At 41.4% G+C, this 144,179-nt stretch overlaps 1 pseudogene; it reads left to right on the forward strand.

Annotated features, from left to right (window-relative positions):
* Positions 1–453: 453 nt before the first annotated feature.
* Positions 454–64,932, forward strand: LOC124776171 (annotated as a pseudogene).
* Positions 64,933–144,179: the final 79,247 nt, after the last annotated feature.

The raw sequence follows: 144,179 nt of genomic DNA on the forward strand, positions 1-144,179 counted from the left end.
AATCACTGCTGCCTACAAACTGTGTGACTTACTTCCCGCACTTGCTCAAGGTAGCACGCCAATTCGCCTTTCGCACCTTTTCCACTCCCCACAACCATTTTCGTTTCAAACAAAAGCACACTGGCTTTTACATAACACCTATTTCTTACATTGTTCCTAAGCATGACCATTTCTTAAATTGTCAAATTTACATCAACATGAACAATTTATACACACAAATATTTTTAAATACAAAATGTTATCAAAACATTATTTAGACCCTTGGTATCCTTTGTAGAGGACTTGGGCAGGTTTGTCCCATCCTAGTACACATTATTTTGTTACTTCCATTCAGATATTCCATTTAGCTACATCTATAATAATTCCCAATGTTCTGCCTTTTGAGGTGTCCAGTGCGGGTTGCTCTCCACTTCCTGGGTGTACTGTATCGAGTTAGTTTTTTCAAATTTCCACATGGGTTTATCAATGTATTTTGTAACTGATATTTCAGCACCAATGATAACTTTTGTGAGCCAATGTACACTCCTTGAAAAATGTTTCAGTACTACTATTGAGTGATTCAGTGGTAATTTGTTCTCATCAGTGGAAAAGATGGATGGGTCAGGTTTTGTATCAGTTTCCATCTGCCTGCCCAAAACGTTTTAAATTCCTTGGCATCAAACTTAGATAATTTCTTGTGTGTTGATCCATTCGAACAATGGTTCTCTATTTTTGTCTCTATTTATGTATCTCCGGGTTGTGTTTTGGAATTAAAATCTTAAACATATACGTGCTGTCTAGTTGCTGTGTGTAAGACTAGTGTCAGACACTTTCCGTTAGGTGATTTGTGGACTGATGTAATAACCAGGCCTTTGAGTTTTATCCTAATTACTTCTACATCACTAATTTTCTGACAGCTTAAGCCAGCATAATCCAAGAGCTGTTTCTTTTTTCATTTATTGTGGATGCACCTAACAATTGAGAGGAGTATTGATATTGCTTTACATTGCATAATCTTGCATGTAGCTGCTGAATTATCACCCAAATGCATTTCCTATAGAGCTATAATACTGATGGCATGCTCATCATCTAATTTGCTTTGGTAACTGCATTTGTCACTTGTTAATCCTACGTTAATTTGCATAATATGGACACCTTGCCTGATAATTTTTGACTGTAAGCTCTGAGAAGTGCTGGACCATCTTTTGTGTAGAGTTTTTGCTGGCTGCTCCTGCAGTCACACTGCTTTGGTGCACCATCTCGGAGGTTGTCTACATGCCACACAACAGTCTTTTTGGTGTCCAGTGTGAATGATTCACTGGTAAATATCCTGTCCCATACACTTTTGTTTGTAGACAATACTTCTGTGTTAGCTGAAAATAGAAACCCTGAGCCAGGAAGCAGTAGTCTCAGTACCTCAGAGAATTAGTTTCAGGTAAAGTATATGGATCTAACATATCTAAAATGCACATGGTTTAGTTTGGAAACCACACAAACACCCAAATGTACACACCCGCACTAGCTGCAGGGGGGGAGGGGGGGGGCAGAGTGATTGGAGAAGACAGTACATGGTCTGAATGGGAAAAGATTGGTGTGTACAGAAGAGAAAAGGTAAAGTGATACAGTGGGAAACAAATTAGCAGAGGTTTAGGTCAGGTGGATGGCACTAGATGTGCTGGAGAGACAATTTCCACCTGTGTAGTTCAGAGAAACTTGCACTGGAAGGGAATATCCAAATGGTATGTCTAGTGAAGCAGTTGTTGAAGTGGTGTACAGCCTCTTGGCAACTGGAATGTCAAGTCTGTGGTTTGCCACAGTTTCGTGCTAGACATTACTGTGAGTGAACAGTTGGTTACTTGTCATCCCTACATGGAAAATTGTAAGGTAATTGCAGCATAGCTGATTTTTAACAGGTTGCTTTTGCACATGATCGTGCCTTTTATATGGTGGGAGATGTCTGCAACTGGACTGCTGTAGGAGGTGGTGGGTGGATTTGTGGGACAGGTCTTGCACCTGGGTCACTCACAGGATTAGGGGCGGACAAGGATGTTCTCTAGATTGTGCGGGCAGTGGAACACTACTTTGCAGGAAGCGGGTAGTATCTTGAGTACAGTATACCCCATCTGAGATAGTCAAAGCCCCAGTGAAGAATGTGGTTGAGCTTTTCAAGGCCTGGGTGATTAGATGAGTGCTGACCATTGTCTGGTTAACAGGGTTACAGGTGTGAGATGAGGAGATGGCACGGGAGATCTATTAATGAATGAGACGGATAGGATACTGTGGCTCTGGTAGTGCTATTGCCATATTTAGACAACTCCTGCTTTCCACTGGAGATAGTGAGTCCACGTGCGACAAGGCTGTATGGAAGAGACTTTTTGACATGGAATGGGTGACAGCTGTCAAAGTGGAGGGAGGTACTGTTGGTGGTTGGTCCACTTGACATGTGTTTATGGATATCGACGTCTAGTGATATGGCGCATTGAGTTGAGAATAATCAGGTTAAGATGATTTGGGAGTAGGTTTTTAGGTTATGGAAGATGCAGTCTATACCATGAGTCCAGATCATGAAAATGTCTCAATTGCTCTGAATCAGACAATGGGTTTTAGGTGTTGACTGGATAGGAAGGACTTCTGATGGCCGATAAAAAAGTTGGTATAGGATGGCACCATGCAAGTACCCATGGCAGTACTACAGATTTGTTTGTACAGGGATAATTGCTTAAAACCTACACCACAAACGTTGCAGAAATGGAAAGTGCTATTGATGTGTGGTTTTCACACGATGGATTGATAGTTGGGGGCTTATGCTAGTAACCAACCAACAGATTGTAGTGATATTAGAAAGTGCATTTTTTGTGCAAACATACACTTTTTTAAATGAAACTATGCCTATTGGTATTAACTAAAAGTAGGGTAAATTAGTCTATCAGGGGTGTTTGTTGCAGGAGTCTAGTGTGAGCCATTCACGAGATATCATATTTTGAAAAGTTCCCACGCCAACACTTGTACATTAGCTGAGGTAGCACACACCAAAGAACAGTCCAAGTCCATACACTAGTTATGTGGATTGTGACCAGTAATGAGACAATTGACCATCACAGGCTGTGTTCAAAATGACCACTGGCAGCAACAGTATATGCTCCCATTCTGGTATGGAAAGACTGCTGCACACATACCAGTATTTCAGCAGGGACAATCCGACAGGCTGCAGTAATACATCATTGCATATCATCAGATGTAGTTGGTATGCCCTTGTAGACAGTATTTCAGCTTTCCCCATAGAAAAAAAGTCTGCAGGCATGAAATTTGGCGAATGGGTCAACCGAGATACAGGTCCTCTGCATCCAATCTAATGATTTGTAAACAGTTTGTGAAGCCATGTTGTACTCCGTGCACTGTGGGTTGTACAGCCATCGTATTGGTACCACAAGTTGCTCCTAGTCTGCAGAGGAATCTCTTCTAGCATCCGTGGAAGATGATTTGTTAGGAGGCTGTGATACTTCTGCACATTCAGTGTTCTTTCTAAGAAAAATGGGCCTATGAGCTGATGCTTCACTGCCCCACACCACAGGTTTACACTCCAAGGATGCTGACATTCCACCTGCCACAGCCAAAGAGAATTGTTAACAGACCAATTGTGCTTATTTCAGCACTTTACCAGGCCACGATTGTTAAAATTTCCTTCACCACTAAACAAGATACATGATACATCTGGAGTACCCTGTCTTAATGCCCATGTATGGAAGTTAACACAATTCTCTTGATCAATTCCATGCAGCTCTTTATAGAAAGGGATAAACCTATGTCAATGGAGAATGCATAGGACACTTGCCCGATTAATGCCATTTCCACATGCGATTGTGCAAGAGGTAACATGTGGATCAACTACTTGTTTCATCTGTTATGTTGCTAAGATTTAGGCTATGACTTCCATATAACTGGTTGAAGAGGTTGATAAATGATTGCCGAGATGCTTGACATTTATTGGTATTTATTGCCGCATATACTGTACAAGAATGAACTGCATTCTTCGTACACTCTCCATACGCCATGAGCATGTCACCTTTTTCTGCGTTGGTAAATCCCATCGTCCACTCACGACCTACTGATTGGACTGTCACGCACTTACTGACTTGCAAGTCACAATGAACTCGAGGAACACACACACAAACACACTGCAAGGAAACAACATCATACCTAGCAACTACCCACACACACAAACACACTGTAAGCAAACAACATCATACCTAGCAACTACCCACACACACAAACACACTGTAAGCAAACAACATCATACCTAGTAACTACCCAGATTGAGTGGCACAAACTAGTATTGGTGTGGAAACTTTTAAAAATACTGTATCTCATTGACAACTTGTACTAGAATCCTGCAACAAACCCCACTGACATTCTGATTTACCATATTTTTAGTTTGTTAATGTCAGTAAGCACAGTTTCATTTAAAAAGTGTACATCTGCACAAGAAAGGATTTTTACAATCTGATGATTGGGTAACAATAATGAGTCCCTGACTACCAATCCATTCTGTCAAAGCCACAAATCAATAGCACTTCATACTTGTGGTGCGAGCTTTAGGCATTTCACCCTGTGACTTGGTCTTCAAAAGTGAAATAATTGTGGGTCAGGATGTGATTGGGTAAGGGGATTAGGAAAGAGGTGATGGGTTTGGTATCAGGAGGATGTTTGGAAAGTGAGGCCATGGGCATGGGGGATGTTGCATCCATAGTAACCAGCAAGGAGTCATGTGGTAGCAAAACAGGAACTGCAGAAAGGCGGTGAAGGAAGTGAGCATTGTCTTCACTGTAGGATGGGAGGTTACAGACAATGGTTTGCATGTGATGTTCAGTGGGAGGATTGTACCCAGCCACAGTTGGACAAGTGGAGAGACCTGTGTAGTTGGGTTTGTGTAGTTTTTTTGGGATGGACTTAAGGTCTTGGAGAGCTGCTGGAGTCTTGGAATTCTAGGATGTGATCATGGTTGTAAGGTTTGTATGCAGAGGTGTTAGAAAGTTGGTGAAGACTCTCAGCCACATAGTCACTATGATTCATGAACACTGCGATGAAGCTTTTATCTGTGGAAAGATGATAAGGCACGGATTAATTTACAGGATATGGGTAGCTGTGTGTTACATAGGAGTGATGTTGGTCTCATTAGGGAGGATTTAGGAAAGGAAAGTAAGGCCGGGTTAGAAGTGACGAATTCCTGAAAGATAACCAAGAGATGACTGGCTGGAAGGGGAGGTTCAGGGTGGGAGGGAGGCTGGAACTGTTTTAAGCAAGGTTCTATGTGAGGTTTTTGTTGGCTGTTATTAGTGGGATGCATCATCATCATCATTTAAGACTGATTATGCCTTTCAGCGTTCAGCCTGGAGCATAGTCTTGATCTATTTCTACAGTTTTTATACCCCTTCCCTTCCAACACACACACACATTAGCCACCAAGGAAGAGCCTACAGCTTTGATTCAATACCCCCCCCCCCCCCCTTCCAGTCATACCCTCATACCTCCCTAATGCACATTGAAGAAATTTCCACTGCAGAGATTAGGTAAGGAAAGAAGGTCCTTTATAAGTCCAGCACACTTGAATTTAGGTTTTGGGCTAAAGGTGAGGCCTTTAGAAAGTACCAAGACTTCTGCAGGGCTAAGAGTTGTGGCAGAAAGGTTGACAACAGTTTTACAGGATTGGTGTTTAGGATGTATATATCTCATGGATGATGGAGGAATTCATTGCGATTGTGGAAGATGGAGTATTGAACAAAGCATAGTTAGGGAGGTATGAGGGTATGACTGGGGGGGGGGGGGGGGGTTGAATCAAAGCTGTAGGCTCTTCCTTGGTGGCTAGTGTGTGTGTGTGTGTGTGTGTGTGTGTGTGTGTGTGTGTGTGTGTGTGTGTTGGAAGGGAAGGGGTATAAAAACTGTAGAAATAGATCAAGACTTCACGACAACTAGCAGGTTTAAATGGGTGGGTGTTGTAATAGATATGTGGAGGTGGAGGTGATGAGGCTAGCACAGGATAGATTAGTATTGAGAGCTGCAGCAAACCAATCTTCAGACTACCACAGCAACAACAAAAAGGTCATAAGATGGAAACAATTTTGCGTTGTAGTAACTCCCTCTGTTTCCACTCCATGTAGTTTTCACTTGTGGTAATGTGGCGTGTGTACAGAGATTTATCGGGCGTTATTATTTTTTATTGTACTGTATTAACAGGATTTATCAAGAGTGGTGATAACATCAATTTGTGACAATAAATCTTTGTCATGTGCAATCTATAATACTGTTGTTCCATTTGTAATAAACAATTTCTTTGATGCTGTTTTCCCCAAATAAGCCTAAATTTTACTGTTATTCACATGGACAGAGGCAGAGTAAGACATGGGAGATAACTTCAGCTGATCTTCGAAGATCAGTTTCTTGAGACAGAGACAGTGTCATTATTATTATTGTTATTGTTATTGTTATTATTATTATTATTATATTGAATTATTGTTAATTAATACCCCCTTAAGGAGAGCAGTAAAGCACCATCAATTTTGAAGGCTTTTTTTCTGTCTCTTTCGTTTGTCTTTCAAAAACTTCTCATGTATTCATTGTGATTCTTCTTCCTCTCTTCTGTACCATTCTTCCCCATTTTCTTCTCTTTCAATATCTGCTGAAATTTCTGTTTTCCAGTTTTTTACTCTGTATTTTTTCCTGTCTGTGATGTCTTCTGTGGAGATGTTTAGTTTCTTGAGGTCCTCCATGGTTTCCTATACCCAGTTGGTTTTCCCTTTATTAGTCATAACGATATAAAAAATATTCTTGGTAAGTCTGTTTTGTGCATAATTTGTATGTGTCTCTAGAACCTTGTCCTTCTTTACCTGGTGTTGTTTTTAATCCTCTGTTTGTATTTGTACAGTTCTTTTGTCAATATGTTTATCCAGATCCCCTCTCTCTGAACTGGCCTGTAGATCTTTCCTTCTGTTTTTCCATCTCTTTGATTTTTGTTCTTCCCTTCATTGCTGTTGTTCTGAGGTGTACAAGGCCTGTGGTAACTACTGTACTACAGTGTCTTAATTTGGCATCGATGGAAAAACTTCTTTTGTTATAATTGTTCGATATAAGTCTGAATACCTTATGTAGTTTTGTGATTCTTTTTTCATTGGATGTTGAGTTCAGTCCCATTTTCTGTGTAATCTCTTCCAGGCACTGGAAACTTCCTTCTTGTGATATCTTTCCATACTTTGTTACCAGTGGGTGTCTGTCTCTTTACATTGTGTCAATGTACAAGTTTTTTTCATGTGAGATTTGTAGTCCCATTTTGACTGAGATTTGATAAAGAGTTTGTAGAGCTTTTTTGTCTTCTTTTCTGTTACTTGCTCTACAACATGGCATACGTGACCTCGGCACTTGTTTCACCACACATGCCACCTGGATTCTTCCGCCAGACACCAGTTTCTCAGAACTCCGCAGGTGGGAACTAGCACTACAACGTGTCCTTGGTTCTCACCACCCACCTCGCCTTAATTTACGTTAATTTCTCCTGTCTCAGCATTTCTTCACTGTAATTACTCTTTGCTTCACTCCGTTTTAGCTTTCTACATCTTTCATTGTCTTTTCCGTCTATTTTCACTGCCCCCTCCCACAGCTGTTGCATACAATACACTTAGCTTCTCACTCTTATTAACTCATGTACAGTTTTAGTAGTAATATCTGTCTTGCATATTACCCTGTCTTCCACCTTTAAGCTCTCAGGTTTCTGAATCTTGCCCAATGCAGTCCCCAACAATTAGTCTTTCCTTCTCATCCTGTACGGTAAGTCACCCATGACCCACGGTTCTGGGTAACTTTCCCAAAATCTACTCCTTTTCTTAGATCTCTCCAGTCCTTTTCCTTCACCCTTCTTGCTTCCCCTGCAACCCTTCAGCCTGAAGAAGGAGTCACTGGCTCCAAACGCTTGCCTATCACAACAGTCTTTTATGTGTGTGTTCTGCCACTGCTTGGTGAGTAGATTTTTTATCTATCCAATTAAATAATTTTATAAAGAGTATCTGTGTGTGATGTTTTTATTGGTATACAACTTGTTATGAACAAAATTTATTTTTACCATTTAATATGTTTCCAGATATTTACCAGTGGTAAAGATGAAATTGGGTTGATTGTGCTTGGTTCTGACAAGACACAGAATCCACTTGATTACCCAAATGTGAGTGTGGAATTCCTCTTGCACTGCCTACATGGCAGATGACATCCTTTGTGGAGAAATCTTTACATGAAAGTGAAATAAAAACAGATTGGATAGATGGTGTTTTTGTTGGCATGCAAGTCTTGAAAGATGAGCTAGAGTAAGTATTTAAAGCTGTCTGTTTCATGACATTCCTGGAACATGTTCCAGAATGTGTGTTACACAAATCACAGTGACATAGTTGTGACTTTATAAACTTGAATCAATATGTTTTTGTAATGAAAAAGAAACAGAAGGCACAATACCTGCAGAAATAGGAAATTTTTTTGTGTGATTTTGCTGTATGAATGTTTTTTACAGTTTTTCAGCTCAATAATTAAGGAGGTATTGATACAAGGCTTTGCCAAAAATCCATCTGTCACCTACAATTCCAGGCCTGTCACTGGCATTCCCTACCCCACAATATGACTGGGCCACCATGAAAGCAGCCACATCATTGTCAAATTCACTGAAACTACTGCATCACAATTTGCTTCAGTATGGCTGCTGTTGTGGTCTTCAGTTTGGTTTAAGCACTGCGTCAATACCTTCTCTTCATAGCACTCGGAGGTCGAGATCTGCGACTGTTTTTACAAATGGCAAGAGAACTTTTCCTCTAGTTGCTTGTTTTTCAGTGAAAGATGCAAATATTTTAGAATGTAGTGCCCTATGTATATCTGTTAGAATAGCCACAAGGTCTGAAAGTTATTTTCAAATGATTGAGCTCTTCTACAGAGTATTGAAATTCACAGATTCTTCCAACCTGGTCCACCAATGTCTTACATACTCCTCTTCCTCCATGGATTGTTTCCAGCATTTGGAGATGAAACATTAGGCAGCAAAACGTGCCTTATAACCAAAATCTAATGAACATATAATTAAATTAACCAAAGATGTAATGTTGCACTCTCAGGTAAGACTGATCTTGAATGCAAAGCCAAAGTGGAAATTAACTGTACACTGCAACATTCATCTCACTTTTTGTTATTGAAATTATTCACAGTGCCATAGGGAGAACTGAGTTTATGTGTTTTATAGAGTCAGATACACGCTGTGGCACAGGGTGCTGTCCATTATTCTCCTGACTATGATGTGCAGGAATGGTAGTCTTTCTTCTTCTTTGGTCTCCATAGTGAATTTGATTTTGTGGCGTGTGGAGTTCAGATGTACAAAGAAGTCAAGAAGTTTGTCTCTTCCATGAGGCCAGATGACAAGTGTGTTATCCACATAACAGAAGAAGAAGAAGAAGAAGAAGAAGAAGAAGAAGAAGAAGATGGATTTCCATTTGGATGACATCAGCGCCTCTTCCTCGAAGTGCACCGTAAACATATTCACAATCTCTGGTCAGAGTGGGCTGCCTATTGCGACTCCATCTGTTTGCGGGAGGGGGGTGTGCCACGAGTCAGTGAAGTGGGAAAGTTGACCAAGTAATATGCGTGACGTGTCATACCTCGACCGATATTGAGAACAGAATAAATAATTCAGAGGCATTACTTTTCAGCACTCCCATGCATATTCTGTATGCAAGAAAAAGCTTATGGAGCAGGTTTCTCATTCAGAAATTCTATTTCAGTGTTGGTTGTTTACACGAAGTCCGTGTTAAGCATAATGGAAGAAGGAGAAATGTTTATCAGCATTCCAGATTTGGCAGTGGCAGGCTCATGGTCTGCTGAGGCTCTGGTTTATTGTTTCACTATATTGCTGCGTGCATTGCTCAGAATCTCATTTTGTGCGAACATAGAATTGGTAGGTTCAGGAGGGCCATGCTAAATGCGTGCAGGGCCTCAGTAGTGCCACCCAACTAGCACCTGAGAGGGCAGACAAGTGTTCACTCATGCGTACGTGATCCTGCAGTGAAGTTGTGTACATTTAGTCAGGAAGTGGGCTTGTATACAGTGAGACAAGTATCCACACAGACAATGTGATGGCATCTGGAGCAGCACAGACTGTCAAGCCCTTAATGCAGCTCTAGAGAGAGGTGAACTGACAGCGGTGCAACTGACAACAATGCCAGACACAGGAATGGCACTGTGTCATCATATCAGATGAGTCTCGGTTCTGCAACATCGTCACAATTGATGTACTTGTGTGTGGAGGCTCTGATGCCAACAGACCTGGACAGATTGTACCTGTCATTCACATGCGGGTCCAGCATGTGATGTTATGGTATGGGGCGCAACTGGATACATGTCACAACCTCTGGTTCACATAGCCAGTAATTTGGACAGCAGCCATTGCATTTGTGTTTTGTTAAGGCCTATCGCTGTGCCCTATTCTCAAGGGCTCCATGATGTTATCTTTTAACAAGATAATGCAAGACTACACATCACCTGAGCTGTCCTGAGCTACCTCGATACAGAGTGTGTTCCACTGTTGCCGTATCCAGCATTTTCTTCAAATCTGTCACCTGTGTAGAACGTCTGTTCACTGGATGCCAAGAGATGGCTATGCCACCAGTCGCCAGCCACCAGTCGCCAGCCACTACAGTTGATGAACTCTGACATATGACATACAGTTGAGTAGCATGAAATGATGTACCCATGGCTGTAATCCAACCTCGATTTGATATCCAGTGTGATGAGAGCTGTTCTGCTGTTCCAGTTTCAATACTGAAATTCATATATTATTTTTATGCTATCCTAACCAGATTGGACTGTGGTGTCATACAGCATAAAATATCTTACAACATGTTGAATCAGTGATGAGAAGTGTAGAACAGCCAGCAGGGGCAAGATGTTGGCAATGAGACAGCTTTTATGTAGAACAGCAGTACAGTGTTTCACAGTGCATAATGCTTCCGCAGATTGAGAACAAAATGTGTGGTTTGCTTTCATCCATTTTCACAAACATAGCCTTGAAAAATAATGTTGACATTACTGTGCATTCACTCTGAGGCATATTGCACTCTGAGAATGTTCATCGAATTCAGTTACTTTGTATTATATTTCAGTAACAGTGACATAATAGCAAATTGGACTGTATGAGTTTTTATGGATTTTTTTTCCAGAGACACCCTACCATTTCTTCAGATTTATTTAATTTGGGTATAAATCCTTTCCAGCATATATGCTGTACACAAAATGTTGAACATAAAATGTAGCTATCTGCTGATTTAACATCTTGCTGAGTATACCAGTACAATGTTTTGTTGTAACAAATAGTTCAATGTATTTTACACACTTATAAACTGATTTATACAGTTATAGTAATTTATACCATTACATTAATGTTGTACCTTAATGTTCTGGAAGACGATATTATAAGGTGCCTCATACTTTTCCTGGATGATAGAGTTGTCTATAATGAATTATTGCCTGAAAAAAATCTGCACAAATTTGAGTCAGATCATAACATTTCAAATTGGTCCAAAGATAGGCAACTGAGTTTAAGTTTTCAGAAATGTAAATTGGAGCACATCACAAAACAAATAAAAGACAGTATTGTATGACTACATTATCAAATAATCACAGTTTTAATTGGTCAACTCATACAAATATCTGGATGAAATGAAATGGTGACATAGACTCACTTGTAGGCAAAGCAGAATGCAGACTTCAATTCATTGGTAAGATACTGGAAAATGTAATCAGTCTATAGAGGACATTGCTTACAAAATACTTGTGTGGCCCATTCTAGAATATTGCTTAAGTATGACCCATAACAAATAAGGCTAATGGCAGACATTGAATGTATACAAAATAGTGTAGCATGATTGATCATAGATTTATTTGATGCATGGGAGAGCATCAAGAAGCTACTACAAATTGGAAATGCCAGACAAGTGAAGATAGATGCCAAATATATGACAAAACCCAACTTATGAAATTTCAGGAACCTGTATTAAGTGAGGTATTTAGGGATTATACAATAACCGCATATGTATCACTCCTATAGGGACCATGAAGGCAAGATTAATTACAACATGCACAGAACCATTTAAAGAATCATTCTTCCCACACTCCACATGAGCATTGAATGGGGAAAAACCATAATGTGTGGTACAACAATGTACTTTGTCATACAACCCACAGTGGTTTATACAGTGTGCATGGAGACATGGAATCAGTTGACAGTAGCTGGGTAATGGTTCATATTGATTCCCATTTCCCTGTTGCAGTAGGTGATCTCATGCCTCTAATTATTTTTTCATTGCTATCTTAACTTGCATTCTTCAATTCAGTTTATTAACCCTTCTTATCTCTTTGTATTAGGGCAAATGTACAGTTAACTTTTAAGGAATTTGTATTTTCAATTTATCAACTGGAGGTTTGTTTCATATGCAGCAGCAATGTTACAAATTATTTGTTTCAGTTTCTTTAGAATAATTTGCTGTTTCACAGGTGCCTTGAAGAAAATAAAAGATCTCGAAAGTGTCTTAATGACAACCGATGGCCTCATGTTGACAAGACAGCTGGTTGCCTTGCAGAGGGCAGGGCTTGACGGTCTGAACATCAGCTTAGACATCCTGCAGTCCCAATGCTACAACCAGATCACGAGGAGGAAAGGCTGGGAGCATGTCATGGCTGGCATAGATCTAGCCTTGCAACTTGAATACGACCCTGTGAAGGTATTACTAGTGCAGCTGTCATCGCATGCAGACTTTCATAAGCAAAAGATATAAATCTGTTGTTAAGAATATCAATACAAGAATCACCATTTTAAAGCAGTACGCCCTCACCCTCGCCCCCATCACCGCTCCCACCCTCACCCCTGTCTCCACACTGCAGCTGTAAGTGAAGGAAGGTATATTAAGACAGAAGAAGTAAATTTTAGCTGACGATGCTAACAGTTTCATAGTTTATACAACATAAAAAAGTATGCCTTGCAAGTTTACCAATTAAATATCTTATATTTTCCTCCCAAGAGAGTCTTATGAGACTCAAGATCTTTACAGTTTCTCTTTTTTTCTTTTGTGTCTTTAGTTTAAAATAAGTTTCCTCTAGTGTGGTGTTGTTTTGAAACAATAGTCGATTGTTTGGAAAAATTATTCTTAATTCTGTAGTCACACTTTTGTTGTGTCTAAGTACTACTGGTTTCAGTAGCAAGTACCAGCATCAGTTCATCTTATTATCAAAAATTTCTTTGCAAAATAAAAGCTGACCACTGTGGCCAAGCGGTTCTAGGTACTTCAGTCTGGAACCGTGCTGCTGCTACGGTCGCGGGTTCGAATCCTGCCTTAGGCAGGGATGTCCTTAGGTTAGTTAGGTTTAAGTAGTTCTAAGTCTGGGGGACTGATGACCTCAGACGTTAAGTCCCATACTGCTTAGAGCCATTTGAACCATTTTGCAAAATAAAAAGCTTCTGTACAACTGCAAACTAGACATACCAATTTCAGGGTGCAGTTCACATCTATTGAAAGCACAACAGTGACCTTTACTTTTAGTAGATAAGACACCTACTGGGGTAAGTGACTTGATGACTGCACACAAGAAGTTGTCATTTATTCCATATGTAGCTACCATGCAGACTCATATTTTGTATTAGTTTGTCCTTACTCTTCCAAAAGGTTAAACCTTGTCTCTGCAGCCACAGCTTCCTCTCTTCAGCAGTTGTCTTCATCTCCATGTGTGAAGAAAATCCCATTCATTGATCATATTGTTTAAGTAGGATGTTCTCAGTCATCCCCTTGTTTTCTTACCTACGATCTTGCCTTCAGAAATGTTTTTTAAAAGATTATCGTCTCCAGTTAAGTGTCGAGTGTATTTTGCTTTGCCCTGGCCTATAACTTTCAGTGGTTCTTTCTTCTCTCCTATTTCCGTTAATTTTTCTGTCAATGCAGCTAGTTCTTGTACTTCTCCTCCAGAACCACATTTCAGCAGGTTTGAGGTGAGCTTCCTTTGGCTTTTCTAATGTATAGATTTTGCATCTGTGTTTCAGAACACTCCACACAAAGGTCTTTACAAATATTTTCTTAATGTGGAAGCTGATATGTTTATTCAGTTGCAGCTTCTTCTTATTTTGGAAGGAACTCTTCACCTGTGCTTTTCTTTTCTTGAATGCCTTGAAATATTGATAGTTTTCTTGCAAAATGCTACTGAGATAGTGAATTTCAGTTCCTTTCTTGAGTTGCTCATTGCCTGTTCTTGTGTCAGTCCTACCTCCACCTCCTTTCTTGTCTGTAGCCATAACTTTTGTCTTCTTTGTATTCATTTTTAGCTTTAGTTTTACCACTTCTTGATTTAAGGCCTGAAACATTTTATTTAGTTCCTACTCTGATTTACTATTGCGATGTTGTCAATCTGCAGTGTATATGCATGCAATTAAGTTTCCATATCGACATCATGCTCCAAAAACCACCTAACTGTGTGCGGCAGGGGGTACGTCTCATGCCACCAACTGATCCCCTCTGCCTTGTTCCACTTCTGTATTATCTCTAACTTCTCAAATTTTCTTTTCGTGATCATTTCGTGAATTGTATATGAGAGAAACTATTATGTTGTCAGACTCTTCTCGGAAACTACTCTCTCGAAATTTGGGTAGTAAATCTTTCCGTGATGCACAACTGCTCTCTTGTTGCGTCTACCACTGGAGTTGCTGAGCATATCTGTAATGATGTCACAGCGACTAAATGATCCTGTGACAAAACACTCCGCATTTCATTGGATCTTCTTTCTCTCTTCTGTCAGTCCTACTGGGTAAGGACACAGAGGTAATTTACATTCACTTAAGATTCTTCCTGTGAATCTTAGTCTGGCATCTGCTTTTCTATTGCTGTTTTATGTGGTCATTCCACTTTAAGGTTGCTCTGGATAGTTACTTCTAGATATTTTATGGTAGATTCTGTTTCCAGCAATTTGTCATTAATAGTGTAGTTGTACAGTATTGGCAGTATTGGATTTCTTTTCCTGTGTGTGTGTGTGTGTGTGTGTGTGTGTGTGTGTGTGTGTGTGTGATATGTTACATTTATTTATGTGCAGGGTCAACTGCCAGAGCCTGCATCATTCACCAATCCTCTGCAGGTCATTGTGCAAATTGATACTGTCTTCTGTTGTTGCTACTTTCTGATGGACAAGTGTAGTACCTGTGAACAATATTAAGGAGCCTCTGACACTTTCTACTGGATCATTTATATACATTGTAAATGTAATGGTCCTATCGCATTTCCTTGGAGTATTCCAGAAATTACCTTTTGATTCTTGTCATCTTTTCTTTGTTGTTGTTATTACTTCCTTGATGAACATATTAAGGAAGTAAGGTGATAGAAGGCACCCGTCTCTCACTGCCCTTCTGGTTTTCCTTCTTTCATATCCAGTTCAGTACTCTGACTTTTGTATATACTCAAAATTAATCATCTGTCCTTCCACTTTGGACATTACTTTAAGGAATGATGATATAATGGTAATCTGTTTATTAAACAATATTTTAAAGATACACTATGCTTTCTGATCATATAGTGGCTTGATGATGGAATTTGATACTGAAATTAGTAATCATTAGACAAAATAAAAGTGAAGCTATAATAAAAGAAAGTAATATTTTGGATCATGTCAGTTGTTGTTCCAAACAACAGCACGTCAGGAATAGGTTAAAATGGCTCTGAGCACTATGCGACTTAACTTCTGAGGTCATCAGTCGCCTAGAACTTAGAACTAATTAAACCTAACTAACCTAAGGACATCACACACATCCATGCCTGAGGCAGGATTCGAACCTGCGAATGTAGCGGTCATTCGGTTCCAGACTGTAGCGCCTAGAACCGCACGGCCACTCCGGCTGTCCAGGAATAGGTACTAAATTATTTGTCTGCTGATGACCTCACAGCTTAGAACACTAAAACACAAATGTTAATTGTTTGTTATGTGCCCTGGTGGAGTTTACAACTGTTTACAGTTCATGATTGGCTGTTGGAGATTGGGCGTTAATCACATAGTGTATTTAGTGCACAGTGCAGAAAAAGGCAGTGTCCAGAAAAGTAAACAAGTGTAAAGGCAAAAGTTTCATGACAGGATGTTGTGTCACCATACTTGGAAGACAATTATAGCCAAAGACAGAAATTTAGAAGAAACTGGCTCATTTGAGCTGCGGAGACCTACTCGAGGATTCTTAGTAGATAATTGTTAGCACAGTAGAATTTACAAAGAGACAATGTCAGTTCGTGTGAGGGAAGGTTGATTGGTAAGTACCTATCAGCTTTCTCATAAAACTCACAATTTGAAGAATACACATCAAGGAAAAGGTAGAAGTCCAACAGTGTCAAATATAGACAATAATATGGATCATCCAACAGTTTTGCAAAATCCCCAGTTGTACTTACTTTACTTACTTACTTACTTACTTAATAACTTACTCAGATTTGCTGTGTACCATACAAGGAACTGGTTTCCACTAGTTCACTCGATCAGCTGCCACGTTCTCACCTTCCTCCAAGTTTGTGTCCATGCATTGAAGATTCATTGCAAAAGTTCCAAGTGTTAAAAGGTCTTCCTGTACATCTGTATCTGTCCATTGATTTCCACAACAGTGTTGATTTTGGGATTCTTCCACCTTACATGCGTAGAACATAACCTGCAATCTTCAGTCTTCTTTCAACAATAATTTTGTGCAGGCTGTCTAGACGTCGTATTCTCAGCACTTCATCGTTTGTAACTTGGTTGGGTTAACATCTTCAGAATTCATCTCTAGCATTGTTGGTGAAAAATATGGAGACTGTGTGCTGATTTTACTGACATTTCCCAAGTCTCACACATATAAACGATAAAGGAGTACAGTCAAAGCTTTGTTGACATATTACAGACCTAATTGCCATATGGACTGATTTTCCAGTTCTGCTGGTGATTTCTGCATCTGTGACCTCATTATTACATATAAAGCTACCAAGATATGGAAATCTGTCAACATCTTGTAGTATCTTCTATTGCACTGTAATCGGGGAAGAGACGAGTAATTTCCACTTACTTTGCACATTCTGTTTGCCTTATCTCCATTAATTTTCAGCCCTACACAATAGGGCATTTAATGAGAAAGCAGATAAAAATTAACTTGATGCCCTCCAAGGAGACGGTCTCTACTAAGTCTCTACTCCTTCAAGTCTGACTATGTAAGTGTAGACCAGACATGGTTTAAATTCAGAGAAATAGTATCGACATCAATTATGAGATATATACCAAATAAATTGAAAGGATACCAAATAAATTAAAAGGGTGGTGCACAAAATATGTCAAAACTCAGCTGCAGAAGCAATGAGAAAAAGCATGTCAAAATTTAAAAGAATGCAAAATCTCCAAGATTAGCGATGTTTTACTGAAGTTCGAAACTTACGGTGGGTTTCAGTGCAAGATGTGTTTAATAGTTCCCATAGTGAAACTTCGTTTTGAAATCTGGAAGAAAATCCAAAGAGGTTCTGGTTGCATGTGTAGTACACCAATGGCAAGACACAACCAATACCTTCACTGCGCAATAGCTGTGGTAATGTTACTGATGACAGTGCTACTAAAGCAGGGTTACTAAACACGGATTTCTGAAATTTCTTCACCAAAGACAACAAAGTAAATATTGCAGTATTCAAATCAAGAACAACTGCAACTGTGAGTAACTTAGTAGTAGCTCTCCTCAGTGTAATAAAGCAGTTATGTTTCTTTCAGAGAATGCTGATACAATAGCTCCATTAGAAATCATATATAGCCGCTCATTTGATAAAGATCCATACCTAGAGACTGAAAAGTTGCTCAGGTCACACCAATGCTCAAGAAAGAAAAGAGGAGTAATCTACTAAATAACAGACTCATATCACTAATGTTGATTTGCATTAGGATTTTGGAACATATATTGTGTTTGAATATTATGAATTATCTCAAAGATAATGATTCATTGATAAATAGCCAAGATAGATTAAGAAATATCGACCTTTTAAAACACAGCTAGCTCTTTAGTCACACAAAGTAATAAGTGCTGTCGACTGGGGATCTCAAATTGATTCCATATTTGTAGATTTCCAGAAGACTTTTTGAAACAGTTCCTCACAAGCATTTTCTAATCATATGGCGTATTGTCTCAGTTGTGCAACTGGATGTGTGGTTTCCTGTCAGAAACGTCACAGTTCATAGTAATTGATGGAAAATCGTCAAGTAAAACAGAAGTGATATCTGACATTCCTCAAGGAAGTGTTATAGACCACCTGCTGTTGCCGATCTACATTAAGAATTTAAGAGAGAATCGGAGCAGTCCTCTTAGATGATGCTATCATTTACAGTCTTGCAAATCATTTACTGTCTTGTAAAGTGATCAGATGATCAAAATGAACTGCCAAATGATTTAGGCTACCTATCCATATGATGCAAAAAGTGGTAACTGACCTTAAATAATAAAAATTGTTATGTCATCCGCATGAGTAGTTAAAGGCATCTACTAAATTTTGGTTACATGATAATTCACGCAGATCTAAAGGCTGTGAAGTCTACTGAATACTTAGGAATTACATTTACAAATAAGTTAAACTGGAATGCTCACATAGATAATGTGGTGGGAAAGCAAACAAAAGACTGTGATTTAATAGTAAAACATTTAGAAGATTAGGATTACTAAAGAGACTATCTACAACTATACTTGTCTGTCCTCTTTTGGAGTATTCTGCATGGTATGGGATCCTTACCAGGTAGGACTGACAGAGGACATCATTTAAAAGTTCAAAGAAGGGCAGCTCATTTTGTATTATTGGGAAACAGGAAAGTGCATGCCACAGATATCGCATGTGAATTGGGGTGGCAGTCATTAAAGCAAAAGCATTTTGCTGGAGCAGGTTCTTAAAATTTCAATCATCAACATTCTCCTCCGAATGTGAAAATATTTTGTTAGAGCCCTCTTACATAGGGAGAAATGATCATTGTAATAAAATAAGAGAAATCAGAGCTTGTACGGAAATATTGAAGTGTTTGTTTTTCCTCAAATGCTGTAGGGGAGTGTAATGGTAGATAAATAGGTTGAGGGTGGTTCTCTGAACCCTCTGCCAGCATTTAATTGCGAATTACAGACTAGTCATGCAGATATAGATAATGTAGATAGGCTTTCAATATTATGCACTGATTCTCTAATTTTATACATTGCTCAAATACTTTCGTGGCGCTTTAAAATAACACTTTACCAGTCTTCTTAATATGTATTTAGATAACCAGGTTGATAAGATGTTACAACAATACTCTCTTATTACTCCCCAGTTTTGGGTTTTATTAATGAACAAGATCACCGCAGTGTTCCATAACAATTATGGGCTGAAGTTTCCTGCTGATGGAACCAATATGATTTTCTGTGTTTCTGAGCATACAGGTTGTGCACGCTGTTTGGAGTCTGGTGTATGCTGAATCAAATGTTTTTATTGTTGTGATCTTCCATCTGAAGATTGGTTTCATGGAGTTTCCCATGCTAGCCTATCCTGTGTGACCCTCTTCACCTCTGCATAACTACTGCAGTGTACAATAACTTGAACTTGCCTACTGCAGTCAGTTTTTGGTCTCCTACAGTTGTTACCCCCATTATATTCACAGATGACCACATATTGTGGAAATTACATACTGTAATGTAGGATGCAATAATAACGTACGGAAAGTTTCTGTTGAAAATTACGAATTATTTAGGAATAAAGGAGATGGCTCACCAAAAGGCAGAAGCACTGTCTCATCGATAGGCACACGAACAAAAGGTATGTAGAATGAGATTTTCACTGTGCAGTGGAGTGTGCACTGATATGAAACTTCGTGGCAGATTAAAACTGTGTGCCGGACCAAGAGTCAAACTTGGGACCTTTGCCTTTCGTGGGCAAGTGCTCTACCATCTGAGCTATCCATGCATGACTCACGACCCGTCCTCACAGCTTTACTTCCACCAGTACCTCATTTTCTACCTTCCAAACTAAAAGGTACGTTGCTTGGCAAGCTTCCAGAATGCACTTTCTTTTTATAGCTGTAGGGAAGTAGGGAAAACATGCGCGCACACACACACACACACACACACACACACACACACACACACACACACACACACGCGCGCATGTGTCCTTATGTTGTGGTCGCTCAACTGCCAGCTCTTTACTGGCCCACGGTGAGTGTTCTGGAGTGAGGTGGGGCTTTAGAGTGGGGTAGGATGGGGTGGGTTGAGGCAATGTGAGAGATGGAGAGAGATGGGAGGGGTTTGGAGGGAAGCATTTAGTGGCTCGTGGGTGAGTGGGGAGCCATCTGTGGGCTAGCTAGGGGTGCAGGTAGAGGGGTCAGGCGACAGACAGCTGGGCACTCATAGACTAGGGTGTGACGTGAGATAACAGCACACAACTAGCTGATTTGGGGGGGGAGAGGGGTGGGAGTGGCGTGTGTGTGGGGGGGGGGGGGGGGAGGCAGGGGGGCTGGGAGTTAACTTGGATTTAGGCCAGGAAGCAAAGGATGTGCTGTATGGCTACGAAAGTTGAGTATTCTTAAATAAGATCAGCTGGTGCCAATGTATTGGAAAGTAACTGGCACACAAAGTGCAATTGTGGCTCCTTTTTCTTTGTGAAAGAAGAAAAGAGAGAGAAATCATCTCATTAGCGAAACAATGGCAAGAGACTACGATTTCTTGTTACTTACACTGGTGCTTTCTTTGATAATGATCAACAAGAACCAAATAATAGACTGTATGAGAGAACATGTTCTGAACGAGAGTTTGTTTCATTTGTATAACATTTTATTCCATCATAGATGCTGCACTTACAGTTTCATATATGCATTGCAACAGCAGACACAATAAAAGTAGCAATCAGCAGTGCTTAGTTTGTTGAATGGGTGAAAAATATGCCACTGTCCCAGTTACACATATCCCCAAAATTTGATTCTGCCAAATTCTGTACTCTCTGAAATCGAATGTTTAATCCAAAGATGAAAGTGAACAAGTTTGATGCAGTATTGCTAATATTGTTTATTACTCATCTTGCTGAATGAAGTGCATACCGTGTCCTTTCTGAAAGGTTTGCAGAAGTAATGCACATACACACATACACACACACACACACACACACACACACACACACACACACACACACACACACACACATATATACATGCGCGCAAATGCAAATCACACATACATGACCACTGTCTCTGGCTGCTAGGGCCAGACTGGGAGCAACTGCGCATCATGGGAGAAACAACGGTCATGTGTGTGTGTGTGTGTGTGTGTGTGTGTGTGTTTTGTCCACTTTGGAAGAAGACTTTCTGATCGAAAGCTTACGTGTTTAGTAGTCTTTTTGTTGTGCTTGTCTGTGACCTAACATCTCCTGTATACTGTGAATAGCAATGTATCTTTTTTATAATATGGTCATTATTCCAGCCTAGATTTTCTATTGTTTGTTTCCTTTTAAGACCTTATAAAGACAGTTACTGACAATTTCTTTTTTCTTATTGGAGAAAAGTAAAACCATATGGGGGCCAGAATTAGATTGTAAATGAATATGGAATAGAGTATTTTTATTCTCCCTGTATGCAGTGTCACACTTCATTTCTGGCAGCACCACCTTCTCAACACATGACTGTCCCCCACCACCTCACCATAGTCTTCAAGTTATATCCTATAGCACTTCTGTGTGGACAAATAGATGAAGGATGTAGTTTAAAACAGTATAACTAAACTTAAAAGTCAAACTGCCCTTTTATAGAGACTGCCATCATTATTTAAACATACTAAACAATATCAAAACAGTCAAAAGAAATTTTTTTTCAAAAGAGCAGAAAATTGTAGTGAAATTCATGAAAGGATTGTTTTAAATTGTTATATCTTAAATCAATAAGTATGTCAGCATTTCCCAGGATTTTCTGGCTTAATTAAGACTAGCTCATGCCACCACAGTGGTCAGACAGTGGACTTGCCTTCGAGAGGACAACGGACCCGAGTCCCATCGGGCCACCAAAATTTGGCTTTTCCTCGATTTCCCTAAATGATTTAAGACAAATTCTGGGATGGTTCCTTTAAAAAAGATGACATTCGGCTGAGAAAGCTAATTTCTGTGGCAGGTCTGATGACACAGTGCTGGTGGAAGCACGAGTATTTCAGAGCACACCATTCATTGCACATTGTTAAACATAGGGCTCTGCTGCAGACAACCCCTGTATGTTCCTATGTTGACAACACTGTTGAATTACAATTTCTGTGGCTCAGGAGCATTGAGATTGGGCAGTGAATCAATAGAAATGTGTCATCTGGTTGAATCATTCATGTTTCGCATTACACCTGCTTGGCGGTTTTGTGCACATACACTGTCAACAGAGTGAATTGGTGCTAGAAAGGTGCACTTTGCTACAGACGTAGGCCAGTGGGAGCAATATTATGCTATGGAGGACATTCACCTGGTCTTCTGTGGGTCCTGTGGTAGTAACTGAAGGCTCCATAACAGCTTTGTTCTGTGTGAACATTATTGTGCACTGTCCGCACCCTGTCCCTAATGAAGGTGACATGTTTCAACAATATGACTTTCAGTGTCACGAGGCCAGAATCAAATTCACCCCTTCTGAATCTGATGAAATACATCTGCGATGCTATCAGATACCAGTTCTGCACCCAGAAACCACTGATCTCCAATTTATGGGAATTACATGACCTGTGCTTAGACATGCTGGGAACATACCTCACATAATGCTGGGAACATACCTGAAATTTGTTGAACTTGTCCCACACAAAATCACTGCTGTATTGTGTTCCAACAGTGGACAAACACATTATCAAACAGGAGGTCATAGTGTTTTGTCTCATCAGTTTATATATTCAATGCTTGAATGAAAGGTGTGCTCTTTTCCTTTTTTCTGCCATTGCGTGTGTGTGTAAATAAGGATGTTCTACCATTTGGGCTTGTTTATATGAAGGCTGTCAGTGATACCACCTGCACAGATACTAAATGCTCCTTCTGTGAAGACCTTTTATTTGAGAACACTTTTAAATTTGTTTCACAAATGGCAGCACAGTTTCAAGAAAGCTTCATAATTTAATGTAATAGTTAAAATAATACCTTCAGCAAAAGATGTGTGCGTTGGAGTGGGGAAAAAGATTGGAGATGTATGTAGTTTAATTTTCGTAAATTGTTAAGAAGGTTAACAGCTTGGCATGCTAAGATAAATTCCCACATTCTCTAAAAAGAGAGAAAAAGATTAATTTAACAGAATCAGTGAGGTATACAAATATAACAACAGACTTGTAGAACCATTATTTTGTAGGTTAGATTAGATTAGATTCAGCTTTTGTTCCAAGACCCAAAACATGAGATGATTCTCATGGGTGAGTAACATGCCAGAAAGTATAACATAAAAAATATAAAACATTTGAATACCCTGATCATTTGTAAGGAGATTGTCAAACTAGGTGAATACAATACAAACTGGAACAGCTAATATTTTCAGAATTGATACGCTGTCAGACTGAAACATTGTTATGCACTATTAATAAATTTATCAAACAAAAAGTACATAATCTTGACTGTTATGACAAAGTGCTCTCAGAACTGAAATCTAACAGACATTCTTATTTAAGCTGGCCTAACAGCCACTGTTAAGATATTCATCTATAGAGTAGGATGAGTTGCCTATCGAAAAGTCTTTCAAACTCTGTTTAAACCAAGCTTTATCTGATACCAAGTTTTTAATGGTGTCTTTCTTCCACAGATGAATTGTGTTGTAATGCGAGATTTTAATGAAGATGAAGTGTGCAGTTTTGTGGAGTTAACAAAAGAGTAAAATGTTGATGTAAGATTTATCGAGTACATGCCTTTCAGCGGCAACAAATGGAATGATGTGAAGATGGTCTCATTTAGTGAAATGCTCCAAATAATTAGAAAGCAGTGGCCTGATTTTGATCCTCTTCCCAATGGGCCCAATGATACCTCAAAGGTACGTGAAGTATTACATATGAACATACATTGAAAATAATTTAATGTTTATGACTTACTACCAATCACAAGAATACTTCACATCTGCTGGTGGTATGAGAGATGGACTGGTTTAGTTACATATTTCTCATCCCATTCAGTAAGTCTGTCCTGGCCTGGGTCCTTCCCCTTCATTGTTTCTGCCAGAAGAAGAAGCCACTGGCTCCGAAAGCTAGCACATTTCCGTAACTTTAAGGGGAGTTAGAAGGGGAAAACATTCTTGTTCTTTTTTTCGAGTTTTTATCTGATTATAAAATTTGCAATTTTCCAAATAAAATGATATGTATATTACTTATAAACTTGCATGGGAAGTATTTTATTTTATTTTCTAAAATATAATCTACACCAGTTGAAAATGTTAAAATTTTTACATGCATTACTTCAAGACCTAATAAAATCGGTAATTTTTTATATACAGGGTAGTCCATTGATTGTGACCGTGCCAAATATCTCACGAAATAAGTGTCAAATGAAAAAACTACAAAGAACGAAATTTGTCTAGCTCGAAAGGGGAAACCAGCTGGCGCAATGGTTGGCCTGCTATAAGGCGCTGCCATAGGTCAAACTGATATCAACTGTGTTTTTTTAAATAGGAACCCCATTTTTTATTACATATTAGTGTAATACGTAAAGAAATATGAATGTTTTAGTTGGACCACTTTCTTTGCTTTGTGATAGATGGCGCTGTAATAGTCACAAACATATGTCTCATAATTTTAGACGAACAGTTGGTAACAGGTAGGTTTTTTAAATTAAAATACAGAATGTAGGTACATTTGAACATTTTATTTCGGTTGTTCCAATGTGATACATGTACCTTTGTGAACTTATCATTTCTAAGAACGCATGCTGTTACGGCGTGATTACCTGTAAATACCACATTAATGCAATAAATGCTCAAAATGATGTCTGTCAACCTGAATGCCTTTGGCAATACATGTAATGACATTCCTCTCAACAGTGAGTAGTTCGCATTCCGTAATGTTCGCACATGCATTGACAATGCACTGACGCATGTTGTCAGGCATTGTCGGTGGATCACGATAGCATATATCCTTCAACTTTCCCCACAGAAAGAAATCTGGGGACGTCAGATCCGGTGAACGTTCGGGCCATGGTATGGTGCTTTGACGACCAATCCACCTGTCATGAAATATGCTATTCAATACTGCTTTAACCGCACGCAAACTATGTGCTGGACATCCATCATGTTGGAAGTACATCGCCATTCTGTCATGCAGTGAAACATCTTGTGGTAACATTGGTAGAACATTACGCAGGAAATCAGCATACATTGCACCATTTAGATTGCCATCGATAAAATGGGGGCCAATTATCCTTCCTCCCTTAATGCCACACCATACATTAACCTGCCAAGGTCGCTGCTGTTCCACTTGTTGCTGCCATCGTAGATTTTCCGTTGGCCAATAGTGCATATTATGGCGGTTTAGGTTACTGCTGTTGGTAAATGATGCTTCATCGCTAAATAGAACGCATGCAAAAAATCTTTCATCGTCCCGTAATTTCTCTTGTGCCCTGTGGCAGAACTGTACATGACGTTCAAAGTCATTGCCATGCAATTCCTGGTGCATAAAAATATGGTACGGGTGCAATCGATGTTGATGTAGCATTCTCAACACCGACGTTTTTGAGATTCCCAATTCTCGCGCAATTTGTCTGCTACTGATGTGTGGATTAGCTACCCCAGCAGCTAAAACACCTACTAGGGCATCATCATTTGTTGCAGGTCGTGGTTGGGGTTTCACATGAGGCTGGACACTTCCTGTTTCCTTAAATATTGTAACTATCCGGCGAATGGTCCGGACACTTCGATGATGTCATCCAGGATACCGAGCAGCATACATAGCACACGCCCCTTGGGCATTTTGATCACAATAGCCATACATCAACACGATATCGACCTTTTCTGCAATTGGTAAACAGTCCATTTTAACACGGGTAATGTATCATGAAGCAAATACCGTCCGCACTGGCGGAATGTTATGTGATACCACATACTAACATGTTTGTGACTATTACAGCAGCTGGCCAGAGTGGCCGAGCGGTGCTAGGCACTACAGTCTGGAAATGCGCGACCGCTACGGTCGCAGGTTCGAATCCTGTCTCGGGCATGGATGTGTGTGATGTCCTTAGGTTAGTTAGGTTTAAGTAGTTCTAAGTTCTAGGGGACTGATGACCTCAGAAGTTAAGTCCCATAGTGCTCAGAGCCATTTGAACCATTTTTGACTATTACAGCCCCATCTATCACAAAGCGAAAAAAGTGGTCCAGCTAAAACATTCATATTTCTTTATGTACTACATGAATATGTAATAAAAAAATGGGGATTCCTATTTTTAAAAAATGCAGTTGATATGAGTTTGACCTATGGCAGTGCCATCTAGCAGGCCAACCATAGCGCCATCTGGTTTCTCCCTTCAAGCTAGACGAATTTTGTTCTTTGTAGTTTTTTCATTTGATGCTTATTTCGTGAGATATTTGGCCCGGTCACTATCAATGGACCACCCTGTAGAAAGCTGTGGATTGCTGTGTTATGAAGGTTAAATTATGTGTTTGTATTGGTAGCAGTGTCAAAAATAGTATCGTATCTTTTCATAGTATAAACATGCTTTGTATATCGAAGTGCTAACGTTTTTCCGAGGAAAAGTGATGAATAGACTGGTAAATCTCTCAAAAAGTATGACTCCAAAATGAAGTGTTTTTAAGAAATGTGGGTTTTATGGTAATAAATTTTTGAATAAAGAGAAACATTGTGTTCAGCATGTGGTGTGTGAAGTTACAGACAATGAAATACTGGCAAACTCATGAGTATCTAGCGAAACACCCATTAGTGCTTCGAAGATTAAAATGAAACATAGTGATAACACAGTTATCTCAAAACAAACCTCATGTAAACGGTAGGTTAGGTTGTATTCTGATACATTTACACATCCTAATAGGGATGTTATGTGAATGTGTGTGCTGTATGTATGTGGAGGGCCAGTTAGTTTACATGAGGACATTGAGGTATCAAATGGACAAGCCAGGAAACTTATCATTAATTCTGCCAGTTGCAAATATACTCATTCATTTTGGAATTCTGATAAGTGTAAAGATAATTATTTTGAAATAAATGTTAGGTGGTTTTATGGATTGAGAGCTATTGGCAAAGGACACACTGCAGCAGAAACAATGTGTGTCATGATGTATATGCCACGCCCACTTTGTAAAATGGACAAGTATGCAGGATTTATTGGAGCTGCTGTGAAATCTGCTGCATGTGAGTCAATTAAGGGTGCTGCAAATGAAGCTGCTGAAATAAACGATGGTATGATTGACATATCAGTAGCTTTTGGGGCACTTGGTAGAAGCGCAGCTGCAGTTCTAAGAATTCTGTTGCTACAGTGACCAGTGTGGATACTGGAAAGCTAATAGATTTCCAGATTTTAACCAAACATTGTTATAAGTATAAATCAGGGAATGAAGAAGGGCATATCTGTGACAGAAATTATGAAGGACAACTAGTCGTACGGAGGCCTGTGCAGCTGTTGAAATTTATAATCGATCTGTAAACTAAAGGCGAGTGTGTTACACTAAGTTCTTAGGTTAGGCAGACTCAAATGCATATAACAGTGTAGTAGCCACTCAGCCTTATGGTGAGAAGCTTATCACAGAAATGGAATGTGTTGGTCATGTCCAGAAGAGGATGGGTACCAGATTGAGGAAGTTGAAACAAAGTTTGAGAGACAAGAAACTTTCAGGTGGTAAGACCATAAGTAGCAGGCTGACAGACAAAATGATTGATGAACTACAACAGTATTATGAGATTGCCATTAGAAATAATACTGAGGATTTGTTGAAAATGAAGCAGGCAGTATGGGCTACCTTCTTCCAGAGACTGTCAGCTGATGATAAACCAGTACACCATCTTTGCCCTCCTGGATCTGGTTCATGGTGCAATTACCGCAATGCCCAGTACTCAAACAGGTCATACAGCCATAAACATTCTATCCCAGCAGCAGTTGTGGATATCATAAAACCTGTTTACAGAGACCTGGCAATCCTGAATTATTGAAGAAGTGTCTGCATTGTCAGACTCAAAATCCCAATGAGTCGTTCAATAATCTTATAGTGTCAGTGTCATCGTAACTGCCGTCTGCGTCACGTCTGCTGTGCAGTGAGCTACGCTAGTTTAAGTATTAACTCTATTTTTCTTACTTGTCACTTCTTCTTCCGTGTGTTTTTGCTTTTAGGAAGCTTTAATTGTCGAGTGCTAGTAATAGTGTTCCATAGATTTTGTGTTTGTTTTGAATACAGTCAGAGAGAGTCCGTTTAGTCAGCCATAGTGCCAGTAGTGCTAGTGTTTGTTTTGAATACAGTCCAGAGACAGGTAGTGCTATTTTCATTGTTTTCTACAGGAAGTGTCTAGTAACCACAGTTTAGTCAACTATCAGCCGCCTTTAGTGAATTAGCAGTCCAGTTATAAGTTGATTAACTCTCTACAGTAAATTGATTTCTTTGTATGGATAGGATGTGTGACTGCTGTGTACGGACACAGGAGGAGCTGGCCACTGTTCACGAACAGCTGAACGTGTTGATGGCCGCAGTTAGCTGTCTTCAGGCTGTTGCCTTGGAGTGTAGCGGCAGTGGGGAGTCTGGTGCATTGCATGGTACACCCCAGGTGTTACATGCTTCACCCACTGACCCTTCTGTCGACACATCTTTGTGGGTACCGGGTGCGGTTGGGCCACCCTCTTCCCAAGGGGAGTGGCGGGTTCAGCGGCATTCGCGGCGCACGAGGCGGAGGGTCAGTGTGGAGGCTGGCCGTGTGGCATCGCCCATTCTGCCTGTGAGTGGACATGTGGCCACTCCTTCAGCAAGGTCCGAGCAGGCACATGGGGGGAGGGGTTTATTAGTTATTGAGAGCTCCAACGTTAGGCGGGTGATGGAGCCCCTTAGGGAAATAGCGGAAAGGTCGGGGAAGAAGGTCAGTGTTCACCCTGTCTGCTTGCCGGGGGTCTCATCCGAGATGTGGAGGAGGCTGTGCCGGCAGTGATAGAGAGCACTGGGTGCACCCGACTGCAAATTGTTGCTCATGTCGGCACCAATGACTCCTGCCGTCTGGGTTCAGAGGTCATCCTCAGTTCGTACAGGCAGTTAGCGGAGTTGGTGAAGGCGGAAAGCCTCGCGGGGTGGAATCTGAGCTAGCTATTTGTAGTATCGTTCCCAGAACCGATAGTGGTCCTCTGGTTTGGAGCCGAGTGGAAGGCTTAAACCAGGGACTCAGACGATTCTGCGGAGATCTGGGGTGCAAATTTCTCAACCTCCGCTATCGGGTGGAGAAAAGTAGGGTCCCCCTGAATAGGTCACGCGTGCACTACATGCAGGAAGCGGCTACAAGGGTAGCAGAGTATGTGTGGAGTGCACATGTGGGTTTTTTAGGTTAGAGAATTCCCTCCCTAGGCCCGACAAGACATCTCCTGAGATGCGGCAAGGTAGAAGTAGACAAAATGCAACAGGGAATAACAATATTAATGTGCTAATAGTAAACTGCAGGAGCATCTATAGAAAGGTCCCGGAACTGCTCTGATTAATAAACGCTCACAATGCCCACATAGTACTAGGGACAGAAAGTTGTCTGAAACCGGATGTAAACATTAATAAATTCTAAACTCAGATTGGAATGTATACCGCAGAGACAGGCTGGACAGTGAAGGGGGAGGCATGTTTAAAGCGATAAGAAGTGCAATAGTATCGAAGGAAATTGACGGAGATCCGAAATGTGAAATAATTTGGGTGAAGGTCACGGTTAAAGCAGGCTCAGACATGGTAATTGGATGTCTCTATAGGCCCCCTGGCTCAGCAGCTGTTGTGGCTGAGCACCTGAAGGATAATTTGGAAAATATTTCGAGTAGATTTGCCCACCATGTTATAGTTCTGGGTGGAGATTTTAATTTGCCGGATACAGACTGGGAGACTCAAACTTTCATAACGGATGGCAGGGGCAAAGAATCCAGTGAAATTTTTTAAGAGCTTTATCTGAAAACTACCTTGAGCAGTTAAACAGAGAACTGACTCGTGGCGATAACATATTAGACCTTCTAGTGACAAACAGACCTGAACTATTTGAAACAGTTAACGCAGAACAGGGAATCAGTGATCATAAAGTGGTTACTGCATCGATGATTTCAGCCGTAAATAGAAATATTAAAAAAGGTACGAAGATTTTTCTGGTTAGCAAAAGTGACAAAAATCAAATTTCAGAGTACCTGATGGCTCAACACAAAAGTTTTGTTTTAAGTACAGATAGTGTTGAGGATCAGTGGACAAAGTTCAAAACCATCGTACAATATGCATTAGATGAGTATGTGCCAAGCAAGATCGTAAGAGATGGAAAAGAGCCAGCGTGGTACAACAACCGAGTTAGAAAACTGCTGCGGAAGCCAAGGGAACTTCACAGCAAACATAAACATAGCCAACACCTTGCAGACAAACAAAAATTACGCGAAGCGAAATGTAATGTGAGGAGGGCCATGCGAGAGGTGTTAAATGAATTCGAAAGTAAAGTTCTATGTACTGACTTGGCAGAAAATCCTAAGAAATTTTGCTCTTATGTCAAAGCGGTAGGTGGATCAAAACAAAATGTCCAGACACTCTGTGACCAAAAAGGTACTGAAACAGAGGATGATGGACTAAAGGCCGAAATACTAAATGTCTTTTTCCAAAGCTGTTTCACAGAGGAAGACTGCACTGTAGTTCCTTCTCTAGATTGTCACACAGATGACAAAATGGTAGATATTGAAATAGATGACAGAGGGATAAAGAAACTATAAAAATCACTCAAAAGAGGAAAGGCCGCTGGACCTGATGGGATACCAGTTCAGTTTTACACAGAGTATGCGAAGGAACTTGTCCCCCTGCTTGCAGCAGTGTACCGTAGGTCTCTGCAAGAGCATAGCGTTACAAAGAATTGGAAAAGGGCGCAGGTCATCCCCGTTTTCAGGAAGGGACGTCGAACAGAAGTGCAGAACTATAGACCTATATCTCTAACGTCGATCAGTTGTAGAATTTTAGAACATGTATTATGTTCGAGTATTATGACTTTTCTGTAAACTAGAAATCTACTATGTAGGAATCAGCAAGGGTTTCGAAAAAGACGATCGGGTGAAACCCAGCTCGTGCTATTCGTCCACGCGACTCAGAGGGCCATAGACACGGGTTCCCAGGTAGATGCTGTGTTTCTTGACTTCCACAAGGCGTTCGATACAGTTCCCCGCAATCGTTTAATGAACAAAGTAAGAGCATATGGACTATCAGACCAATTATGTGATTGGATTGAAGAGTTGCTAGATAACAGAACGCAGCATGTCATTCTCAATGGAGAGAAGTCTTCTGAAGTAAGAGTGATTTCAGGTGTGCTGCAGGGGCGTGTCGTAGGACAGTTACTATTCACAATGTACATAAATGACCTTGTGAATGACATCGGAAGTTCACTGAGGCTTTTTGCGGATGATGCTGTGGTATATCGAGAGGTTGCAACAATGGAAAATTGTACTGAAATGCAGGATGATCTGCAGCGAATTGATGCATGGTGCAGGGAATGGCAATTGAATCTCAATGTAGACAAGTGTAATGTGCTGCGAATACATAGAAAGAAAGATCCCATATCATTTAGCTACAATATAGCAGGTCAGCAATTGGAAGCAGTTAATTCCATAAATTATCTGGGAGTATGCATTAGGAGTGATTTAAAATGGAATGATCATATAAAGTTGATCGTCGGTAAGTCAGATGCCAGACTGAGATTCGTTGGAAGAATCCTAAGGAAATGCAATCCGAAAACAAAGGAATTAGGTTACAGTACACTTGTTCGCCCACTGTTTGAATACTGCTCAGCAGTGTGGGATCCGTACCAGATAGGGTTGATAGAAGAGATAGAGAAGATCCAACAGAGAGCAGCATGCTTCGTTATAGGATCATTTAGTAATCGCGAAAGCATTACAGAGATGTTAGATAAACTCCAGTGGAAGACTCTGCAGAAGAGACGCTCAGTAGCTCGGTACGGGCTTTTGTTGAAGTTTCGAGAACATACCTTCACCGAGGAGTCAAGCAGTATATTGCTCCCTCCTACGTATATCCCGCGAAGAGACCATGAGGATAAAATGAGAGACATTAGAGCCCGCACAGAGGCATACCGACAATCCTTCTTTCCACAAACAATACGAGACTGGAATAGAAGGGAGAACCAATAGAGGTACTCAAGGTACCCTACACCGTCAGGTGGCTTGAGGAGTATGGATGTAGATGTAGATGTAGACCAAAAAATGATTTTCTCGTAATGAAGACACTAAAGTGGGGGTCAGTTATGCTGTTATTGCTTTTAATGATGGCAACATTGGTAGCGTGAAACTGCTACAACATATGGGAATTAATTCTGGAGCAAACTGCATCAGAGAATTTGAATGGATGGACAAGGTTTGCATTGGTAAAGCAAAGTATGCAGCACAGTTGGCCACTGCGGAGTCCAGAAAGAAGAAAACAAGAAAAAACTTAAAAAAGATCAAGAGGATGATATACAGTATGGTGCAGGGTGCTTCTGAGTGACTAAAAATAAAATGTTAAGCATATATTGAGTTACAGTCTATTAAAACATTAAAAACTCTTCCTGAAAATTTACATTTTCTCTTGCATTTTTTCCTAAATCTCAGAAACTACTTCGAGTAGCGAATTCAAATTTTTAGGGAGTAATAACATACGTATCCTGAGTCTTCTTAACTGAAAGAAATAATGTTATGTATAAATAAAATTATTTAGAATAACATACAAAAAAGTACACAAAATTTTAACTGTGTAATTAAAAAATTGTATTTCCAAAAGCAGTGGCTGAAATGCAATTATTGTAAGACTCAGAACATATAGTTTAATGTGCTGTAAAAGTTTCTTGTCAATGGCTACAGTTGTTCCTGAAATACGGGGAAGTTAAGTCACTAAATTTAACATTGTCAGGATAGGTTGTTCAAACTCCCCTTAATGCACGTTTTCTCCTTCCTCCACTTGGTGAGCAACACATTTATAGTATTTTCACAACAGCAGTAGCTATTTTCTTACAATTTCTTTTTGCAGGCATACCATGTCCTGGGCTTCAAGGGATGTGTGGGATTTATTACCTCAATGAGTGAACACTTCTGTGGCACGTGCAACCATTTACGGATAACAGCTGATGGCAATTTGGAGGTGTGTCTCTTTGGGAATTCAGAGATATCTCTCAGGTGAGTGATGAAACATAGAATAATCGTGTCCAAGTGAAAATTCATGTGAGGAAACCATAAAATTACTAGAAGACTGACAGACTGATCAGTATTTTACGTTCAGGAGGTGAAATTCCAAAACTTCTTATAGACACATTCGTTCCTCTTGTCCTCACATTAGTCGTGGAGTCCGAGTGACCTTTCAGATCTTCAGGAACTTATCCCTCTTTCCTCTCTCATGAAGGAACTGATAGTTCCAAATGCTGAGTATAGAATAATACTTTTAAACTGTTTGCCATGCACATTAGGTATGTGGTTGGTATATGGAAGAGATAAACTGCAGTTAAATCCAGCAGGTATGAAATGAGTAATCTTTTCTTGAAGTTTTCAGCTTGCACCCTCCTCCCTCCCAGACATACAAACCAGATACCTCTAGCTAAATAATTTGTGAGTATATATAATTTGCCTCTGTCAACATCATGTTACACTAACCTATTTGTGAGATTAAATTAAAGGAAAGTAATCAGGACTGGAAATTATGTAAAGACATTTTTAGCTATGTCCCTTGGTTGTAATAAAGTTAACACAGTATTTCTGTCCATGTGATGGTAACTATGATTCGCCAGCCACCGTTGCCGAGCGGTTCTAGACGCTTCAGTCCAGAACCGCGCGACTGCTACGGTCGCAGGTTTGAATCCTGCCTTGGCTCAGATGTTAAGTCCCATGTGCCCAGAGCCATTTGAACTGTGATTCATGATTATCAGAGTCTATATGTTCCAAATAAAAATTGGAACTTCCTGTGTATAAATGTACAAATTATTAGACAATGGGACCAACAACTGACACTTTTAAATTGATGACTAGACTAAGAGATTAATAATAGGAAAAAAACTGCAAGATACTTGGCGATAAGTTTGTTTCAGGACAAGGTAAGGGGGGTAGGGGGTGGGAAGAATCAGCTCTCTCTTTGTGAGCATAACAGAAATCCTTTATCAACTGAAGGTAAAATAAGATATAAAAATACAGTGTCAAACAATCAATTTAAGTATCTTAGAAACCAAATGACTAATGAAATTGGAAGCTAAGAAAAGTAAGTTCGTAGTAAGTAGGGTGAAACACAGGGGGCTGCAACATATTGCCATTGTTGTTTGACTTGTCTATCAAAGAAAAAAGAAATGGATCAAAACAAAATAAAAGTGAGAATGGAAATGTATCAGAAGCAGATAGGAATAAGCAAGGAACATATTCTTTAATAAATAAAAAAAAACTGACATGTGAGGCAGATGTTCCTACAATTTTATGTTCAAAGCACAGCAGTCTGTGAAAGCAAAATATTTATGACATTGAAAAAAGAAAATCAGTGAGTGAAAAGTGTGTGTAGGTGAATTGTGGTGAAAGACTGGATATTGGAACTTCTGTTAGGCTGCCCAGTATTAGTTAACTTGGTAGTAAAGGAGCAAGTTTGCAAGGGCAGATAACTGTTTGACTACGTAAAATAGAGTGGGAGTATGGAAAAGCTAGTCCAAGATAGGATGAAAAAGATAACAGCAACTTAAAAAATGAATTAATAAGTTACCATGAACCCCATTCCAATCTAGTGAATGCAGTGGTTGACAATATCTTGTGACATTCACCTATAAGGCTCAAACAATAATTGCTAAATAAAAATACAAAATGTTGACAAGACTGTATCTAAGCTGTCACTCTCTTCTGAAACAAGGGTGTTTAAACCAACAAACACACAGGAAAGCAGGGACAACTCGCACACTAGAGAAGGATGGGCAGTATCATTGAAGGAGTGAGCATAAACTGTGTGGAATATGTGTGGTACAAGTAATGATAGTTTAAAAAAAATAAAAAAAATAAAAAAAATAAAAAAAAAATAAATAAAAAAAAAGAAGAAGAGGAAAAATGTTGATCTAGAAATAAGGGAATAAAAATTTGCCACGTGAAGAGACAATATGGTACTGTGCTGATGAGTGTGTACAAGTGGTGATATACAATATACATTGATAAAGGAACTCTGCATTGGGCCCAGAAGACCACGCAATGCTCTTCGAGAGATGTCCTCTACTATATATCTATGGAGAGTTAGGGGGTCAGTATACAACTCTCCAGGCTGTTATCAACTTCCAGAAGTTGAAGACACTACTTCTCACTTGAGTAGCTCCTCAGCTGGAACTACAAGCAGAGTGTACCCTATTCCAGTCTGTCCACCGAGCAGAATTTCCCGGCTCTACAAGGAATTGAACCTGATCCCTTTCTATGGCACGCCTGTGGCATACTGACTGCATAGCTGTGGCAAGAGTCATAATATACACTTGTGAACAATTGAGTTATAACTATTCTGTTTATTGGGGAGAGAGTATGTATATTGCCACCGTGAATGAAATAGTTTAGTGTATCGTAACTGGAATGTATTCAGACCTCGTACTTGTGTGAGAGCGCAGTGTCTTAGACACTTGTAGTGTTTGTCTTAGCATGAACTAACCGGTGAGCCTTACTTTCTAGTATTTTTAATTATCTATCATTACTGGTGCCTCTGGCACTTTTGTGTTGCAATAGCAATAGCTTGCAATAGCAAACATTGAGTCAACCATGGTTTTTGGATTAGAAGTAGAGGTCAGCTAGGTTGACAGTGGGAATAGAGTGATGGGAAGTGGACAATAAGCAGTTATATTGAAGGGTGCATTATTTGATATGTTAAGGTTAATTACAAAACGTGGATTGGAGAATTTTTCACGTTGAGCAGAAGTAAGTTTACAGGACCAGATGTCAAATTACACATGATCAGTGTGAATCCCTATAGTCAGCATGAACACTGGCACACAGAATAATTTATAGGTAGCCTTGCTGTATATAAAAAATCAGATTTGTGCTGAACTGTCATGAACAAACTGTCACTTCTCTGGAATAAATAGACTCTGATTTGTTAATTACATCTGTGTAAATGAAAAATATAGGAAAACATAGATTGCTGCTTACTGTAAAGGAGACATGTTACATTGTAGACAGGCACAATTAAAAAGGCACTTACACAAAGCTTTCGGCCACAGCCTTCATCAGCAAAAGAGATACAGAGAAACACACACATTCATACACACAGGCAAGCACATGTCACACACATATGACTGCCAACTCCAGCAGCTTGCCCCTAGCTGCTGGACTTGGCAGTTTTTTTTTCTCTGTGTGTGCGTGCGTGCGTGCGCACGCAGTGTGCTTGCTTGTGTGTTGTGCCTGTGTGCAACTTTATTTTCTTTACGGTAAATAGTGATCTATCTTTCCCTGCACTGTTGATATTCCTACCTGGATTTTACATTGTTTAATCAGTGTAAATAAGAAGGACACAGTTACATATATTCTGTCACTTGAAGACTAATACATGAAGTAAGTGGACATTATTTTTTATTGCAGAGGATCTTTGTCACCACTAATTATTAATTTTGTGTTCCAGTTAATTAGACATGCTTTCATCCTTTCCTGGATGTGCTCTTTTTGTTAAATCTTCCTTCAAAAGATCTGATTTACTTCAAATTAATAAACCTGAGTATTCTGAAAAAGGAGGTGCAGCTTACAGCTGCAGTGTGACAGTTGATCACAGGGTGGTTTTATCACTGCCATATCGTGGGTACCCATGGGTCAAGACACATATTCTATAAGGGTGTGTAGTCATTGGGCTTTCTTGTACCACAGTGTCAAAGGTGTACTGTGAGCAGATTTATTCAAGGAAATTACTACCACAATCAGCAGAGTGAACTGCTATGGGCAACAGGATATCATTGACAGGGGTTACCACTGACTAGCATGGCTTTAGCAGTGAACAGGTGGGCCACAATGTAGCAAATGACTCACCAACTCAGTGACAGTCAATAAACAGTAACCATTCATGCCACTGGGAACTGTCACCTCTTTGTGGGATACAAAGATGCAATCTGCACACTGTTCGTCGCAGTTACAAAGATTAGCATTGGTTCGGAACAGCACCAGGGGATGCTCGAAGCATGCAGGAAGGTCGTCTGTCTGATGATTTGCGGTACATATTGCCAAGGTGGCAGGGTGCAAAATAAGGAGTGATCAAAAAACTTCCATTTGAAGGCTGCATAGTTCAGATCAGTATGCCACACACACACACACACACACACACACACACACACACAGCACACACACACACACACACACACACACACACACACACACACACACACACACACACATATCCATCCTCACATATACCCTGCTTGTGTCTGTATATGTGCGGATGAATATATGTGTGTGTGTGTGTGTGTGTGTGTGTGTGTGTGTGTGTGTGTGTGTGTGTGTGTGTGTGTGTGTGCGCGCGTGAGTGTATACCTGTCCTTTTTCCCCCCTAAGGTAAGTCTTTCCACTCCCGGGGTTGGAATGACTCCTTACCCTCTCCCTTAAAAGCCACATCCTTTTGTCTTTCCCTCTCCTTCCCTCTTTCCTGATAAAGCAACTGTGGGTTGCGAAAGCTTGAATTTTGTGTGTGTGTTTGTTCATGTGTCTATCAACATACCAACGGTTTCATTTGGTAAGTTACATCATCTTTGTTTTTAGATATATTTTTCCCATTTGGAATGTTTCCCCGTATTATATTATATATCAGTGCATTCCTCTCCCACAACTATCCTGCAGACCTTGTCCACAAACAGATCTCCCAAGCAATACATTCCTCCCCACCCAACAACAATGTTACTACCCCCAGACCACACAGAAGCATCCCCCTTTTCACCCAATATTATCCTGGCCTCGAATACGTCAACTAATTACTCTGCCACGGATATGAATTTCTCAAGTCAAGCCCTGAAGTGAGATCATCCCTTGACAATATTCTCCCCACACCACCCAGAGTTGCCTTTTGCCGACCCCCTAACCTCCGTAACATCCTTGTCAAACCCTACAATATTCCCAGACCACCTTCTCTACCCAGCGGTTCCTACCCCTGTAACCGACCCCGATGCGAAACCTGCCCCATGCATCCCCCCACAACCAACTACTCCTGCCCCGCTACTGGTATAACATACACAACTCAAGGCAGGGCCACATGTGAGACAACACGTCATTTATCAGCTGACATGCCTGCACTGCACAGCCTTTTACTTTGGTATGACGACAACTAAACTTGCTGAGCGCGTGAATGGGCACAGACGAACTGTCCGCCTAGGAGATGTCCAATATCCAGTAGCGGAGCATGCCCTCCAGCATAATTCTAGGGACCTAGGAACCTGCTACACCATATGTGCCATTTGGCTTCTCCCACCCAACACCAGTACCTCGGAACTGCGGAAATGGGAACTTGCACTCCAACACATCCTTTCATCCCGCCATCCCCCTGGACTGAACATATGTTAACCAACCTCACTCCCATTTACTCTTTAGTCTTCTCCTCTTTCCCTTTCCTCTTTAGCCATTCATGCATCTTTTCATCCTACACAGTTGTGTTTATCTTTATACTATGTGCCTCTTTACTTCTGTATTCATCCTCCTTGGTTTGAAGCTGGCACAGTAATTACAGTAGAATATCTTTGGCTTCCCTCTGACATCCATGCCTCCATCTTTGCTACCCTTCCTGTTTACCTTTCCCCTGTTGCTTCATAACCTGGGTTGTGAATAACTGAATCCACTTTCCCTTCTTCCCCTTTTTTCCCCTCTCTCCTCCCTAATGAAGGAACGAAGTTCCGAAAGCTAGGATACGTCAATTTTCTGTTCTGTTTTGTGTATCTATCGGCTGTACTGAGCTGAGGTAAGTACTGGCCAGGCCCTCTATCTCTTTGTTAGCATTTGTTTCATATATATAAACACACACACACACACACACACACACACACAGACAGGGTGATGCGTATTATCATTTAAAAGCCTCCAAAGCACTGTATATGACCCTGAGACAAGTAATTTAATACAAGACACATGGGATCACAAATGTTGGATACGATACAAATGTTGGGAAATGTGTCAAAAGCGAATGACAAATGTCACCAGATGATGTACCTTGCCATGCTTGCAGTGGTTGAGCCTTCGGCCTGTCACACTTGATCATCCCAAACCAAGTCAAGTATTCATATCATTGTGGCTACGGACACACGTGTGCGACTTTAGTGATGATGTTCAGGATTTGAGTCTTGCATCTGGCAGGCAGTATTTTTTCATTGTGTGAAACAATTATGTATTTATATTGAAGTTTATTATTTTATTTACCGGTCTTGCAGTTTCCTTGATTTCTTGCAAAGTACAGTACAATGAAAACCTACCATATTGCATAACAAGTAGATGAGTATAAACTTCAGAATAGCATCATTGCCATTAAATGACCTATGTTTTCTTTACTAACTAATGTCTGTAAACAAAAAGAGAAGGGACAGAAGCAAAAAACACAAAATCAGAACTGCTTTTGCTTGATTACAGCAGGGACAATAATTTTGTAACATCTACATTTACAACAGATCATATTTACAAAATGTTTTCGAAATTTGCTCTGTTTGCTCAAATGAAAGTATTGCACTGCTCAATCATTCCTTTACACTCAGCCCCAACTGCTGCACATGCTGTGGGGTATGTCATCTGGTTATGTCATATGTTCAGTGTTTATCACCAATTTTTGGGGTATTTTGAAATGTATAAAAAGGCAAATGCAGAAAGTTATCACATTTTGCTGCACATTACCTGCATCACAGAAAAATAATGTATACAAACCTTCTCAGATTTGCCACTGAATATCTTTGTGCAAGCCTCACAAGATTTCACCAACACAACTGTTCGTCATCTTCAGGTAGTGGTGGGTCCTGTCATCACTGCTGCAAGATGTGACTGGTGATATTCGCACAGCAGAATTGAAATTTGTCAGGCTAGAAGCAGGAGTACGAATGTGTGGACAGGCACTCCCAGTTGGATGGAAATGCCATTCATAGTAGCCTTCTGCTTATGTGTTGTGGGCAATGACTGCACTTCTGGACACTCATGTGGTTAAAAGCTGAATTAACTCTCTGCAAGGTGCTGCATCAGGTCATACATCGGAGGATCTGGTTTCTACTGTTTTAATTTCATGGCAGTCAGTGCTGGATTCTGGGCAGTGCTTAGTCAAAATTCCATATTCCTGTTGGTAACATTGCCCACCATATTGATACATGCCTCATTCTTAAAACCACAATCCTAGAGTGATGATGCTGAGGATAAAATTTCAGTCCTCTTGGGAAACGTGTGGTGCCCTGTATTCAGGCAGTGCTCTGCTACCACTAATGTACTGGGTCGCATTTTTGTCAGCGCTGTTGAACACAGTGTTCTTGCACAATGTGAGGTGTCTGCCCTATATAAGATTTCCCATAATGGCATCAGATCTTATATATGATCTGTGTTTTCTAAGGTCAAGATTGTCTTTAACTGAACCCAAACAATTCCTTAGTTTTGCTGGTAGACGAAAAACACACTTGATTCTGTTTCTCTTAGCGATTCTTTCTATTTTTGAAAACATGCCACTGAAATATGGCAAGAAAGCCATTTGCAGTGCTTGTCTAAGTATCTTCATTTACATCCCTACACTGAACTTGCTTTGCTCAGAACACATTGCAAATCTGTTTACAAGAATAAACATTCTGCTGGAACACTGTTCTTAGGTGTTACAGTTCACCAGGCAGACTGTCGGTATCTGAGATCACGTGTGGTCTATGTGCCAGGGAGTGTAAGACACTACCACATTGTGCAGGGTGATGGCAACTTTTGGACAGCAAATATAACTCTGCATGTATCAGTTTGCAGTAGAGACTATGCCCCAGTGTTCTGTCAGCTTTTCTTCTAACCGTGACATCCAGGAATGGTAAGCTGCTATCTTATTGTACTTCCACAGTGAACTGAATATTCAGATGGAGCGAGTGCAAATGCTGCAGGAACATAGGTAGTGTCTGTATTATGTGGGCCACACCACAAATGTCTCTTCAGCATTCTGCCAGAAGGAGGAATGTTGGATATTTACTAAGGGAAATAGAGGATCTCCCATGGGAGCACTGTCCACTTGATCAAAGTAGCTGGTGTTACATAAGAAATAGGATGAGGTATGCACATGTTTAAACAGCACCACAATTTCTTTCTCAAACTTGCTGCTAATAATCTCTAAAGAGGGCTGCAGGGGCACTTTTGTAAGTAATGATATAACATTTGAGCTAACTAAAAGATCTGAAAGTTCTAGTTTAAGCATCTTCAGGTATTCTATGAAATCCTCTGAATTCTAAATATGATGGTCATAGTCATCCACATTATAAATTTCAAAGCTGTCACGTGGAAATTGCCAGTTGCATCTTGCAGCAGTGATGGTGGAAATCACCACCACCTGAAGATGCCAAAATGTTGTGTCACTGAAATATTGAGGGAGGGACTTGCATAATGTTATCTGGTGGGGAACCCAAAGTGTTTTTGCAACAGATCTATCAGGCAAGCCTGAAAATTCACATATACTCCAAGCAGTAAGTACCTGTTGTAAAATGGTCACATTAGTGAGCTTGGCAATTAATTAACAGTTTATCAATAAATTCGGCTTCATTTTGCAAGAAATTGTGCTGTGTTCCACTACTCCCTCTTCAACAAAACTAATGTCAGTTTCTGCTCCACCTCTTCAGCCCAAGATCCTATGTATACTCTTGAGCATTTGTGTAAGATACCTGTTTATTTATAAAAATAAAAGTAACTTCTATCATGACTTTCCCATTCTTGTCCACTGGGTTTGTTAATCTGCTGTTGCCTACTACAGACTACAAGATTACTGTTGAAGATTTCTGCAAAGTTTTTCTTCCTTTTTAGTGTACCAACATTTCACTGTGTGGTAATTGCCTGGTACTGTTTAACGGGTGTTTTAACTGTTGTTTCAGAGATGCAATACGAAGCAAATGCAGTGAGGATGACTTGCTTGCCATGATTGGGGCAGCAGTGAGAAGAAAGAAGTAACAACATGCAGGTAAGATACATTACAGCAAATGTAACTCTATAGATAGAAAGAAAATTTCTGCTTAACAAGTCATAGCAAACATAAGAGCAAAATAGAACGAAAAACAACAGTGATAGAACCTGTGTTTTTGTGTAAAATTGGATTTAATTTTTTATTTAGTATTCAGTCTGATTAATGCCCATTGGTCAACAATACATTTCAGCCCTAGAATTTGGTTCTGCAAGGTCCACCAGATAACCATATATGGCTGTTGTAACTCCTTTATTGGACTTGAGAAGTTTTCCAGCAACAAATCTTTTTTTTCTTTCTTTCTTTCTTTTCTTTCTTTTTAAAAGAGAAGCTAAAATGCAGAAAACATCATAAAGGAAACACTCACAGAAAAGCATCAGTGTCCTTGAAACAATGGAAACTCCAGTAGGAATATCAACAATGTTGGAAAAGACAGATTACTACTTACTGGTGAAGGCTGTGGCTGAAAGCTTTATGTAAGTGTCTTTTAATTCTGCCCATCTGCAGCCTAAGGTATCTTCTTTATGGTAAGTAACAGTCTGTCTTTTCCTTCATTATTCATTAGTGTTCTTTGTTTTTGTTGCTGTTTAGCAAGCATCATGTGGTATATAAGGTATGCGAATAGTGTCAGATGTTGAATCATCACTCTGGAGGATATGAAGGTGCTGCATATTGGTGTGAGACAGCATTATCTGATGAGAGTTTGAAAGAAACCTCATTGTGGATGTCCATTTGGTCGCCTGGTTAAACCTTGCAACATCTGTATTTTTGGAGTATTTGGATCTGATAGTGGTCTGATGTTGAAAAGTAAGGGCATACTCAAAATCAATGTTCCAGTTGACTACATCAGACCACTACAAGGGAGCATCACTGTGTAGTGTACTGAGTACATTGTAACCTGTTCACGTCTGTGACTGCCATCTGAGAACAAGTACAGTAAATTCTCGTGCAGCTACACTTTTGGCTAGCTAGATTGACACTTGACAAGTTTCAATTTGCATGCAACTGGAGCCAAGCATTTGCTGGTGTTTTTTGGCAATCTAGCGCTAATCAGTGCACTGGTGCGTGTCAAAAGTCCAAGTATTGTCAATTCGTGCGTGTGTTGGTTGAAGCTCTAGTGTGTTTCTTATTCGTATTGCATGGTTTCATGCCACTGCCATCTATTGGAACTCCTTGTAAGTACAGTACATACAGTATTGTTCTATGCAGCGCAACGTAGTCCTGTCAAAACTGACAATTAGAGTGCGCCGCCTAACACCTTCCACTTGTTGTCAGTACATCAAAGCTGGTGAGCCACCCACAAAAGGTGCTGCAGAGTAGGAGTACAATTACTGATCTGAAGACAAATCGATCAGGAATTGAAAAATTTTGTTCCTTCCTAGCATTGGGCAGCGCAGTGAAATCTTGAAAAACAATGAGAAAAGGTGCACATCCTCAGTTAGAAGAGGCATTATTTTTGTGGCACGAATAAATAAGAGCCAAAGGTGTGTCAGTTTCAGGTGCTCTACTTTGTCAAAATGAGCTGATGAGCTGATTGAAGGAAAGAAGCAAGAATTCCTCGGAAGTAATGGCCAGCAGGATCGTTTCAAGAAGCGGCATGGCATTCATGAAATTGCCATCAGTGCCAAATCATTATCTGGGGATGAAGCTGCTACGCTGATTTTAAGAAGAAACTGCACACAATCATTGACAAAGGAGGTTATACTGGCAATCAACTTTACAAATGTGATGAAACTGGGTTGAATTACAAAATGCTGCCAACGAAAACCCTTGCCTCTAAAGAAGAAGAAATGGCTTCCGGATACAAAAATATCAAAGAAAGATTTACTGTCCTCGCTTGCAGTAATGCCACTGGCAATCATAAACTGTGTCTTACTTTAATTGGCAAATCCAAAACACCAAGAGCATTTAGACACCAACCAACCAATTTGCCACTGAGGTACACGAATCAGTCTTAAGGCATGTATGAACAGTGCCATCTTCAGAGAGTGGTTCCAGGCAGAGTTTGTTCCAGCTGTAGTAAATTACATGGAAGGAAATGGACTTCCTCGAAAAGCGCTACTTCTTGTGGACAATGCTCCTTATCACCCAGGTGATCTGCAAGATGGGGATATCAAAGTTGTATTTCTCCCACAAAATGTCACATCTCTATGTCAACCGATGGACCAAGGTATTCTTGAGGCGATGGAAAAACATTACAGATGCAAGATGCTAGGTGATTGATGCTGCAGATGATTATGTGGAAGCTCTTAAAAAACCGATGTTTTAAGTGTCATTCATTGATTGCTGAAGCTTGGAGTCTAATTCCTCCACTTCCTCTTGTTAGGTCTTGGAAAAAACTCTTAGATCGTAAGGCAACCTAAGTGGTGGGAAGGAGGAGGCAACACCGAAACTCAAGCTGACATAATTTTGGTGAATTTACTGGAGAAGCTGGTTGTAAAGACACACACTTCGAAGACATTGAAGAGTGGATGGAAAATGGCATTTTTTCATGTGACTGAGGATGAAATCGTCCAAATTGTGACCGATCATAAAGTGTCAGAAGACTATGTTTCTGATGATGAATCCGAGAAAAATATTCCTCACATATTCTGTTACAAAGTGATCCAAACTGCCCTGGAGTACATCAGCCAACAGGAGGAGACGATTTATCCTGAAATAGTTTGATTTCAACGTTGGAGTTGTATTGTTGCAGCAATAGTTTCTCAAGCAAAAAAACAAAAAAAAAAAAAAAAAAAAAAGACATTTGTGACTTCGTTACCAAAAAATAAACTCTAATGAAGCATCCTAGAACTTCTATGTCCATAACTTAAAAAGTTTTTTTTTTTACTTTTCTTGAAAGTTCCTCTAGACAGACTTTTCGTTCCTTTGAGTAATCTCTAGATTTGTTTCATAATTTTGTTCAGTAGTTTATTTTTTATTCAAAAGAGTAGGTAATAAAATTAAAACTCCTGTTTTTTCCTGCTGCCAAATAAGGGAGATTTTCTCTGTAAGAATGCAAAATAAACGAGCTTTGTTATACAGCATTTAAAAACTTTGAGTTTTCAATCATAGTTTGGTGCCTTTTTAACATGTCAACACAATTTTTTCAGTAAAAAAGTGCAGGGTTATTTGCAACCATATCAGTAACGTTTTACATACCCTACGCACATTTTACGATCGTATTTCGCAATATTGATGCAATTTGGAGTGTTCACATGTGAAAACAGGGGGACTTTGATTTATCTGAAATTTTCATTGTCGGAACCGGCCACCGTTCTGATCATTTCAGATAAACAGGAGTTCACTGTAATAGACTCCTTGCAACATGCTGTGTCATACAGCTAGGAGCAGCCAGACTGTGGAATTGCCATCCTGCGCATAGGCTGCCATTAACACCCAAGCAAATGACTGCATGTGAAGTGGTGCCATGATCAAGAAGTACGGACTGCTAATGAATGGCGTCACATTATTTTCACTAATGAGTCCCAGTCCTGCACTGCTCCAAATGACTATCGTGGAGAAGTTTGACAGCGACCCGGGGAGATGGGGAGAGGTCCCATTCTTCCACATTTGGGGGGGGGGGGGGGGTCACAAAGCAGTCCCATGGTGTGGGGGGCCATTGGGTATGACTTCAGGTCACGGCTTGTAATGGCCGAGGGAACTCTGATGGTACAGCAGTGTGTAATAGTATTGTGGTGCTATTTTTCAACAGGCCAGTGCTTGTCCACATGGTAGTATGTGTCTCTTTAAATTGTCTGCGTCATGTTGATATACTCCTGTGGCCAGCAAAATCCCCATATCTGTCCCTGATAGAACATTATGGGACCAACATGGACGTCAACTCCATCCCACTGCCTGTATCCATGATTGCAATGTCCAGTTACAACAGTTGTGGATCACCTTTCTCAGGAGGGTATGCAGCAGCTTTACGACATCCTCCCGCACTGTCCAGGCGAGACAGGGTGCATTGCTGTATTGATAAGTGGGCTCAAACTGATAAGTTCTGTATAAATTTGACTCTGTTTTGTTATCACTGAAATAACATCACATATGCTCTAAATTCGCTATGTTTCAATTTGTTTTCTCCCCACCTTCTGAGTGTCTCACTTTTTTTCAAGCAGTGTAATTTAAGACAGACATAAGAATATGAAAATGGGATGGCATATCACATTGCTATTCAACTATGCCCCTAAGAAAATCGTAAGATAATGGAGAAGAGCAGGTGCACTATTACACTGACTAGAACGTAAACTTAAAGATAGAATTATATTGTGTAACCTATACCGATGACATAATACTAATTGACAAAAACATCACTGATGTGCTAAAGCAATTTGAAATATTAAGGGAGCAAGCTAGGAAAATTGTACTACTAATTTCACCTGGAGAAAAAATTCTTGGATGATACCAAAATGGCACTGGGTGAACTTATATAGGCAATGACATAGTATTCGGTGTTAAAGAGTTTAAATAGTTAGGTGAAAAAGACCACTGAACATCATAATGAAAAGAAGGCCATAGAATCCAGACTTCAGAAAATACAAACTGTCTCTCAGTTAACTAAAAGTATTTTTCCTGGAACTCTAAAATCTAACATTGTACAACAGTGATCAAATTAGAATTTCTTTATGCATGAGAGAGACTCTTTGTCCAACACAAGACATGAAAACAGCAAACTGAATTAGAAGAATGTAAAATTGTAGTAAAAATCTTAGGTCCAAGAATAAAAGATGGAATACATCACGCAGAACCCAGTGTGAAATCTCCAGGCAAATTCCTAAAAACTCTTGTTACAATGTGTCTCCAAAGAATCCAACTTGTGGGACGTACAGAAAGAATGTATCCAAACCGGCAGCTCATTGGATTCCCACATACTTGAAAAATAAGATCCAACTGATGAAAACAAACAGGAAGAGACCTTAAGGAATTGGAATCACCACATTTACAGTATTCTGATGTAGTGATGAGTCACACAGAGTGCAGTTTCACAGTAGCTTGATCGATGCTTTTACTTGTGTATGTAGTATATGCAAGTGTGTACAGCATCTCTTCTGGTGTACCCACGATATGCTAATTTAGTGGCCGAGCAGTAAACCGGATCCCTACTCGGTTCCAGTGTGCTGTGCTAATTATTCTTCTTCACTTGACATTTATGCTTGGAGCTGCAAGAGAGGCCATTTTCCAGATAGTGCCACAAAAACAACAAATTCTCAGATATCAGTTTAACTTACACTCCTCAACATCATAGACAACATTTCACATTAATATGTTGCAGAACACTAGATTAGTGTTAAAATTGCCAGAGTAAACATTGTTCTCCATGTGACAGATTGTCACCCGACGTCCAAAATCGATAAATTTTATAACTCTGCACAGAGAAGCAGCTGGTTGCTCATTGTCATCTGTGGTGCTAATCAATGGGTCGAGCTCGTTGCTGGCACAGCGCCACCTCAGAGTAAGTGGCCCCTCATCCCAGCAGGTGGCAATGTTTTAACACCCGTATAGCTCCCCAGACTTACCGCGTCTGTGGATAACTCCGTCTCTGCACAGAACTTCACACATTTCCCACACAGTGGGCCCTCGTGTCTTTTACACACAATAAATCTTCAAACTTATTTCATTGGCTAAGTTAAATTTCGAGTGTGACATGCTATTTCGTAAAAATAGCAAACGGTAGACGTGGATGTTATTGTGACTCTTTCCTAAGGCAACATTTGTGTATTACACTTGTAGAAGTGCACTGCAACATAAAACAGTAGACCGTAAGTTCAAACAATGGAAACTCCAGGTTGGAATATCAGCAGTGTAGGAAAAGATAGAGTGCTAATTACCATAAAGATGGCACGTTAAAATGCAGACAGGCACAGTTAAGACACTTACACATAAGCTTTTGGCCACAACCTTCATCAGAAAAAGAAATAGAAATACACACCATTCATTCACACAAGCAAGCACACCTCACACACACATGACCGCTGACTCTGACAGCTCAGATCAGAATGCTAGTCTGTAAGTTTGCTACACAATAAAATAATTATTCTGAGCTACAAGAAAAATGGATTCAAAGAACTAAATTGCTTGAAGAGAAAAAAGGGAAGGTCCCTGAAGCAACATAGTTTCACGAGTGTGCATACCAGTGGTAAATTATGAGAGTCGCAACTCTCTGAAATGGATACAAAGGCCACCAGATTGCATTAGCTTTGTTTGTGTCTCGGATTGTTACCGTGAATGGTAGGAGCTATAAGTGATGTGAAGAGTGTAAGATGTTGAGTGATCCCTGTGAAGGGCACAGATGCCCTGTACTTCTGTGAGTCAGCATTATCAGCACGTAACAAAATTTGAAGGGGCCTAATTGTGTGTCTCCATTTGCCAGGCTGATTGAATTATGCAATATTCAGATTTGTGAGACATTCAGATGTGGTAGTGGCCCCATGTTGGACTGCTTGGGAACGTAAGGGCAGCGTGCTTGTCAGCAAGCTTCCGGTTGACCATGTCTGACGAGCTCATGGGAGAATTGCTGTAATGTACGCCGAGCACATTGTAACCCTTTCACACCTGCACCTGTCATGTGATCAGCAGTGAGTCACATTCTGCAAGACCCACGATGACAGTTGTCAGTGAGTATGACAACGACATAGGGAGAGGGCGTGTGGGGCAGCATTGGATATGACTTCAGGTCACTCTGACAGCACAGCAGTATGTCATGGACATCCTACATCCTCATTTGCTACCTCCATGTCCAACGGAGTTACAAGAGACAGAGCAGTGAAAACATATCCAGTTGTTGACTCACAAAACGGTTTTGAGGTGTGATGCATGTAGTCTTAAGTGAATCATTCATACAAAAAGAAAAGAAGAAGAAGCTAAAGTCAGAATGTGAAAAAATTGGAGAATGGAATAGATATTTGAAGACTTCACACTTGAAACTCCCAGTTTTCCTATTGTGAAAGTGCCTTTGTGACCATATGCATTTCACTGACGATAAACTTTTTTTCCCCCCCTGGGTCTTGGCTCCATATTTTTTCATCCAGTTGAGTCAGAATACTTGCATAGTATTTGTGAGGTATTGTTTCAGTCTTGCAAGCTAATCTAAAATACAAATCCCTTTTGCATCCTAGAAAACAATGACCACTCATTCTCTCCGATGAAGTCACCTTGGCTATTTTTGTGCAACTGCTGTTTCATTTCAGTCATCTCTCATCCACGGGAACAGATTGGTGCATAGAATCAGTTGTGTGTCAGATTGTCCCAAATTGTTTTTCACATTAGGTTGTAGTCAGGCTTCAACAGACATGCCACTCACTTTCTGGTACGGCCACGGCATCAACTGTTTTGCACATCTTTTTAATTACTGATCTTGCAATATCACACTGTGTTCTTTCTCAGCATTTTCATATTTGATTGTAATTCTAGGAAGTTGTTCATGAGTCATCTTACAGAGACATATGCCACATATGAATTCAGCCACCCATTCCTTAACTGTTGACTATGAAGGAACTCCCCCCATGAACCATGGACCTTACCGTTGGTGGGGAGGCTTGTGTGCCTCAGCGATACAGATGGCCGTACCTTAGGTGCAACCACAACAGAGGGGTATCTGTTGAGAGGCCAGACAAACATGTGGTTCCTGAAGAGGGGCAGCAGCCTTTTCAGTAGTTGCAGGGGCAAGCTTTCAGAGCCAGTAGCTCATTCTTCAGGCAGAAGGGTTGAAGTGGAAGGAAGAGGGGTGAAGGATAGGTCTAGGAAAAAGGGTAGATTTTGAGAAAGTTACCCAGAACTGCAGATCAGGGGAGACTTTCCAGATGGGATGAGAAGGAAAGACTGATTCCACATCTACATACATACTCCACTAGCCACCATATGGTGCATGGCAGAAGGTACCCTGTCTCACTACAATAGTCTGAATAAAATTACTTGATAGTTGACATCAATCACTTGCTGCAACAATGTTGCCACATTGGCTGCCAGCTACCATTTGGTTACAGGTGACAACAAACAAGCGGCTCACTTCACAAATTATGTTAAATGTTTAACACAGAGCAATTTTTCTAGTGGCTGGTGCAAGGTATGTCAGAAATGTTGGATACTCTGTCGACTATTGATTTAAAGTGACTAGTGACTGAACTGGGGAAGACGACCCCTTTTGTATCCCTGACTGTAAACTTGTGTCCTAACCCAGCCAAGAAAATTGTGGTCAACAGTCTGCAGGAGTACTAATATCATGATCACTTTGTTCATGGCAATTAAAGCTAACCCTTAAGGGTAAACTCAAGACAACAAAAACTCAATTTCAGGGCTGAAAGCAAACTGAAATTTCCCCATGTCATTTGTTACCTGTAACTATCCTTACACTAGTTGCACATGCTGCCATGTTAGAAACCAGTGAACTGTCCACGTGGGCACTTGGTCGTGGATTATAGATGACTGAGGCAGATTCCAAATGAAGAAATAATGACAGGAAGACAAATAAGACCAAATAGAACAGTCAAAACAATGATGAAAAATGATGCAGCAAATTATTAAAAATAAAAAATATATATATTTAAAGCAATTAATTGAATGAAAATAATAATCACACTGTTTTGGTTAGATTTAGAAATAAACATTCTGCTGCATTGATGAGATTCAAACCGACGACATGCTACACATTAGATTAATCTGCCAACCATTGTGCTATGCCACAGCACTGCATGAAGTATTTATATATGTAAATGTAGTGACCCAGTTGCAACTATGAATTGCAACCTTAAAAATTTCAGTTTCACGCAGTGTAGTGAAAAGCTTATCTAATGTAAGATGATCTCTGTGAATATGATAACTACACTCCTGGAAATTCAAATAAGAACACCGTGAATTCATTGTCCCAGGAAGGGGAAACTTTATTGACACATTTCTGGGGTCAGATACATCACATGATCACACTGACAGAACCACAGGCACATAGACACAGGCAACAGAGCATGCACAATGTCGGCACTAGTACAGTGTATATCCACCTTTCGCAGCAATGCAGGCTGCTATTCTCCCATGGAGACGATCGTAGAGATGCTGGATGTAGTCCTGTGGAACGGCTTGCCATGCCATTTCCACCTGGCGCCTCAGTTGGACCAGCGTTCGTGCTGGACGTGCAGACCGTGTGAGACGACGCTTCATCCAGTCCCAAACATGCTCAATGGGGGACAGATCCGGAGATCCTGCTGGCCAGAATAGTTGACTTACACCTTCTAGAGCACGTTGGGTGGCACGGGATACATGCGGGCGTGCATTGTCCTGTTGGAACAGCAAGTTCCCTTGCCGGTCTAGGAATGGTAGAACGATGGGTTCGATGACGGTTTGGATGTACCGTGCACTATTCAGTGTCCCCTCGACGATCACCAGTGGTGTACGGCCAGTGTAAGAGATCGCTCCCCACACCATGATGCCGGGTGTTGGCCCTGTGTGCCTAGGTCGTATGCAGTCCTGATTGTGGCGCTCACCTGCACGGCGCCGAACACGCATACGACCATCATTGGCACCAAGGCAGAAGCGACTCTCATCGCTGAAGACGACACGTCTCCATTCGTCCCTCCATTTCGCCTGTCGCGACACCACTGGAGGCGGGCTGCACGATGTTGGGGCGTGAGCGGAAGACGGCCTAACGGTGTGCGGGACCGTAGCCCAGCTTCATGGAGACGGTTGCGAATGGTCCTCGCCGATACCCCAGGAGCAACAGTGTCCCTAATTTGCTGGGAAGTGGCGGTGCGGTCCCCTACGGCACTGCGTAGGATCCTACGGTCTTGGCGTGCATCCGTGCGTCGCTGCCGTCCGGTCCCAGGTCGACGGGCACGTGCACCTTCCGCCGACCACTGGCGACAACATCGATGTACTGTGGAGACCTCACGCCCCACGTATTGAGCAATTCGGCGGTACGTCCACCCGGCCTCCCGCATGCCCACTATACGCCCTCGCTCAAAGTCCGTCAACTGCACATACGGTTCACGTCCACGCTGTCGCGGCATGCTACCAGTGTTAAAGACTGCGATGGAGCTCCGTATGCCACGGCAAACTGGCTGACACTGACGGCGGCGGTGCACAAATGCTGCGCAGCTAGCGACATTCGACGGCCAACACCGCGGTTCCTGGTGTGTCCGCTGTGCCGTGCGTGTGATCATTGCTTGTACAGCCCTCTCGCAGTGTCCGGAGCAAGTATGGTGGGTCTGACACACCGGCGTCAATGTGTTCTTTTTTCCATTTCCAGGAGTGTATACGTATGATACTGAATTACACCTTGTGCTGAGTTATTCGGTAGTGTTTGGTTAGTGCTATGAATGAAATGTGTGTCTTTCATTAGCATTGTTATTGTGTGTTGTTTTTGGTGTAGTTATCGCGTGTCATGAAATACATAATAAAAGTGTCGGGCTCATAATTCGGGATACAAATACATCAAGAAAGAATGCTGAACCAGGAATTGGAAGTGACTGGCCAATTTTGGTGCAGTTTGGCAACAGCAGACAGTTCAAGTGTGACGCTGACTACTCTTATTGGCGTTTGAAGTGCCAACTATCAAGTAATTTTAATTCGACTGTAGTCAGTTCCTTTCCCGTTCCATCTGCCAATCGAGTGAGGAAAAAGTGAATGTCTATATGCCTCTCTATGAGTCCTAATTTGTTGTCTCTTATCTTCGTGGTCCTTATGCATAATGTATGTTGGTGCAAGCAGAATTGTTCTGCAGTCAGCACAGTGTTCCTCAAAATCCCTCCAGGGATTCCCATTTGAGTTCCCGAAACATCTCCATAATACTTGTATGTTGTTGTTTCAACCTACTGTTAACAAATCTAGTATCCTGCCTCTGAATTACCTCAATGTCTGCTTTAATTCGACCCCTTGTGGATCCCAGACACTCAAACTGTACTCAAGAAGAGATCACACTAGCATCCTATATGTGATGTCCATCACAGCTGAGCCACACTGTAGTAAAATCCACCCAACAAACGAAAGATGATTATTCACCTTCCCTACCATGACCCTCACAAGTTTGTTCCATTTCATATCACATTGCAATGTTATGTCCAGATATTGAAACAATGTGACTTCTTCATTCATGACGCTACTAATGCTGGATTCTGGCATTATGAATTTGTTTTTCCATCTCATCTGCAGTAACTTATATTTTTCTACATTTAGGGTTAGCTGTCATTTATCACACCAACTGGGAACTTTGTCCAAGTCATCTTTTATCCTCCTAAATCACTCAATGATGACACCTTCCATACACCACAACATCATCAGCAAACAACCACAGATTACTGTCCACTTTGTCCATCAGATCAGTTATGCACATAGAAAATATGAGTAATAGCGCTCCTATCACACATCCCTGGAACGATCCTAATGATACCCTAGTCACTGATGGACACTCACCGTCGGGATAATGTAGTGGGTTCTATTACTTCAGAAGTCTTTGAGCCACTCACATGTCTGGGAACTTATTCCATTTGCTTGTACCTTTGTTAAAAGTCTGCAGTGAGGCACTATGTCAAATGCTTCTCGGAAATCAAGAAATATGGAATCTGGGTTTGTGAATTTTGTGATGGCAAAGTTAGAGGAGCAATGCATCTGCATTAAATTTTGCGTGAAACTCAAGAAAACCTTTACAGAGACACACCAAATGATGCAGGGAGCCTATAGCGATGAGTGCTTAAGCCATACTCGGTGTTACATATTATTCACACGTTTTAAAAATGGCTTTACAAAAGTCAAAAATGATCCTTGTTCAGGACGCTCTTAATGTCCCCTGATGATGCTTGTGTCAGGAACGTCAACAAAATTGTGTGTGCCGGTCGAAGATTCACTGTCTGAGAGATTGTAGAAGAATGTAACATTTCAATTGGATCATGTTATGAAATGACACAGCATCTTGGATTGCATTGTGTTGCCGCCAAGTTCATTCCACGGCTCATGAGTCAAGACCAAAAAAACTTTTTGGATCTTACAAATGAGAATGAGATGTTCCTTGCGAGAATAGTATGACCCCTGCAGACTTCTTTTTATTTCCAAAGTTGAAAAGGATGAAGTTTCCAATGGTAGATGAGATAGAAGAAAATTCGCAGATGGCACTTTATGCGACCCAGCAAGAGGTGTGTCAAGACTGCTCCTGGAAGTGGAAATGATATTGGGAGCAGTGTATCAATTGTGGAGGAGAGTATTTCAAAGGAGACAATCCATAGTAACTAAAAGATAAGCATAGAAAATTTTGTGGACAAAGTTCTGGAATTTTTTGAACAGACGTCGTATGACAAAAGGGCATGCTGAGTTGCCCATGAGCGATGCTTTGTACTGATTTGTGGACATAAACTTATTGGTCTCTATGAAACTGATTAGATTCAAACCCAGAATATGTTCAAGAATTCTGCAGCAAACTGATGTTACAGGTATTGGTCTGTAATTTCGCGGGTCTGTTCTTTCGCCCTTCGTATATACAGGAGACGCCTCTGTATTTTTTCCCCAGTTGCTTAGGTCTTTCTGCTGGGTGAGAGATTCACAATAAATACAAGCTAAGTAAGGGTCCAGTGCCATATAGCACTCTTTGTAAAACCAAATTGAGATTCCATCTGCAACTGGCGACTTATTTGTTTTTAATTATTTCAGGTGTCAGAGATGCTTACGAGGGTGGTTTGAAAAGTTCTTGAAACAGAATAGAAAAAAAGTACTTAGTCACTGAAACTTTTTTGTTTTTCTATGTACCCTGCTTGTAGATTAATTCACTTGGTCCAACAGTGTTCCAATACCTTGATCCCATCTCGACAATGATTTTCCTCCAGGCCTGCAAAATAGTTGTCAACTCAGGCTATCAATTCTTCATTTAAGTGAATCTTCATCCACAAAGAAAAATTTTCAGTTTAGGGAAGAGGCACGTGTGGCAACAATTCATACCTTAGTTTGTGTAATTTTACCATGGCGATGGCACATGCATGCAAGCGTGCATTGGCTTGATGCTAGATGACTTTCTTCCTTATTAAACCTGGCCTTTTTTGCATATCTTTTGTTGCATTTTGTCCAGAAGGTTAGCATAGTACTCTCCAGTAATTGTTTGCCCAGTGGGGAGATAATGTACAAACAGAATCCCCTTCTCATCCCAGAACACTGATGCCATGATCTTCCCCGCTGAAGGAATTTGGTGGTGCATCCCAGAACACTGACGCCATGTCCTTCCCCGCTGAAGGAGTTTAGCGGAGGAGATTCAGCATGTTTCCACTGCTTTGATTGTTGCTTTGTCTCTGGGGTATAGTAGTAAACCAAAGTTTCCTCGTGGTCACAAACTAGCACAAAAGATCTTGTTTGTTTCTCCTAAAACAGGCCAAACATTGTTGTGATATGTCCATTCTTATGCGTTTTTGACCCAGCGTAAAGAGTCGCGGCACCCGTCTTGTGAATACCTTTCAGATGACATCTGGCAAGCGTGAGCAATTTAATGCACTCTAAATTGGTGATCCTCCTTGATCATTATGCACACTTTTGCAATGATTTCTAGAGTAGTGACACATCTTGGCTGACCTATTCATGGATGATCATCATCTAAGCTCTCCTGACCAAATTTAAATTCATTTATCCACTTGGCAACAGTTGAAGACAAAGGAGCAGAGTCCCCTGGTGTATTCTGGAAATCGGCATGAATGTCCTTCGCTTTCATACCTTTCTTTATGAAGTACTTAATCACTGCTTGAATCTCGACCCGACCCCCCCCCCCCCCCCCCCCCCACCTGTCACGTACCGTACCGTCTTTGCAGATCACTACACAGGAACAACAACAGAGCCGTGTCACTGCCACAGCTCTCTTCCAAGAGCACTGACATGGCACGTGTTTACAGGTAACAGTCCAACGAATATCATGTGAACAACTTGTGCTAGCGCTGGCCTCTTGTGGTGATTGTTGTTAGGTGTCTTTGTGCTGTTGTTAAATGACGGTATGTTTATATGATTCTCTTGCATGAATGATTTCTTAAATGCAAAATTTAAAACATTTATCTCCTACTGCCACACCAGACTGGTCAAGTGACTTGATGGAAACCTTTGACTCACTTAGTGATTTTACATAGGACAATAATTTCCCCTGCTTCTCAGCCAGATCTTTTGCTGAGGTATGACAGTGGTAGTAACCTTTCCTTGTTGCCATTTGGCATTCTCTTTTGAACCAAGAGTGCAGCAACTTTTCCTTCCTCAGTATTTTCCGAATTTCATTGTTAAACCACAGTGGCTCTTTTGCATCCTTAATTCGTTTACTAGGTACAGACTTGTTGAGAGTGCAATTCACGATCTGTTTAAGCTTTGACCATAATCTCTCTACGTCCATCTTAATGGAAGTAAGTGATGTCAGTTCTGTCTAAGTGAGATGCTAACATCTGCTTATCTGCTCTTTCTGGCATGAACATTTTCCTAGCATTCTTGACTGATTTATTAATTTTTGTAACCTTAGTTGTTATGATGTTATCATGATTATTAATCCCCATCTCTATGCTGAAGTCATTGATGATATCTGGCCTGTTTGTAACTACAAGGTCTAAGATATTTCCATTGCATGTGGCGTGCCAAACTAGGTGCTCAAGACAATTTTCGAAAACCACATTCAAAAGTGCTTCACAAGATTGACTGCACCCCCTGCAATGAAGCCATAGGCTACCATCTATACTCAGTAGGCTAAATTCACCTCCAACTAGTATTGCATGATCTAGGTATTTACGTGCTACTGTCTGTAGACTTTCTTTGAATGGCTCCAAAACTGTCATAGCAGAACCGGGTGGCTGATTAAAACATCCATAAATTAACGTGATTTCACGTAGACTTGTTATATTTCACTGTCACAATCAGCTTTGACCTCAATAGAGACAATGGACACTCCCTCTCCTACAGTGTCTGACCTGCCTTTCCGATATATATTCCATTAATCACTAAATATGTCAGAGCTTTCTACTCTGGGTTTCAGCCAGCTCTCAGTCGCTGAGAATAATTTGAGTGCGAGACTTTCCTGGATGGCAGTAAATTCGGAAACTGTGTTACAAGTACTTTGACAACTGATAAAATTTTGACAATCTACACTGGAGTGAATTCAAAAGATAAACCTCAACCAACATTGAATGTATCTTGGTGATAAAGAGCCCAAATAAATAAATTGATGATTTTATTCCATTTCATCTGATTGAATGAAACACACACAGCATAACTACTCAGAAAACAACTATAGTGCTGATTACATTTACTATCATACATGTAGCACTCTGAGAACATTTCACCTTGTCATAGTAGTCCTGTGTTTTGGAACTAGGCAGTGCTTCATTTCACAAAGCGAAAGGAATGGCTTCTGTAAAAAAAAAAAAAAAAAAAGAAGAGGAAATAGTGGTTGCTGGTGTTTTTAACACTATCATTCAATTTAGTTCCTATTGTGAACTTTGCAGCTAGGATATGTAAATGCTCTGAGACTGCTATTGACAATATCTTTATGAACAAATCTAGGGGAAAAAAGTCATATCACAAAACCAATAGTAAATGGACTATCTGATCACGACATGCAGCATCTTGTGTTAAATGTTGAAACTTGTCAGGATAAAAAAATATTAAATCTGAGTACAGGAGGATAATAAATAAGCCAGAAATTGAGGAATTCAGGAAATTCCTCAAAGACATGAACTGGAGAGATGTTTACCTGACTCAAATGAAAATACAAAGCATTTATTAATAAAGTTACCTCCTCTTTTGAAAATTGTTTTCCCCTAAAGGTAACTCAAACAGAAGTCAAAAGATAAACCATGGATTAGACAAGGAATAAAGATATCATGTGGGGCAAAAAGGAGACTGTATCTACCATCTAGGAACATTTCTGATATTAGCATTGTAATGCATTACAAAGAATACTGCAAAATGTTGAATCAAGTAATCCAGAAATCGAAGTAGCTTCATTAAGAGAAAAAGATAATTGTATCGGGTAACAAAATAAGAACTGTATGGGATATAGTGAAGACAGAGAGAAGTGGGGCCAAAAAGGAAGTGGAACAGATAGCTCTAAAAGTAAATGAGACTTTGGTAACAAGTGCATGTAGTGTTGTAAATCTCTTAAGCAAGACTTAATTTTTGTTACTGACGGCTCGGGGTTATCAGGTTCGGTGAATGGTGCAATGGAGTATCTGGGACCAGTCTTTGAAGAACATCATGTAGAACCTATTCGAGGAACTTTGAATTCCAACCATTGCTTCTCAGTATACTTACTCCTTAATGAAATTTGTTGCAAGTTATATATCTATATTTCCAACAAATAGCTCAATACATATTATCAATACTAGGAATAAGAACAATCTACATAAAGACCTAAAATCACTTATGTTGGTCCAAAAGGGGGTCCAATATTCAGGAACACACATTTTCAATAAATTACCAGCAACCATTAAAAACTTGGTTTCAGATAAAGCACAGTTTAAACAGAGTTTGAATGACTTTTTGATAGGCAATGCCTTCTACTCTATAGATGACTAACCGAACAGAGACTGTTAGGCCAGCTTAAGTAAAAATATGTTAGATTTAAGTTTTGACAGCACTTGGTTGCAACAGACAATATTAGGTATTTTGTGTATGATAAATTTATTAATAGTGCATAACAATGTTTCATTCTGACAGCGTATTAATTCTGTAAATATTAGCTTTTCCAGTTTACTGTATTGTATTCACCTATTTTGACAATCTCGTGACAAATGATCAGGGTAGTATTCATTATATTAAAATGTTTTGTGTTATACATTCTGACATGTTCCACACCCTCGAGAATCATCTCATTTTTTCAGTGTATGTAACGAAAACTGAATCAAATCAAATCCAATAACCATCTCTCGTCATGTAATAACTTCACTTCTTCTTCTTCCCTTGTCGTCTCCTGTTTTTCCAGTACTCATCCAGCTCCTCCTCATAAATTCTATTCGTGTTGTTCTCAATCCCCTATTTCTTCTGCATCGAAAGCCTTTTATTTTTATTTATTTATTTTTTTTATTGAGGTGAGTCTTTACGGACTGCGTGGTAACAACCGACTTCACTCTAGTGCCAGGTCTTGTTCTTGCTCCAGCTTTGACTTCCTGCCAGTATCTTCTGAGCCCCTCCAAGAAGTGCCTTTTTATGCCCTTCAGATAATGGTCCTCACTGTCTTTCGGATGTTGATGCCATGTTAAAACCTTGGTAGTTGGTCACCAATCTTCTAAATTTGTTCCTTTCAGGAATTTCTCTCTGAGATACCAATCTGCTTAAGATCTTTTTCACATTCTTTGAACCATCTCGGCCTCGTTTTCTTACATAGGATGAAACTCCGTATTCTTTTTGTTAGTCGATCACTGTCCATTTTCATGAGATGACCATAAAATAACAATCATTTCTTCGTAATGGATGCTGTGATAGGTTCTGTCTTGCTGCACGAGTCCTCATTTGCTCTCATTCGCCATTGTCCATCGACCCATCTATTACCTTAGGATTTTCCTTAATATCCTACACTCACGCTTTTCCAGCCGCTCAGCTTGACCTTGTCTATTCGTGGTCAAAGTTTTGGATGCTTATAAGCCCTCAGGTTTTACAACTGTATTATAATGTTGGAACTTGGCCCATATACTCATAGACTTTTTGTTATAAGTATTCTTTGTCAGTTGGTATGCTTGGTCTAACTTCCTCATCCCGACAGTTGCTTCTTCTTTTAATCCATTCTCCTGGTGGATGACTTCACCGAGATACCTGAAATTCTTAACTCATCCGATTTTTTCCCAGGTTGGTTATCATCCATTCAGGTCCGTCACAGATGTTTGTCATATATTTTGTCTTTTGAATAGAGATCTGGAGTCTAACTTTTTTCAGCAATTTCTGACAGCCTATTTATCTTGTTGACTGCTGACTCTATGTTGTTAGCAAAAATGGCCAGGTCAGCCACAAAATCTAAGCAGTCAATGCACACCCCTTTGTTCTTAGGACCAAGTCTGAACCACTCTTCATTTGTTTCTTCTTGGGCTAATAACTTTCTCCACTCTCGAATGACCTTTTGCAAGACACAATTGAAAAGTAGAGGGATAGTCCATCTCCTCGTCTTATGTCTGTTCTGATTGTAAAGGGTTCAGATACCTCACCCATAAATTTAATTTTTGACACTGTGTTAGCAAGAGTTTGTTTGATCAGCTTTCTTGATGTATTATCCACCCCAAACTTTTCCAAAATATTCATTAATGCCTGTCAGTCGATGGAGTCATATACTTTCTGAAAATCAACAAACAAGACCACATAGTTATTTCTTCCAATTTTTTTTGTACCTGATGATGTTCTTCAGGTTAAAGATCTGTTCTGCGCAAGAATCACCCTTTCGGAAACAAGCTTGATAGTCCCCAGTCAGTTGGTTACAATAATCTTCTATTCTATTCTGTATCACTTTGGAGAGAATCTTATATGGAACAGATACTAATGAGGTACCCCTATAGTTATTGACATTCTATTTATCACCTTTTTTGTGTAGACGATGGATTAAAGCTGACTGCCATTCAGTTGGTATCATCCTAGCTCTCCAGATCTCCTCAAAAAGTTGGACTAGTATATCTAGAGTTTCATTATTTGCCAGCTTCAGTAGTTCCACCACTATTGAATCCTCTCCAGCTGCCTTATTATTCTTAAAGTTGTTGATGATGTCTTTGGTCTCCTCTTTACTAGATGGAGATGAGGGGTAGTTTGTGGATTGGGGCACATACAGGGAATCTTTCTTTCGGTTCATCACAATTAAGTAGGTTTTCAAAGTAACGAGACATTATCTTGCAGTTTTCTTTGTTGGTCAGGCCAAGTGTGGTGTGCGTACTGTAAGACCTTCAGTACACACAGCATCAGATTATTTGACTTGTTGCTCTAACGAAGTAAGCGAGTGTCAGCAATATGTCTCGTGGTCTTATCATGGCGTGTTTATCTTCTGCCATTAGGTCAGACGATAGAAATGCCACTTGCACGCTTAGAGTAGCAGATTGACGGTGACCAACTTTAAACAGAACTTGATTAATTTTCACATACATTTATTAAAATAATAACAAATATAAAAATTACTTAACTTGGTTCTGGATGCTATTTACAATTGACAATCTGAAGTTCCTTTGGTATTGGTATGTTCATCTTATTCTCACATATATCTCGGATACTTGACAAAAGTGTCTATACATTTATCTTCATGGCTATGTACAGGAAAATGGTAATCTTATTAGGCGCAGACTGAATCTTGACTATGGACTGGTACAGACAATTGTAGAACTCATACAGACTGGTACAGACTAATGCAGACTGGTACAGACTAATGCAGACTGGTACAGACTGGTGCAGACAAATGCAGACTGGCTGATCGAAGGTCTTAACACTTGTTATAATACCTCGCACGTTCATGTATCACTGCGCGAGTGTGATGCGCGAGGAGAAAGTGTTCTATGTTAGCAGCAATCTCATTGGCTGCGTTACATATTAATACGCGGATCGGCGGAAGCAGAATTTGGTCCGTCTCTATGGCAGCGCCATCTCGTAGTGCGGAGATGGACGAGCGCTGCGCCTGCGCTGTTGTGTTTAGCGGGGCGCACTCTAGTGGGAAATTTGTGTACGCGCTGAATACGCGGAACTATGTACACAACACTGAGCTTTCCATTTTCGTCTCTAAAACAAAAACTAGGGGCTTGGTATCCTTTCAAATTCAATTTGGACGTCTGATAGAACTCTCTGACATTGTTTATCTGGAAACACTGATCGATCTGTTCTAACTGCTGTTTCTCTGCAATTGCTTAGCCCTTCGTAGAGTTCTGGCTGCATATTTTCGAACTTCATGGAATACATCAAAATCATCAGGTCTCCTGGTAGAGTTCCACTTTTTCCATGCACTTGCTGTTTGGGCCACCACCTCACCACAAACCTCATTCCACCATGTATGATTCCTCTTTTTAGCTGTCAGGATTGTAGTATTAGCTGCTTGTTGGAACATGGAGGCAATGTCTGCCCATTTATGGGATTCAACTGTCAGTTACTGGTGGCATTGTTCCAATATGTTTTGATTGATTTTGAGCTTCGCAATATCATATTTATGAATTTTATTTCCGGTTTTCACGGTCTTATTGAGAGGGATGAAATTAATTTTGATGTTGGAGAGGTGATGATCCTTTTAAATTCAGTATTTTATCTGTAAAAAGGTTTCTTTCTATTATTTCTGATTGTTTGATGTTGTTTCTTTCTTATTTCTGTAATCCATGCTATCATTGAGTCCTTCTTCCAGAACTACTCATTCAGTAGAGGTCTCTCAAAAAAGATTAATCTTCTTTTAGCCATTACTTCTGATATTTTCTCAAAATTTTTGTAGATCTCCTCATTACTTCTCATTTTCCAGCCATCTGTAGCTTGTATTGCAACCATTATGTTCTAATAATGCTCCTTTGAGGAACCTCTGTTCTGTCCAGCTTATAGTTCATCATTAGGCATCCTCATCCATATAAACATCCTGGTCTTACCACTGTGGGATAGTGTTTTAGTTTTGTTTTTTTAGTTGTACATCTCTTGTTGTAAATATCCTTTGTCAAACGATTTGCTCTCTCCAGTTTGCTGACTCTTGCATCTACTGTTAATTCTTCTAGTCCATTTTGTTGTACAGTTTGTCCAATATATTTAAATTTACTTACTAATGCTATTTTACATTTTTGTTTTTCTAAGAATGTTGATGCATTGTTTGAAATTGTCATCAATGTTGGTTTTTCGGCTGAAATTTTGGGACCAGCTCTCTTTGCTACTTCTTCCAAAAGATTTCTTTCAATAACTGTCTGTCAGATTTTTTGAAAGTATATCAGAATCATCTGCAGAAGCCAGGCAGTTTACCTTAATTCCATTTGTTTTTCGTCCTAAAATTATTGGTTCAATTTTGTGATTTTTTTTTTCTCCAAATTCCAGATACTTTCTATTCTTTCTAGAATGCAGTGTTACAGTAAAGGTGATAAGCTGTTCCCTTGTCTAACACCAGTTTTTATTTCAAATGGTTGAGATACTTCTCTCATAAATTTAGCTTCAGTCATCCTATTTGCTAGTGTTTTGAGGATTATGTTTGCTTTAACACAAAATTCTTTGATGATTTTACTTATAATTTCTTTGCCTATCAAATCAAATGGTTTCTTGAAACCAATACGTGATACTATTATAGGTTTGGTGATTAACAGTATGTGGAGGATTATCGATTTTCTAATAAACATCTGTTCTGTGCAGGGTATTCTCTTTCTAGAGCTCCTTGAGATTCTCCCAGTTATTTGTCTAAAGTTTCTACAACTCTGTCCAGAGAATTTTTGATAATATTTTGTATACCACTGGCAGAAGTGAGGCATCTCTGCAATTGTTGACATTTTGTGTGTCCCCTTTTTTCATAGCTGTGGATTAATGCTTTCCATAATCTCTTCAGCTTTCCAAATGTTCTCAAACAGCAGTTGTAGATCATTTGTGTGTTCTGACTATGTCAATAATTTTGCTGCAGTAGAGTCTTCATTTGTTGCTTTGAAGTTTTGGAATGATTTGATGGCTTCATGAATTTATTGCTCTGTTAGTGGAAAATCTTCCTCCAGATGTTGTGGGACTGCTATTATATATTGCTACAATGTGCTGTTATTATTATTGTTGTTGTTGTTGTTGTTGTTGTTGCCTGTTCTTCAGCACTTTCTTTCTGTTACCTTTATCTATTTGCCGCCATTTTAGCCCATTTACCGGTATTTTCAGCTTGTTCTTCACTTATTTGACCTTTTGGTGGCTCGTCTTGAAGAGATCTTATTTCTCAGCATTTAAAATTACATCATCTGCTGCTCTTTCGCAAATGAATTTCATCATGTCCAGTCTAGTTTTTTCATTCATTTAACCATACATCTTCCTTGACTCAAGATCCTGAATTTTTGTCCTTAATTCTTGAACAGTCTCATTTCTCTTTTTACGTTTTCCAGATGAATAAACTTTTGGTCCTCAAAGCTAAGATTAGTATCAGTTTTTTTATTTGTTTCTGCCTATGGCTGCTATATCTCTTTAGTTAGAATATTTTCTCTCTGTGTATTTGATTATAGTCTAAGTCTGAATATTTTTATAAGTACATTTATTGCTGTAGCAATGAGTAAAATAAATTGTATTGCACTGCCTGTAGCATGTAGCACCATTTTGACCGTTAGTCCTCTTGCTGTACAAAAAGTAGCTTTGATGATTACTTAATGCAAGTACTTTGTAAGAGCTGTGGAATGGTTAGTATCTGTTTATATTTTTCTGATTAATTCAAGCTCGTCAATGCACATCCTGTGTTAAGGAAATATTTGCACTGAATTTACTGTGTGTTAAATATAAGCAGTGGATCTATTGGGGTAGTCTTTTTGGTAGAAATATGTCAAGGTGAACAAAACAGGAGATGGTGAAGGAAGAGAGGGAAAAGATCAACATTTGCTTCTCATCAGCAATATAACTGGGTTGCAACATTCAGTGAAAATTATCTGTGACAGGAAGTTGTCAGAAATACATTTTTTGAAGAAACTTTATGTTTGTATAAGCATTTATTAAATTTAAAAAGTTGGATTTCATCTGTTAATACAAAAGATAATGTCTTGCATTGCAGGCATGATGAACCTGTCAAAGATGAAGAATCGGCCAATGATTCTTATTGGAGGATAACAGTATGTATAACTTAAACTTGAGATTCTTGAAAATAAAGCTAGTCAGTATTTCTTAACAGTACTGATTTAAATACATGTAAAAGATCGCTGTTACCTAAATGAAAGTTGACGAGCAAAGTCTTAGTGGACATTTGTATAAAATTGTCATAGGTGTTATTTACAAGAAGAGTAAATAGTTTCAATAGGAATGTGGTGAGACATTTAACAAATGTCATGACCACACATTAATAGGACCTTATAACACTACCATTATGATATTAGTATGCTTTTACGTAAATAACAGAAACCCTGTCTCTATGTTGCCACGTATAACCCTCTTACTAAAATTTAGTTTAGTTTCCAAATAAAATGCACTATGGAAGGATAGTCCTGTTTATAGGAAAAGATAATCAATAGAGTTATCCTTCTTACTGGATTTACCGTGTGTTGCATCTAATGGATAAGTAAATTGGACTATTCACTTCTTTTCCTAAGATCTTACCCAGTGGCTAGATAGAAACACAGTATGAATAATAATATACTGAAGCTAGGACAACTCATTTCCAAGTTCATTTAGTGGTTTAAAACATGTACTTAATGGTCACCAACCTATCCTGGCAATGAAATAGTGAAGTATTGGAGAAGCAGAAATGTGAATTTTGCCTACTTTCTTGCTACTGTTTAGTTTGGCTCTTCAAATAAATTACCCCACTTAAACAATTTTGGGCTACATCTTTATATATTATGTTTTTAAAAAAGAAAAAGCCCAGTAGATAACTTCAAGGAAGGTAAAAAAAATTAGCCGGGGTGGGGGGGACAACTTTTAGAAAAGCACTTTCCATAATCAAGAAACTTAAATACTTAGACACTAAAGCACACACTTTTTAACTGAACATTTCACTTAAAGAAAACCTCTTTCTTGGTGGAACTTACTTTCAAAAGCTATTATTCTTTGAATTAATTCTGTATAGCCATCTAACAGGTTCTAGTAACTTGGCTTCACTCTGATTGAATTTTATGTTAGCAAACTATAACACTTTGGTATAGTTAAGAAAACATTTTTATTATTTGTGCTAAAGCAATATAAATGGTGCCTCTTTATTTTAACTTGGCACTTCACTCTGATTGAATTTTATGTAAGCAAACTATAACACTTTGCAATAGTTAAGAAAACATTTTTATTATTTACACTAAAACAATTTAAATGGTGCCTCTTTATATTAACTTGGCATTTCATAAGTCTGTAAAACAGGACACTCGGATTAATCAAACACCAGGAAGGATCCCTATACAGATGTATGATTAGGATGAAATGACAGGGTGAGCCAGTTTCCATAAAGTTCAAGAATAATTATTAAAACACAGTTTAAATTAATGGTTCATGCTGTACAAAGGTAAAAATAGAAAAAAAATTTATCTGGTGGCTGTAGGCTTGGGTGTGGCAAACAGCTATGACGGCTACACTACCCACACTACGGCCTGCAAGTTTCTTGCTGTATGGGCTCAATTTCTCTTCTTGGTTTCATTCAGTTTTACATACAGTAGCTCAACAACTCGCAGCTATGCTGTAAGCTGTTTGCAGTCTTCAACCGAGGCATTTTTATGAAAATTTGCAGGCAAAGCTTCTGCTCCACGAAGGAGTTACCTCAATCACTGCTGCCTACAGACTGTGTGACTTACTTCCCGCACTTGCTCAAGGTAGCATGCCAATTCGCCTTTCGCACCTTTTGCACTCCCCACAGCTATTTTCGTTTCAAACAAAAGCACACTGGCTTTTACATAACACCTATTTCTTACATTGTTCCTAAGCATGACCATATCTTAAATTGTCAAATTTACATCAACATGAACAATTTATACACACAAATATTTTTAAGTACAAAATGTTATCTAAACATTATTTAGACCCTTGGTATCCTTTGTAGAGGACTTGGGCAGGTTTGTCCCATCCTAGAACACATTATTTTGTTACTTCCCTTCAGATATTCCATTTAGCTACATCTACAATAACTCCCAATGTTCTGCCTTTTGAGGTGACCAGTGCGGGTTGCTCTCCACTTCCTGGGTGTATTGTATCGAGTTAGCTCCGAGGAGCCGCTCAAAGCACAAACTCTTAGAAGATTCACTCTTCTTGTACTTAAGTCGGCATTGTCCCTTATGTATTCAATCCCGATGCAATTTCTGTGTTTCCTGGTCAATGTGAAGGTCCAAGGGATACAGAAAACATGCACTGGAGCATCGGAATCTAATACTGGTCTCCCAGGAGCCGCCGCAAGCACAAACTCTTAGAAGATTCACTCTTCTTCTACTTAAGGCGGCATTGACTCATTTGTATTCAATCCCGATGCAATTTCTGTGTTTCATGGTCAATGTGAAGGTCCAACTAATGCAGTAAACCAGCACTGGTGCATTGGAATCTAATACTGGTCTCCCAGCAGCCGCTCAAAGCACAAACTCTTAGAAGATTCACTCTTCTTGTACTTAAGTCGGCATTGTGCTTTATGTATTCAATTCCGATGCAATTTCTGTGCTTCATTGTCAATGTGAAGGTCCAAGGGATACAGTAAAACAACACTGGTGCATCAGAATCTAATACTGGTCTCCCATGAGCCGCTCAAACCACAATATCCTTAGAAGATTCACTCTTCTTGTACTTAAGTCAGCATTGTGCAATAAGTACTTAAGTCGGCATTGTCCCTTTTGTATTCAGTCCCGATGCAATTTCTGTGTTTCATGGTCAATGTGAAGGTCAAAGGGATACATTTATCGTGCACTGGTGCATCGGAATCTAATACTGGTCTCCCAGGAGCCGCTCAAACCACAAACTCTTAGAAAATTCAATCTTCTTGTACTTAAGTTGGCATTGTGCATTTTGTATTCAATCCCGATGCGATATGTGTGCTTCATGGACAATGTGAATGTCCAAGGGATGCAGTAAACCTGCACTGGTGCATCGGAATCTCATACTGGTCTCCCAGGAGCCGCTCAAAGCACAAACTCCTAGAAGAATCATTCTTCTTGTACTTAAGTCAGCATTCTACCTTTTGTATCCAATCCCGATGCAATTTCTGTGTTTCATGGTCAATGTGAAGGTCCAAATGATACAGTCAACCTGCACGGGTGCATCGGAATCTAATACTGGTCTCCCAGGAGCCGCTCGAAGCACAAACTCTTAGGAGATTCACTCTTCTTGTACTTAAGTCGGCATTGTGCGTTTTGTATTCAATCCCGATGCGATTTCTGTGTTTCATGGTCAATGTGAAGGTCCAAGGGATACAGTAAACCTGCACTGGTACATCGGAATCTAATACTGGTCTCTCAGGAGCCTCTCAAACCACAAACTCTTAGAAAATTCACCTTCTTGTACTTAAGTCGGCATTGTCCCTTTTGTATTCAATCCCGATGCAATTTCTGTATTTCATGGTCAATGTGAAGGTCAAAGGGATACAGTAAACGTGCACTGGTGCATCGGAATGTAATACAGGTCTCCCAGTAGACGCTCAAAACACAAACTCTCCGAAGATTCACACTTCTTGACGTTAAGTTGGCATTGTGAGTTTTGTATCCAATCCCGATGCAATTTCTGTGTTTCATGGTCAATGTGAAGGTTCAAGGGATACAGTAATCCTGCACTGGTGAATCGGAATCTAATACTGGTCAGCCAGGAGCCGCTCAGAGCATAAATTCTTAGAAGATTCACTCTTCTTGTACTTAAGTCGGCATTGTGCCTTTGTATTCAATCCCGATGCAATCTCTGTGTTTCATGGTCAATGTGAAGGTCCAAATGATACAATCAACGTGCACTGGTGCATCGCAATCTAATACTGGTCTCCCAGGAGCCGCTCAAAGCACAAACTCTTAGAAGATTCACTCTTCCTGTACTTAAGTCGGCATTGTGCCTTATGTATTCAATCCCGATGCAATTTCTGTGTTTCATGGTCAATGTGAAGGGACAAGGGATACAGTAAACGTGCACTGGTGCATCGGAATCTAATACTGGTCTCCCAGGAGGAGCTCAAACCACAAACTCTTAGAAGATTCACTCTTCTTGTACTTAAGTCGGCATTGCCACTTTTGTATTCAATCCCGATGCCATTTCTGTGTTTCATGGTCAATGTGAAGGTCCAAGGGATACAGTAAACCTGCACTGGTGCATCGGAATCTAATACTGGTCTCTCAGGAGCCGCTCAAACCAGAATCTGGTAGAAAATTCACTCCTCTTGTACTTAAGTCGGGATTGTCCATTTTGTATTCAATCCCGATGCAATTTCTGTGTTTCATGGTCAATGTGAAGGTGAAAGGGATACATTTATTGTGCACTGCTGCATCGGAATCTAATACTGGTCTCCCAGGAGCCGCTCAAACCACAAATTCTTAGAAAATTCACTCTTCTTGTACTTAAGTTGGCATTGTGCATTTTGCATTTAATCCCGATGCGATATGTGTGTTTCAAGGACAATGTGAAGGTCCAAGGGATACAGTAAACCTGCACTGGTTCATCGGAATCTAATACTGGTCTCCCATGTGCCGCCTAAACCACAAACTCTTAGAAGATTCACTCTTCTTGTAATTAAGTCGGCATTGTGCCTTTTGTATTCAATCCCGATGCGATTTGTGTGTTTCATGGTCAATGTGAAGGTCCAAGGGATAGAGTAAACTTGCACTGGTGCATCGGAATCTAATACAGGTCTCCCAGGAGACACTCAAAACACAAACTCTCTGAAGTTTCACACTTCTTGAGGTTAAGTTTGCATTGTGAGTTTTGTATTCAATCCCGATGCAATTTCTGTGTATCATGGTCAATGTGAAGGTCCAAGGGATACAGTAAACCCGCACTGGTGCATCGGAATCTAATACTGGTCTCCCAAGAGCCGCTCAAACCACGAACACTTCGAAAATTTACTCTTCTTGTACTTAAGTCGGCATTGTCCCTTTTGTATTCAATCCCGATGCAATTTCTGTGTTTCATGGTCAATGTGAAGGTCAAAGGGATACATTTATGGTGCACTGGTGCATCGGAATCTAATACTGGTCTCCCAGGAGCCGCTTAAACCACAAACTCTTAGAAAGTTCACTCTTCTTGTACTTAAGTTGGCATTGTGCATTTTGTATTCAATCCCAATGCGATATGTGTCTTTCATGGACAATGTGAAGGTGCAAGGGATACAGTAAGCCTGCATTGGTGCATCGGAATCTCATACTAGTCTCCCAGGAGCCGCTCAAAGCACAAACTCCGAGATGAATCATTCTTCTTGTACTTAAGTCAGTATTGTACATTTTGTATTCAATCCCAATGCAATATCTGTGTTTCATGGTCGACGTGAAGGTCCAAATGATACAGTCAACTTGCCCTGGTGCATCAGAATCTAATACTGGTCTCCCAGGAGCCGCTCAAAGCATAAACTCTTATAAGATTCATTCTTCATGTACTTAAGTCGGTGTAGTGCATTTTGTATTCAATCCCGATGCAATTTCTATGTTTCATGGTCAATGAGAATGTCCAAGGGATACAGTAAACCTGCACTGGTTCATCGGAATCTAATACTGGTCTCCCATGAGCCGCCCAAACCACAAACTCTTAGAAGATTCACTCCTCTTGTACTTAAGTCGGCATTCAGCTTTTTGTATGCAATCCCGATGCGATTTCTGTGTTTTATGGTCAATGTGAAGGTCCAAGGGATACAGGAAACCTGCAGTGGTGCATCGGAATCTAATACTGGTCTCCCAGGAGCCGCTCAAACCACATACTCTTAGAAAATTCACCTTCTTTTTCTGAAGACGGCATTGTCCATTTTGTATTGAATCCCGATGCAATTTCTGTGTTTCATGGTCAATGTGAAGGTCATAGGGATACAGTAAACGTGTACTGGTGCATCGGAATCTAATACAGGTCTTCCAGGACACGCTCAAAGCACAAACTCTTCGAACATTCACACTTCTTGAGGTTAAGTTGGCATTTTGAGTTTTGTATTCAATCCCGATGCAATTTCTGTGTTTCATGGTCAATGTGAATGTTCAAGGGATACAGTAAAGCTGCACTGGTGCATCGGAATCTAATACTGGTCAGCCAGGAGCCGCTCAATCCACAACCTCCTAGAAGATTCACTCTTCTTGTACTTAAGTCGGCATTGTGGTTTTGTATTCAATTCCGATGCAATCTCTGTGTTTCATAGTCAATGTGAAGGTCCAAATGATACAGTCAACGTGCACTGGTGCATCGCAATCTAATACTGGTCTCCCAGGAGCCGCTCGAAGCACAAACTCTTAGAAGATTCACCCTTCTTGTACTTAAGTCGGCATTGTCCCTTTTGTATACAATCCCGATGCAATATCTGTGTTTCGTGCTCAATGTGAAGGTGCAAGGGATACAGTAAACTTGCACTGGTGAATCGGAATCTAATATTGGTCTCCCTGGAGCCGTTCAAAGTAGAAACTCTTAGAAGATTCACATTTCTTGTACTTAAGTCGGCATTGTACTTTTTGTATTCAATTCCGATGCAGATTCTGTGTGTCATGGTCAACGTGAAGGTCCAAGGGATACAGTAAACCAGCACTGGTCCATCGGAATCTAATACTGGGCTCCCATGAGCCGCTCAAACCACAAACCCCTTAGAAGATTCACTCTTCTTGTACTTAAGTCAGCATTGTGCATTTTGTATTCGATCCCGATGCGATATGTGTGTTTCATGGACAGTGTGAAGGTCCAGGGAATACAGTAAACCAGCACTGGTGCATGAGAATCTAATATTGGTGTCCCAGGAGCCGCTCAAAGCATAAACTCTTAGCAGATTCACTCTTCTTGTACTGAAGTCGGTATTGTGCATTTTGTATTCAATCCCGATGCGATTTGTGTGTTTCATGGTCAATGTGAAGGTCCAAGGGATAGAGTAAAAATGTACTGGTGCATCGGAATCTAATGCAGGTCTCCCAGGAGACACTCCAAACACAAACTCTCCGAAGATTCACACTTCTTGAGGGTAAGTTGGCATTGTGAGTTTTGTATTCAATCCCGATGCAATTTCTGTGTTTCATGGTCAATGTGAAGGTCCAAGGGATACAGTAAACCTGCACTGGTGCATCGGAATCTAATACTGGTCTCCCAGAAGCCGCTCAAACCACAAACTCTTAGAAAATTCACTCTCATTGTACATTGTCAATGTTGTATTCAATCCCGATGCAATTTCTGTTTATCATGGTCAATGTGGAGGTCCAAGGGATACAGTAAACCTGCACTGGTGCATCGGAATCTAATACTGGTCTCCCAGGAGCCGCTCAAACCACAAACTCTTAGAAAAGACACTCTTCTTGTACTTAAGTCGGCATTGTCCCTTTTGTAATCAATCCCGTTGCAATTTCTGTCTTTTATTGTCAATGTGAAGGTCAAAGGGATACATTTATGGAGCACTGGTGCATCGGAATCTAATACTGGTCTCCCAGGAGCCTCTCAAACCACAAACCCTTAGAAAATTCATTCTTCTTGTACTTAAGTTGGCATTGTGCATTTTGTATTCAATCCCGATGCGATATGTGTGTTTCATGGACAATGTGAAGGTGCAAGGGAAACAGTAAACCTGCACTGGTGCATCGGAATCTCATACATGGTCTCCCAGGAGCCGCTCGAAGCACAAACTCCGAGAAGAATCATTCTTCTTGTACTTAAGTCAGCATTGTACATTTTGTAGTCAATCCCGATGCAGTTTCTGTGTTTCATGGTCAATGTGAAGGTCCAAATGATACAGTCAACCTGCGCTGGTGCATCAGAATATAATACTGGTCTCCCAGGAGCCGCTCAAAGCACAAACTCTTAGAAGATTCACTCTTCTTGTACTTAAGTCGGTATTGTGCATTTTGTATTCAATCCCGATGCAATTTCTATGTTTCATGGTCAATGAGAATGTTCAAGGGATACAGTAAACCTGCAGTGGCTCATCGGAATCTAATACTGGTCTCCCAGGAGCCGCTCAAACCACAAACACTTAGGAGAGTCACTCTTCTTGTACTTAAGTCGTCATTGTGCCTTTTGTATTCAATCCCGATGCGATTTCTGCGTTTCATGGTCAATGTGAAGGTCCAATTGATACAGTAAACCTGCACTGGTGCATTGGAATCTAATACTGGTCTCCCAGGAGACACTCAAAACACAAACTCTCCGAAGTTTCACACTTATTGAGGTTAAGTTTGCATTGTTAGTTTTGTATTCAATCCCGATGCAATTTCTGTGTTTCATGGTCAATGTGAAGGTCCAAGGGATACAGTAAACCAGCACTGGTGCATCGGAATATAATACTGGACTCCCATGAGCCGATCAAACCACAAAACCCTTAGAAAATTCACTCTTTTTGTACTTAAGTCAGCATTGTGCAATAAGTATTCAATCCCGATGCCATTTCTGTGTTTCATGGTCAATGTGAAGATCCAAGGGATACAGTAAACCTGCACTGGTGCATCGGAATCTAATACTGGACTCCCAGGAGCCGCTCAAACCAGAATCTGTTAGAAAATTCACTCTTCTTGTACTTAAGCTGGGATTGTCCATTTTGTATTCAATCCCGATGCAATTTCTGTGTTTCATGGCCAATGTGAAGGTGAAAGGGATACACATTTATTGTGCACTGGTGCATCGGAATCTAATACTGGTCTCCCAGGAGCCGCTCAAACCACAAACTCTTAGAAAATTCACTCTTCTTGTACTTAAGTTAGCATTGTGCATTTTGAATTCAATCCCGATGCGATATGTGTGTTTCAAGGACAATGTGAAGGTCCAAGGGATACAGTAAACCTGCACTGGTGCGTCGGAATCTCATACTGGTCTCCCAGGAGCCGCTCAAAGCACAAACTCCGAGAGGAATCATTCTTCTTGTACTTAAGTCAGCATTGTAGCTTTTGTATTCAATCCCGATGCAATTTCTGTGTTTCATGGTCAATGTGATGGTCCAAATGATACAGTCAACCTGCACGGGTGCATCGGAATCTAATACTGGTCTCCCAGGAGCCGCTCAAACCACAAATTCTTAGAAAATTCACTCTTCTTGTACTTAAGTTGGCATTGTGCATTTTGCATTTAATCCCGATGCGATATGTGTGTTTCAAGGACAATGTGAAGGTCCAAGGGATACAGTAAACCTGCACTGGTTCATCGGAATCTAATACTGGTCTCCCATGAGCCGCCTAAACCACAAACTCTTAGAAGATTCACTCTTCTTGTAATTAAGTCGGCATTGTGCCTTTTGTATTCAATCCCGATGCGATTTGTGTGTTTCATGGTCAATGTGAAGGTCCAAGGGATAGAGTAAACCTGCACTGGTGCATCGGAATCTAATACAGGTCTCCCAGGAGACACTCAAAACACAAACTCTCCGAAGTTTCACACTTCTTGAGGTTAAGTTTGCATTGTGAGTTTTGTATTCAATCCCGATGCAATATCTGTGTTTCATGGTCAATGTGAAGGTCAAAGGGATATATTTATGGTGCACTGGTGCATCTTAATCTAATACTGGTCTCCCAGGAGCCGCTTAAACCACAAACTCTTAGAAAGTTCACTCTTCTTGTACTTAAGTTGGCATTGTGCATTTTGTATTCAATCCCAATGCGATATGTGTGTTTCATGGACAATGTGAAGGTGCAAGGGATACAGTAAACCTGCACTGGTGCATCGGAATCTCATACTGGTCTCCCAGGAGCCGCTCAAAGCACAAACTCCGAGATGAATCATTCTTCTTGTACTTAAGCCAGTATTGTACATTTTGTATTCAATCCCGATGCAATATCTGTGTTTCATGGTCGACGTGAAGGTCCAAATGATACAGTCAACCTGCCCTGGTGCATCAGAATCTAATACTGGTCTCCCAGGAGCCGCTCAAACCATAAACTCTTATAAGATTCATTCTTCGTGTACTTAAGTCGGTGTAGTGCATTTTGTATTCAATCCCGATGCAATTTCTATGTTTCATGGTCAATGAGAATGTCCAAGGGATACAGTAAACCTGCACTGGTTCATCGGAATCTAATACTGGTCTCTAATGAGCCGCCCAAACCACAAACTCTTAGAAGATTCACTCTTCTTGTACTTAAGTCGGCATTCAGCTTTTTGTATGTAGTCCCGATGCGATTTCTGTGTTTTATGGTCAATGTGAAGGTACAAGGGATACAGGAAACCTGCACTGGTGCATCGGAATCTAATACTGGTCTCTCAGGAGCCGCTCAAACCACATACTCTTAGAAAGTTCACCTTCTTGTTCTGAAGACGGCATTGTCCATTTTGTATTCAATCCTGATGCAATTTCTGAGTTTCATGGTCAATGTGAAGGTCATAGGGATACAGTAAACGTGTACTGGTGCATCGGAATCTAATACAGGTCTTCCAGGACACGCTCAAAGCACAAACTCTTCGAACATTCACACTTCTTGAGGTTAAGTTGGCATTTTGAGTTTTGTATTCAATCCCGATGCAATTTCTGTGTTTCATGGTCAATGTGAATGTTCAAGGGATACAGTAAAGCTGCACTGGTGCATCGGAATCTTATACTGGTCAGCCAGGAGCCGCGCAATCCACAACCTCCTAGAAGATTCACTCTTCTTGTACTTAAGTCGGCATTGTGCTTTTGTATTCAATTCCGATGCAATCTCTGTGTTTCATAGCCATGTGAAGGTCCAAATGATACAGTCAACGTGCACTGGTGCATCGCAATCTAATACTGGTCTCCCAGGAGCCGCTCGAAGCACAAACTCTTAGAAGATTCACCCTTCTTGTACTTAAGTCGGCATTGTCCCTTTTGTATACAATCCCGATGCAATAACTGTGTTTCATGCTCAATGTGAGGGTCCAAGGGATACAGTAAACTTGCACTGGTGAATCGGAATCTAATATTGGTCTCCCTGGAGCCGTTCAAAGTAGAAACACTTAGAAGATTCACTTTTCTTGTACTTAAGTTGGCATTGTACTTTTTGTATTCAATTCCGATGCAGATTCTGTGTTTCATGGTCAACGTGAAGGTCCAAGGGATACAGTAAACCAGCACTGGTCCATCGGAATCTAATACTGGGCTCCCATGAGCCGCTCAAACCACAAACCCCTTAGAAGATTCACTCTTCTTGTACTTAAGTCAGCATTGTGCATTTTGTATTCAATCCCGATGCGATATGTGTGTTTCATGGACAGTGTGAAGGTCCAAGGAATACAGTAAACCAGCACTGGTGCATGAGAATCTAATATTGGTGTCCCAGGAGCCGCTCAAAGCATAAACTCTTAGCAGATTCACTCTTCTTGTACTGAAGTCGGCATTGTGCCTTTTGTATTCAATCCCGATGCGATTTGTGTGTTTCATGGTCAATGTGAAGGTCCAAGGGATAGAGTAAAAATGCACTGGTGCATCGGAATTTAATGCAGGTCTCGCAGGAGACACTCAAAACACAAACTCTCCGAAGATTCACACTTCTTGAGGTTAAGTTGGCATTGTGAGTTTTTTGTATTCAATCCCCGATGCAATCTCTGTGTTTCATGGTCAATGTGAAGGTCCAAGGGATACAGTAAACCTGCACTGGTGCATCGGAATCTAATACTGGTCTCCCAGAAGCCGCTCAAACCACAAACTCTTAGAAAATTCACTCTTCTTGTACGTCAGTACGCAGTCGCATTGTCAATTTTGTATTCAATCCCGATGCAATTTCTGTTTATCATGGTCAATGTGGAGGTCCAAGGGATCACAGTAAACCTGCACTGTGCATCGGAATCTAATACTGGTCTCCAGGAGCCGCTCAAACCACAAACTCTTAGAAAAGACACTCTTCTTGTACTTAAGTCGGCATTGTCCATTTTTGTATTCAATCCCGTTGCAATTTCTGTGTTTTTATTGTCAATGTGAAGGTCAAAGGGATACATTTATGGTGAACTGGTGCATCGGAATCTAATACTGGTCTCCCAGGGAGCCTCTCAAAACCACAAACCCTTAGAAAATTCATTCTTCTCTTGTACATAAGTTGGCATTGTGCATTTTTGTATTCAATCCCGATGCGATATGTGTGTTTCATGGACAATGTGAAGGTGCAAGGGAAACAGTAAACCTGCACTGGTGCATCGGAATCTCATACTGGTCTCCCAGGAGCCGCTCAAAGCACAAACTCCGAGAAGAATCATTCTTCTTGTACTTAAGTCAGCATTGTACATTTTGTAGTCAATCCCGATGCAGTTTCTGTGTTTCATGGTCAATGTGAAGGTCCAAATGATACAGTCAACCTGCACTGGTGCATCAGAATATAATACTGGTCTCCCAGGAGCCGCTCAAAGCACAAACTCTTAGAAGATTCACTCTTCTTGTACTTAAGTCGGTATTGTGCATTTTGTATTCAATCCCGATGCAATTTCTATGTTTCATGGTCAATGAGAATGTTCAAGGGATACAGTAAACCTGCAGTGGCTCATCGGAATCTAATACTGGTCTCCCAGGAGCCGCTCTAACCACAGACACTTAGGAGATTCACTCTTCTTGTACTTAAGTCGTCATTGTGCCTTTTGTATTCAATCCCGATGCGATTTCTGCGTTTCATGGTCAATGTGAAGGTCCAAGGGATACAGTAAACCTGCACTGGTGCATTGGAATCTAATACTGGTCTCCCAGGAGACACTCAAAACACAAACTCTCCGAAGTTTCACACTTCTTGAGGTTAAGTTTGCATTGTTAGTTTTGTATTCAATCCCGATGCAATTTCTGTGTTTCATGGTCAATGTGAAGGTCCAAGGGATACAGTAAACCAGCACTGGTGCATCGGAATCTAATACTGGACTCCCATGAGCCGATCAAACCACAAAACCCTTAGAAAATTCACTCTTCTTGTACTTAAGTCAGCATTGTGCAATAAGTATTCAATCCCGATGTCATTTCTGTGTTTCATGGTCAATGTGAAGATCCAAGGGATACAGTAAACCTGCACTGGTGCATCGGAATCTAATACTGGTCTCCCAGGAGCCGCTCAAACCAGAATCTGTTAGAAAATTCACTCTTCTTGTACTTAAGCCGGGTTTGTCCATTTTTTATTCAATCCCGATGCAATTTCTGTGTTTCATGGCCAATGTGGAGGTTAAAGGGATACACATTTATTGTGCACTGGTGCATCGGAATCTAATACTGGTCTCCCAGGAGCCGCTCAAACCACAAACTCTTAGAAAATTCACTCTTCTTGTACTTAAGTTAGCATTGTGCATTTTGCATTCAATCCCGATGCGATATGTGTGTTTCAAGGACAATGTGAAGGTCCAAGGGATACAGTAAACCTGCACTGGTGCGTCGGAATCTCATACTGGTCTCCCAGGAGCCGCTCAAAGCACAAACTCCGAGAGGAATCATTCTTCTTGTACTTAAGTCAGCATTGTACCTTTTGTATTCAATCCCGATGCAATTTCTGTGTTTCATGGTCAATGTGAAGGTCCAAATGATACAGTCAACCTGCACTGGTGCATTAGAATCTAATATTGGTCTCCCAGGAGCCGCTCAAAGCATAACCTCTTAGAAGATTCACTCTTCTTGTACTTAAGTCGGTATTGTGCATTATGTATTCAATCCCGACGCAATTTCTATTTTTCATGGTCAATGAGAATGTCCAAGGGATACAGTAAACCTGCACTGGTTCATCGGACTCTAATACTGGTCTCCCATGAGCCGCCTAAACCACAAACTCTTAGAAGATTCACTCTTCTTGTACTTAAGTCGGCATTGTGCCTTTTGTATTCAATCCCGATGCGATTTCTGTGTTTCATGGTCAATGTGAAGGTCCAAGGGATAGAGTAAACCTGCACTGGTGCATCGGAATCTAATACGGGTCTCCCAGGAGACACTCAAAACACAATCTCTCCGAAGTTTCAGACTTCTTGAGGTTAAGTTTGCATTGTTAGTTTTGTATTCAATCCCGATGCAATTTCTGTGTTTCATGGTCAATGTGAACGTCCAAGGGATACAGTAAACCTGCACTGGTGCATCGGAATCTAATACTGGTCTCCCAAGAGCCGCTCAAACCACAACTCTTAGAAAATTTACTCTTCTTGTACTTAAGTCGGCATTGTCCCTTTTGTATTCAATCCCGATGCAATTTCTGTGTTTCATGGTCAATGTGAAGGTCAAAGGGATACATTTATGGTGCACTGGTGCATCGGAATCAAATACTGGTCTCCCAGGAGCCTCTCAAACCACAACCTCTTAGAAAATTCACTCTTCTTGTACTTAAGTTGGCATTGTGCATTTTGTATTCAATCCCGATGCGATATGTGTGTTTCATGGACAATGTGAAGGTGCAAGGGAAACAGTAAACCTGCACTGGTGCATCGGAATCTCATACTGGTCTCCCAGGAGCCGCTCAAACCACAAACACTTAGGAGATTCACTCTTCTTGTACTTAAGTCGTCATTGTGCCTTTTGTATTCAATCCCGATGCGATTTCTATGTTTCATGGTCAATGAGAATGTCGAAGGGATACAGTAAACCTGCACTGGTTCATCGGAATATAATACTGGTCTCCCATGAGCCGCCCAAGCCACAAAGTCTTAGAAGATTCACTCTTCTTGTACTTAGGTCGGCATTCAGCTTTTTGCATGCAATCCCGATGCGATTTGTGTGTTTCATGGTCAATGTGAAGGTCCAAGGGATAGAGTAAACCTGCACTGGTGCGTCGGAATCTAATGCAGGTCTCCCAGGAGACACTCAAAACACAAACTCTCCGAAGATTCACACTACGTGAGGTTAAGTTGGCATTGTGAGTTTTGTATTCAATCCCGATGCAATTTCTGTGTTTCATGGTCAATGTGAAGGTCCAAGGGATACAATAAACCTGCACTGGTGCATCGGAATCTAATACTGGTCTCCCAGAAGCAGCTCAAACCACAAACTCTTAGAAAATTCATTCTTCTTGTACGTCAGTCGGCATTGTCAATTTTGTATTCAATCCCGATGCAATTTCTGTTTTTCATGGTCAATGTGGAGGTCCAAGGGATACAGTAAACCTGCACTGGTGCATCGCAATTTAATACTGGTCTCCCAGGAGCCGCTCAAACCACAAACTCTTAGAAAAGACACTCTTCTTGTACTTAAGTCGGCATTGTCCTATTTGTATTCAATCCCGTTGCAATTTCTGTGTTTTATTGTCAATGTGAAGGTCAAAGGGATACATTTATGGTGCACTGGGGCATCGGAATCTAATACTGGTTTCCCAGGAGCCGCTGAAACCACAAACACTTAGGAGATTCACTCTTCTTGTACTTAAGTCGTCATTGTGCCTTTTGCATTCAATCCCGATGCGATTTCTGCGTTTCATGGTCAATGTGAAGGTCCAAGGGATACAGTAAACCTGCACTGGTGCATCGGAATCTAATACTGGTCTCCCAGGACGAGGTCAAACCACATACTCTTAGAAAATTCACCTTTTTGTACTTAAGTCGGCATTGTCCCTTTTGTACTCAATCCCGATGCAGATTCTGTGCTTCATGGTCAATGTGAAGGTCCAAGGGATACAGTAAACCAGCACTGGTGCATCGGAATCTAATACTGGACTCCCATGAGCCGATCAAACCACAAAACCCTTAGAAGATTCACTCTTCTTGTACTTAAGTCAGCATTGTGCAATAAGTATTCAATCCCGATGCGATTTCTGTGTTTCATGGTCAATGTGAAGGTCCAAGGGATACAGTAAACCTGCACTGGTGCATCGGAATCGTATACTGGTCTCCCAGGAGCCGCTCAAACCACAATCTGTTAGAAAATTCACTCTTCTTGTACTTAAGTCGGGATTGTCCATTTTGTATTCAATCCCGATGCAATTTCTGTGTTTCATGGTCAATGTGAAGGTCAAAGGGATACATTTATTGTTCACTGGTGCATCGGAATCTAATACTGGTCTCCCAGGAGCCGCTCAAAGCACAAACTCCGAGAAGAATCACTCTTCTTGTACTTAAGTCAGCATTGTACCTTTTGTATTCAATCCCGATGCAATTTCTGTGTTTCACGGTCAATGAGAAGGTCCAAATGATACAGTCAACCTGCACTGGTGCATCAGAATTTAATATTGGTCTCCCAGGAGCCGCTCAAAGCATAAACTCTTAGAAGATCACTCTTCTTGTACTTAAGTCGGTATTGTGCATTTTGTAATCAATCCCGATGCAATTTCTATGTTTCATGGTCACTGAGAATGTCCAAGGGATACAGTAAACCTGCACTGGTTCATCGGAATCTAATACTGGTCTTCCATGAGCCGCCTAAACCACAAACTCTTAGAAGAGTCACTCTTCTTGTACTTAAGTCGGCATTGTGCCTTTTGTATTCAATCCCGATGCGATTTCTGTGTTTCATGGTCAATGTGAAGGTCCAAGGGATAGAGTAAACCTGCACTGGTGCATCGGAATCTAATACAGGTCTCCCAGGAGACACCCAAAACACAAACTCTCCGAAGTTTCACACTTCTTGAGGTTAAGTTTGCATTGTGAGTTTCGTATTCAATCCCGATGCAATTTCTGTGTTTCTTGGTCAATGTGAAGATCCAAGGGATACAGTAAACCTGCACCGGTGCATCGGAATCTAATACTGGTCTCCCAAGAGCCGCTCAAACCACAAACTCTTAGAAAATTTACTCTTCTTGTACTTAAGTCGGCATTGTCCCGTTTGTATTCAATCCCGATGCAATTTCTGTGTTTCATGGTCAATGTGAAGGTCAAAGGGATACATTTATGGTGGACTGGTGCATCGGAATCTAATACTGGTCTCCCAGGAGCCGCTTAAACCACAAACTCTTAGAAGATTCACTCTTCTTGTACTTAAGTCGGCATTCAGCATTTTGTATGCAATCCCGATACGATTTCTGTGTTTCATGGTCAATGTGAAGGTCCAAAGGATACAGTAAACCTGCACTGGTGCATGGGAATCTCATACTGGTCTCTCAGGAGCCGCTCAAACCACATACTCTTAGAAAATTCACCTTCTTGTTCTGAACTCGGCATTGTCCATTTTGTATTCAATCCCGATGCAATTTCTATTTTTCATGGTCAAGGAGAATGTCCAAGGGATACAGTAAACCTGCACTGGTTCATCGGAATCTAATACTGGTCTCCCATGAGCCGCCTAAACCACAAACTCTTAGAAGATTCACTCTTCTTGTACTTAAGTCGGCATTGTGCCTTTTGTATTCAATCCCGATGCGATTTCTGTGTTTCATGGTCAATGTGAAGGTCCAAGGGATAGAGTAAACCTGCACTGGTGCATCGGAATCTAATACAGGTCTCCCAGGAGACACTCAAAACACAAACTCTCCGAAGTTTCAGACTTCTTGAGGTTAAGTTTGCATTGTTAGTTTTGTATTCAATCCCGATGCAATTTCTGTGTTTCATGGTCAATGTGAAGGTCAAAGGGATACATTTATGGTGCACTGGTGCATCGGAATCTAATACTGGTCTCCCAGGAGCTTCTCAAACCACAACCTCTTAGAAAATTCACTCTTCTTGTACTTAAGTTGGCATTGTGCATTTTGTATTCAATCCCGATGCGATATGTGTGTTTCATGGACAATGTGAAGGTGCAAGGGAAACAGTAAACCTGCACCGGTGCATCGGAATCTCATACTGGTCTCCCAGGAGCCGCTCAAACCACAAACACTTAGGTGATTCACTCTTCTTGTACTTAAGTCGTCATTGTCCCTTTTGTATTCAATCCCGATGCGATTTCTATGTTTCATGGTCAATGAGAATGTCCAAGGGATACAGTAAACCTGCACTGGTTCATCGGAATATAATACTGGTCTCCCATGAGCCGCCCAAACCACAAAGTCTTAGAAGATTCACTCTTCTTGCACTTAAGTCGGCATTCAGCTTTTTGTATGCAATCCCGATGCGATTTCTGTGTTTCATGGTCAATGTGAAGGTCCAAGGGATACAGTAAACTTGCACTGGTGCATCGGAATCTAATACTGGTCTCCCAGGAGCCGCTCAAAGCATAAACTCTTAGAAGATTCACTCTTCTTGTACTTAAGTCGGTATTGTGCATTTAGTATTCAATCCCGATGCGATTTCTGTGTTTCATGGTCAATGTGAAGGTCCAAGGGATGGAGTAAACCTGCACTGGTACATCGGAATCTAATGCAGGTCTCCCAGGAGACACTCAAAACACAAACTCTCCGAAGATTCACACTTCTTGAGGTTAAGTTGGCATTGTGAGTTTTGGATTCAATCCCGATGCGATTTCTGTGTTTCATGGTCAATGTGAAGGTCCAAGGGATGCAGTAAACCTGCACTGGTGCATCGGAATCTAATACTGGTCTCCCAGAAGCAGCTCAAACCACAAACTCTTAGAAAATTCACTCTTCTTGTACGTCGGTCGGCATTGTCAATTTTGTATTCAATCCCGATGCAGTTTCTGTTTTTCGTGGTCAATGTGGAGGTCCAAGGGATACAGTAAACCTGCACTGGTGCATCGGAATCTAATACTGGTCTCCCAGGAGCCGCTCAAACCACAAACTCTTAGAAAAGACACTCTTCTTGTACTTAAGTCGGCATTGTCCTTTTTGTATTCAACCCCGTTGCATTTTCTGTGTTTTATTGTCAATGTGAAGGTCAAAGGGATACATTTATGGTGCACTGGTGCATCGGAATCTAATAGTGGTCTCCTAGGAGCCTCTCAAACCACAACCTCTTAGAAAATTCACTCTTCTTGTACTTAAGTTGGGATTGTGCATTTTGTATTCAATCCCGATGCGATATGTGTGTTTCATGGACAATGTGAAGGTGCAAGGGAAACAGTAAACCTGCACTGGTGCATCGGAATCTCATACTGGTCTCCCAGGAGCCGCTGAAACCACAAACACTTAGGAGATTCACTCTTCTTGTACTTAGGTCGTCATTGTGCCTTTTGTATTCAATCCCGATGCGATTTCTGCGTTTCATGGTCAATGTGAAGGTAAAAGGGATACAGTAAACCTGCACTGGTGCATCGGAATCTAATACTGCTCTCCCAGGACGAGGTCAAACGACATACTCTTAGAAAATTCACCTTCTTGTACTTAAGTCGGCATTGTCCCATTTGTACTTAATCCCGATGCAGATTCTGTGCTTCATGGTCAATGTGAAGGTCCAAGGGATACAGTAAACCTGCACTGGTGCATCGGAATCTAATACTGGTCTCCCAGGAGCCGCTCAGACCACAACCTGTTAGAAAATTCACTCTTCTTGTACTTAAGTCGGGATTGTCTATTTTGTATTCAATCCCGATGCAATTTCTGTGTTTCATGGTCAATGTGAAGGTCAAAGGGATACATTTATTGTTCACTGGTGCATCGGAATCTAATACTGGTCTCCCAGGAGCCGCTCAAAGCACAAACTCCGAGAAGAATCATTCTTCTTGTACTTAAGTCAACATTGTACCTTTTGTATTCAATCCCGATGCAATTTCTGTGTTTCACGGTCAATGTGAAGGTCCAAATGATACAGTCAACTTGCACTGGTGCATCAGAATCTAATATTGGTCTCCCAGGAGCCGCTCAAAGCATAAACTCTTAGAAGATTCACTCTTCTTGTACTTAAGTCGGTATTGTGCATTTTGTATTCAATCCCGATGCAATTTCTATGTTTCATGGTCACTGAGAATGTCCAAGGGATACAGTAAACCTGCACTGGTTCATCGGAATCTAATACTGGTCTCCCATGAGCCGCCTAAACCACAAACTCTTAGAAGATTTACCCTTCTTGTACTTAAGTCGGCAATGTCCCTTTTGTGTTCAATCCCGATGCGATTTCTGTGTTTCATGGTCAATGTGAAGGTCCAAGGGATAGAGTAAACCTGCACTGGTGCATCGGAATCTAATACAGGTCTCCCAGGAGACACCCAAAACACAAACTCTCCGATGTTTCACTTTTCTTGAGGTTAAGTTTGCATTGTCAGTTTCGTATTCAATCCCGATGCAATTTCTGTGTTTCTTGGTCAATGTGAAGATCCAAGGGATACAGTAAACCTGCACCGGTGCATCGGAATCTAATACTGGTCTCCCAAGAGCCGCTCAAACCACAAACTCTTAGAAAATTTACTCTTCTTGTACTTAAGTCGGCATTGCCAGTTTTGTATTCAATCCCGATGCAATTTCTGTGTTTCATGGTCAATGTGAAGGTCAAAGGGATACATTTATGGTGGACTGGTGCATCGGAATCTAATACTGGTCTCCCAGGAGCCGCTTAAACCACAAATTCTTAGAAGATTCACTCTTCTTGTACTTAAGTCGGCATTCAGCATTTTGTATGCAATCCCGATACGATTTCTGTGTTTCATGGTCAATGTGAAGGTCCAAGGGATACAGTAAACCTGCACTAGTGCATGGGAATCTCATACTGGTCTCTCAGGAGCCGCTCAAACCACATACTCTTAGAAAATTCACCTTCTTGTTCTGAACTCGGCATTGTCCATTTTGTATTCAATCCCGATGCAATTTCTGTGTTTCATGGTCAATGTGAAGGTCATAGGGATACAGTAAACGTGTACTGGTGCATCGGAATCTAATACAGGTCTTCCAGGACACGCTCTAAACACAAACTCTTCGAAGATTCACACTTCTTGAGGTTAAGTTGGCATTTTGAGTTTTGTATTCAATCCCGATGCAATTTCTGTGTTTCATGGTCAATGTGAATGTTCAAGGGATACAGTAAACATGCACTGGTGCATCGGAATCTAATACTGGTCAGCCAGGAGCCGCTCAATCCACAACCTCTTAGAAGATTCACTTTTCTTGTTCTTTTGTATTCAATTCCGATGTAATCTCTGTGTTTCATAGTCAATGTGAAGGTCCAAATGTTACAGTCAAGGTGCACTGGTGCATCGCAATCTAATACTGGTCTCCCAGGAGCCGCTCGAAGCACAAACACTTAGAAGATTCACCCTTCTTGTACCTAAGTCGGCATTGTCGCTTTTGTATTCAATCCCGATGCAATATCTGTGTTTCATGCTCAATGTGTAGGTCCAAGGGATACAGTAAACTAGCACTGGTGAATCGGAATCCAATATTGTTCTCCCTGAAGCCGTTCAAAGTAGAAACTCTTAGAAGATTCACTTTTCTTGTACTTAAGTCGGCATTGTGCTTTTTGTATTCTATTCCGATGCAGATTCTGTGTTTCATGGTCAATGCGAAGGTCCAAGGGATACAGTAAACCAGCACTGGTGCATCGGATTCTAATACTGGACTCCCATGAGCCGCTCAAACCACAAACCCCTTAGAAGATTCACTCTTCTTGTACTTAAGTCAGCATTGTGAATTTCGTATTCAATCCCGATGCGATATGTGTGTTTCATGGACAGTGTGAAGGTCCAAGGGATACAGTAAACCAGCACTGGTGCATCAGAATCTAATAATGGTTTCCCAGGAGCCGCTCAAATCATAAACTCTTAGAAGATTCACTCTTCTTGTACTTAAGTCGGTATTGTACATTTTGTATTCAATCCCGATGGGATTTCTGTGTTTCATGGTCAATGTGAAGGTCCAAGGGATACAGTAAACCTGCACTGGTGCATCGGAATCTAATACAGGACTCCCATGAGCCGCTCAAACCACAAACTCTTAGAAAAGACACTCTTCTTGTACTTAAGTCGGCATTGTCCTTTTTGTATTCAATCCCGTTGCAATTTCTATGTTTTATTGTCAATGTGAAGGTCAAAGGGATACATTTATGGTGCACTGGTGCATCGGAATCTGATACTGGTCTCCCAGGACGAGGTCATACCACATACTCTTAGATAATTCACCTTCTTGTACTTAAGTCGGCATTGTCCCTTTTGTACTCAATCCCAATGCAGATTCTGTGCTTCATGGTCAATGTGAAGGTCCAAGGGATACAGTAAACCAGCACTGGTGCATCGGAATCTAATACTGGACTCCCATGAACCGATCAAACCACAAAACCCTTAGAAGATTCACTCTTCTTGTACTTAAGTCAGCATTGTGGAATAAGTATTCAATCCCGATGCGATTTCTGTGTTTCATGGTCAATGTGAAGGTCCAAGGGATACAGTACACCTGCACTGGTGCATCGGAATCTAATACTGGTATCCCAGGAACCGCTCAAACCACAATCTGTTAGAAAATTCACTCTTCTTGTACTTAAGTTGGGATTGTCCAATTTTTATTCAATCCCGATGCAATTTCTGTGTTTCATGGTCAATGTGAAGGTCAAAGGGATACATTTATTGTTCACTGGTGCATCGGAATCTAATACTGGTCTCCCAGGAGCCGCTAAAAGCACAAACTCCGAGAAGAATCACTCTTCTTGTACTTAAGTCAGCATTGTACATTTTGTATTCAATCCCGATGCAATTTCTGTGTTTCACGGTCAATGTGAAGGTCCAAATGATACAGTCAACCTGCACTGGTGCATCAGAATTTAATATTGGTCTCCCAGGAGCCGCTCAAAGCATAAACTCTTAGAAGATTCACTCTTCTTGTACTTAAGTCGGTATTGTGCATTTTGTATTCAATCCCGATGCAATTTCTATGTTTCATGGTCACTGAGAATGTTCAAGGGATACAGTAAACCTGCACTGGTTCATCGGAATCTAATACTGGTCTTCCATGAGCCGCCTAAACCACAAACTCTTAGAAGATTCACTCTTCTTGTACTTAAGTCGGCATTGTGCCTTTTGTATTCAATCCCGATGCGATTTCTGTGATTCATGGTCAATGTGAAGGTCAAAGGGATACATTTATGGTGGACTGGTGCATCGGAATCTAATACTGGTCTCCCAGGAGACACTTAAACCACAAACTCTTAGAAGATTCACTCTTCTTGTACTTAAGTCGGCATTCAGCATTTTGTATGCAATCCCGAAACGATTTCTGTGTTTCATGGTCAATGTGAAGGTCCAAGGGTTACAGTAAACGTGCACTGGTGCATGGGAATCTCATACTGGTCTCTCAGGAGCCGCTCAAACCACATACTTTTAGAAAATTCACCTTCTTGTTCTGAACTCGGCATTGTCCATTTTGTATTCAATCCCGATGCAATTTCTGTGTTTCATGGTCAATGTGAAGGTCATAGGGATACAGTAAACGTGTACTGGTGCATCGGAATCTAATACAGGTCTTCCAGGACACGCTCTAAACACAAACTCTTCGAAGATTCACACTTCTTGAGGTTAAGTTGGCATTTTGAGTTTTGTATTCAATCCCGATGCAATTTCTGTGTTTCATGGTCAATGTGAATGTTCAAGGGATACAGTAAACATGCACTGGTGTATCGGAATCTAATACTGGTCAGCCAGAAGCCGCTCAATCCACAACCTCTTAGAAGATTCACTCTTCTTGTACTTAAGACGGCATTGTGCTTTTTTATTCAATTCCGATGTAATCTCTGTGTTTCATAGTCAATGTGAAGGTCCAAATGATACAGTCAACGTGCACTGGTGCATCGCAATCTAATACTGGACTCCCAGGAGCCGCTCGAAGCACAAACACTTAGAAGATTCACCCTTCTTGTACTTAAGTCGGCATTGTCGCTTTGGTATTCAATCCCGATGCAATATCTGTGTTTCATGCTCAATGTGAAGGTCCAAGGGATACAGTAAACTAGCACTGGTGAATCGGAATCCAATATTGCTCTCCCTGGAGCCGTTCAAAGTAGAAACTCTTAGAAGATTCACTTTTCTTGTATTTAAGTCGGCATTGTGCTTTTTGTATTCAATTCCGATGCAGATTCTGTGTTTCATGGTCAATGCGAAGGCCCAAGGGATACAGTAAACCAGCACTGGTGCATCGGAATCTAATACTGGACTCCCATGAGCCGCTCAAACCACAAACCCCTTAGAAGATTCACTCTTCTTGTACTTAAGTCAGCATTGTGTATTTCGCATTCAATTCCGATGCGATATGTGTGTTTCATGGACAGTGTGAAGGTCCAAGGGATACAGTAAACCAGCACTCGTGCATCAGAATCTAATAATGGTTTCCCAGGAGCCGCTCAAATCATAAACTCTTAGAAGATTCACTCTTCTTGTACTTAAGTCGGTATTGTACATTTTGTATTCAATCCCGATGCGATTTCTGTGTTTCATGGTCAATGTGAAGGTCCAAGGGATAGGGAAAACCTGCACTGGTGCATCGGAATCTAATACAGGTCTCCCAGGAGACACTCAAAACACAAGCTCCCCGAAGATTTACACTTCTTGAGGTTAAGTTGGCATTGTGAGTTTTGTATTCAATCCCGATGCAATTTCTGTGTTTCATGGTCAATGTGAAGGTCCAAGGGATCAGTAAACCTGCACTGGTGCATCGGAATCTAATACTGGTCTCTCAGGAGCCGCTCAAACCACATACTCTTAGAAAATTCACCTTCTTGTACTTATGTCGGCATTGTCCCTTTTGTACTCAATCCCGATGCAGATTCTGTGCTTCATGGTCAATGTGAAGGTCCAAAGGATACAGTAAACCAGCACTGGTGCATCGGAATCTAATACTGGACTCCCATGAGCCGCTCAAACCACAAAACCTTTAGAAGATTCACTCTTCTTGTACTTAAGTCAGCATTGTGCAATAAGTATTCAATCCCGATGCGATTTCTGTATTTCATGGTCAATGTGAAGGTCCTAGGGATTCAGTAAACTTGCACTGGTGCATCGGAATCTAATACTGGTCTCCCAGGAGCAGGTCAAACCACAATCTGTTAGAAAATTCACTCTTCTTGTACTTAAGTCGGGATTGTCCATTTTGTATTCAATCCCGATACAATTTCTGTGTTTCATGGTCAATGTGAAGGTCAAAGGGATACATTTATTGTTCACTGGTGCATCGGAATCTAATACTGGTCTCCCAGAAGCCGCTCAAAGCACAAACTCCGAGAAGAATCATTCTTCTTGTACTTAAGTCAGCATTGTACCTTTTGTATTCAATCCCGATGCAATTTCTGTGTTTCACGGTCAATGTGAAGGTCCAAATGATACAGTCAACCTGCACTGGTGCATCAGAATCTAATATTGGTCTCCCAGGAGCCGCTCAAAGCATAAACTCTTAGAAGTTTCACTCTTCTTGTACTTAACTCGGTATTGTGCATTTTGTATTCAATCCCGATGTAATTTCTATGTTTCATGGTCACTGAGAATGTCCAAGGGATACAGTAAACCTGCACTGGTTCATCGGTATCTAATACTGGTCTCCCATGAGCCGCCTAAACCACAAACTCTTAGAAGATTCACTCTTCTTGTACTTAAGTCGGCATTGTGCCTTTTGAATTCAATCCCGATGCGATTTCTGTGTTTCATGGTCAATGTGAAGGTCCAAGGGATAGAGTAAACCTGCACTGGTGCATCGGAATCTAATACAGGTCTCCCAGGAGACACCCAAAACACAAACTCTTAGATATTTCACTCTTCTTGTACTTAAGTCGGCATTGCCAGTTTTGTATTCAATCCCGATGCCATTTCTGTGTTTCATGGTCAATGTGAAGATCCAAGGGATACAGTAAACCTGCACTGGTGCATCGGAATCTAATACTGGTCTCCCAGGAGCCGCTCAAACCAGAATCTGTTAGAAAATTCACTCTTCTTGTACTTAAGTCGGGATTGTCCATTTTGTAATCAATCCCGATGCAATTTCTGTGTTTCATTGCCAATGTGAAGGTGAAAGGGATACATTTATTGTGCACTGGTGCATCGGAATCTAATACTGGTCTCCCAGGAGCTGCTCAAACCACAAACTCTTAGAAAATTCACTCTTCTTGTACTTAAGTTGGCATTGTGCATTTTGCATTCAATCCCGATGCGATATGTGTGTTTCAAGGACAATGTGAAGGTCCAAGGGATACAGTAAACCTGCACTGGTGCGTCGGAATCTCATACTGGCCTCCCAGGAGCCGCTCAAAGCACAAACTCCGAGAGGAATCATTCTTCTTGTACTTATGTCAGCATTGTACATTTTGTATTCAATCCCGATGCAATTTCTGTGTTTCATGGTCAATGTGAAGGTCCAAATGATGCAGTCAACCTGCACTGGTGCATTAGAATCTAATATTGGTCTCCCAGGAGCCGCTCAAAGCATAACCTCTTAGAAGATTCACTCTTCTTGTACTTAAGTCGGTATTGTGCATTTTGTATTCAATCCCGATGCAATTTCTATTTTTCATGGTCAATGAGAATGTCCAAGGGATACAGTAAACCTGCACTGGTTCATCGGAATCTAATACTGGTCTCCCATTAGCCGCCTAAACCACAAACTCTTAGAAAATTCACTCTTCCTGTACTTAAGTCGGCATTGTGCCGTTTGTATTCAATCCCGATGCGATTTCTGTGTTTCATGGTCAATGTGAAGGTCCAAGGGATAGAGTAAACCTGCACTGGTGCATCGGAATCTAATACGGGTCACCCAGGAGACACTCAAAACACAAACTCTCCGAAGTTTCAGACTTCTTGAGGTTAAGTTTGCATTGTTAGTTTTGTATTCAATCCCGATGCAATTTCTGTGTTTCATGGTCAATGTGAAGGTCAAAGGGATACATTTATGGTGCACTGGTGCATCGGAATCTAACACTGGTCTCCCAGGAGCTTCTCAAACCACAACCTCTTAGAAAATTCACTCTTCTTGTACTTAAGTTGGCATTGTGTATTTTGTATTCAATCCCGATGCGATATGTGTGTTTCATGGACAATGTGAAGGTGCAAGGGAAACAGTAAACCTGCACTGGTGCATCGGAATCTCATACTGGTCTCCCAGCAGCCGCTCAAACCACAAACACTTAGGAGATTCACTCTTCTTGTACTTAAGTCGTCATTGTGCCTTTTGTATTCAATCCCGATGCGATTTCTATGTTTCATGGTCAATGAGAATGTCCAAGGGATACAGTAAACCTGCACTGGTTCATCGGAATATAATACTGGTCTCCCATGAGCCGCCCAAACCACAAAGTCTTAGAAGATTCACTCTTCTTGTACTTAAGTCGGCATTCAGCTTTTTGTATGCAATCCCGATGCGATTTCTGTGTTTCATGGTCAATGTGAAGGTCCAAGGGATACAGTAAACTTGCACTGGTGCATCGGAATCTAATACTGGTCTCCCAGGAGCCGCTCAAAGCATAAACTCTTAGAAGATTCACTCTTCTTGTACTTAAGTCGGTATTGTGCATTTAGTATTCAATCCCGATGCGATTTCTGTGTTTCATGGTCAATGTGAAGGTCCAAGGGATAGAGTAAACCTGCACTGGTGCATCGGAATCTAATGCAGGCCTCCCAGGAGACACTCAAAACACAAACTCTCCGAAGATTCACACTTCTTGAGGTTAAGTTGGCATTGTGAGTTTTGTATTCAATCCCGATGCAATTTCTGTGTTTCATGATCAATGTGAAGGTCCAAGGGATGCAGTAAACCTGCACTGGTGCATCGGAATCTAATACTGGTCTCCCAGAAGCAGCTCAAACCACAAACTCTTAGAAAATTCACTCTTCTTGTACGTCGGTCGGAATTGTCAATTTTGTATTCAATCCCGATGCAATTTCTGTTTTTCGTGGTCAATGTGGAGGTCTAAGGGATACAGTAAACCTGCACTGGTGCATCGGAATCTAATACTGGTCTCCCAGGAGCCGCTTAAACCACAAACTTTTAGAAGATTCACTCTTCTTGTACTTAAGTCGGCATTCAGCATTTTGTATGCAATCCCGATACGATTTCTGTGTTTCATGGTCAATGTGAAGGTCCAAGGGATACAGTAAACCTGCACTAGTGCATGGGAATCTCATACTGGTCTCTCAGGAGCCGCTCAAACCACATACTCTTAGAAAATTCACCTTCTTGTTCTGAACTCGGCATTGTCCATTTTGTATTCAATCCCGATGCAATTTCTGTGCTTCATGGTCAATGTGAAGGTCATAGGGATACAGTAAACGTGTACTGGTGCATCGGAATCTAATACAGGTCTTCCAGGACACGCTCTAAACACAAACTCTTCGAAGATTCACACTTCTTGAGGTTAAGTTGGCATTTTGAGTTTTGTATTCAAGCCCGATGCAATTTCTGTGTTTCATGGTCAATGTGAATGTTCAAGGGATACAGTAAACATGCACTGGTGCATCGGAATCTAATACTGGTCAGCCAGGAGCCGCTCAATCCACAACGTCTTAGAAGATTCACTCTTCTTGTACTTAAGTCGGCATTGTGCTTTTACATTCAATTCTGATGTAATCTCTGTGTTTCATAGTCAATGTGAAGGTCCAAATGATACAGTCAACGTGCACTGGTGCATCGCAATCTAATACTGGTCTCCCAGGAGCCGCTCGAAGCACAAACACTTAGAAGATTCACCCTTCTTGTACTTAAGTCGGCATTGTCGCTTTTGTATTCAATCCCGATGCAATATCTGTGTTTCATGCTCAATGTGAAGGTCCAAGGGATACAGTAAACTAGCACTGGTGAATCGGTATCCAATATTGCTCTCCCTGGAGCCGTTCAAAGTAGAAACTCTTAGAAGATTCACTTTTCTTGTACTTAAGTCGGCATTGTGCTTTTTGTATTCAATTCCGATGCAGATTCTGTGTTTCATGGTCAATGCGAAGGCCCAAGGGATACAGTAAACCAGCACTGGTGCATCGGAATCTAATACTGGACTCCCATGAGTCGCTCAAACCACAAACCCCTTAGAAGATTCACTCTTCTTGTACTTAAGTCAGCATTGTGCATTTCGTATTCAATCCCGATGCGATATGTGTGTTTCATGGACAGTGTGAAGGTCCAAGGGATACAGTAAACCAGCACTGGTGCATCAGAATCTAATAATGGTTTCCCAGGAGCCGCTCATTTCATAAACTCTTAGAAGATTCACTCTTCTTGTACTTAAGTCGGTATTGTACATTTTGTATTCAATCCCGATGCGATTTCTGTGTTTCATGGTCAATGTGAAGGTCCAAGGGATAGGGAAAACCTGCACTGATGCATCGGAATCTAATACAGGTCTCCCAGGAGACACTCAAAACACAAGCTCTCCGAAGATTTACACTTCTTGAGGTTAAGTTGGCATTGTGAGTTTTGTATTCAATCCCGATGCAATTTCTGTGTTTCATGGTCAATGTGAAGGTCCAAGGGATACAGTAAACCTGCACTGGTGCATCGGAATCTAATACTGGTCTCTCAGGAGCCGCTCAAACCACATACTCTTAGAAAATTCACCTTCTTGTACTTAAGTCGGCATTGTCCCTTTTGTACTCAATCCCGATGCAGATTCTGTGCTTCATGGTCAATGTGAAGGTCCAAAGGATACAGTAAACCAGCACTGGTGCATCGGAATCTAATACTGGACTCCCATGAGCCGCTCAAACCACAAAACCCTTAGAAGATTCACTCTTCTTGTACTTAAGTCAGCATTGTGCAATAAGTATTCAATCCCGATGCGATTTCTGTATTTCATGGTCAATGTGAAGGTCCTAGGGATACAGTAAACTTGCACTGGTGCATCGGAATCTAATACTGGTCTCCCAGGAGCCGCTCAAACCACAATCTGTTAGAAAATTCACTCTTCTTGTTCTTAAGTCGGGATTGTCCATTTTGTATTCAATCCCGATGCAATTTCTGTGTTTCATGGTCAATGTGAAGGTCAAAGGGATACATTTATTGTTCACTGGTGCATCGGAATCTAATACTGGTCTCCCAGAAGCCGCTCAAAGCACAAACTCCGAGAAGAATCATTCTTCTTGTACTTAAGTCAGCATTGTACCTTTGTATTCAATCCCGATGCAATTTCTGTGTTTCACGGTCAATGTGAAGGTCCAAATGATACAGTCAACCTGCACTGGTGCATCAGAATCTAATATTGGTCTCCCAGGAGCCGCTCAAAGCATAAACTCTTAGAAGATTCACTCTTCTTGTACTTAAGTCGGTATTGTGCATTTTGTATTCAATCCCGATGCAATTTCTATGTTTCATGGTCACTGAGAATGTCCAAGGGATACAGTAAACCTGCACTGGTTCATCGGAATCTAATACTGGTCTCCCATGAGCCGCCTAAACCACAAACTCTTAGAAGATTCACTCTTCTTGTACTTAAGTCGGCAATGTCCCTTTTGTGTTCAATCCCGATGCGATATCTGTGTTTCATGGTCAATGTGAAGGTCCAAGGGATAGAGTAAACCTGCACTGGTGCATCGGAATCTAATACAGGTCTCCCAGGAGACACCCAAAACACAAACTCTCCGAAGTTTCACACTTCTTGAGGTTAAGTTTGCATTGTCAGTTTCGTATTCAATCCCGATGCAATTTCTGTGTTTCTTGGTCAATGTGAAGATCTAAGGGATACAGTAAACCTGCACCGGTGCATCGGAATCTAATACTGGTCTCCCAAGAGCCGCTCAAACCACAAACTCTTAGAAAATTTACTCTTCTTGTACTTAAGTCGGCATTGCCAGTTTTGTATTCAATCCCGATGCAATTTCTGTGTTTCATGGTCAATGTGAAGGTCAAAGGGATACATTTATGGTGGACTGGTGCATCGGAATCTAATACTGGTCTCCCAGGAGCCGCTTAAACCACAAACTCTTAGAAGATTCACTCTTCTTGTACTTAAGTCGGCATTCAGCATTTTGTATGCAATCCCGATACGATATCTGTGTTTCATGGTCAATGTGAAGGTCCAAGGGATACAGTAAACCTGCACTGGTGCATGGGAACCTCATACTGGTCTCTCAGGAGCCGCTCAAACCACATACTCTTAGAAAATTCACCTTCTTGTTCTGAACTCGGCATTGTCCATTTTGTATTCAATCCCGATGCAATTTCTGTGTTTCATGGTCAATGTGAAGGTCATAGGGATACAGTAAACGTGTACTGGTGCATCGGAATCTAATACAGGTCTTCCAGGACACGCTCTAAACACAAACTCTTCGAAGATTCACACTTCTTGAGGTTAAGTTGGCATTTTGAGTTTTGTATTCAATCCCGATGCTATTTCTGTGTTTCATGGTCAATGTGAATGTTCAAGGGATACAGTAAACATGCACCGGTGCATCGGAATCTAATACTGGTCAGCCAGGAGCCGCTCAATCCACAACCTCTTAGAAGATTCACTCTTCTTGTACTTAAATCGGCATTGTGCTTTTGTATTCAATTCCGATGTAATCTCTGTGTTTCATAGTCAATGTGAAGGTCCAAATGATACAGTCAACGTGCACTGGTGCATCGCAATCTAATACTGGTCTCCCAGGAGCCGCTCGAAGCACAAACACTTAGAAGATTCACCCTTCTTGTACTTAAGTCGGCATTGTCGCTTTTGTATTCAATCCCGATGCAATATCTGTGTTTCATGCTCAATGTGAAGGTCCAAGGGATACAGTAAACTAGCACTGGTGAATCGGAATCCAATATTGCTCTCCCTGGAGCCGTTCAAAGTAGAAACTCTTAGAAGATTCACTTTTCTTGTACTTAAGTCGGCATTGTGCTTTTTGTATTCAATTCCGATGCAGATTCTGTGTTTCATGGTCAATGCGAAGGCCCAAGGGATACAGTAAACCAGCACTGGTGCATCGGAATCTAATACTGGACTCCCATGAGTCGCTCAAACCACAAACCCCTTAGAAGATTCACTCTTCTTGTACTTAAGTCAGCATTGTGCATTTCGTATTCAATCCCGATGCGATATGTGTGTTTCATGGACAGTGTGAAAGTCCAAGGGATACAGTAAACCAGCACTGGTGCATCAGAATCTAATAATGGTTTCCCAGGAGCCGCTCAAATCATAAACTCTTAGAAGATTCACTCTTCTTGTACTTAAGTCGGTATTGTACATTTTGTATTCAATCCCGATGAGATTTCTGTGTTTCATGGTCAATGTGAAGGTCCAAGGGTTAGGGAAAACCTGCACTGGTGCATCGGAATCTAATACAGGTCTCCCAGGAGACACTCAAAACACAAGCTCTCCGAAGATTTACACTTCTTGAGGTTAAGTTGGCATTGTGAGTTTTGTATTCAATCCCGATGCAATTTCTGTGTTTCATGGTCAATGTGAAGGTCCAAGGGATACAGTAAACCTGCACTGGTGCATCGGAATCTAATACTGGTCTCTCAGGAGCCGCTCAAACCACATACTCTTAGAAAATTCACCTTCTTGTACTTAAGTCGGCATTGTCCCTTTTGTACTCAATCCCGATGCAGATTCTGTGCTTCATGGTCAATGTGAAGGTCCAAAGGATACAGTAAACCAGCACTGGTGCATCGGAATCTAATACTGGACTCCCATGAGCCGCTCAAACCACAAAACCCTTAGAAGATTCACTCTTCTTGTACTTAAGTCAGCATTGTGCAATAAGTATTCAATCCCGATGCGATTTCTGTATTTCATGGTCAATGTGAAGGTCCTAGGGATACAGTAAACTTGCACTGGTGCATCGGAATCTAATACTGGTCTCCCAGGAGCCGCTCAAACCACAATCTGTTAGAAAATTCACTCTTCCTGTACTTAAGTCGGGATTGTCCATTTTGTATTCAATCCCGATGCAATTTCTGTGTTTCATGGTCAATGTGAAGGTCAAAGGGATACATTTATTGTTCACTGGTGCATCGGAATCTAATACTGGTCTCCCAGAAGCCGCTCAAAGCACAAACTCCGAGAAGAATCATTCTTCTTGTACTTAAGTCAGCATTGTACCTTTTGTATTCAATCCCGATGCAATTTCTGTGTTTCACGGTCAATGTGAAGGTCCAAATGATACAGTCAACCTGCACTGGTGCATCAGAATCTAATATTGGTCTCCCAGGAGCCGCTCAAAGCATAAACTCTTAGAAGATTCACTCTTCTTGTACTTAAGTCGGTATTGTGCATTTTGTATTCAATCCCGATGCAATTTCTATGTTTCATGGTCACTGAGAATGTCCAAGGGATACAGTAAACCTGCACTGGTTCATCGGAATCTAATACTGGTCTCCCATGAGCCGCCCAAACCACAAACTCTTAGAAGATTCACTCTTCTTGTACTTAAGTCGGCAATGTCCCTTTTGTGTTCAATCCCGATGCGATTTCTGTGTTTCATGGTCAATGTGAAGGTCCAAGGGATAGAGTAAACCTGCACTGGTGCATCGGAATCTAATACAGGTCTCCCAGGAGACACCCAAAACACAAACTCTTAGATATTTCACTCTTCTTGTACTTAAGTCGGCATTGCCAGTTTTGTATTCAATCCCGATGCCATTTCTGTGTTTCATGGTCAATGTGAAGATCCAAGGGATACAGTAAACCTGCACCGGTGCATCGGAATCTAATACTGGTCTCCCAAGAGCCGCTCAAACCACAAACTCTTAGAAAATTTACTCTTCTTGTACTTAAGTCGGCATTGCCAGTTTTGTATTCAATCCCGATGCAATTTCTGTGTTTCATGGTCAATGTGAAGGTCAAAGGGATACATTTATGGTGGACTGGTGCATCGGAATCATACTGGTCTCCCAGGAGCCGCTTAAACCACAAACTCTTAGAAGATTCACTCTTCTTGTACTTAAGTCGGCATTCAGCATTTTGTATGCAATCCCGATACGATATCTGTGTTTCATGGTCAATGTGAAGGTCCAAGGGATATAGTAAACCTGCACTGGTACATGGGAATCCCATACTGGTCTCTCAGGATTCGCTCAAACCACATACTCTTAGAAAATTCACCTTCTTGTTCTGAACTCGGCATTGTCCATTTTGTATTCAATCCCGATGCCATTTCTGTGTTTCATGGTCAATGTGAAGGTCATAGGGATACAGTAAACGTGTACTGGTGCATCGGAATCTAATACAGGTCTTCCAGGACACGCTCTAAACACAAACTCTTCGAAGATTCACACTTCTTGAGGTTAAGTTGGAATTTTGAGTTTTGTATTCAATCCCGATGCAATTTCTGTGTTTCATGGTCAATGTGAATGTTCAAGGGATACAGTAAACATGCACTGGTGCATCGGAATCTAATACTGGTCAGCCAGGAGCCGCTCAATCCACAACCTCTTAGAAGATTCACTCTTCTTGTGCTTTTGTATTCAATTCCGATGTAATCTCTGTGTTTCATAGTCAATGTGAAGGTCCAAATGTTACAGTCAAGGTGCACTGGTGCATCGCAATCTAATACTGGTCTCCCAGGAGCCGCTCGAAGCACAAACACTTAGAAGATTCACCCTTCTTGTACCTAAGTCGGCATTGTCGCTTTTGTATTCAATCCCGATACAATATCTGTGTTTCATGCTCAATGTGAAGGTCCAAGGGATACAGTAAACTAGCACTGGTGAATCGGAATCCAATATTGTTCTCCCTGAAGCCGTTCAAAGTAGAAACTCTTAGAAGATTCACTTTTCTTGTACTTAAGTCGGCATTGTGCTTTTTGTATTCAATTCCGATGCAGATTCTGTGTTTCATGGTCAATGCGAAGGTCCAAGGGATACAGTAAACCAGCACTGGTGCATCGGAATCTAATACTGGACTCCCATGAGCCGCTCAAACCACAAACCCCTTAGAAGATTCACTCTTCTTGTACTTAAGTCAGCATTGTGAATTTCGTATTCAATCCCGATGCGATATGTGTGTTTCATGGACAGTGTGAAGGTCCAAGGGATACAGTAAACCAGCACTGGTGCATCAGAATCTAATAATGGTTTCCCAGGAGCCGCTCAAATCATAAACTCTTAGAAGATTCACTCTTCTTGTACTTAAGTCGGTATTGTACATTTTGTATTCAATCCCGATGGGATTTCTGTGTTTCATGGTCAATGTGAAGGTCCAAGGGATACAGTAAACCTGCACTGGTGCATCGGAATCTAATACTGGTGTCTCAGGAGCCGCTCAAACCACATACTCTTAGAAAATTTACCTTCTTGTACTTAAGTCGGCATTGTCCCTTTTGTACTCAATCCCGATGCAGATTCTGTGCTTCATGGTCAATGTGAAGGTCCAAAGGATACAGTAAACCAGCACTGGTGCATCGGAATCTAATACAGGACTCCCATGAGCCGCTCAAACCACAAACTCTTAGAAAAGACACTCTTCTTGTACTTAAGTCGGCATTGTCCTTTTTGTATTCAATCCCGTTGCAATTTCTGTGTTTTATTGTCAATGTGAAGGTCAAAGGGATACATTTATGGTGCACTGGTGCATCGAAATCTAATACTGGTTTCCCAGGAGCCGCTGAAACCACAAACACTTAGGAGATTCACTCTTCTTGTACTTAAGTCGTCATTGTGCCTTTTGTATTCAATCCCGATGCGATTTCTGCGTTTCATGGTCAATGTGAAGGTCCAAGGGATACAGTAAACCTGCACTGGTGCATCGGAATCTGATACTGGTCTCCCAGGACGAGGTCATACCACATACTCTTAGATAATTCACCTTCTTGTACTTAAGTCGGCATTGTCCCTTTTGTACTCAATCCCGATGCAGATTCTGTGCTTCATGGTCAATGTGAAGGTCCAAGGGATACAGTAAACCAGCACTGGTGCATCGGAATCTAATACTGGACTCCCATGAACCGATCAAACCACAAAACCCTTAGAAGATTCACTCTTCTTGTACTTAAGTCAGCATTGTGGAATAAGTATTCAATCCCGATGCGATTTCTGTGTTTCATGGTCAATGTGAAGGTCCAAGGGATACAGTAAACCTGCACTGGTGCATCGGAATCTAATACTGGTCTCCCAGGAACCGCTCAAACCACAATCTGTTAGAAAATTCACTCTTCTTGTACTTAAGTTGGGATTGTCCATTTTGTATTCAATCCCGATGCAATTTCTGTGTTTCATGGTCAATGTGAAGGTCAAAGGGATACATTTATTGTTCACTGGTGCATCGGAATCTAATACTGGTCTCCCAGGAGCCGCTAAAAGCACAAACTCCGAGAAGAATCACTCTTCTTGTACTTAAGTCAGCATTGTACATTTTGTATTCAATCCCGATGCAATTTCTGTGTTTTACGGTCAATGTGAAGGTCCAAATGATACAGTCAACCTGCACTGGTGCATCAGAATTTAATATTGGTCTCCCAGGAGCCGCTCAAAGCATAAACTCTTAGAAGATTCACTCTTCTTGTACTTAAGTCGGTATTGTGCATTTTGTATTCAATCCCGATGCAATTTCTATGTTTCATGGTCACTGAGAATGTCCAAGGGATACAGTAAACCTGCACTGGTTCATCGGAATCTAATACTGGTCTTCCATGAGCCGCCTAAACCACAAACTCTTAGAAGATTCACTCTTCTTGTACTTAAGTCGGCATTGTGCCTTTTGTATTCAATCCCGATGCGATTTCTGTGTTTCATGGTCAATGTGAAGGTCAAAGGGATACATTTATGGTGGACTGGTGCATCGGAATCTAATACTGGTCTCTCAGGAGCCGCTCAAACCACATACTTTTAGAAAATTCACCTTCTTGTTCTGAACTCGGCATTGTCCATTTTGTATTCAATCCCGATGCAATTTCTGTGTTTCATGGTCAATGTGAAGGTCATAGGGATACAGTAAACGTGTACTGGTGCGTCCGAATCTAATACAGGTCTTCCAGGACACGCTCTAAACACAAACTCTTCGAAGATTCACACTTCTTGAGGTTAAGTTGGCATTTTGAGTTTTGTATTCAATCCCGATGCAATTTCTGTGTTTCATGGTCAATGTGAATGTTCAAGGGATACAGTAAACATGCACTGGTGCATCGGAATCTAATACTGGTCAGCCAGAAGCCGCTCAATCCACAACCTCTTAGAAGATTCACTCTTCTTGTACTTAAGTCGGCATTGTGCTTTTTTATTCAATTCCGATGTAATCTCTGTGTTTCATAGTCAATGTGAAGGTCCAAATGATACAGTCAACGTGCACTGGTGCATCGCAATCTAATACTGGACTCCCAGGAGCCGCTCGAAGCACAAACACTTAGAAGATTCACCCTTCTTGTACTCAAGTCGGCATTGTCGCTTTGGTATTCAATCCCGATGCAATATCTGTGTTTCATGCTCAATGTGAAGGTCCAAGGGATACAGTAAACTAGCACTGGTGAATCGGAATCCAATATTGCTCTCCCTGGAGCCGTTCAAAGTAGAAACTCTTAGAAGATTCACTTTTCTTGTACTTAAGTCGGCATTGTGCTTTTTGTATTCAATTCCGATGCAGATTCTGTGTTTCATGGTCAATGCGAAGGCCCAAGGGATACAGTAAACCAGCACTGGTGCATCGGAATCTAATACTGGTCTCCCAGGAGCTTCTCAAACCACAACCTCTTAGAAAATTCACCCTTCTTGTACTTAAGTTGGCATTGTGCATTTTGTATTCAATCCCGATGCGATATGTGTGTTTCATGGACAGTGTGAAGGTGCAAGGGAAACAGTAAACCTGCACTGGTGCATCGGAATCTCATACTGGTCTCCAAGGAGCCGCTCAAACCACAAACACTTAGGAGATTCACTCTTCTTGTACTTAAGTCGTCATTGTGCCTTTTGTATTCACTCCCGATGCGATTTCTATGTTTCATGGTCAATGAGAATGTCCAAGGGATACAGTAAACCTGCACTGGTTCATTGGAATATAATACTGGTCTCCCATGAGCCGCCCAAACCACAAAGTCTTAGAAGATTCATCTTCTTGTACTTAAGTCGGCATTCAGCTTTTTGTATGCAATCCCGATGCGATTTCCGTGTTTCATGGTCAATGTCAAGGTCCAAGGGATACAGTAAACTTGCACTGGTGCATCGGAATCTAATACTGGTCTCCCAGGAGCCGCTCAGACCACAATCTGTTAGATAATTCACTCTTCTTGTACTTTAGTCGGTATTGTCTATTTTGTATTCAATCCCGATGCAATTTCCGTGTTTCATGGTCAATGTGAAGGTCAAAGGGATACATTTATGGTGGACTGGTGCATTGGAATCTAATACTGGTCTCCCAGGAGCCGCTTAAACCACAAACTTTTAGAAGATTCACTCTTCTTGTACTTAAGTCGGCATTCAGCATTTTGTATGCAATCCCGATACGATTTCTGTGTTTCATGGTCAATGTGAAGGTCCAAGGGATACAGTAAACCTTCACTGGTGCATGGGAATCTCATACTGGTCTCTCAGGAGCCGCTCAAACCACATACTCTTAGAAAATTCACCTTCTTGTTCTGAACTCGGCATTGTTTATTTTGTATTCAATCCCGATGCAATTTCTGTGTTTCATGGTCAATGTGAAGGTCATAGGGATACAGTAAACGTGTACTGGTGCATCGGAATCTAATACAGGTCTTCCAGGACACGCTCTAAACACAAACTCTTCGAAGATTCACACTTCTTGAGGTTAAGTTGGCATTTTGAGTTTTGTATTCAATCCCGATGCAATTTCTGTGTTTCATGGTCAATGTGAATGTTCAAGGGATACAGTAAACATGTACTGGTGCATCGGAATCTAATACTGGTCAGCCAGGAGCCGCTCAATCCACAACCTTTTAGAAGATTCACTCTTCTTGTACTTAAGTCGGCATTGTGCTTTTGTATTCAATTCCGATGTAATCTCTGTGTTTCATAGTCAATGTGAAGGTCCAAATGATACAGTCAACGTGCACTGGTGCATCGCAATCTAATACTGGTCTCCCAGGAGCCGCTCGAAGCACAAACACTTAGAAGATTCACCCTTCTTGTACTTAAGTTGGCATTGTCGCTTTTGTATTCAATCCCGATGCAATATCTGTGTTTCATGCTCAATGTGAAGGCCCAAGGGATACAGTAAACTAGCACTGGTGAATCGGAATCCAATATTGCTCTCCCTGGAGCCGTTCAAAGTAGAAACTCTTAGAAGATTCACTTTTCATGTACTTAAGTCGGCATTGTGCTTTTTGTATTCAATTCCGATGCAGATTCTGTGTTTCATGGTCAATGCGAAGGCCCAAGGGATACAGTAAACCAGCACTGGTGCATCGGAATCTAATACTGGACTCCCATGAGTCGCTCAAACTACAAACCCCTTAGAAGATTCACTCTTCTTGTACTTAAGTCAGCATTGTGCATTTCGTATTCAATCCCGATGCGATATGTGTGTTTCATGGACAGTGTGAAGGTCCAAGTGATACAGTAAACCAGCACTGGTGCATCAGAATCTAATAATGGTTTCCCAGGAGCCGCTCAAATCATAAACTCTTAGAAGATTCACTCTTCTTGTACTTAAGTCGGTATTGTACATTTTGTATTCAATCCCGATGCGATTTCTGTGTTTCATGGTCAATGTGAAGGTCCAAGGGATAGGGAAAACCTGCACTGGTGCATCGGAATCTAATACAGGTCTCCCAGGAGACACTCAAAACACAAGCTCTCCGAAGATTTACACTTCTTGAGGTTAAGTTGGCATTGTGAGTTTTGTATTCAATCCCGATGCAATTACTGTGTTTCATGGTCAATGTGAAGGTCCAAGGGATACAGTAAACCTGCACTGGTGCATCGGAATCTAATACTGGTCTCTCAGGAGCCGCTCAAACCACATACTCTTAGAAAATTCACCTTCTTGTACTTAAGTCGGCATTGTCCCTTTTGTACTCAATCCCGATGCAGATTCTGTGCTTCATGGTCAATGTGAAGGTCCAAAGGATACAGTAAACCAGCACTGGTGCATCGGAATCTAATACTGGACCCCCATGAGCCGCTCAAACCACAAAACCCTTAGAAGATTCACTCTTCTTGTACTTAAGTCAGCATTGTGCAATAAGTATTCAATCCCGATGCGATTTCGTTATTTCATGGTCAATGTGAAGGTCCTAGGGATACAGTAAACTTGCACTGGTGCATCGGAATCTAATACTGGTCTCCCAGGAGCCGCTCAAACCACAATCTGTTAGAAAATTCACTCTTCTTGTACTTAAGTCGGGATTGTCCATTTTGTATTCAATCCCGATGCAATTTCTGTGTTTCATGGTCAATGTGAAGGTCAAAGGGATACATTTATTGTTCACTGGTGCATCGGAATCTAATACTGGTCTCCCAGAAGCCGCTCAAAGCACAAACTCCGAGAAGAATCATTCTTCTTGTACTTAAGTCAGCATTGTACCTTTTGTATTCAATCCCGATGCAATTTCTGTGTTTCACGGTCAATGTGAAGGTCCAAATGATACAGTCAATCTGCACTGGTGCATCAGAATCTAATATTGGTCTCCCAGGAGCCGCTCAAAGCATAAACTCTTAGAAGATTCACTCTTCTTGTACTTAAGTCGGTATTGTGCATTTTGTATTCAATACCGATGCAATTTCTATGTTTCATGGTCACTGAGAACGTCCAAGGGATACAGTAAACCTGCACTGGTTCATCGGAATCTAATACTGGTCTCCCATGAGCCGCCTAAACCACAAACTCTTAGAAGATTCACTCTTCTTGTACTTAAGTCGGCATTGTGCCTTTTGAATTCAATCCCGATGCGATTTCTGTGTTTCATGGTCAATGTGAAGGTCCAAGGGATAGAGTAAACCGGCACTGGTGCATCGGAATCTAATACAGGTCTCCCAGGAGACACCCAAAACACAAACTCTCCGAAGTTTCACACTTCTTGAGGTTAAGTTTGCATTGTGAGTTTCGTATTCAATCCTGATGCAATTTCTGTGTTTCATGGTCAATGTGAAGGTCCTAGGGATACAGTAAAGTTGCACTGGTGCATCGCAATCTAATACTGGTCTCCCAGGAGCCGCTCGAAGCACAAACACTTAGAAGATTCACCCTTCTTGTACTTAAGTCGGCATTGTCGCTTTTGTATTCAATCCCGATGCAATATCTGTGTTTCATGCTCAATGTGAAGGTCCAAGGGATACAGTAAACTAGCACTGGTGAATCGGAATCCAATATTGCTCTCCCTGGAGCCGTTCAAAGTAGAAACTCTTAGAAGATTCACTTTTCTTGTACTTAAGTCGGCATTGTGCTTTTTGTATTCAATTCCGATGCAGATTCTGTGTTTCATGGTCAATGCGAAGGCCCAAGGGATACAGTAAACCAGCACTGGTGCATCGGAATCTAATACTGGACTCCCATGAGTCGCTCAAACCACAAACCCCTTAGAAGATTCACTCTTCTTGTACTTAAGTCAGCATTGTGCATTTCGTATTCAATCCCGATGCGATATGTGTGTTTCATGGACAGTGTGAAAGTCCAAGGGATACAGTAAACCAGCACTGGTGCATCAGAATCTAATAATGGTTTCCCAGGAGCCGCTCAAATCATAAACTCTTAGAAGATTCACTCTTCTTGTACTTAAGTCGGTATTGTACATTTTGTATTCAATCCCGATGAGATTTCTGTGTTTCATGGTCAATGTGAAGGTCCAAGGGTTAGGGAAAACCTGCACTGGTGCATCGGAATCTAATACAGGTCTCCCAGGAGACACTCAAAACACAAGCTCTCCGAAGATTTACACTTCTTGAGGTTAAGTTGGCATTGTGAGTTTTGTATTCAATCCCGATGCAATTTCTGTGTTTCATGGTCAATGTGAAGGTCCAAGGGATACAGTAAACCTGCACTGGTGCATCGGAATCTAATACTGGTCTCTCAGGAGCCGCTCAAACCACATACTCTTAGAAAATTCACCTTCTTGTACTTAAGTCGGCATTGTCCCTTTTGTACTCAATCCCGATGCAGATTCTGTGCTTCATGGTCAATGTGAAGGTCCAAAGGATACAGTAAACCAGCACTGGTGCATCGGAATCTAATACTGGACTCCCATGAGCCGCTCAAACCACAAAACCCTTAGAAGATTCACTCTTCTTGTACTTAAGTCAGCATTGTGCAATAAGTATTCAATCCCGATGCGATTTCTGTATTTCATGGTCAATGTGAAGGTCCTAGGGATACAGTAAACTTGCACTGGTGCATCGGAATCTAATACTGGTCTCCCAGGAGCCGCTCAAACCACAATCTGTTAGAAAATTCACTCTTCCTGTACTTAAGTCGGGATTGTCCATTTTGTATTCAATCCCGATGCAATTTCTGTGTTTCATGGTCAATGTGAAGGTCAAAGGGATACATTTACTGTTCACTGGTGCATCGGAATCTAATACTGGTCTCCCAGAAGCCGCTCAAAGCACAAACTCCGAGAAGAATCATTCTTCTTGTACTTAAGTCAGCATTGTACCTTTTGTATTCAATCCCGATGCAATTTCTGTGTTTCACGGTCAATGTGAAGGTCCAAATGATACAGTCAACCTGCACTGGTGCATCAGAATCTAATATTGGTCTCCCAGGAGCCGCTCAAAGCATAAACTCTTAGAAGATTCACTCTTCTTGTACTTAAGTCGGTATTGTGCATTTTGTATTCAATCCCGATGCAATTTCTATGTTTCATGGTCACTGAGAATGTCCAAGGGATACAGTAAACCTGCACTGGTTCATCGGAATCTAATACTGGTCTCCCATGAGCCGCCCAAACCACAAACTCTTAGAAGATTCACTCTTCTTGTACTTAAGTCGGCAATGTCCCTTTTGTGTTCAATCCCGATGCGATTTCTGTGTTTCATGGTCAATGTGAAGGTCCAAGGGATAGAGTAAACCTGCACTGGTGCATCGGAATCTAATACAGGTCTCCCAGGAGACACCCAAAACACAAACTCTTAGATATTTCACTCTTCTTGTACTTAAGTCGGCATTGCCAGTTTTGTATTCAATCCCGATGCCATTTCTGTGTTTCATGGTCAATGTGAAGATCCAAGGGATACAGTAAACCTGCACCGGTGCATCGGAATCTAATACTGGTCTCCCAAGAGCCGCTCAAACCACAAACTCTTAGAAAATTTACTCTTCTTGTACTTAAGTCGGCATTGCCAGTTTTGTATTCAATCCCGATGCAATTTCTGTGTTTCATGGTCAATGTGAAGGTCAAAGGGATACATTTATGGTGGACTGGTGCATCGGAATCATACTGGTCTCCCAGGAGCCGCTTAAACCACAAACTCTTAGAAGATTAACTCTTCTTGTACTTAAGTCGGCATTCAGCATTTTGTATGCAATCCCGATACGATATCTGTGTTTCATGGTCAATGTGAAGGTCCAAGGGATATAGTAAACCTGCACTGGTACATGGGAATCCCATACTGGTCTCTCAGGATTCGCTCAAACCACATACTCTTAGAAAATTCACCTTCTTGTTCTGAACTCGGCATTGTCCATTTTGTATTCAATCCCGATGCCATTTCTGTGTTTCATGGTCAATGTGAAGGTCATAGGGATACAGTAAACGTGTACTGGTGCATCGGAATCTAATACAGGTCTTCCAGGACACGCTCTAAACACAAACTCTTCGAAGATTCACACTTCTTGAGGTTAAGTTGGAATTTTGAGTTTTGTATTCAATCCCGATGCAATTTCTGTGTTTCATGGTCAATGTGAATGTTCAAGGGATACAGTAAACATGCACTGGTGCATCGGAATCTAATACTGGTCAGCCAGGAGCCGCTCAATCCACAACCTCTTAGAAGATTCACTCTTCTTGTGCTTTTGTATTCAATTCCGATGTAATCTCTGTGTTTCATAGTCAATGTGAAGGTCCAAATGTTACAGTCAAGGTGCACTGGTGCATCGCAATCTAATACTGGTCTCCCAGGAGCCGCTCGAAGCACAAACACTTAGAAGATTCACCCTTCTTGTACCTAAGTCGGCATTGTCGCTTTTGTATTCAATCCCGATACAATATCTGTGTTTCATGCTCAATGTGAAGGTCCAAGGGATACAGTAAACTAGCACTGGTGAATCGGAATCCAATATTGTTCTCCCTGAAGCCGTTCAAAGTAGAAACTCTTAGAAGATTCACTTTTCTTGTACTTAAGTCGGCATTGTGCTTTTTGTATTCAATTCCGATGCAGATTCTGTGTTTCATGGTCAATGCGAAGGTCCAAGGGATACAGTAAACCAGCACTGGTGCATCGGAATCTAATACTGGACTCCCATGAGCCGCTCAAACCACAAACCCCTTAGAAGATTCACTCTTCTTGTACTTAAGTCAGCATTGTGAATTTCGTATTCAATCCCGATGCGATATGTGTGTTTCATGGACAGTGTGAAGGTCCAAGGGATACAGTAAACCAGCACTGGTGCATCAGAATCTAATAATGGTTTCCCAGGAGCCGCTCAAATCATAAACTCTTAGAAGATTCACTCTTCTTGTACTTAAGTCGGTATTGTACATTTTGTATTCAATCCCGATGGGATTTCTGTGTTTCATGGTCAATGTGAAGGTCCAAGGGATAGGGAAAACCTGCACTGGTGCATCGGAATCTAATACAGGTCTCCCAGGAGACACTCAAAGCACAAGCTCTCCGAAGATTTACACTTCTTGAGGTTAAGTTGGCATTGTGAGTTTTGTATTCAATCCCGATGCAATTTCTGTGTTTCATGGTCAATGTGAAGGTCCAAGGGATACAGTAAACCTGCACTGGTGCATCGGAATCTAATACTGGTGTCTCAGGAGCCGCTCAAACCACATACTCTTAGAAAATTTACCTTCTTGTACTTAAGTCGGCATTGTCCCTTTTGTACTCAATCCCGATGCAGATTCTGTGCTTCATGGTCAATGTGAAGGTCCAAAGGATACAGTAAACCAGCACTGGTGCATCGGAATCTAATACAGGACTCCCATGAGCCGCTCAAACCACAAACTCTTAGAAAAGACACTCTTCTTGTACTTAAGTCGGCATTGTCCTTTTTGTATTCAATCCCGTTGCAATTTCTGTGTTTTATTGTCAATGTGAAGGTCAAAGGGATACATTTATGGTGCACTGGTGCATCGAAATCTAATACTGGTTTCCCAGGAGCCGCTGAAACCACAAACACTTAGGAGATTCACTCTTCTTGTACTTAAGTCGTCATTGTGCCTTTTGTATTCAATCCCGATGCGATTTCTGCGTTTCATGGTCAATGTGAAGGTCCAAGGGATACAGTAAACCTGCACTGGTGCATCGGAATCTGATACTGGTCTCCCAGGACGAGGTCATACCACATACTCTTAGATAATTCACCTTCTTGTACTTAAGTCGGCATTGTCCCTTTTGTACTCAATCCCGATGCAGATTCTGTGCTTCATGGTCAATGTGAAGGTCCAAGGGATACAGTAAACCAGCACTGGTGCATCGGAATCTAATACTGGACTCCCATGAACCGATCAAACCACAAAAACCTTAGAAGATTCACTCTTCTTGTACTTAAGTCAGCATTGTGGAATAAGTATTCAATCCCGATGCGATTTCTGTGTTTCATGGTCAATGTGAAGGTCCAAGGGATACAGTAAACCTGCACTGGTGCATCGGAATCTAATACTGGTCTCCCAGGAACCGCTCAAACCACAATCTGTTAGAAAATTCACTCTTCTTGTACTTAAGTTGGGATTGTCCATTTTGTATTCAATCCCGATGCAATTTCTGTGTTTCATGGTCAATGTGAAGGTCAAAGGGATACATTTATTGTTCACTGGTGCATCGGAATCTAATACTGGTCTCCCAGGAGCCGCTAAAAGCACAAACTCCGAGAAGAATCACTCTTCTTGTACTTAAGTCAGCATTGTACATTTTGTATTCAATCCCGATGCAATTTCTGTGTTTTACGGTCAATGTGAAGGTCCAAATGATACAGTCAACCTGCACTGGTGCATCAGAATTTAATATTGGTCTCCCAGGAGCCGCTCAAAGCATAAACTCTTAGAAGATTCACTCTTCTTGTACTTAAGTCGGTATTGTGCATTTTGTATTCAATCCCGATGCAATTTCTATGTTTCATGGTCACTGAGAATGTCCAAGGGATACAGTAAACCTGCACTGGTTCATCGGAATCTAATACTGGTCTTCCATGAGCCGCCTAAACCACAAACTCTTAGAAGATTCACTCTTCTTGTACTTAAGTCGGCATTGTGCCTTTTGTATTCAATCCCGATGCGATTTCTGTGTTTCATGGTCAATGTGAAGGTCAAAGGGATACATTTATGGTGGACTGGTGCATCGGAATCTAATACTGGTCTCTCAGGAGCCGCTCAAACCACATACTTTTAGAAAATTCACCTTCTTGTTCTGAACTCGGCATTGTCCATTTTGTATTCAATCCCGATGCAATTTCTGTGTTTCATGGTCAATTTGAAGGTCATAGGGATACAGTAAACGTGTACTGGTGCGTCGGAATCTAATACAGGTCTTCCAGGACACGCTCTAAACACAAACTCTTCGAAGATTCACACTTCTTGAGGTTAAGTTGGCATTTTGAGTTTTGTATTCAATCCCGATGCAATTTCTGTGTTTCATGGTCAATGTGAATGTTCAAGGGATACAGTAAACATGCACTGGTGCATCGGAATCTAATACTGGTCAGCCAGATGCCGCTCAATCCACAACCTCTTAGAAGATTCACTCTTCTTGTACTTAAGTCGGCATTGTGCTTTTTTATTCAATTCCGATGTAATCTCTGTGTTTCATAGTCAATGTGAAGGTCCAAATGATACAGTCAACGTGCACTGGTGCATCGCAATCTAATACTGGACTCCCAGGAGCCGCTCGAAGCACAAACACTTAGAAGATTCACCCTTCTTGTACTCAAGTCGGCATTGTCGCTTTGGTATTCAATCCCGATGCAATATCTGTGTTTCATGCTCAATGTGAAGGTCCAAGGGATACAGTAAACTAGCACTGGTGAATCGGAATCCAATATTGCTCTCCCTGGAGCCGTTCAAAGTAGAAACTCTTAGAAGATTCACTTTTCTTGTACTTAAGTCGGCATTGTGCTTTTTGTATTCAATTCCGATGCAGATTCTGTGTTTCATGGTCAATGCGAAGGCCCAAGGGATACAGTAAACCAGCACTGGTGCATCGGAATCTAATACTGGACTCCCATGAGCCGCTCAAACCACAAACCCCTTAGAAGATTCACTCTTCTTGGACTTAAGTCAGCATTGTGCATTTCGTATTCAATTCCGATGCGATATGTGTGTTTCATGGACAGTGTGAAGGTCCAAGGGATACAGTAAACCAGCACTGGTGCATCAGAATCTAATAATGGTTTCCCAGGAGCCGCTCAAATCATAAACTCTTAGAAGATTCACTCTTCTTGTACTTAAGTCGGTATTGTACATTTTGTATTCAATCCCGATGCGATTTCTGTGTTCCATGGTCAATGTGAAGGTCCAAGGGATAGGGAAAACCTGCACTGGTGCATCGGAATCTAATACAGGTCTCCCAGGAGACACTCAAAACACAAGCTCTCCGAAGATTTACACTTCTTGAGGTTAAGTTGGCATTGTGAGTTTTGTATTCAATCCCGATGCAATTTCTGTGTTTCATGGTCAATGTGAAGGTCCGAGGGATCAGTAAACCTTGCACTGGTGCATCGGAATCTAATACTGGTTTCTCAGGAGCCGCTCAAACCACATACTCTTAGAAAATTCACCTTCTTGTACTTAAGTCGGCATTGTCCCTTTTGTACTCAATCCCGATGCAGATTCTGTGCTTCATGGTCAATGTGAAGGTCCAAAGGATACAGTAAACCAGCACTGGTGCATCGGAATCTAATACTGGACTCCCATGAGCCGCTCAAACCACAAAACCTTTAGAAGATTCACTCTTCTTGTACTTAAGTCAGCATTGTGCAATAAGTATTCAATCTCGATGCGATTTCTGTATTTCATGGTCAATGTGAAGGTCCTAGGGATACAGTAAACTTGCACTGGTGCATCGGAATCTAATACTGGTCTCCCAGGAGCTTCTCAAACCACAACCTCTTAGAAAATTCACCCTTCTTGTACTTAAGTTGGCATTGTGCATTTTGTATTCAATCCCGATGCGATATGTGTGTTTCATGGACAATGTGAAGGTGCAAGGGAAACAGTAAACCTGCACTGGTGCATCGGAATCTCATACTGGTCTCCAAGGAGCCGCTCAAACCACAAACACTTAGGAGATTCACTCTTCTTGTACTTAAGTCGTCATTGTGCCTTTTGTATTCACTCCCGATGCGATTTCTATGTTTCATGGTCAATGAGAATGTCCAAGGGATACAGTAAACCTGCACTGGTTCATTGGAATATAATACTGGTCTCCCATGAGCCGCCCAAACCACAAAGTCTTAGAAGATTCATCTTCTTGTACTTAAGTCGGCATTCAGCTTTTTGTATGCAATCCCGATGCGATTTCCGTGTTTCATGGTCAATGTCAAGGTCCAAGGGATACAGTAAACTTGCACTGGTGCATCGGAATCTAATACTGGTCTCCCAGGAGCCGCTCAGACCACAATCTGTTAGATAATTCACTCTTCTTGTACTTTAGTCGGTATTGTCTATTTTGTATTCAATCCCGATGCAATTTCCGTGTTTCATGGTCAATGTGAAGGTCAAAGGGATACATTTATGGTGGACTGGTGCATTGGAATCTAATACTGGTCTCCCAGGAGCCGCTTAAACCACAAACTTTTAGAAGATTCACTCTTCTTGTACTTAAGTCGGCATTCAGCATTTTGTATGCAATCCCGATACGATTTCTGTGTTTCATGGTCAATGTGAAGGTCCAAGGGATACAGTAAACCTTCACTGGTGCATGGGAATCTCATACTGGTCTCTCAGGAGCCGCTCAAACCACATACTCTTAGAAAATTCACCTTCTTGTTCTGAACTCGGCATTGTTTATTTTGTATTCAATCCCGATGCAATTTCTGTGTTTCATGGTCAATGTGAAGGTCATAGGGATACAGTAAACGTGTACTGGTGCATCGGAATCTAATACAGGTCTTCCAGGACACGCTCTAAACACAAACTCTTCGAAGATTCACACTTCTTGAGGTTAAGTTGGCATTTTGAGTTTTGTATTCAATCCCGATGCAATTTCTGTGTTTCATGGTCAATGTGAATGTTCAAGGGATACAGTAAACATGTACTGGTGCATCGGAATCTAATACTGGTCAGCCAGGAGCCGCTCAATCCACAACCTTTTAGAAGATTCACTCTTCTTGTACTTAAGTCGGCATTGTGCTTTTGTATTCAATTCCGATGTAATCTCTGTGTTTCATAGTCAATGTGAAGGTCCAAATGATACAGTCAACGTGCACTGGTGCATCGCAATCTAATACTGGTCTCCCAGGAGCCGCTCGAAGCACAAACACTTAGAAGATTCACCCTTCTTGTACTTAAGTTGGCATTGTCGCTTTTGTATTCAATCCCGATGCAATATCTGTGTTTCATGCTCAATGTGAAGGCCCAAGGGATACAGTAAACTAGCACTGGTGAATCGGAATCCAATATTGCTCTCCCTGGAGCCGTTCAAAGTAGAAACTCTTAGAAGATTCACTTTTCATGTACTTAAGTCGGCATTGTGCTTTTTGTATTCAATTCCGATGCAGATTCTGTGTTTCATGGTCAATGCGAAGGCCCAAGGGATACAGTAAACCAGCACTGGTGCATCGGAATCTAATACTGGACTCCCATGAGTCGCTCAAACTACAAACCCCTTAGAAGATTCACTCTTCTTGTACTTAAGTCAGCATTGTGCATTTCGTATTCAATCCCGATGCGATATGTGTGTTTCATGGACAGTGTGAAGGTCCAAGGGATACAGTAAACCAGCACTGGTGCATCAGAATCTAATAATGGTTTCCCAGGAGCCGCTCAAATCATAAACTCTTAGAAGATTCACTCTTCTTGTACTTAAGTCGGTATTGTACATTTTGTATTCAATCCCGATGCGATTTCTGTGTTTCATGGTCAATGTGAAGGTCCAAGGGATAGGGAAAACCTGCACTGGTGCATCGGAATCTAATACAGGTCTCCCAGGAGACACTCAAAACACAAGCTCTCCGAAGATTTACACTTCTTGAGGTTAAGTTGGCATTGTGAGTTTTGTATTCAATCCCGATGCAATTACTGTGTTTCATGGTCAATGTGAAGGTCCAAGGGATACAGTAAACCTGCACTGGTGCATCGGAATCTAATACTGGTCTCTCAGGAGCCGCTCAAACCACATACTCTTAGAAAATTCACCTTCTTGTACTTAAGTCGGCATTGTCCCTTTTGTACTCAATCCCGATGCAGATTCTGTGCTTCATGGTCAATGTGAAGGTCCAAAGGATACAGTAAACCAGCACTGGTGCATCGGAATCTAATACTGGACTCCCATGAGCCGCTCAAACCACAAAACCCTTAGAAGATTCACTCTTCTTGTACTTAAGTCAGCATTGTGCAATAAGTATTCAATCCCGATGCGATTTCGTTATTTCATGGTCAATGTGAAGGTCCTAGGGATACAGTAAACTTGCACTGGTGCATCGGAATCTAATACTGGTCTCCCAGGAGCCGCTCAAACCACAATCTGTTAGAAAATTCACTCTTCTTGTACTTAAGTCGGGATTGTCCATTTTGTATTCAATCCCGATGCAATTTCTGTGTTTCATGGTCAATGTGAAGGTCAAAGGGATACATTTATTGTTCACTGGTGCATCGGAATCTAATACTGGTCTCCCAGAAGCCGCTCAAAGCACAAACTCCGAGAAGAATCATTCTTCTTGTACTTAAGTCAGCATTGTACCTTTTGTATTCAATCCCGATGCAATTTCTGTGTTTCACGGTCAATGTGAAGGTCCAAATGATACAGTCAATCTGCACTGGTGCATCAGAATCTAATATTGGTCTCCCAGGAGCCGCTCAAAGCATAAACTCTTAGAAGATTCACTCTTCTTGTACTTAAGTCGGTATTGTGCATTTTGTATTCAATACCGATGCAATTTCTATGTTTCATGGTCACTGAGAACGTCCAAGGGATACAGTAAACCTGCACTGGTTCATCGGAATCTAATACTGGTCTCCCATGAGCCGCCTAAACCACAAACTCTTAGAAGATTCACTCTTCTTGTACTTAAGTCGGCATTGTGCCTTTTGAATTCAATCCCGATGCGATTTCTGTGTTTCATGGTCAATGTGAAGGTCCAAGGGATAGAGTAAACCGGCACTGGTGCATCGGAATCTAATACAGGTCTCCCAGGAGACACCCAAAACACAAACTCTCCGAAGTTTCACACTTCTTGAGGTTAAGTTTGCATTGTGAGTTTCGTATTCAATCCTGATGCAATTTCTGTGTTTCATGGTCAATGTGAAGGTCCTAGGGATACAGTAAAGTTGCACTGGTGCATCGGAATCTAATACTGGTCTACCAGGAGCCGCTCACACCACAAACTCTTAGATATTTCACTCTTCTTGTACTTAAGTCGGCATTGCCGGTTTTGTATTCAATCCCGATGCCATTTCTGTGTTTCATGGTCAATGTGAAGATCCAAGGGATACAGTAAACCTGCACTGGTGCATCGGAATCTAATACTGGTCTCCCAGGAGCCGCTCAAACCAGAATCTGTTAGAAAATTCACTCTTCTTGTACTTAAGTCGGGATTGTCCATTTTGTATTCAATCCCGATGCAATTTCTGTGTTTCATTGCCAATGTGAAGGTGAAAGGGATACATTTATTGTGCACTGGTGCATCGGAATCTAATACTGGTCTCCCAGGAGCCGCTCAAACCACAAACTCTTAGAAAATTCACTCTTCTTGTACTTAAGTTGGCATTGTGCATTTTGCATTCAATCCCGATGCGATATGTGTGTTTCAAGGACAATGTGAAGGTCCAAGGGATACAGTAAACCTGCACTGGTGCGTCGGAATCTCATACTGGCCTCCCAGGAGCCGCTCAAAGCACAAACTCCGAGAGGAATCATTCTTCTTGTACTTATGTCAGCATTCTACCTTTTGTATTCAATCCCGATGCAATTTCTGTGTTTCATGGTCAATGTGAAGGTCCATATGATACAGTCAACCTGCGCTGGTGCATTAGAATCTAATATTGGTCTCCCAGGAGACGCTCAAAGCATAACCTCTTAGAAGATTCACTCTTCTTGTACTTAAGTCGGTATTGTGCATTTTGTATTCAATCCCGATGCAATTTCTATTTTTCATGGTCAATGAGAATGTCCAAGGGATACAGTAAACCTGCACTGGTTCATCGGAATCTAATACTGGTCGCCCATGAGCCGCCTAAACCACAACCTCTTAGAAGATTCACTCTTCTTGTACTTAAGTCGGCATTGTGCCTTTTGTATTCAATCCCGATGCGATTTCTGTGTTTCATGGTCAATGTGAAGGTCCAAGGGATAGAGTAAACCTGCACTGGTGCATCGGAATCTAATACAGGTCTCCCAGGAGACACTCAAAACACAAACTCTCTGAAGTTTCAGACTTCTTGAGATTAAGTTTGCATTGTTAGTTTTGTATTCAATCCCGATGCTATTTCTGTGTTTCATGGTCCTTGTGAAGGTCCAAGGGATACAGTAAACCTGCACTGGTGCAACGGAATCTAATACTGTTCTCCGAAGAGCCGCTCAAACCACAAACTCTTAGAAAATTTACTCTTCTTGTACTTAAGTCGGCATTGTCCCTGTTGTATTCAATCCCGATGCAATTTCTGTGTTTCATGGTCAATGTGAAGGTCAAAGGGATACATTTATGGTGCACTGGTGCATCGGAATCTAATACTGGTCTCCCAGGAGCTTCTCAAACCACAACCTCTTAGAAAATTCACTCTTCTTGTACTTAAGTTGGCATTGTGCATTTTGTATTCAATCCCGATGCGATATGTGTGTTTCATGGACAATGTGAAGGTGCAAGTTAAACAGTAAACCTGCAATGATGCATCGGAATCTCATACTGGTCTCCCAGGAGCCGCTCAAACCACAAACACTTAGGAGATTCACTCTTCTTGTACTTAAGTCGGTATTGTACATTTTGTATTCAATCCCGATGCGATTTCTGTGTTTCATGGTCAATGTGAAGGTCATAGGGATACAGTAAACGTGTACTGGTGCATGGGAATCTAATACAGGTCTTCCAGGACACGCTCTAAACACAAACTCTTCGAAGATTCACACTTCTTGAGGTTAAGTTGGCATTTTGAGTTTTGTATTCAATCCCGATGCAATTTCTGTGTTTCATGGTCAATGTGAATGTTCAAGGGATACAGTAAACCTGCACTAGTGCATGGGAATCTCATACTGGTCTCTCAGGAGCCGCTCAAACCACATACTCTTAGAAAATTCACCGTCTTGTTCTGAACTCGGCATTGTCCATTTTGTATTCAATCCCGATGCAATTTCTGTGTTTCATGCTCAATGTGAAGGTCCAAGGGATACAGTAAACTAGCACTGGTTAATCGGAATCCAATATTGCTCTCCCTGGAGCCGTTCAAAGTAGAAACTCTTAGAAGATTCACTTTTCTTGTACTTAAGTCGGCATTGTGCTTTTTGTATTCAATTCCGATGCAGATTCTGTGTTTCATGGTCAATGCGAAGGCCCAAGGGATACAGTAAACCAGCACTGGTGCATCGGAATCTAATACTGGACTCCCATGAGTCGCTCAAACCACAAACCCCTTAGAAGATTCACTCTTCTTGTACTTAAGTCAGCATTGTGCATTTCGTATTCAATCCCGATGCAATATGTGTGTTTCATGGACAGTGTGAAGGTCCAAGGGATACAGTAAACCAGCACTGGTGCATCAGAATCTAATAATGGTTTCCCAGGAGCCGCTCAAATCATAAACTCTTAGAAGATTCACTCTTCTTGTACTTAAGTCGGTATTGTACATTTTGTATTCAATCCCGATGCGATTTCTGTGTTTCATGGTCAATGTGAAGGTCCAAGGGATAGGGAAAACCTGCACTGGTGCATCGGAATCTAATACAGGTCTCCCAGGAGACACTCATAACACAAGCTCTCCGAAGATTTACACTTCTTGAGGTTAAGTTGGCATTGTGAGTTTTGTATTCAATCCCGATGCAATTTCTGTGTTTCATGGTCAATGTGAAGGTCCAAGGGATACAGTAAACCTGCACTGGTGCATCGGAATCTAATACTGGTCTCTCAGGAGCCGCTCAAACCACATACTCTTAGAAAATTCACCTTCTTGTACTTAAGTCGGCATTGTCCCTTTTGTACTCAATCCCGATGCGGATTCTGTGCTTCATGGTCAATGTGAAGGTCCAAAGGATACAGTAAACCAGCACTGGTGCATCGGAATCTAATACTGGACTCCCATGAGCCGCTCAAACCACAAAACCCTTAGAATATTCACTCTTCTTGTACTTAAGTCAGCATTGTGCAATAAGTATTCAATCCCGATGCGATTTCTGTATTTCATGGTCAATGTGAAGGTCCTAGGGATACAGTAAACTTGCACTGGTGCATCGGAATCTAATACTGGTCTCCCAGGAGCCGCTCAAACCACAATCTGTTAGAAAATTCACTCTTCTTGTACTTAAGTCGGGATTGTCCATTTTGTATTCAATCCCGATGCAGTTTCTGTGTTTCATGGTCAATGTGAAGGTCAAAGGGATACATTTATTGTTCACTGGTGCATCGGAATCTAATACTGGTCTCCCAGAAGCCGCTCGAAGCACAAACTCCGAGAAGAATCATTCTTCTTGTACTTAAGTCAGCATTGTACCTTTTGTATTCAATCCCGATGCAATTTCTGTGTTTCACGTTCAATGTGAAGGTCCAAATGATACAGTGAACCTGCACTGGTGCATCAGAATCTAATATTGGTCTCCCAGGAGCCGCTCAAATCATAAACTCTTAGAAGATTCACTCTTCTTGTACTTAAGTCGGTATTGTGCATTTTGTATTCAATCCCGATGCAATTTCTATGTTTCATGGTCACTGAGAATGTCCAAGGGATACAGTAAACCTGCACTGGCTCATCGGAATCTAATACTGGTCTCCCATGAGCCGCCTAAACCACAAACTCTTAGAAGAGTCACTCTTCTTGTACTTAAGTCGGCATTGTGCCTTTTGAATTCAATCCCGATGTGATTTCTGTGTTTCATGGTCAATGTGAAGGTCCAAGGGATAGAGTAAACCTGCACTGGTGCATCGGAATCTAATACAGGTCTCCCAGGAGACACCCAAAACACAAACTCTCCGAAGTTTCAGACTTCTTGAGGTTAAGTTTGCATTGTTAGTTTTGTATTCAATCCCGATGCAATTTCTGTGTTTCATGGTCAATGTGAAGGTCAAAGGGATACATTTATGGTGCACTGGTGCATCGGAATCTAATACTGGTCTCCCAGGAGCTTCTCAAACCACAACCTCTTAGAAAATTCACCCTTCTTGTACTTAAGTTGGCATTGTGCATTTTGTATTCAATCCCGATGCGATATGTGTGTTTCATGGACAATGTGAAGGTGCAAGGGAAACAGTAAACCTGCACTGGTGCATCGGAATCTCATACTGGTCTCCAAGGAGCCGCTCAAACCACAAACACTTAGGAGATTCACTCTTCTTGTACTTAAGTCGTCATTGTGCCTTTTGTATTCAATCCCGATGCGATTTCTATGTTTCATGGTCAATGAGAATGTCCAAGGGATACAGTAAACCTGCACTGGTTCATTGGAATATAATACTGGTCTCCCATGAGCCGCCCAAACCACAAAGTCTTAGAAGATTCATCTTCTTGTACTTAAGTCGGCTTTCAGCTTTTTGTATGCAATCCCGATGCGATTTCCGTGTTTCATGGTCAATGTCAGGGTCCAAGGGATACAGTAAACCTGCACTGGTGCATCGGAATCTAATACTGCTCTCCCAGGAGCCGCTCAGACCACAATCTGTTAGATAATTCACTCTTCTTGTACTTTAGTCGGTATTGTCTATTTTGTATTCAATCCCGATGCAATTTCCGTGTTTCATGGTCAATGTGAAGGTCAAAGGGATACATTTATGGTGGACTGATGCATTGGAATCTAATACTGGTCTCCCAGGAGCCGCTTAAACCACAAACTTTTAGAAGATTCACTCTTCTTGTACTTAAGTCGGCATTCAGCATTTTGTATGCAATCCCGATACGATTTCTGTGTTTCATGGTCAATGTGAAGGTCCAAGGGATACAGTAAACCTTCACTGGTGCATGGGAATCTCATACTGGTCTCCGCTCAAACCACATACTCTTAGAAAATTCACCTTCTTGTTCTGAACTCGGCATTGTTTATTTTGTATTCAATCCCGATGCAATTTCTGTGTTTCATGGTCAATGTGAAGGTCATAGGGATAACAGTAAACGTGTACTGGGGCATCGGAATCTAATACAGGTCTTCCAGGACACGCTCTAAACACAAACTCTTCGAAGATTCACACTTCTTGAGGTTAAGTTGGCATTTTGAGTTTTGTATTCAATCCCGATGCAATTTCTGTGTTTCATGGTCAATGTGAATGTTCAAGGGATACAGTAAACATGCACTGGTGCATCGAATCTAATACTGGTCAGGCAGGAGCCGCTCAATCCACAACCTCTTAGAAGATTCACTCTTCTTGTACTTAAGTCGGCATTGTGCTTTTGTATTCAATTCCGATGTAATCTCTGTGTTTCATAGTCAATGTGAAGGTCCAAATGATACAGTCAACGTGCACTGGTGCATCGCAATCTAATACTGGTCTCCCCAGGAGCCGCTCGAAGCACAAACACTTAGAAGATTCACCCTTCTTGTACTTAAGTTGGCATTGTCGCTTTTGTATTCAATCCCGATGCAATATCTGTGTTTCATGCTCAATGTGAAGGCCCAAGGGATACAGTAAACTAGCACTGGTGAATCGGAATCCAATATTGCCTCTCCCTGGAGCCGTTCAAAGTAGAAACTCTTAGAAGATTCACTTTTCATGTACTTAAGTCGGCATTGTGCTTTTTGTATTCAATTCCGATGCAGATTCTGTGTTTCATGGTCAATGCGAAGGCCCAAGGGATACAGATAACCAGCACTGGTGCATCGGAATCTAATACTGGGACTCCCATGAGTCGCTCAAACCACAAACCCCTTAGAAGATTCACTCTTCTTGTACTTAAGTCAGCATTGTGCATTTCGTATTCAATCCTGATGCGATATGTGTGTTTCATGGACAGTGTGAAGGTCCAAGGGATACAGTAAACCAGCACTGGTGCATCAGAATCTAATAATGGATTCCCAGGAGCCGCTCAAATCATAAAACTCTTAGAAGATTCACTCTTCTTTGTACTTAAGTCGGTATTGTACATTTTGTATTCAATCCCGATGCGATTTCTGTGTTTCATGGTCAATGTGAAGGTCCAAGGGATAGGGAAAACCCCTCACTGGTGCATCGGAATCTAATACAGGTCTCCCAGGAGACACTCAAAACACAAGCTCTCCGAAGATTTAACACTTCTTGAGGTTAAGTTGGCATTGTGAGTTTTGTATTCAATCCCGATGCAATTACTGTGTTTCATGGTCAATGTGAAGGTCCAAGGGATACAGTAAACCTGCACTGGTGCATCGGAATCTAATACTGGTCTCTCAGGAGCCGCCTCAAACCACATACTCTTAGAAAATTCACCTTCTTGTACTTAAGTCGGCATTGTCCCTTTTGTACTCAATCCGATGCAGATTCTGTGCTTCATGGTCAATGTGAAGGTCCAAAGGAATACAGTAAACCAGCACTGGTGCATCGGAATCTAATACTGGACTCCCATGAGCAGCTCAAACCAGAAAACCCTTAGAAGATTCACTCTTCTTGTACTTAAGTCAGCATGGTGCAATAAGTATTCAATCCCGATGGGATTTCTGTATTTCATGGTCAATGTGAAGGTCCTAGGGATACAGTAAACTTGCACTGGTGCATCGGAATCTAATACTGGTCTCCCAGGAGCCGCTCAAACCACAATCTGTTAGAAAATTCACTCTTCTTGTACTTAAGTCGGGATTGTCCATTTTGTATTCAATCCCGATGCAATTTCTGTGTTTCATGGTCAATGTGAAGGTCAAAGGGATACATTTATTGTTCACTGGTGCATCGGAATCTAATACTGGTCTCCAGAAGCCGCTCAAAGCACAAACTCCGAGAAGAATCATTCTTCTTGTACTTAAGTCAGCAATTGTACCTTTTGTATTCAATCCCGATGCAATTTCTGTGTTTCACGGTCAATGTGAAGGTCCAAATGATACAGTCAATCTGCACTGGTGCATCAGAATCTAATATTGGTCTCCCAGGAGCCGCTCAAAGCATAAACTCTTAGAAGATTCACTCTTCTTGTACTTAAGTCGGTATTGTGCATTTTGTATTCAATCCCGATGCAATTTCTATGTTTCATGGTCACTGAGAATGTCCAAGGGATACAGTAAACCTGCACTGGTTCATCGGAATCTAATACTGGTCTCCCATGAGCCGCCTAAACCACAAACTCTTAGAAGATTCACTCTTCTTGTACTTAAGTCGGCATTGTGCCTTTTGAATTCAATCCCGATGCGATTTCTGTGTTTCATGGTCAATGTGAAGGTCCAAGGGATAGAGTAAACCGGCACTGGTGCATCGGAATCTAATACAGGTCTCCCAGGAGACACCCAAAACACAAACTCTCCGAAGTTTCACACTTCTTGAGGTTAAGTTTGCATTGTGAGTTTCGTATTCAATCCTGATGCAATTTCTGTGTTTCATGGTCAATGTGAAGGTCCTAGGGATACAGTAAAGTTGCACTGGTGCATCGGAATCTAATACTGGTCTACCAGGAGCCGCTCACACCACAAACTCTTAGATATTTCACTCTTCTTGTACTTAAGTCGGCATTGCCAGTTTTGTATTCAATCCCGATGCCATTTCTGTGTTTCATGGTCAATGTGAAGATCCAAGGGATACAGTAAACCTGCACTGGTGCATCGGAATCTAATACTGGTCTCCCAGGAGCCGCTCAAACCAGAATCTGTTAGAAAATTCACTCTTCTTGTACTTAAGTCGGGATTGTCCATTTTGTATTCAATCCCGATGCAATTTCTGTGTTTCATTGCCAATGTGAAGGTGAAAGGGATACATTTATTGTGCACTGGTGCATCGGAATCTAATACTGGTCTCCCAGGAGCCGCTCAAACCACAAACTCTTAGAAAATTCACTCTTCTTGTACTTAAGTTGGCATTGTGCATTTTGCATTCAATCCCGATGCGATATGTGTGATTCAAGGACAATGTGAAGGTCCAAGGGATACAGTAAACCTGCACTGGTGCGTCGGAATCTCATACTGGCCTCCCAGGAGCCGCTCAAAGCACAAACTCCGAGAGGAATCATTCTTCTTGTACTTATGTCAGCATTCTACCTTTTGTATTCAATCCCGATGCAATTTCTGTGTTTCATGGTCAATGTGAAGGTCCATATGATACAGTCAACCTGCACTGGTGCATTAGAATCTAATATTGGTCTCCCAGGAGACGCTCAAAGCATAACCTCTTAGAAGATTCACTCTTCTTGTACTTAAGTCGGTATTGTGCATTTTGTATTCAATCCCGATGCAATTTCTATTTTTCATGGTCAATGAGAATGTCCAAGGGATACAGTAAACCTGCACTGGTTCATCGGAATCTAATACTGGTCGCCCATGAGCCGCCTAAACCACAACCTCTTAGAAGATTCACTCTTCTTGTACTTAAGTCGGCATTGTGCCTTTTGTATTCAATCCGATGCGATTTCTGTGTTTCATGGTCAATGTGAAGGTCCAAGGGATAGAGTAAACCTGCACTGGTGCATCGGAATCTAATACAGGTCTCCCAGGAGACACTCAAAACACAAACTCTCTGAAGTTTCAGACTTCTTGAGATTAAGTTTGCATTGTTAGTTTTGTATTCAATCCCGATGCTATTTCTGTGTTTCATGGTCCTTGTGAAGGTCCAAGGGATACAGTAAACCTGCACTGGTGCATCGGAATCTAATACTGTTCTCCGAAGAGCCGCTCAAACCACAAACTCTTAGAAAATTTACTCTTCTTGTACTTAAGTCGGCATTGTCCCTGTTGTATTCAATCCCGATGCAATTTCTGTGTTTCATGGTCAATGTGAAGGTCAAAGGGATACATTTATGGTGCACTGGTGCATCGGAATCTAATACTGGTCTCCCAGGAGCTTCTCAAACCACAACCTCTTAGAAAATTCACTCTTCTTGTACTTAAGTTGGCATTGTGCATTTTGTATTCAATCCCGATGCGATATGTGTGTTTCATGGACAATGTGAAGGTGCAAGTTAAACAGTAAACCTGCAATGATGCATCGGAATCTCATACTGGTCTCCCAGGAGACGCTCAAACCACAAACACTTAGGAGATTCACTCTTCTTGTACTTAAGTCGTCATTGTGCCTTTGTATTCAATCCCGATGCGATTTCTATGTTTCATGGTCAATGAGAATGTCCAAGGGATACAGTAAACCTGCACTGGTTCATCGGAATATAATACTGGTCTCCCATGAGCCGCCCAAACCACAAAGTCTTAGAAGATTCACTCTTCTTGTACTTAAGTCGGCATTCAGCTCTTTGTATGCAATCCCGATGCGATTTCTGTGTTTCATGGTCAATGTGAAGGTCCAAGGGATTCAGTAAACTTGCACTGGTGCATCGGAATCTAATACTGGTCTCCCAGGAGCCGCTCGGAGCATAAACTCTTAGAAGATTCACTCTTCTTGTACTTAAGTCGGTATTGTGCATTTAGTATTCAATCCCGATGCGATTTCTGTGTTTCATGGTCAATGTGAAGGTCCAAGGGATAGAGTAAACCTGCACTGGTGCATCGGAATCTAATGCAGGTCTCCCAGGAGACACTCAAAGCACAAACACTCCGAAGATTCACACTTCTTGAGGTTAAGTTGGCATTGTGAGTTTTGTATTCAATCCCGATGCAATTTCTATGTTTCATGGTCAATGTGAAGGTCCAAGGGATGCAGTGAACCTGCACTGGTGCATCGGAATCTAATACTGGTCTCCCAGAAGCAGCTCAAACCACAAACTCTTAGAAAATTCGCTCTTCTTGTACGTCGGTCGGCATTGCCAATTTTGTATTCAATCCAGATGCAATTTCTGTTTTTCGTGGTCAATGTGGAGGTCCAAGGGATACAGTAAACCTGCACTGGTGCATCGGAATCTAATACTGGTCTCCCAGGAGCCGCTCAAACCACAAACTCTTAGAAAAGACACTCTTCTTGTACTTAAGTCGGCATTGTCCTTTTTGTATTCAATCCCGTTGCAATTTCTGTGTTTTATTGTCAATGTGAAGGTCAAAGGGATACATTTATGGTGCACTGGTGCATCGGAATCTAATACTGGTCTCCCAGGAGCCTCTCAAACCACAACCTCTTAGAAAATTCACTCTTCTTGTACTTAAGTTGGCATTGTCCATTTTGTATTCAATCCCGATGCGATATGTGTGTTTCATGGACAATGTGAAGGTGCAAGGGAAACAGTAAACCTGCACTGGTGCATCGGAATCTCATACTGGTCTCCTAGGAGCCGCTGAAGCCACAAACACTTAGGAGATTCACTCTTCTTGTACTTAAGTCGTCATTGTGCCCTTTGTATTCAATCCCGATGCGATTTCTGTGCTTCATGGTCAATGTGAAGGTCCAAGGGATACAGTAAACCTGCGCTGGTGCATCGGAATCTAATACTGGTCTCCCAGGAGCCGCTCAGACCACAATCTGTTAGAAAATTCACTCTTCTTGTACTTAAGTCGGGATTGTCTATTTTGTATTCAATCCCGATGCAATTTCTGTGTTTCATGGTCAACGTGAAGGTCAAAGGGATACATTTATTGTTCACTGGTGCATCGGAATCTAATACTGGTCTCCCAGGAGCCGCTCAAAGCACAAACTCCGAGAAGAATCATTCTTCTTGTACTTATGTCAGCATTGTACCTTTTGTATTCAATCCCGATGCAATTTCAGTGTTTCACGCTCAATGTAAAGGTCCAAATGATACAGTCAACCTGCACTGGTGCATCAGAATCTAATATTGGTCTCCCAGGAGCCGCTCAAAGCATAAACTCTTAGAAGATTCACTCTTCCTGTACTTAATTCGGTATTGTATATTTTGTATTCAATCCCCGATGCAATTTCTATGTTTCATGGTCACTGAGATGTCCAAGGGATACAGTAAACCTGCACTGGTTCATCGGAATCTAATACTGGTCTCCCATGAGCCGCCTAAACCACAAACTCTTAGAAGATTCACTCTTCTTGTACTTAAGTCGGCATTGTGCCTTTTGTATTCAATCCCGATGCGATTTCTGTGTTTCATGGTCAATGTGAAGGTCCAAGGGATAGAGTGAACCTGCACTGGTGCATCGGAATCTAATACAGGTCTCCCAGGAGACACCCAAACACAAACTCTCCGAAGTTTCACACTTCTAGAGGTTAAGTTTGCATTGTGAGTTTCGTATTCAATCCCGATGCAATTTCTGTGTTTCAAGGTCAATGTGAACATCCAAGGGATACAGTAAACCTGCACCGGTGCATCGGAATCTAATACTGGTCTCCCAAGAGCGCGCAAACCACAAACTCTTAGAAAATTTACTCTTCTTGTACTTAAGTCGGCATTGTCCCTTTTGTATTCAATCCAGGTGCAATTTCTGTGTTTCATGGTCAATGTGAAGGTCAAAGGGATACATTTATGGTGCACTGGTGCATCGGAATCTAATACTGGTCTCCCAGGAGCCGCTTAAACGACAAACTCTTAGAAGATTCACTCTTCTTGTACTTAAGTCGGCATTCAGCATTTTGTATGCAATCCCGATACGATTTCTGTGTTTCATGGTCAATGTGAAGGTCCAAGGGATACAGTAAACCTGCACTGGTGCATCGGAATCTCATACTGGTCTCTCAGGAGCCGCTCAAACCACATACTCTTAGGAAATTCGCCTTCTTGTTCTGAAGTCGGCATTGTCCATTTTGTATTCAATCCCGATGCAATTTCTGTGTTTCATGGTCAATGTGAAGGTCAAAGGGATACATTTATGGTGCACTGGTGCATCGGAATCTAATACTAGTCTCCCAGGAGCCGCTTAAACCACAAACTCTTAGAAGATTCACTCTTCTTGTACTTAAGTCGGCATTCAGCATTTTGTATGCAATCCCGATACGATTTCTGTGTTTCATGGTCAATGTGAAGGTCCAAGGGATACAGTAAACCTGCACTGGTGCATCGGAATCTCATACTGGTCTCTCAGGAGCCGCTCAAACCACATACTCTTAGGAAATTCACCTTCTTGTTCTGAAGTCGGCATTGTGCTTTTGTATTCAATTCCGATGCAATCTCTGTGTTTCTTAGTCAATGTGAAGGTCCAAATGATACAGTCAACGTGCACTGGTGCATCGCCATCTAATACTGGTCTCCCAGGAGCCGCTCGAAGCACAAACTCTTAGAAGATTCACCCTTCTTGTACTTAAGTCGGCATTGTCGCTTTTGTATTCAATCCCGATGCAATATCTGTGTTTCATGCTCAATGTGAAGGTCCAAGGGATACAGTAAACTTGCACTGGTGAATCGGAATCTAATATTGCTCTCCGTGGAGCCGTTCAAAGTAGAAACTCTTTGAAGATTCACTTTTCTTTTACTTAAGTCGGCATTGTGCTTTTTGTATTCAATTCCGATGCAGATTCTGTGTTTCATGGTCAATGTGAAGGTCCAAGTGATACAGTAAACCAGCACTGGTGCATCGGAATCTAATACTGGACTCCCATGAGCCGCTCAAACCACAAACCCCTTAGAAGATTCACTATTCTTGTACTTAAGTCAGCATTGTGCATTTTGTATTCAATCCCAATGCGATATGTGTGTTTCATGGACAGTATGAAGGTCCAAGGGATACAGTAAACCAGCACTGGTGCATCAGAATCTAATAATGGTTTCCCAGGAGCCGCTCAAAGCATAAACTCTTAGAAGATTCACTCTTCTTGTACTTAAGTCGGTATTGTGCATTTTGTATTCAATCCCAATGCGATTTCTGTGTTTCATGGTCAATGTGAAGGTCCAAGGGATAGGGAAAACCTGCACTGGTGCATCGGAATCTAATACAGGTCTCCCAGGAGACACTCAAAACACAAGCTCTCCGAAGATTCACACTTCTTGAGGTTAAGTTGGCATTGTGAGTTTTGTATTGAATCCCGATGCAATTTCTGTGTTTCATGGTCAATGTGAAGGTCCAAGGGATACAGTAAACCTGCACTGGTGCATCGGAATCTAATACTGGTCTCTCAGAAAATTCACCTTCTTGTACTTAAGTCGGCATTGTCCCTTTTGTACTCAATCCCGATGCAGATTCTGTGTCTCATGGTCAATGTGAAGGTCCAAGGGATACAGTAAACCTGCACTGGTGCATCGGAATCTAATACTGGTCTCCCAGGAGCCGCTCAAACCACAATCTGTTAGAAAATTCACTCTTCTTGTACTTAAGTCGGGATTGTCCATTTTATATTCAATCCCGATGAAATTTCTGTGTTTCATGGTCAATGTGAAGGTCAAACGGATACATTTATTGTTCACTGGTGCATCGGAATCTAATACTGGTCTCCCTGGAGCCGCTCAAAGCACAAACTCCGAGAAGAATCATTCTTCTTGTCCTTAAGTCAGCATTGTACCTTTTGTATTCAATCCCGATGCAATTTCTGTGTTTCACGGTCAATGTGAAGGTCCAAAAGATACAGTCAACCTGCACTGGGCATCAGAATCTAATATTGGTCTCCCAGGACCCGCTCAAAGCATAAACTCATAGAAGATTCACTCTTCTTGTACTTAAGTCGGTATTGTGCATTTTGTATTCAATCCCGATGCAATTTCTATGCTTCATGGTCACTGAGAATGTCCAAGGGATACAGTAAACCTGCACTGGTTCATCGGAATCTAATACTGGTCTCCCATGAGCCGCCTAAACCTCAAACTGTTAGAAGATTCACTCTTCCTGTACTTAAGTCGGCATTGTGCCTTTTGTATTATATCCCGATGCGATTTCTGTGTTTCATGGTCAATGTGAAGGTCCAAGGGATAGAGTAAACCTGCACTGGTGCATCGGAATCTAATACAGGTCTCCCAGGAGACACCCAAAACACAAACTCTCCGAAGTTTCACACTTCTAGAGGTTAAGTTTGCATTGTGAGTTTCGTATACAATCCCGATGCAATTTCTGTGTTTCATGGTCAATGTGAACATCCAAGGGATACAGTAAACCTGCACCGGTGCATCGGAATCTAATACTGGTCTCCCAGGAGCCGCTTAAACCACAAACTCTTAGAAGATTCACTCTTCTTGTACTTAAGTCGGCATTCAGCATATTGTATGCATTCCCGATACGATATCTGTGTTTCATGGTCAATGTGAAGGTCCAAGGGATACAGTAAAACTGCACTGGTGCATCGGAATCTGATACTGGTCTCTCAGGAGCCGCTCAAACCACATACTCTTAGGAAATTCACCTTCTTGTTCTGAAGTCGGCATTGTCCATTTTGTATTCAATCCCGATGCAATTTCTGTGTTTCATGGTCAATGTGAAGGTCATAGGGATACAGTAAACGTGTACTGGTGCATCGGAATCTAATACAGGTCTTCCAGGACACGCTCAAAGCACAAACTCTTCGAAGATTCACACTTCTTGAGGTTAAGTTGGCATTTTGAGTTTTGTATTCAATCCCGATGCAATTTCTGTGTTTCATGGTCAATGTGAATGTTCAAGGGATACAGTAAACATGCACTGGTGCATCGGAATCTGATACTGGTCAGCTAGGAGCCGCTCAATCCACAACCTCTTAGAAGATTCACTCGTCTTGTACTTAAGTCGGCATTGTGCTTTTTGTATTTAATTCCGATGCAGATTCTGTGTTTCATGGTCAATGTGAAGGTCCAAGTGATACAGTAAACCAGCACTGGTGCATCGGAATCTAATACTGGACTCCGATGAGCAGCTCAAACCACAAACCCCTTAGAAGATTCACTCTTCTTGTACTTAAGTCGGTATTGTGCATTTTGTATTCAATCCCGATGCGATTTCTGTGTTTCATGGGCAATGTGAAGGTCCAAGGGATAGGGAAAACCTGCACTGGTGCATCGGAATCTAATACAGGTCTCCCAGGAGACACTCAAAACACAAGCTCTCCGAAGATTCACACTTCTTGAGGTTAAGTTGGCATTGTGAGTTTTGTATTCAATCCCGATGCAATTTCTGTTTTTCATGGTCAATGTGAAGGTCCAAGGGATACAGTAAACCTGCACCGGTGCATCGGAATCTAATACTGGTCTCTCAGGAGCCGCTCAAACCACATACTCTTAGAAAATTCACCTTCTTGTACTTAAGTCGGCATTGTCCCTTTTGTACTCAATCCCGATGCAGATTCTGTGGTTCATGGTCAATGTGATGGTCCAAAGGATACAGTAAACCAGCACTGGTGCATCGGAATCTAATACTGGACTCCCATGAGCCGCTCAAACCACAAAACCCATAGAAGATTCACTCTTCTTGTACTTAAGTCAGCATTGTGCAATAAGAATTCAATCCCGATGCGATTTCTGTGTTTCATGGTCAATGTGAAGGTCCTGGGGATACAGTAAACTTGCACTGGTCTACCAGGAGCCGCTCACACCACAAACTCTTAGAAATTTCACTCTCCTTGTACTTAAGTCGGCATTGCCACTTTTCTATACAATCCCGATGCAATTTCTGTGTTTCATGGCCAATGTGAAGGTGAAAGGGATACATTTATTGTGCACTGGTGCATCGGAATCTAATACTGGTCTCCCAGGAGCCGCTCAAACCACAAACTCTTAGAATATTCACTCTTCTTGTACTTAAGTCGGTATTGTGCATTTTGTATTCAATCCCGATGCAATTTCTATTTTTCATGGTCAATGAGAATGTCCATGGGATACAGTAAACCTGCACTGGTTCATCGGAATCTAATACTGGTCTCCCATGAGCCGCCTAAACCACAAACTCTTAGAAGATTCACTCTTCTTGTACTTAAGTCGGCATTGTGCCTTTTGTATTCAATCCCGATGCGATTTCTGTGTTTCATGGTCAATGTGAAGGTCCAAGGGGTAGATTAAACCTGCACTGGTGCATCGGGATCTAGTACAGGTCTCTCAGGAGACACTCAAAACACAAACTCTCCGAAGTTTCTCACTTCTTGAGGTTAAGTTTGTATTGTTACTTTTGTACTCAATCCCGATGCAATTTCTGTGTTTCATGGTCAATGTGAAGGTCCAAGGGATACAGTAAACCTGCACTGGTGCATCGGAATCTAATACTGGTCTCCCAAGAGCCGCTCAAACCACAAACTCTTAGAAAATTTTCTCTTCTTGTACTTAAGTCGGCATTGTCCCTTTTGGATTCAATCCCGATGCAATTTCTGTGTTTCATGGTCAATGTGAAGGTCAAAGGGATACATTTATGGTGGACTGGTGCATCGGAATCTAATACTGGACTCCCAGGAGCCTCTCAAACCACAACCTCTTAGAAAATTCACTCTTCTTGTACTTAAGTTGGCATTGTGCATTTTGTATTCAATCCCGATGCGATATGTGTGTTTCTTGGACAATGTGAAAGTGCAAGGGAAACAGTAAACCTGCACTGGTGCATCGGAATCTCATACTGGTCTCCCAGGAGCCGGTAAAACCACAAACACTTAGGAGATTCACTCTTCTTGTACTTAAGTCGTCATTGTGCCTTTTGTATTCAATCCCGATGCGATTTCTGCGTCTCATGGTCAATGTGAAGGTCCAAGGGATACAGTAACACTGCACTGGTGCATCGGAATCTAATACTGGTCTCCCAGGACGAGGTCAAACCACATACTCTTAGAAAATTTACCTTCTTGTACTTAAGTCGGCATTGTCCCTTTTGTACTCAATCCCGATGCAGATTCTGTGCTTCATGGTCAATGCGAAGGTCCAAGGGATACAGTAAACCAGCACTGGTGCATCGGAATCTAATACTGGACTCCCATGAGCCGCTCAAACCACAAAACCCTTAGAAGACTCACTCTTCTTGTACTTAAGTCAGCATTGTCCGATAAGTATTCAATCCCGATGCGATTTCTGTGTTTCAGTGTCAATGTGAAGGTGAAAGGGATACATTTATTGTGCACTGGTGCATCGGAATCTAATACTGGTCTCCCAGGAGCCGCTCAAACCACAAACTCTTAGAAAATTCACTCTTCTTGTACCTAAGTTGGCATTGTGCCTTATGTATTCAATCCCGATGCGATTTCTATGTTTCATGGTCAATGAGAATGTCCAAGGGATACAGTAAACCTGCACTGGTTCACCGGAATATAATGCTGGTCTCCCATGAGCCGCCCAAACCATAAAGTCTTAGAGGATTCACTCTTCTTGTACTTAAGTCGGCATTCAGCTTTTTGTATGCAATCTCGATGCGATTTCTGTGTTTCATGGTCAATGTGAAGGTCCAAGGGATAGAGTAAACCTGCACTGGTGCATCGGAATCTAATACTGGTCTCCCAGGAGCCGCTCAAAGCATAAACTCTTAGAAGATTCACTCTTCTTGTACTTAAGTCGGTATTGTGCATTTTGTATTCAATCCCGATGCGATTTCTGTGTTTCATGGTCAATGTGAAGGTCCAAGGGATAGAGTAAACCTGCACTGGTGCATCGGAATCTAATGCAGGTCTCCCAGGAGACACACAAAACACAAACTCTCCGAAGATTCACACTTCTTGAGGTTAAGTTGGCATTGTGAGATTTGTATTCAATCCCGATGCAATTTCTGTGTTTCATGGTCAATGTGAAGGTCCAAGGGATACAGTAAACCTGCACTGGTGCATCGGAATCTAATACTGGTCTCCCAGAAGCCGCTCAAACCACAAACTCTTAGAAAATTTACTCTTCTTGTACGTCAGTCGGCATTGTCAATTTTGTATCAATCCCGATGCAATTTCTGTTTTTCATGGTCAATGTGGAGGTCCAACGGATACAGTAAACCTGCACTGGTGCATCGGAATCTAATACTGGTCTCCCAGGAGCCGCTCAAACCACAAACTCTTAGAAAAGACACTCTTCTTGTACTTAAGTCGGCATTGTCCATTTTGTATTCAATCCCGTAGCAATTTCTGTGTTTTATTGTCAATGTGAAGGTCAAAGGGATACATTTATGGTGCACTGGTGCATCGGAATCTAATACTGGTCTCCCAGGAGCCTCTCAAACCACAACCTCTTAGAAAATTCACTCTTCTTGTACTTAAGTTGGCATTGTGCATTTTGTATTCAATCCCGATGCGATATGTGTGTTTCATGGACAATGTGAAGGTGGAAGGGAAACAGTAAACCTGCACTGGTGCATCGGAATCTCATACTGGTCTCCCAGGAGCCGCTGAAACCACAAACACTTAGGAGATTCACGCTTCTTGTACTTAAGTCGGTATTGTGCATTTTGTATTCAATCCCGATGCGATTTCTGCGTTTCATGGTCAATGTGAAGGTCCAAGGGATACAGTAAACCTGCACTGGTGCATCGGAATCTAATACTGGTCTCCCAGGACGTGGTCAAACCACATACTCTTAGAAAATTCACCTTCTTGTACTCAAGTCGGCATTGTCCCTTTTGTACTCAATCCCGATGCAGATTCTGTGCTTCATGGTCAATGTGAAGGTCCAAGGGATGCTGAAAACCTGCACTGCTGCATCGGAATCTAATACTGGTCTCCCAGGAGCCGCTCAAACAACAATCTGTTAGAAAATTCACTCTTCTTGTACTTAAGTCGGGATTGTCCATTTTGTATTCAATCCCGATGCAATTTCTGTGTTTCATGGTCAATGTGAAGGTCAAAGGGATACATTTATTGTGCACTGGAGCATCGGAATCTAATACTAGTCTCCCAGGAGCCGCTCAAATACCAAACTCTTAGAAAATTCACTCTTCTTGTACTTAAGTTGGCATTGTGCATTTTGTATTCAATCCCGATGCGATATGTGTGTTTCTTGGACAATGTGAAGGTGCAAGGGAAACAGTAAACCTGCACTGGTGCATCGGAATCTCATACTGGTCTCCCAGGAGCCGCTAAAACCACAAACACTTAGGAGATTCACTCTTCTTGTACTTAAGTCGTCATTGTGCCTTTTGTATTCAATCCCGGTGCGATTTCTATGTTTCATGGTCAATGAGAATGTCCAAGGGATACAGTAAACCTGCACTGGTTCATCGAAATATAATACTGGTCTCCCATGAGCCGCCCAAACCACAAAGTCTTAGAAGATTCACTCTTCTTGTACTTTAGTCGGCATTCAGCTTTTTGTATGCAATCCCGATGCGATTTCTGTGTTTCATGGTCAATGTGAAGGTCCAAGGGATACAGTAAATCTGCACTGGTGCATCAGAATCTAATACTGGTCTCCCAGAAGCCGCTTAAACCACAATCTCTTAGAAAATTCACTCTTCATGTACGTCAGTCGGCATTGTCAATTTTGTATTCAATCCCGATGCAATTTCTGTTTTTCATGGTCAATGTGGAGGTCCAAGGGATACAGTAAACCTGCACTGGTGCATCGGAATGTAATACTGGTCTCCCAGGAGCCTCTCAAACCACAAACTCTTAGAAAAGACACTCTTCTCGTACTTAAGTCGGCATTGTCCTTTTTGTATTCAATCCCGTTGCAATTTCTGTGTTTTATTGTCAATGTGAAGGTCAAAGGGATACATTTATGGTGCACTGGTGCATCGGAATCTAATACTGGTCTCCCAGGAGCCTCTCAAACCACAACCTCTTTGAAAATTCACTCTTCTTGTACTTAAGTTGGCATTGTGCATTTTGTATTCACTCCCGATGCGATATGTGTGTTTCATGGACAATGTGAAGGTGCAAGGGAAACAGTAAACCTGCACTGGTGCATCGGAATCTCATACTGGTCTCCCAGGAGCCGCTGAAACCACAAACACTTAGGAGATTCACTCTTCTTGTACTTAAGTCGTCATTGTGCCTTTTGTATTCAATCCCGATGCGATTTCTGCGTCTCATGGTCAATGTGAAGGTCCAAGGGATACAGTAACCCTGCACTGGTGCATCGGAATCTAATACTGGTCTCCCAGGACGAGGTCAAACCACAACCTCTTAGAAAATTCACTCTTCTTGTACTTAAGTTGGCATTGTGCATTTTGTATTCAATCCCGATGCGATATGTGTGTTTCTTGGACAATGTGAAAGTGCAAGGGAAACAGTAAACCTGCACTGGTGCATCGGAATCTCATACTGGTCTCCCAGGAGCCGGTAAAACCACAAACACTTAGGAGATTCACTCTTCTTGTACTTAAGTCGTCATTGTGCCTTTTGTATTCAATCCCGATGCGATTTCTGCGTCTCATGGTCAATGTGAAGGTCCAAGGGATACAGTAACACTGCACTGGTGCATCGGAATCTAATACTGGTCTCCCAGGACGAGGTCAAACCACATACTCTTAGAAAATTTACCTTCTTGTACTTAAGTCGGCATTGTCCCTTTTGTACTCAATCCCGATGCAGATTCTGTGCTTCATGGTCAATGCGAAGGTCCAAGGGATACAGTAAACCAGCACTGGTGCATCGGAATCTAATACTGGACTCCCATGAGCCGCTCAAACCACAAAACCCTTAGAAGACTCACTCTTCTTGTACTTAAGTCAGCATTGTCCGATAAGTATTCAATCCCGATGCGATTTCTGTGTTTCAGTGTCAATGTGAAGGTGAAAGGGATACATTTATTGTGCACTGGTGCATCGGAATCTAATACTGGTCTCCCAGGAGCCGCTCAAACCACAAACTCTTAGAAAATTCACTCTTCTTGTACCTAAGTTGGCATTGTGCCTTATGTATTCAATCCCGATGCGATTTCTATGTTTCATGGTCAATGAGAATGTCCAAGGGATACAGTAAACCTGCACTGGTTCACCGGAATATAATGCTGGTCTCCCATGAGCCGCCCAAACCATAAAGTCTTAGAGGATTCACTCTTCTTGTACTTAAGTCGGCATTCAGCTTTTTGTATGCAATCTCGATGCGATTTCTGTGTTTCATGGTCAATGTGAAGGTCCAAGGGATAGAGTAAACCTGCACTGGTGCATCGGAATCTAATACTGGTCTCCCAGGAGCCGCTCAAAGCATAAACTCTTAGAAGATTCACTCTTCTTGTACTTAAGTCGGTATTGTGCATTTTGTATTCAATCCCGATGCGATTTCTGTGTTTCATGGTCAATGTGAAGGTCCAAGGGATAGAGTAAACCTGCACTGGTGCATCGGAATCTAATGCAGTTCTCCCAGGAGACACTCAAAACACAAACTCTCCGAAGATTCACACTTCTTGAGGTTAAGTTGGCATTGTGAGATTTGTATTCAATCCCGATGCAATTTCTGTGTTTCATGGTCAATGTGAAGGTCCAAGGGATACAGTAAACCTGCACTGGTGCATCGGAATCTAATACTGGTCTCCCAGAAGCCGCTCAAACCACAAACTCTTAGAAAATTTACTCTTCTTGTACGTCAGTCGGCATTGTCAATTTTGTATTCAATCCCGATGCAATTTCTGTTTTTCATGGTCAATGTGGAGGTCCAACGGATACAGTAAACCTGCACTGGTGCATCGGAATCTAATACTGGTCTCCCAGGAGCCGCTCAAACCACAAACTCTTAGAAAAGACACTCTTCTTGTACTTAAGTCGGCATTGTCCTTTTTGTATTCAATCCCGTTGCAATTTCTGTGTTTTATTGTCAATGTGAAGGTCAAAGGGATACATTTATGGTGCACTGGTGCATCGGAATCTAATACTGGTCTCCCAGGAGCCTCTCAAACCACAACCTCTTAGAAAATTAACTCTTCTTGTACTTAAGTTGGCATTGTGCATTTTGTATTCAATCCCGATGCGATATGTGTGTTTCATGGACAATGTGAAGGTGGAAGGGAAACAGTAAACCTGCACTGGTGCATCGGAATCTCATACTGGTCTCCCAGGAGCCGCTGAAACCACAAACAATTAGGAGATTCACGCTTCTTGTACTTAAGTCGGTATTGTGCATTTTGTATTCAATCCCGATGCGATTTCTGCGTTTCATGGTCAATGTGAAGGTCCAAGGGATACAGTAAACCTGCACTGGTGCATCGGAATCTAATACTGGTCTCCCAGGACGTGGTCAAACCACATACTCTTAGAAAATTCACCTTCTTGTACTTAAGTCGGCATTGTCCCTTTTGTACTCAATCCCGATGCAGATTCTGTGCTTCATGGTCAATGTGAAGGTCCAAGGGATACTGAAAACCTGCACTGGTGCATCGGAATCTAATACTGGTCTCCCAGGAGCCGCTCAAACAACAATCTGTTAGAAAATTCACTCTTCTTGTACTTAAGTCGGAATTGTCCATTTTGTATTCAATCCCGATGCAATTTCTGTGTTTCATGGTCAATGTGAAGGTCAAAGGGATACATTTATTGTGCACTGGAGCATCGGAATCTAATACTAGTCTCCCAGGAGCCGCTCAAACACCAAACTCTTAGAAAATTCACTCTTCTTGTACTTAAGTTGGCATTGTGCATTTTGTATTCAATCCCGATGCGATATGTGTGTTTCAAGGACAATGTGAAGGTTCAAGGGATACAGTAAACCTGCACTGGTGCGTCGGAATCTCATACTGGTCTCCCAGGAGCCGCTCAAAGCACAAACTCCGAGGAGAATCATTCTTCTTGTACTTAAGTCAGCATTGTACCTTTTGTATTCAATCCCGATGCAATTTCTGTGTTTCATGGTCTATGTGAAGGTCCAAATGATACAGTCAACCTGCATTGGTGCATCAGAATCTAATATTGGTCTCGCAGGAGCCGCTCAAAACATAAACTCTTAGAAGATTCACTCTTCTTGTACTTAAGTCGGTATTGTGCATTTTGTATTCAATCCCGATACAATTTCTATGTTTCATGGTCAATGAGAATGTCCAAGGGATACAGTAAATCTGCACTGGTTCACGGGAATCTAATATTGGTCTCCCATGAGCCGCCTAAACCACAAACTCTTAGAAGATTCACTCTTCTTGTTCTTAAGTCGGCATTGTGCCTTTTGTATTGAATCCCGATGCGATTTCTGTGTTTCATGGTCAATGTGAAGGTGCAAGGGATAGAGTAAAGCAGCACTGGTGCATCGGAATCTAATAGAGGTCTCCCAGGAGACACTCGGAACACAAACTCTCCGAAGTTTCACACTTCTAGAGGTTAAGTTTGGATTGTGAGTTTTGTATTCAATCCCGATGCAATTTCTGTGTTTCATGGTCAATGTGAATGTTCAAGGGATACAGTAAACATGCACTGGTGCATCGGAATCTAATACTGGTCTCCCAAGAGCCACTCAAACCACAAACTCTTAGAAAATTTACTCTTTTTGTACTTAAGTCGTCATTGTCCCTTTTGTATTCAATCCCGATGCAATTTCTGTGTTTCATGGTCAATGTGAAGGTGAAAGGGATACATTTATGGTGCATCGGAATCTAATACTGGTCTCCCAGGAGCCGCTTAAACCACAAACTCTTAGAAAGTTCACTCTTCTTCTACTTAAGTTGGCATTGTGCATTTTGTATTCAATCCCAATGCGATATGTGTGCTTAATGGACAATGTGAAGGTGCAAGGGATACAGTAAACCTGCACTGGTGCATGGGAATCACATACTGGTCTCCCAGGAGCCGCTCAAAGCACAAACTCCGAGATGAATCATTCTTCTTGTACTTAAGTCAGCATTGTACCTTTTGTATTCAATGCCGATGCAATATCTATTTTTCATGGTCAACGTGAATTTCCAAATGATACAGTCTACCTGCCCTGGTGCATCGGAATCTAATACTAGTCTCCCAGGAGCCGCTCAAAGCATAAACTCTTATAAGATTCATTCTTCTTGTACTTAGGTCGGTGTTGTGCATTTTTTATTCAATTCCGATGCAATTTTTATGTTTCATTTTCAATGAGAATGTCCAAGGGATACAGTAAACCTGCACAGGTTCATCGGAATCTAATACTGGTCTCCCATGAGCCGCCCAAACCACAAACTCTTAGAAGATTCACTCTTCTTGTACTTAAGTCGGTATTCAGCTTTTTGTATGCAATCCCGATGCGATTTCTGTGTTTCATGGTCAATGTGAAGGTCCAAGGGATACAGTAAACCTGCACTGGTGCATCGGAATCTAATACTGGTCTCTCAGGAGCCGCTCAAACCACATACTCTTAGAAAATTCACCTTCTTGTACTGAAGTCGGCATTGTCCATTTTGTATTCAATCCCGATGCAATTTCTGTGTTTCATGGTCAATGTGAAGGTCATAGGGATACAGTAAACGTGTACTGGTGCATTGGAATCTAATACAGGTCTTCCAGGACACGCTCAAAGCACAAACTCTTCGAAGATTCACACTTCTTGAGGTTAAGTTGGCATTGTGAGTTTTGTATTCAATCCCGATGCAATTTCTGTGTTTCATGGTCAATGTGAATGTTCAAGGGATACAGTAAACCTGCAGTGGTGCATCGGAATCTAATACTGGTCAGCCAGGAGCCGCTCAATCCACAACCTCTTAGAAGATTCACTCTTCTTGTACTTAAATCGGCATTGTCCCTTTTGTATTCAATCCCGATGCAATCTCTGTGTTTCATAGTCAGTGTGAAGGTCCAAATGATACAGTCAACGTGCACTGGTGCATCGCAATCTAATACTGGTCTCCCAGGAGCCGCTCGAAGCACAAACTCTTAGAAGATTTACCCTTCCTGTACGTAAGTCGGCATTGTCCCTTTTGTATTCAATCCCGATGCAATATCTGTGTTTCATGGTCAATGAGAATGTCCAAGGGATACAGTAAACCTTCAGTGGTTCATCGGAATCTAATACTGGTCTCCCAGGAGCCGCTCAAACCACAAACTCTTAGGAGATTCACTCTTCTTGTACTTAAGTCGGCATTGTGCCTTTTGTATTCAATCCCGATGCGATTTCTCCGTTTCATGGTCAATGTGAAGCTCCAAGGGATACAGTAAACTTGCACTGGTGCATCGGAATCTAATACTGGTCTCCCAGGACGAGCTCAAACCACAAACTCTTAGAAGATTCACTTTTCTTGTACTTATGTCGGCATTGTGCCTTTTGTATTCAATTCCGATGGAATTTCTGTGCATCATGATCAATGTGAAGGTCCACGGGATACAGTAAACCAGCACTGGTGCATTGGAATCTAATACTTGACTCCCATGAGCCGCTCAAACCACAAGACCCTTAGAAGATTCACTCTCCTTGTACTTAAGTCAGCATTGTGCATTTTGTATTCAATCCCGATGCGATATGTGTGTTTCATGGACAGTGTGAAGGTCCAAGGGATACAGTAAACCAGCACTGGTGCATCAGAATCTAATATTGGTCTCCCAGGAGCCGCTCATAGCATAAACTGTTAGAAGATTCACTCTTCTTGTACTTAAGTCGGTATTGTGCATTTTGTATTCAATCCCGATGCGATTTCTGTGTTTCATGGTCATTGTGAAGGTCCAAGGGATAGAGTAAACCTGCACTGGTGCATCGGAATCTAATACAGGTCTCCCGGGAGACACTCAAAAGCACAAACTCTCCGAAGATTCACACTTCTTGATGTTAAGTTGGCATTGTGAGTTTTGTATTCAATCCCGATACAATTTGTGTGTTTCATGGTCAATGTGAAGGTCCAAGGGATACAGTAAACCTGCACTGGTGCATCGGAATCTAATACTGGTCTCCCAGAAGCCGCTGAAACCACAAACTCTTAGAAAATTCACTCTTCTTGTACGTAAGTCGGCATTGTGAATTATGTATTCAATCCCGATGCAATTTCTGTTTTTCATGGTCAATGTGGAGGTCCAAGGGATGCAGTAAACCTGCACTGGTGCATCGGAATCTAATACTGGTCTCCCAGGAGCCGCTCAAACCACAAACTCTTAGAAAAGACACTCTTCTTGTACTTAAGTCGGCATTGTGCATTTTGTATTCAATCCCGATGCGATATGTGTGTTTCATGGACAATGCGAAGGTGCAAGAGAAACAGTAAACCGGCACTGGTGCAGCGGAATCTCATACTGGTCTCCCAGGAGCCTCTCAAACCACAAACTCTGAGAAGAATCATTCTTCTTGTACTTAGGTCAGCATTGTACAATTTGTAATCAATCCCGATGCGATTTCTGCGTTTCATGGTCAATGTGAAGGTCCAAGGGATACAGTAAACGTGCACTGGTGCATCGGAATCTCATACTGGTCTCCCATGAGCCGCTCAAACCACAAAACCTTTAGAAGGTTCACTCTTCTTGTACTTAAGTCAACATTGTGCAATAAGTTTTCAATCCCGATTCGATTTCTGTGTTTCATGGTCAATGTGATTGTCCAAGGGATACAGTAAACCTGCACTGGTGCATCGGAATCTAATACTGGTCTCCAAGGAGCCGCTCAAACCACAAACTCTTTCAAAATTCACCTTCTTGTACCTGAGTCGGAATTGTCCCTTTTGTATTCAATCCCGATGCAAGTTCTGTATTTCATGGTCAATGTGAAGGTCAAAGGGATACAGTAAACGTGCACTGGTGCATCGGAATCTAATACTGGTCTCCCAGGAGGCGCTGAAACCACAAACTCTTAGAAGATTCACTCTTCTTGTGCTTAAGTCGGCATTGTCACTTTTGTATTATGTCCCGATGCAATATCTGTGTTTCATGGTCAATGTGAAGGTATAAAGGATACAGTAAACCTGCACTGGTGCATCGGAATCTAATACTGGTCTCCCAATAGCCGCTCGAAGCTCTAACTCTTAGAAGATTCACCCTTCTTTTACTTAAGTCGGCATTGTCCCTTTTGTATTCAATCCCGATTCAATATCTGTGTTTCATGCTCAATGTGAAGTTCCAAGGGATACAGTAAACTTGCACTGGTGAATTGGAATCTAATATTGGTCGCCCTGGAGCCGTTCAAAGTAGAAACTCTTAGAAGATTCACTTTTCTTGTACCTATGTCGGCATTGTGCTTTTTGTATTCAATTCCGATGCAGATTCTGTGCTTCATGGTCATTGTGAAGGTCCAAGGGATACAGTAAACCAGCACTGGTGCATCGGAATCTAATACTGGACTCCCATGAGCCGCTCAAACCACAAAACCCTTAGAAGATTCACTCTTCTTGTACTTAAGTCAGCACTGTGCATTTTGTATTCAATCCCGATGCGATATGTGTGTTTCATGGAGAATGTGAAGGTCCAAGGGATACAGTAAACTAGCATTGGTGCATCAGAATCTAATATTGGTCTCCCAGGAGCCGCTCAAAACATAAACTCTTAGAAGATTCACTCTTCTTGTACTTAAGTCGGCATTGTCCCTTTTGTATTCAATCCCGATGCAATTTCTGTGATTTATTGTCAATGTGAAGGTCAAAGGGATACATTTATGGTACACTGGTGCATCGGAATCTAATACTGGTCTCCCAGTCGCCGCTCAAACCACAAACTCTTAGAAAATTCACTCCTCTTGTACTTAAGTTGGCATTGTGCATTTTGTATTCAATCCCGATGCGATATGTGTGTTTCATGGACAATGTGAAGGTGCAAGGGATACAGTAAACTTGCACTGGTGCATCGGAATCTCATACTGGTCTCCCAGGAGCCGCTCAAAGCACAAACTCCGAGAAGAATCATTCTTTTTGTACTTAAGTCAGCATTGTGCATTTTGTAATCAATCCCGATGCAATTTCTGTGTTTCATGGTCAATGTGAAGGTCCAAATGATGCAGTCAACCTGCACTGGTGCATCGGAATCTAATACTGGTCTCCCAGGAGCCATTCAAACCACAAACTCTTAGAAAATTCACTCATCTTGTACTTAAGTCGGCATTGTCCCTTTTGTATTCAATCGCGATGCAATTTCTGTGTTTCATGGTTAATGTGAAGGTCAAAGGGATACATTTATCGTGCACTGGTGCATCGGAATCTAATACTGGTCTCCCAGGAGCCGCTCAAACCACAAACTCTTAGAAAATTCACTCTTACTGTACTTAAGTTGGCATTGTGCATTTTGTATTCAATCCCGATGGGATGTGTGTTTCATGGACAATGTGAAAGTCCAAGGGATACAGTAAACCTGCACTGGTGCGTCGGAATCTCATACTGGTCTCCCAGGAGCCGCTCAAAGCACAAACTCCTAGAAGAATCATTCTTCTTGTACTTAAGTCAGCATTGTACCTTTTGCTTTAAAACGCCATGCAATACCTGATTTTCATGGTCAATGTGAAGGTCCAAATTATACAGTCAACCTGCCTTGGTGCATCGGAATCTAATACTGGTCTCCCATGAGCCGCCCAAACCACAAACTCTTAGAAGATTCACTCTTCTTGTACTTAAGTCAGCATTGTGCAATAAGGATGCAATCCCGATGCGATTTCTGTGTTTCCTGGTCAATGTGAAGGTCCAAGGGATACATGAAACCTGCACTGGTGCATGGGAATCTGATACTGGTCTCCCAGGAGCCGCTCAAACCACAAACTCTTAGAAAATGCACTCTTCTTGTACTTAAGTCGGC

This window comes from Schistocerca piceifrons, chromosome 2, assembly GCF_021461385.2.
Source record: "Schistocerca piceifrons isolate TAMUIC-IGC-003096 chromosome 2, iqSchPice1.1, whole genome shotgun sequence".
In the NCBI taxonomy this organism is placed as follows: domain Eukaryota; kingdom Metazoa; phylum Arthropoda; class Insecta; order Orthoptera; family Acrididae; genus Schistocerca; species Schistocerca piceifrons.